General features: G+C 45.0%; 4 protein-coding genes across 9 annotated transcripts in view; 3 read left to right on the forward strand and 1 right to left on the reverse strand.

Moving 5' to 3' along the window:
* Positions 1-10,018: 10,018 nt before the first annotated feature.
* On the reverse strand, positions 10,019-18,846 carry preb (prolactin regulatory element binding). Its single transcript, XM_083761524.1, has 11 exons — positions 18,690-18,846; positions 17,271-17,458; positions 16,948-17,146; positions 16,314-16,561; positions 16,054-16,134; positions 15,838-15,965; positions 14,698-14,871; positions 12,793-12,865; positions 12,415-12,574; positions 10,909-12,282; positions 10,019-10,093 (listed from the first exon to the last, which is right to left on the reverse strand). The coding sequence occupies exons 2-10, from the start codon at positions 17,403-17,405 to the stop codon at positions 12,188-12,190; spliced, it is 1,293 nt and encodes a 430-aa protein (XP_083617650.1). The 5' UTR covers positions 17,406-17,458; positions 18,690-18,846; the 3' UTR covers positions 10,019-10,093; positions 10,909-12,187.
* A 5,752-nt stretch (positions 18,847-24,598) lies between these two features.
* Positions 24,599-60,990, forward strand: adcy3a (adenylate cyclase 3a). Its single transcript, XM_083761504.1, has 21 exons — positions 24,599-24,781; positions 25,527-26,798; positions 29,846-29,995; positions 33,151-33,281; positions 35,737-35,848; positions 36,811-36,938; positions 37,893-38,051; positions 39,162-39,327; positions 40,467-40,586; positions 44,302-44,444; positions 45,509-45,670; positions 47,628-47,715; positions 51,147-51,263; positions 51,775-52,061; positions 53,402-53,483; positions 53,594-53,752; positions 54,273-54,419; positions 54,761-54,874; positions 57,203-57,332; positions 58,208-58,332; positions 58,771-60,990. Exons 2-21 carry the CDS (start codon positions 26,124-26,126, stop codon positions 58,948-58,950), a joined length of 3,375 nt encoding a protein of 1,124 aa, XP_083617630.1. The 5' UTR covers positions 24,599-24,781; positions 25,527-26,123; the 3' UTR covers positions 58,951-60,990.
* A 253-nt stretch (positions 60,991-61,243) lies between these two features.
* LOC310856221 (NACHT, LRR and PYD domains-containing protein 3-like) lies at positions 61,244-71,494 on the forward strand. 6 transcript variants are annotated; one of them, XM_083761496.1, is made up of 15 exons: positions 61,244-61,315; positions 61,941-62,015; positions 62,522-62,617; positions 63,011-63,106; positions 64,050-64,136; positions 66,211-66,292; positions 66,431-66,641; positions 66,756-67,715; positions 67,752-68,772; positions 68,880-69,053; positions 69,154-69,327; positions 69,432-69,605; positions 69,764-69,810; positions 70,518-71,081; positions 71,311-71,494. In XM_083761496.1, the coding sequence occupies exons 2-14, from the start codon at positions 61,978-61,980 to the stop codon at positions 71,078-71,080; spliced, it is 3,723 nt and encodes a 1,240-aa protein (XP_083617622.1). In that variant the 5' UTR covers positions 61,244-61,315; positions 61,941-61,977; the 3' UTR covers position 71,081; positions 71,311-71,494. The 6 variants fall into 6 exon arrangements, with proteins under 6 accessions (XP_083617622.1, XP_083617623.1, XP_083617627.1 ...); XM_083761497.1 differs by lacking the exons at positions 61,244-61,315; positions 61,941-62,015; positions 62,522-62,617 and adding exons at positions 65,730-65,800; positions 66,009-66,036 and having other exon boundaries at positions 62,984-63,106; positions 70,518-71,494; XM_083761499.1 differs by lacking the exons at positions 61,244-61,315; positions 61,941-62,015; positions 62,522-62,617; positions 63,011-63,106; positions 64,050-64,136 and adding exons at positions 65,418-65,513; positions 65,727-65,800; positions 66,009-66,036 and having other exon boundaries at positions 70,518-71,494.
* Positions 71,495-132,556: 61,062 nt separating this feature from the next.
* wdr26a (WD repeat domain 26a) overlaps positions 132,557-133,616 on the forward strand; it is a gene marked incomplete at its 5' end in the record, with an annotated part of 16,175 nt that continues 15,115 nt past the window's right edge. The window contains one exon of the mRNA XM_083762012.1: positions 132,557-132,561. Within this exon, the coding sequence (XP_083618138.1) occupies positions 132,557-132,561 (5 nt within the window). The remainder of the gene's footprint in view (positions 132,562-133,616) is intronic.

Consider the following 133,616-nt stretch of genomic DNA (forward strand, 5'->3'; position numbering starts at 1 on the left):
AATATATGAAGCGGTTGAGCCGCAAATCAGCTTTTAACATTGGTCCGGTTGCTAGGCAACGCCTCCGCCACCCCCAGCACCAGGGTCTTTGCACACGGCCGCCGCCCCTTACCTCCAGTCGAAGTAGGATTTTCAAAGCCTCATAATTCTGAAAATACGAGCGCCGTCCTTGGTGATCGGCATCCATCCTAGGTTCGGATGTCATTTGTGATTTTGTACCGCATCGCTCCCGACATGTTAACGTTTCTGGCGAAAGGTAAAGAGCGTGAGCTAACGCTAATAACAGCCGATCGTTACAACGGTGACCAAAAAAATAGCGAAATCCCCCTGGCAGGGTTTACCCACGCTCTGCTGCCACCTAGCGTGGCACAGAAAGAACAGCGGACCACTTAAGTCTCACTCTCAGGGTACTGTATACTATACTGTATATATGCACCACATTTTGTCTTCAAAGTGGTTCCTCACTCTTTGTTGGTTCCTAATAATGGGTGAAAAAAGACATTAAAGAGTGGGTCATATATCACTGCTGTAAAAACTTTTATATCTAAGAAAGAAAATGTACTTTAACGAGGAGACCCTCCCCGGCTCCCCCTCAAAGCCCACAGAAGAACAGAACAGACAGGAGGTTTGAGTCAGAGGCAGCTGTATGGACTCTGTAACTCATAGTGTCATTATGGGTCCATTTGGTTACATTTCGTCTCTTGTCGGTTGGAAACCTCATATGTCCAAAACCCATTCGTTTCGAGCTTGTAGATCTGCCACTTTTGATGCTTTTGTGTGGAGCTGTAGTATGATCATGTTAGGCATTCATTTTACGAAAGAAAAACACACAAAAAGTTTGAATATGGAGATAAGAGGTTTCGGCCACGACAGCGATGATTTGTACACTTTCTGAGTTAAATGAACACTGAGGATTTTACTGTGCACAGAGTCGTTTGGCACAGTACCGTGTTAGGCTGTAGTAGTCATACGATACGCTGCTTTGAAATGCTGTGCGTTACATTTACCAGTGGTGGAAAAAGTTACAAAAGTACAAAAGTGTTGGTATCAAAATGCACTTAACCCATTCTGACCTGAGATCAGATTCTAAAAATGTCTTCTACATCCCGACAGTTTTCTGAAAAAGCTATGTTTCTGTCAGTCGTTCTTCGATTTTTCAAAAATAGCAGTCCTACAAGCTCGTAGCGCGCCACTCGGTGGCACGCTATGAGCTTGTAGATCTGCTATTTTTCAATAACTAAAGCATAACATAATGCACCCCGCCCAAAATGGGTTAAAGTACCAAAAGTAAAAGTGCTCATTATAAGATTTCAAATGTATACGAATCTTTTGAAAATAGCAGATCTACAAGCTCACAATGTGTCACGTCGCGACACAGATTGGCTATTTTCAAATACCCAAAGTTGAAATAGTGTAAATGTATGTTTTGTAATAATAATAATCCAAATCTACTAGTGACTACTTGTTACGTAACTACTTAATTTTGACTCTGAGATGTAGTGGAGTAAAAGTAAATGTATTTAAAAAAAAATGGAAATACTTCAGTAGCCTAAAGTAAAAGTACCACAACATTTTACTTAAGTAAAGTACTTGAGTACATGTACTTAGTTACTATCCATCAGTGGCATTCACGCGGCTGTGCGGTACACAGCAGTGACAAGTCACCAATGTGTTCTTCGTGTATAGGCGTGCTGATCTTGGCTCAGGTTCGCTTTCTTGACCATTGTGACATTTATATGGTTGCACGCAGGCCAGCTTTGTGAATACAGGTCCTGTTCTGAGAAAGAGAAGCCATGTCAAGGTGACTCATAAACAGACTTACAGTATGAACAATCATTTGATACACAAAGGTTACTTTGTTTCACTGTACGCAGCCCTTCAACAAGCTATTGTGATGAAGACATCACCGGTATACTGTATGTAACGTATATATAAGGGAGCTGATGGATATACTGTACGCTGTAAAATCTCTTTAATAATTTAACTGTGATGGTTTGTCATTTTGTACATTGTCATTATAAACTGATGGAATTCTATTGCTTATATAGGCCTAAGCGTCAGTAAGCCGGAAAATGTATTTACTAAATACAGTCCATGCAATTATATTCCCATAAACTATTCCCCCTCACCCAGAGAAGAGACAGCTTTACACGAATAATATACATTTAAATAATTACATTTTACTCCTGATAACATTCCACAGTCTTCTCTCTACCTGTGGCAAGCACTACCTTTTTAATCCTATATGTCTCACTTTTGATTGATTGAATACTTCATTAGTCAGAAATGTAAAACAGCACTTATTCAGAATTGCAGCCGTCCGTAAGTGCCCTTTGAGAGTGGTTTTGAAGGAGTCAAGGGATTCATATGTCTTAATGGCGTTCCACATTGTGGTGGCATAGGAGCGAAAATAATTTAGTCCCTTGTTTGTGCCGAATCTGGTTGCACATGATTTGTTGCACTACCTCTGGTGTTGTGGACTTCGTTAACATTAAGGAAGTATTTAGACAGGTACATGAGTATCTTAGTGGTGTATCGAATCTTGTGGACCAGACCCATTGCAAGATGCTGTACTCTGTCATCCACCCTAAGCCATTCCAGCCTGTCAAAGTGGGTAAGCGTGAGGTGGGTTCGGGGGGTGAGGCCAAGTAGGAGCCTGACCAGTTTGTTTTGGGAAGTCTGGTGCCTTGTTTTAAGGGCCTTTGAGGTGCTGTGGTACCAAGAGGTGCATGCATAGTCAAAGAAACCTTGTATGAGGGCTCCTGTTAGGGTCTTCAAGGTGTTTTTGTTGACCAGTGAGGAGATCCTGTAAAGGAATCTTGTTCTTTGGTTGACTTTTTTTATTACGTTGGTGGCCATTTTATCACTGGAAAGATTAGCCTCCAGGATGGAACCTAGGTAGGTAATCTCATCTTTTCTTGTGATAATATTGTCACCCACTCTAACCAAGAAGCCATCTGCCTTGCTGAGATTACTATTTGATCCAAATACGTGTGTGTGTGTGTGTGCGTACGTGCGTGCGTGCATGCGTGTGACCATGGTGCCCATTAGTCATTCCTTTTTAGTTCGTAGACCACTGGTTGCTTGTTTCTCTCACAAAATCTGGCAGCACTGATCCTGAGTGGGACGTGGGGTGGTGGGGTGGGGTGGGGTGGGACATTGTACTAGTAGTACTTCAGTTGTTTGCCTTACTGGAAGGGCATCGCCAGGTACTGTAACATTGCTGCGTCTGTTTCACATTACCCTCGGTGCTTGCTTAACTGAACTACATTTAATAGGCGTTTTATATGCTTTTGACCCCAGGAAACTTTTTTTCATCTGAGAAAATGTGTGGGTTTTTTTTGCGTTTTCTTTTTCACTGTCTAATTTGAAAAGCTTGATCTTTAGCACAAGGTGCAGAGGCAATGGGAGAAGCCTGCATTTATAGTGGAAACATACACGTTTTATCACACCTTTGAAAACCATTCAAAGGTTCTGCTAGCTGCTCTTGATACCATAACTATATCCAAATGGGCAGCTGCATTCTTCCTTGACCCCAGGTGGTGGGATATAGGGCGCGGAAGACAGATGGATCCTTTTAATTCAGAAAGACAGTCATTGGAGCCGTTGTTCCACTAGATAAGAGTCTGTGGAAGGCTAGCTTACACAGTTCTTGATACCACTGTGATATCTCTGTTTCGGGCAGAAAACATGAATCTCAAAATGTCAAATTGTTATGTTGTTGGTTTTTCTTTTTGTAAAAAAGTTGTAACTTCATCGCAAGGCAATGTGTGCCATTTTCACTATTTCAAAATATTTTTAAAATATTAATAAACTGAGTTTAGTTTACAGTTCTATCATGGTGCATACTACTACAGTATGTGTACAGTGTGGCACCTAAGGAATGTGTCTGTGTGCATGTGTGCGTACTGCGAGCGCACTGCATCCATACTGCATGTGTGCGTGCGTGCGTGCGTGCTTGTCTCTGACTGTCTGCGGATAATCTCGCAATCCAACCTGTGCCTGCTGCCAGTAGGCCACGGCATTAAACCCCTGAAAATTATTCAAGTTTTTACTTAAGTAATGCAGATGTTTAACGATAATTTAACTCTTGAGAGTGTAAAATGAAACCAAATGGTTTTTACACTCAGGAGTTAAAGATCTATAAGGGTCCATTTGGTTACCAACTCTCCATCATTTAGCTGAAGACCACTTGGAACCGCCTCAAGGACCAATGGTTGAAAACCACTGTTTTACATGTTCATCACTTCTTTTACACACCATACTTATTGGATAATAGCATATTCACGTTCGGGACGGACACCTTCTCTGTTATAAGGCCTCTTCTGCTTGCCATATCAGTTTGGATAATTCCAGGTCACTCACTATCGGTGTAGAACAGTGTTGATTTTGAGAGCAAATTTTGATTTATAGTTTTGGTCACAGTCTTTTGAATACATTTCCATTTAGTCATCTGAAATGTTTTAGTTTAAGTCTAGTTTTAGTCGACTAAATATCATGTTTATTTAATAGATCTAGATCTACAGTTGATTTTGTCAACAAAAATGTATTTTGGCGGGCCTTGAGGGCGTTGCAATGGAAGATTTTACACTTGGTTGCATGTGGAAATTATTTTCAAACATAAAATGACTTGTCTTTTACTTCTACTGCATAACCTTTGGACAGTGTTTCATCGCAACAGAAAAGCATCTGAAAAACGTTGTAAATCTGCAAAATGCCATGCAACCCTAGGCCAACTCACGTCACGAGTTCTACATGAACCCTAGCATCCCTATTCTGGGCATGTCATAATAGCGGAACATTCTGAGCAGAAGTTCACAACACGTTGCAACTTGCAACATGATGCGTTGTGAGCTTGCCGATCAGCTATATTATTTTGACAAAGGGATTTGGTGTATGGGGGATAAAGAAGGGAGGGGACCCTTGGGGACCCGGGTCAGCAAAGTATACAGTATATGGCTTTACGTACGTGGTCTCTATCTGTGCACCTGACTACCTGTCTCGCCTGATTATGCAAGGCCTATTGATTTTTAACTCGGGTATGTTCGTACAAATACATAGGAGTAGCAATAGACCATCTGTTGTCATGGAAAGATCAGATTGTGTAGCGTGTAAGAAAACAAAGCAAATAATTTATTTCCTTCGCCGTCTGTAAGATCCTTCGGTGCTAGTAGACGGATTCTTCTTTTGTTGTTCACTTCTGTTATTATGAGTGTTCTTCAGTACTGTAGTACCACCTGGTATGGATGTTTGTCTGCAGCCCTAAAGTCACAACTGCTGCAACAACTGAACATTTGTTCATAGATTGTTGGACAACCACTTCAGAGACTATACAGTACATCCACGTATGACAACAGCATCCTAGGGTTAGCAAGGAATATCACCTTAAACACTAGCCATGTGTTGTATGGTCGGAGAATATAGTTTGCTACCTTCAGGAAGGAGATATGGTGTCCCAGCATACAATAAGGTCAGACTAAAGAGGTCCTTTATCCACCAGTCAATTTTGAGGATGAATCAGGAGTTGTAGCCAGGGGTAATCTAAGCGGTGGACGTCTTCATGTCTTTTATATTGTTTTGTTCTTTGTACTGTCAAGTGTGTGTATGTGTTCTGCTGCCGGGTCCCAAAACAAATTTCAGTGTGAACTGACAATAAAGTAGGCTACTATATCATATCATTCCTTTGGCTGCACCATCACTTCCCATCGGCCACTACCACTGTCTTATACCCCCGAGCCCCTACACACATCTCTAGAACTGCTTTTAAACCCAAGAACTGGGACTTCAGGTTGCCTCGTGAAACAGGATTTCCACCCCACCACATCCAGAGGAAAAACGCAACCCAGCGTCCAATAAGACGCAGGGAGCTGCTCCTGTTTCCAGTATTACCACGGCACACACTAGAGGTACACTGAAAAACAGCTGTGATTGAGCAGATAACCATGTCGCTAAGATTAGTCACCACGCTGAAGAGGGACAGCTAGTTCTTCCCCTCCCTGTCTAGCCATGTTTTCGCCCCGTGCCACCAGTCTATTCCAGAGACAAATTGAAACCACTGGTCTGAGCCAGTGGGCCCTTGGGATATGTGCAATGTTAAGAGGAGAAAGAGCCGGTGTTTGTTCCTCTCTCGTGGAAGTCTGAGACACTGGCCTGTCTGGGGACTTCATTTCCTGCTGGGCTGCGATGTAGGTGAGAGGTGGGTGTTGGGTTTCCTGCCCTCTGCGCTGATGCACCGGGCAGGGTGGAGGCTGGTTGGGGCTGTGTTTGGAAAACGTCTGAATTCTGGTTTGCAATATGGTGAGAAGAATGACGTTTCAGAGGTGGGGGTGGGTCTGCGTAAACATGGCTGCTGACCTTCTTTACGTCATGTTGTCTCTGGGATGGCTCTCAGCATTTACAGCACGGTGACTGATCCCCCCCCTCTCTCTCTCACACTGGTTTGACCTGGCTGTCAGTGTTTCGAGGACTCAGCTGTGAAAGAGCCATTATGGTTTGGCACCGGACACTTGTACATCCATTGTTAGGACTTGCTGGGGGGATGCCTCTACTTTTGATATTCCCCTCTCTGGTAATTCATTTTTATGATCGGTGGGGATGTTTTATCCCTGCTTCTTGGTCAGACTGAACACATGCACTTCCTTTTGGGCAAAGCCGAATGTTTGATATATTATTTGATATTTATGTTTGATAGTATCATATGTTAGACACTGGCATCCCCATTTTGTATTCATAATAATGTCACGGTCAGTCCGTGCCCTATACACACACAATCAAGGACCTTGCACACACACCATCAGCTGAGTCATAATGTGTTGCAGCAGGTTTCATACAGTTGCAAAAACATTACTTACTAAGTAATTTAACAATGATGGAAACCGTTTTAAATGTTTATTGACACTGAATGTAAATTGTTTGGTGGTCACCTGTCTCTCCTCTTCCTGTTGATTGGAATGGGCCAAGCACTGTAGAGGATGGATGTTTGTTCATTATGGTATTATGTTATGTCTTATTTATATTATACTCTATAAATGAATTGGCGCCGGGAAGTTAGTTAAGTCCGTTATGATTAATAGTAAATGTGTAAAAATAACTATATAATAATAGTCCTTAGTTAGCCATGGGTTTGAGTTAATTGATTCCCACTTACTGATCATGTGATATGGTTTGTCCCACCTGTTTAAAGCCAGACATGCAGGTGAGGAGAGTTCAGTTGGTCAGGGAAGAGAATAAGAGATGACAGCTGGGTCCATGGATGGAAAGGGCTTGTGTTTCAGCTTCTTTAAGTTGTGGTTTGTTGAGTTTAGCCATCAAGTGTACATTTCGTTAACTATTTTTGGAATGTTTTTGGCCAATATTTATTTTTGTATTGTAGCCGGCTTGCACCTTTTGTTAATTGTTTGGAAGTAAATACCTTGCACCTTTTGTTAATTGTGTTTCAGCTTCTTTAAGTTGTGGTTTGTTGAGTTTAGCCATCAAGTGTACATTTCGTTAACTATTTTTGGAATGTTTTTGGCCAATATTTATTTTTGTATTGTAGCCGGCTTGCACCTTTTGTTAATTGTTTGGAAGTAAATAAAACTAATACTGAAAAATGTACTTGTGGACTGGTCTACTTTGTGGAGCCTTGATCGTGCTGTTTGCCAGCCTTTCCACAAATAATAAAAAAGAAATCTATAATAAAAAAAACTAGAAATGCTCTGTCGAGCTACCAACTTGCGCTTTGCACACAAGTAGGCCTACTTGTGCGCGAGCAGAGCGTGCAACTTATCTGACTCTTACACATACGCAGCAAGCTACAGTACTTGCACTCTGCTCGCACAAGTAATAAAGCTATACGCTTACAATGGGTCATGCACCTATTCGTTTTATTTTGTACAATTAGTCATGAAGAATGATATCATGTAAGTGTTAAGTAGTAGTGGTTAATGGAACCCTGCTTACGTCGTCCATAGGCCCCAGTTTCTGCAATGCATGCCCACATAACCCATCTGCAGAGGCATGGATGTGTGGGGAGATTGTTCTTCAACCCAACAGAATGTAGGTTAAACCAACAATATGGGGACTTCCACCACTGCAGTACTACTAGTCAGACATTTACCATACGTTTGGTGCCACCTGTTGGGAAAAGCAGCTTAAAGGGTTTCACTGCACGTGTGCGTGCTGTACATGCACTATCATAATACCTGTGGTTCTTATCACCAAGATAAAATGCTGAAGCTGCAGAGGGTAGCAGAAATGAATCAAGGGCACAAAGCTCACTTCTTGACTATAATCCAGCATAGATCAAAGGTTTTTCAAGGAAAGAATTATTGGCAAGCAGGCTGCAATCAAAAAAAGGCCTGCTATCCAATGTGTGCAGGGCCAAAGCACCATTCTAGGCCGTGCCTGAGCCAAAGTAATACATTGCGGCCAACATGCCTGCAATGGAGGCCACACAAAACAACTGGCAAGGACTCCTCTTGGATAAAAGCATCTCTAAAGTGGTGCAATCAACAATCCAGTTTGTAGCCTCTTCTAGTCGTCAATTCTCTGTCCCTCACACTAATCTTTAGTGTGCCATTTATGCCTCGAGCACTATTCGTTACTGGACACGGCGCTTGCGTATCCTGGCAACCTCACCAGCTCTGCAATAATGCCAGGCTCTGAGTGATGGAGCTGAGAGCAGTGGAGTCGAGTGGAGCTGGTACTTGGGTGCCCAGAGAGCCAGACGTCTGGACTGCTGACATTATTTGAAAGCGGGCATAAAAGGAACGTTAAGAAAGAGAAAGGGCCGCATTGCTCCTCAGTTAAAGACCCTTAAAGCTCAACAAAGGAGATTACAATAAAATGTTTAATTGGTTGAAACAAACCCAGATGAACTACTGTTTCTGATTAGTGGTTTTTCATTCATTCAGGCTTGGAAAAGCAGAAGATACAGTAGTGCTTAATCCATTAAGACCTGACAAGATTCCACAAATGTCTTCTAAATCATGACAGTTTGCTGAAAAACCTATTTCTATGTCAGTGGTTCTCAAACTATTTCATGACAAGGTTCCAAACAATTTTGTATTTAGCCGCCGACCCCCATCGGAAGATTTGTTGTTCCAGGGATCCCCACAGAAGCAAATTTTTGAGGTAAAAAAGTTTGATGTGAAAGAGTATCCAAAGTATCCAAGTGTCCAAAGATTTGCACCTTTTCACGATTTTTCAAAAATAGCACATCTACAAGCTCATAGCATGGCAGCTTGTAGATCCCTACCTTTTGTTTTATGTACTTATGATCATATTGTCTTGTTTGAGCTGAATTGTACAGCTTGTTTTATCTGCATTGTTTGCTTGTTTACTTTGTTCTGTATTTGTATTGTATGTAAAGCACTTTGTGATATAAATAAAATGTACTTACTTACTAGATCAGTTCAACAGCGAAAGTTTTAAATAATGGTTAAAAGCTAATGTGACACAGATGGTCTAAATGGGCTAATCAAATGCTACCTTTTCTCTATACACAGACCAAGATTGTTCATACAGTAGGTCTGCTTCCAAGCATCGAAACAAAACCTTAATGATTCTGTAAGTCTTTTAGATTCCAGTTTATCTTCTCCTATAATATTCAGCTATTAGTGTAGATTCTCGTCTTACACAAACATTAAATTCCCATTGACAATGTGTCACGTGTGTCTGAGCAAATGGACATGTTACATGATGTCATGTCCTGATGTACCATGATAAGAGCTCCCCTCACACGGGTGTGATTGTTTACTCTCCCTCTCTCAGGAAAACTAAAAGGTTGGCAAGGAGTAACCAATGCATTTCACTTTTAACCTATCCTGACCTGAGATCAGATTCATACGAGGTTTCCACTGGACACACACTGGTCTGATGAACCCATTCTGACCTGAGATCAGATTAAAAAAATGTCAGTCGTTTTCTTTAGATTTTTCAAAAATAGCAGACCTACAAGCTCGTATCGCGCCACTCGGTGTAGATCTGCTATTTTTAAATAGCTAAAGCATGACGTGATGCTGACACCAAAATGGGTGCCCGGTCAGAATGGGTTAAAGTCTACCAAGATAACCATAACAAAAGATAGCGAGCCAGTACCACCTCAATTAACCTTACAATTTACAATTTACAATTTAGGCATTTAGCAGACGCTCTTAATCCAGAGCGACTTACATTTAGGCAAGAACAAAAGCATGGGAATACATCACATAAAAGCATTTATCATGAAACATGCGTAAGATAAGAAGGTAACAGTGGAATATCTATATGATGAAACTATACATACACTATACATAATAAACTATACATATTCACTACTATGCTATACATATGTACTATGGCGTGCTATGACTATATACAATACAATTATAGTGCTGTCTACATAACATGCTATAAGTCTGTGTCAAATGCTATCTAAGCCAACAGAAATGCTATGTAAGGGGTTAGGGTAAGTGCTATGGGCCATGATGGAGTCTGAAAAGGTGGGTTTTCAGGCTACGGCGGAAGATTGGGAGTGATGCTGCAGTTCTGACTGCAATGGGAAGTGCATTCCACAGTTTTGGAGCCAGAAGGGAGAAGAGTTTGGGACGTGTGGAGCGTTGTCCCGGCGTTTTTAGTGAGGGTACTTCCAGTTTCCCTGCGTTGGCTGATCTGAGTGCGCGGGAGGGTTTGTAGGGTTCAATCATACTTGTAAGATATGGGGGAGCCATACCTTTGGTTGCTTTGAATGCCAGCATCAGAGTTTTGTATTCTGTGCGGGCAGCGACCGGGAGCCAGTGGAGGGAGCGGAGCAGGGGGGAGACATGTGAGAATTTTGGCTGGTTGAAGACCAAGCGAGCTGCTGCATTTTGGATCAGCTGGAGAGGCTTAAGTGCACATGCTGATAGGCCAGTAAGGAGGGAGTTACAATAGTCGAGTTTTGACAACCTTGGCATGGCTTTTTATTTCACCCCGGACAGATTTGCATTTGAACAGTTACAAAGAAGGGGCTGGTTTGATGCAGCACAAGTGACCTGCGTCACACTGTCGAATATTTCTATGGAATCTTACTTTTAAATCACTTTTAACTCATTTACATATCTGAATTTAATGTAGCTCTTGGTTGGTCACATAAAAATGGCCATCATTTAAAATGCTCTGTAAAAATGACACAACTGCATAGTAGCCATAATATTCATCAATGTTCAAATACAACTAAAAGTAAAATAAGCAGAAATTACTCTATAGTTTATATTAAAATGACTGCACTATCCACATAATTCAATTGACCTCTTTCCTGCGATCAGAGTACCCACAAATTGTATTCCCCAAAACTGTTAAACATGTTATAGAACATGTCACATGAATTATCAATCTTCAGCAGTAATAATTATCTTCTATGAAGACATTTAAATGAACATAACCCTGAATACTGGCGTGGTACATTCAAATAGGCAAAGTCATCGCAATTAACACATTGAATAGCTGTTTGTATGCAGAAATATGTGCCAATAATGGACTGATCTTTGCAATGATAGGCACATTAAACATTAGTATACATCTATAGCTTTGTAAATTATCTTCACAGGTAGTGTAAGCCCTCAGAGTACTACCAGAAGTATGGTCTATATTGCCCACTAGTGGACGAAATGAAAATTAACTGTTAAAATGTAAGGGATCACAAACACGTGTGTATGCATGGAAATAAATCTGACACATTGCATGCCAATCATTTTAAAGCATATTTATGTACTTACAATATTTCTTAAATATTTCAATAAAAGGTCCCACCCACCCTTTGTGAATTCGTTATCTGAACCTGAGCCCTTCAATACTCCAGTTACCCAAAAGGAGAAAAACAGTATAATAGACATTAAGACCGATTGAAGAACCCGTTTTGATATGATGAGAGCAAATAAAAACCACCGTCTCATGGTGTGTTTGGAGTCAATTTTAGATGAAAAGAGCAGTCCTGAGTACAAGCCAAGGGTGAACATGTTCAGGAGAGGAGGAATAAAAGTGAGTTAGCGTCAATGATGATGCTTGAGGAGGGGCTTCACATGGTTGCATCCGGAGCTGGGTGGGAGTTGGTCCCACAGTCAGTGGGCTGGGCCAGGCATTCAGGTAAATGGGGTTTGTGGCCCGGATTCTACTTTGCTGATGTCGGTTGTGGCAAAAGTTGTCTTGAGATCAATCCAGGCCATCTTATGACAATGTCTGAATGTTTTTAAATGAAACCTGGGAAAAGCTGTTGCAGGAGGAGAATTGCTCCCACCACCATAAGGCCACAGAAGATCAGCACCAGCCATATGGGGAAGGAACCTGCCCAGGTGGAGGAGGAGGCAACAGGAGATGAACAACAGAAATTTAGTTAGTGTTGTCATCTTAGAATAAGTACTGTGCAGATTTGTAACTTTTTTTTTGGGGGGGGGGGGGGATCTCGGCATCACTTACTTCTGTTGCGTACAGTATGCATCTGGCACCTGCTGTCCACCGCCACACTTAACATGGCTGCCTCGTTGTTCCCTTTTAAGCGTCTGCCATTCATAGTTTCAGGCAAAAAGGCCAGATCTGTCACGACGATGCCATGGGACTCCCGCACGTAGTACAACTTCTACAGTGACAAAAAGGACGCAGAGGTTCAGGGTTTGTTCACTTAACCCATTACCATTATATAATTTATAAAGAGCAAAGAATAGCAGATCAACGTGTGATGCATTGTGAGCTTGCAGATCTGCTATGGGTTAATGTGATTAACTCTCTGTGGCATTTGTCATTCGTTTGTTTTCCCAGATGTGGGTTTGCAGGGTGATGTGCATGCATGTTTCCTACCTGTAGCGAGAAAGCAATGTAGATAGCTACTGATCCTGTCACAGTTCCGAGACCAATGAACGTCCCCGAGTCACTATGGAAGAGGAGATTGACACATTTATGCATTGTCATCGTCTTATTTGTGAATGTACCATTCCACAATATTAACACAATAGGGGATAACAATACAACTCAGGATGCAGTACCTTTCAACGTCCTGTATTCAGTTTTTTCTAAAGATTTGTTTTTGGCTTTTCTGCCTTTATTGATAGTATCAAGTGAAGATAGAGAGGAAAGAGGGAGAGAATTAAGGGGAGAGACATGCAGCAAAGCTCGTCATGAACGGGACTCGAACACGCAATGCCAAATGTGGCATGTGCCTGGACCACTTGGCCCATTAAAAGTAACCAGGTAAGCATAATTTAGCTGATAAATATATTTACATATACAAAAAGATATATAAGCTTATAGCACGCCATGAAGATCTGCTATTTTTGAATAACTTTTAATCCTTTTTTAAAGTGAACATTTTTAATCTTTGCTTTTGGGGGTCCCTGGAACTAGAGCCCTGCGCGGGACTGTTTTCTTAATCCCATTCCCGCCCGTTGGATTTCTGACCGCTCCCGCGATGATTTCATTCTTTGACCGCCCGCAGTGACCGCCTGTCCGCCGCTCCCGCCCGCTACAAAAGATTAAGTCCCATTTAGTCCTGCACCATCCCGCAGTTGTATTGTTTAGTCCCGCTAAACCAGCAATATTTCCATTGAGATGGAAAACAACTTCGTATGGTAAAACGCACAGAATCACTTTGATTACTAATGATTGACAGGTGCGGCCGCGCTCGTGCCTGCGGGGTGTGCTCATGCACGCGATTTGGTTTGGGACCATGCCTGAAGATGTCTCTAGGGCTTTATTACAGAGAGTTAGATTCCACGGACTGTGCGTTGTCAGCAGTAAGGGAAATTACATTCTTCTCAGACATATTCATATCTTGCTAAAAATGTATGTAAGCTCTTTATCTGGTTAATTGCGGGATGATGCGGGCAATAATAACTTAATTTTGGGGTTCCTTGACATGCAACATAAATTGTTCAGAAAACCACTAGAATTGGCCACAGATCTTAATGGAATAAATGTCTTTTTTTTTACTGTGTTTCACTTCAATATCTCAGAATGCAAGCATGCCCAAAGTCCGTACAAAACCTTATCAGACGACATCACACTGATAAGCACCAGCATGCGCGCACAGGCCGGCACCACATGAACCCCCACCTCTCATAAGATTCAATGGAAGTTTTCTAACTGCACTCACGTGTAAAAAAAAATGCACCATCAACCTTTCAGATGCTGTTTTTCTCCCAGTGTGGAGGAAGAATGATTAGGATTTGTATTGTGATCTCTCACCCTTGAAATATAATCCTTGCTTTCTGTTGTGTGTAACAATAATAGCAATTCAAAGCAGTTGTCTTCAAAAGCAAACACGACTACAGTCGCCGTCATAAAAACGGGAGGAACGCTCATTATCATGGCAGCAGAGGCAGAGTCCGTTTGTGCACCCACAGCTGCAGCCCATCAAGTATAATTTATGCTCCGTCCCACGAAGGTGTCACGCACGCAGACCACGCTCGAGAACAGCAGACCTCTAAGCTCACAACAGTTGCATCCGCGACGTGATATGAGCTTGTACAGTATATCAGCTGTTCTCTGCGCCCAACTGTTGCCCAATGAAGTATAAATGTCTCCCTAGGGTACGCCTCACCAGCCAACACAAGAGGAGGTTGAATGAACTGAAACCTGTGTTCCCCAAAACTACAGGTTGGGAGATCTGTCGAGAATTGATTACATGAAACAGTCACCCGTGCGACCAGTTGTTTGTAAACAAATAATTGGTCTGTAGTGTAGGTTCAACATTTCAGCTCTTCTTACCCGACAGCTAGAGTGGAGATAACCTCACTGCCACACTGTGCCGTCAGCATGGGCAGAAAGCTCTTCCCGTCCCACTTGGAGATGTAGCAAGGAGGTGGTTTTCTCTCTCGTTTGTGGGGGATCTGGACGGTATAAAGCCTCAGGGCATCTTTTTGGTCTTCTACCTTACCGAACCTGAATCAAACATAAATTAAATGCATTACATACTTTTATAACAAGACAAAAAAAAACTATCCAAAAACTATGCCATATGCGTGTCTGACCAGATTCATAGCATTTAATCAATGAAGAGGTTTTTGTGTGGTCACAGTGAACTATTACACATTTTCCAAATACTAGACAAAAACAAACTATCCGCCAACCAGTTGCCATATGCATGTCTGACCAGATTCATAGCATATAATCAATGAAGAGGTTTTTGTGAGGTCACAGTGAACTATTACACATTTTCCAAATACTGTCTACAGTACAGTATATAGTCTGGAACTACACCTCCCAAAATCCAAGGCAGGACGCCTTTTTATTTCCATTTCTATTATGCTTCAATAATTTTGGCTTCACATCCGCTTTATCGCTTGTTCATTTAGCTTCCGTTCCTTCAAGTTCAGACTGTATGACGGATGCCTTTGAAAATGGTGGGAGGCAACAGTCTGAATCGCGATACTACAGTGACCTTAACCTTTGAGTCCAAGTGGATGTTTGTGCCAAATCTCATGAAATTCCCTCAAGGCGTTTCTGAGATATCACATTCATGAGGTGGGACATACATGAGGCCACAGTGTCCATGATCATCTACTGTATTTATAATAAATTAATCTTAACAGTCAACATGGACATTTGTACTAAACTATCACGTTCACAAGGTTCAAGGTTGGGACAGACGGACAACCTGAAAACCGGAGGAACCGGATCCAACATTGAGGAACCGTTACCGGAACCGGTTTCATCGGACTTGCTATGCAATTACAATACCAGTGGTTCTCAAACTTTTTACTCTCAATGCCCATCATAACACTGAGAGGGTGCACATTTGGAACCCCCAACTTAAAGGGAACTGTTAACGAATCCTTTAGACAAGAGAAGGAACCGGAATCATTCAATCCCAAAGGATCCCAACCGTAGGCATAATGACAACTTTACCTGCAAGCCATGTAGCGATAGGCCTTGTCAGCAATCTGGGGCATGTTCTCATGCCAACGAAGACTCATGGCCAGTTGGTCACCACTCCATGTACTGCAGCTAAAGTCCCGACCAACAGTCACAAGATGCTATGTAGGAGCAGAGCACAAATCATTCCCGTTCAGTAATGAGCCAATGAAGCAGTTAGAATAGAATATCTAAGACTAAGATGATCACCTGGTTCCCTGGACCGATATCCAAGTCCTCAACTTCCCCTTCATGAGCTTTGAAGTCAAACTTCTTCTTCAGAGATGGGAACTGGAGAAGTAAGGCCATAAAAATTAAGATCATCATGTAATAGCTGTGTCATAGCTGGTCTATTTCTTTAGTATTACAATTTAGCATTAGTATTTAGTATTTTTTTATATTTAACTAAACATAAAACATCATATAAAAACATAAAGGTGTATTCTTTTAAAGTTAGGTTAATAATTTACCTCCCAAACTCGGACGTGACCATCTGTGCCACCGGTCAGAAGAAGGCTCAAGTCAGCGCTGAACCGGACAACCTTCTGCAGTGGGTCCAGAGGATTGATGTCTGACGTCACTTCACCAAAGTCCTCCACAGAGATCTGGGCGGTGTCGTCCTTCATTTCGGACGGGTCGCCGGCGGCTCCGTCTTGTCCTCCCTTGCCCCCTTTCCCAGCTCGCCGCCTGGCATTACCTTGCTGCTCACTGTTACCAGCTGTGGGAACAACACAGGTAGTTATGACTTATGAGGGAGTTGTATAAGAGGGTTTTTTTGTCAGGTGAGACCTGACATACAACAGGCCCATTTTTATTAGCGACCTAGTCATGATTGGCTGCCTCCTAAGCCCTGCTCCGCACCGCGGAAGTCAATATTAGCGCACCACAGCCACTCGACCATGATGCACTCGACCTATGCTCTAAGACCGCAGCTTGAAGCGACAACAGAACGTCGGAAAACAAACGCAAACAACAGCTGTGAGGTTGTGACACAGAAACATACACTTACATAAATAATAATAATATGGGGGGGGCACAAACAATTTTTTTTAAGTAAGAACATTGCTGCAATGGTTTCAAGGCTCTTCCCTCCATAGTCCTTACCGTCTTTCGCGGCACCTTTGCGGCTCTGTTTTTGCTGACATTGCTTAAAGCGCATTAGGCTGCAGCTGCCGTCCTGCCCTGCGGCGATGACACCGTCGCCGATAGCCAAGTTCATAGTGGCGCGTGTCTGCGTGTCGTGAGCGTGGAGCAGGGTCGCACTGTACTGGTGCTCTGCAACCAACTGTAAACTTAAGAAGTGCTGGAACATACAGAAACATAGAGGAATTAAGACTGTGTGGAGCCCACCTTACAACCTTCTCCTGGTCAGATAGCAAAAAAACATTTAATCTAAATGTGTGAGTGTATTGGCGCTTAGTGCTTACCACCGCATTCTTAATGCCCGTTTTGGAAGCTCCGCCTCCTCCTGCCGTGATTACCATCCCCGTCTTAGGGTCCACCTTGATGGTATACAGGGGGAACGGGGCTCTGTAGAGATCTGGCACCTTCCGTCTCCCCATTGTTGTTTGGGTTGTTGTCACGCAGGCCTCTTCATAAAACGTCAATCCCACACCTGTGGAGAGCAGTGCATTTAGTTGGAACCAGCACAAAGTGTAAGGAGTTACACTGGGGGCTTAAGTTGCGACAGGACATTGAGGACAATAAGAGCAACTAGCCAGTAAGTAGCCTTGGGAACAAAGCGTTACTGAGGATATGGGTCAGGAATCAAGAGCCTAATCTCTCTTTTATGTAGCATGAGATGAGGCGGCTTGATATACCTGTACAAGTACATCCCCCAGCCATGATGTGATGTACTGTACATACAGTACAAGTAATACTGCTGGACATGGCGCTATAGTATGTCACAGAGACTTACCCTATCCATTCCTTGATGCTGAGTGCCAAGCAGGGAGGCATGGGGTCCCATGTTAGGACGTCCTAACCACAAGGCCACTGAGCCAGTAACCAGTGCCACTACACTTTTTATTATTTTCACATTTCATCATTATGTAGCTTAGATATTTTCAATGTTCACCCCCTCCCCCACTTCCTTTCCCCTACCCCCTACCCAAGCACAGCGACCGACCACACAAAATCACTATAGTATAATCAACATTATAGAAGAAGTCAAGAATACATGAAGGTCTTTAGTTGTATACACCTTAAACTGGGTCATTCCTAACGTTCTACTAACTAAATCATAACATAATCACTCCACAGCTTCCAAAGGATGGCAGTTTAAGGCAAGCAGGACAGTGAGTTCTTCCTTCTTCTAAAGGCAATTGACCCATGTCCCCCCCGGTGATGTGGTGGCCTTATGTCACTATGAAGCCAGCTGGCTTGTAGCTTGCAGCGATGACGACCCTACTAGTACTCTGACAGCCACAACCATGAACACAGTCACCAATTTCGTTCAGAAATGTTAACATATACTCGTGACATAAACATGACCAAAGGTGAACGTACATTAAAAAAACAAAAACAACAACATTAAACATAACTTAAGACAAGATAGCCTACAGTGAAGGCTTCAATCCTGGCTTAACTTGACACAGCAACATTAGCTAATATGCCTGGTGTATAGTATACTTAGCAGCGCGCCGGTGTCGCGCACTGAAAATAGCCCGATCTACAAGCTCACAAGGCGTCGCAGCGCGACGCCTTGTGAGCTTGTAGATCGGGTGCGCGACACCACCACGAAACCAAGTATAAATCCCCCTAGTCTACTTACTGTACAACCGGTTTAACTGTTGTCGGATGCATTATAAACTATAATAACGTCAGTGGAGTGGATGCCTCTATACCTGTGCACTGGTGCCGCCGGGGTTTCTCTTCAGATGGTATTTGATCAGCTGTGTAATAACGCAGATAGTCTCATTGTGAGCTGTCAACAGCAGGATTTGGGCGACAACAGGAACGGTGGAAGCTGCTAAAGAGCTAGCCTAGCACTGCAGCTGTGTTGCTAAAATCCCAAACTAAAGCCACTGCCCACTTCCCTAACCTAACTACACGTCAGCAGCGTGCTCTACGTAATGACGTCAGAAGGACCCCCCCCCCTCCCCCCGCATTGCGACGTGTTTCTGTTTAGTTTATAAAACCCACCGGATTAGATGATCTGATTATAAAAAGGACAATCAAAATCACGCCCAGAACTCATACTAATCAGATTAGATCTCAATCTCAAATAATTTCAATTCAAAGGAGCAAATCAAGGCTATAGTTTCAAAGCAAATTAATTTACCTTTACCTTTACCTTCACTTTTCTTCCCACTAGACATTAAAAACAAAGCTTCAGACCTCTCAAGACAAAATCATGTTTATGAACTTACCTAATTAAGTCCTACTCATGTGTGATAGCCAGCCACTCAGGGTAGGTAAAGGACAGAGCAGCCTACAGCCCTACACTACAGCAACTTAGAAAGACTACACAGAGACTGACTGAGACACGTAGCCTACCCATCAATCATGTACCTGTCAAACGTGTCAAACTACTTCAGTACATGACACACATGAGGCACAACAGGGATCAGAGCAGAGCAGAGCTCCACAGTGCTATGCTACCAACATGTCTGCAATCATGGTCCTAGAAAAGTCTTCTAAGCTAACATCAGCTATTAATTATTTTCGCTGAACGTTTTCTTATGAGACTGTAGGCCAGAATAGAAAGGCTGTGGTTCATGTGGTTAATAAAATAGACTGTACTTTGCTACTTTCGTTTAAATGTACCCATTCTACAAACTGTTAATACAATTTCCAATCAATCAATCAATCAATCAATGTTATATTTCAATGTCGTTTTTAATAGATGTAGGATGCTGGCTGGGACGTGAGGGGTGATGCCCTAGTAGTGCCCTCCATTGGCTATCTGGCCACTAATTGTGGAACAGCACTAGTCTACAGGTAAGGGAGTGGAATATGAAAATGCTGTACTGAACTGGTGCATTACTTTATCTGAGCTTAATCTATTAACCCTCTCCAACACGCATGCACACACACACACACACACATATACATACACATACACACACACACACACACTCTGTCACTCTTGCGCGCACGCATGCACGCATGCACGCACGCACGCACGCATCATCATCATCATATATTCATTGTTTGTTTATGGACTTATGTTTAACTGGATATATCCATCCATAGCCTACATTGAAAATTCAATAATTCAACACATGCAGGCATTTTTGGGGGTATTTTATAGATCAGGTTCGCCTGGCCATGTTTAGGGTTAACTAATTCCAATTCAATAGCATGTGTGAGGATTAATAATGATTCATTGTTTGATAAAACCAAGTGTCGTCACTCTTTGTGAAGGATGCCATAGCTTACAATATGTTCCTTTGTTTCTGTGTGTGTGTGTGTGTGTGTGTGTGTGTGTGTGTGTGTGTGTGTGTGTGTGTGTGTGTGTGTGTGTGTGCGTGTGCGTGTGCGTGTGCGTGTGCGTGTGTGCGTGTGCGTGTGTGTGTGTGTGTGTGCGTGTGTGTGTGTGTGTGGGCGTGTGTGTGTGTGGGCGTGTGTGTGTGCGTGTGCCCATGAATGGAGAGTGCATAGGAAAACAGATGTCAAACTTGGGAACAAAATAATATTTATCCCATATGTATGAATGATGGGCTGTGCGCCAGTGGCATCAATTCAGCAAAAGTGAAGGTGTGGCAAGGTCAACATAAATGCCCAGGAAACATTTACGACATACTGTAGGCTATTGATAGAAACTGCATCATCATTTAAACATCTTAGCTCTAACTCTCTAAGAGAGGATTACAAACGCTCAGTGGTGGCCCTCTTTTTAGGTACAAATAAAATATAAAAAATAACAATAACAACAAACAATGGCATTGCAGTTCTCGCCTGATGAAGACTGTAACCGGTCGAAACATGTTCCTCTCCACCACCTTTTTTTGAGCGCTCGGAACTGCACTGAAATTACTTACTTCAATATCTCAATTATATATTTGACTAATTTTAACTTAAAAAACACTATGGTTATGGCTTGAGATGACTCGGGTAAGCTTTCAAATGCAGTCTCATTAAGATAAGGTTTGCAGGTTCGTTCCACAATGTGTAAATCAATATTTGATATTCAGTCTGATATGCGCCATTCATCAGCGCTAGGGACAGCGTAAGGGTCAGAGAGCAGATCAGAGAGAGAGAAATTAAATATGGTTATTTTATTCACTGTGAGGATTTTAAAGCAATTGTTTTCCCCTTTTTAATCCATCATAGTGGTGAGGCCTGTTCCAGTTTTGATGCTTGTTTCAGTTGCAATGATTGGGAATATCCCACATGTGTAGTCGCACAGGGGAACGTATTAGGGCCTATAATCTTCCTAGCACTGATTAACAGCGCCCTCCAGGATGGAACTTAATTACTTACTTACTTACTTAGTCCTCTTTGTCCCCTAGGGCCTATGGGACATAAGGCTTCAATGAGCTCTCTCCATTTCATCCGATCCCTGGCAGCATGGCGCGCCTCTCCCCAGGACAGGTTCATCTGTACCAGCTCCTGCGTCACAGTTCTGCGACAGGTGGTTTTGGGCCACCCAGGTTTTCTCTTTCCTGGTGGTGTCCATCTTAAGGCCACCTTTGTGATGTGGGCCTGCGTCATTCTCAGCACATGTCCTAGCCATCTCAGGCGTCGTCGTGTAATCTCCTTGGTAATGCTCTGGGTCCCTGTTTGTTTATATACAGTTAATTATTAGAGATTTTATTTGGCCAAAAGATCTGGCATAATCGCCAGAGGCATCGGTTGTGGAACACTTCGGTTCCAGGATGGAACACACGACTGGAAATATGTGGATGATATGACTATAGCCCAGTCATGGAAGCCCACGGTACCCTGCACCCTCCAACAGATCCTGAATGGTCTGACATCTGGCACAAACAAGCACAAAATGAAACTAAATCCAAGAAAATGCAAAGTTGTCCAAACTGGCATGAGACAGAAACTGGCCCTGCCAATGCTTTCCATTGACCAAAACATACTAGAAGTGTGACACAGTAACGGTTCTGGGGGTCACCTTTCAAGCTGACTTGAAATGGGACAGCCAGGTGGATTATATGTTGACCTCAGCCAATAGAAAGCTATTTGTCCTATGTTGCCTGAAAGAAATTGGGGTCCAAGAATCTGAATATTGGTTTTGATCTAAACAGGCTATCTGCGCCCGGTGCTGGAATATGCAGCCCCAGTCTCATCAGTGAGACTAAAAGTCTGGAGAGAGTTCAGAAACGGGCTTGCAGAATCATACTTGGCCGGAGGTTCTCGGAATACACAGGGGCTCTCTGCACCCTCACATTGTGCACCAGAGAGGCACACTCAACTGTGCTTTACATGTTTACAGGTTGAGTAGGCCTACTGACATACAAAGGTTTAACAAAATACACCATGAAAGCCGGCAAGTCAAATGGTACCAGAGACCCATGATGTGGTCAGAGTGTTCCCTTATCACCATGGCAGTCAAACAGTGCAATAACTGAAATAACTAACAATGAATCACATTTTTACACATTTCAATCAAACACCACTTTTCCTCAAGTGAATGTTGACACGACCTTTCATACCACCATGAGTAGTAGTAGCATAGTAACCTGTTTGTTTACACCTGGCAGATGCACATGCTTTTCCTGGACTGGACATAATTTATTATGCAGGCAGGCAGGCAGGCAGGCAGGCAGGCAGGCAGGCAGGCAGGCAGGCAGGCAGGCAGGCAGGCAGGCAGGCAGGCAGGCAGGCAGGCAGGCAGGCAGGCAGGCAGGCAGGCAGGCAGGCAGGCAGGCAGGCAGGCAGGCAGGCAGGCAGGCAGGCAGGCAGGCAGGCAGGCAGGCAGGCAGGCAGGCAGGCAGGCAGGCAGGCAGGCAGGCAGGCAGGCAGGCAGGCAGGCAGGCAGGCAGGCAGGCAGGCAGGCAGGCAGGCAGGCAGGCAGGCAGGCAGGCAGGCAGGCAGGCAGGCAGGCAGGCAGGCAGGCAGGCAGGCAGGCAGGCAGGCAGGCAGGCAGGCAGGCAGGCAGGCAGGCAGGCAGGCAGGCAGGCAGGCAGGCAGGCAGGCAGGCAGGCAGGCAGGCAGGCAGGCAGGCAGGCAGGCAGGCAGGCAGGCAGGCAGGCAGGCAGGCAGGCAGGCAGGCAGGCAGGCAGGCAGGCAGGCAGGCAGGCAGGCAGGCAGGCAGGCAGGCAGGCAGGCAGGCAGGCAGGCAGGCAGGCAGGCAGGCAGACAGACAGACAGACAGACAGACAGACAGACAGACAGACAGACAGACAGACAGACAGGGCGAGATGAGAGAGGTTATGATTGTTTAATTAGAACAGTGGATCTGCAGGCAGATGTTGATGAATTGTTCCTGTTAAAAGGTCAGAGCGGTCTGTGTATTGATCAGAGGTTCAATGAAGGCTTCAGTGGAACAATCAATATAGAGGCCTGCTGGCAGTGTCATTGAAAGTATAGTTGGTCTCAGACAAAACTACCATGCTAACAACACTAAATGTGTAGATTATATTTAGATACAGCTCACCATTCCTTCATTGAAGGTTGGGTAAGTGATTTTTCTTTTGAAAAATAAGCGTTACATTGCTTTATATTCTGAGAGTATATTGGTATAGACTAGACTAAAGTGTGCAGGGCTCTCCCCATCCCTCCAGCTCTTGATTAAAAGGAAAATGCATTTTCAGGTCGGGAGACCAATTTTATCCAATCAGGAGACAGAACTCACACAGGATACAGATTAAACAAGTGGAATTGGAAGTGATTACGCAAAGAAATGAGAATACGAAATTGGAACTGGAACACTATCAAATTGAAGCTGATAAATGGGTAACTACTTCTTCTCCTGATTGGTTGAAGATTGGCCACCCAACTGAAAATGTATTTTCAGTTTATTAAAGATCTTAAAACTTCTTAAGATCTTAAGAACAGTACAAAAGTATTAGTATCAAACTGTACAAACTTCAAAGTAGCCTACCAACAGGAGAAAGTATGCCTACTCATTATACATTTGAGTATCCTATTTCACATATTTTCAAATATATTAAATGTATAAAAAAACTTTTGAAGAATCTACAAGCTCACAATGCGTTGTGAAGGATTGCGAGTGTGTAGATCTGCTATTTTCAAATGGCATACATGTAAGTGGTTAATATATGAGTGTAATACAAATCTACAAAGTAACTATAACTATAAGTTTGTTAAAAGTATAATATTTGTCTCTGGAGAAGAAGTACATTTTCTTTCAAATTTGTAAATACCGGTAAAGTAAAACATATCTCAATATTGTACTGTAATTGTAGAAGATTAAGTACAGTTCTTGAGTAAATGTACTTGGTTACTTTACAGTCACACCACTGGGTTAAAGTAGTTAATTAACAATTATTATTATTATTATTATTATTATTATTAACATGGACTCCAGTTAAACCGTTACACCGGTGGGAAAATGATGATAATTGTGACTCAGGATGATGATGATGATGATGATGATGAAGAAGAAGAAGAAGAACATGATTGATGATGCTTAAGGCTACTTTGTATTCAAAGGGGGGCGGGGTTATTGTATTGGGGGACAGGCAGAAAGCAAAGTGTTGATCGGGGAGGAGATGCAGCGGTAATGCCCATTTCCATTTCCCAGCAGCCGCGCTCTGTTCCTGGCTGGCTGTGTTCCTTCCCACCATGTCATTCACGGAAGAAATAGAGTCGTGTGGGCTTCGCGTCGGGACCATTTTATACGTGTACTTTTTCTTTTCGTTTTCTTTAAATACCATGTAAATGTTGAAGTAAAAAAAAAAGCTACCGCCGCGTTTAGTTTAGCAGCTAAACGGCACCCATGATCCATCCATGCATTTTCTTTACAAGGGGATTGCAGCTTAAAAAGGAGACCGAAAAGTGTCCAGATCACAGTCGGGTAAGCGATGCGACAATGCAGGTGATTTTGTACAACATCTGGATTGTATATACAGAATTTTATCTCTGTTTACAACACATCGCAAAACGAGGTGGTGTCAGATAGCATGTCTGTCTCAGCCAAAAAAGCATATCCATCTGCGTTGTGTCTGTCTGTGTGTGTGTGAGATGGAATAACGTTTTATGATAGGAAATGGAGCGATTCTGACTTTGTTAATGCTTGCAGATGTTAAACCCGACTCATTTTGTACATAGAATGTGTTTGATGAGCATTGCATGGCCTTTATTATATAGCTTAAACATCAGTTCTCTCAGTCTCAACTAAATTATGTTTCGTGTAGGAGAGACCGTACCGTGATGGATCTTGTGGTTGTTTCTATGAAAGGTGTTGTCTTATCTTGTCATCGTTGTAATTCTTGACGTTAGGTTAAAAAAAAACATGAATATGAACCTACATATGATGAAGAAGGCATGAAAGCGCAACATGTAGACAGACATGACACAGGCCTCTACGATTGTGAACCGAATAAATAAGGTCGCTGTTTCCTGGAAGGATACGGACGCATATGGAGGGATTCTATTACACAAATATTCTGCCTATTTAAGTTTGCTAGGAGGAACTGCATTTACCTGTTTCTCGTGTATGGTTGTTGAAGACAACACATTGTGTTTTATCTGTAGTCTGTACAGGCCCCACTGATTTTGTAATCTTTCCTCCTTATGTGTCCCTTTTCATGTTGTTATAGGCCATGTGAGGTGTGACTGACTATGGAAGCTGCAAATGAAGAGTGGTCTTGTCCATCCCAGAGGAATGAAGGAGAAGAGATGGAGGAACTTGCAGCAATATAAACAATCTATTTCTGTCCTTAGTGAATTATCCATTTGGCCTAACTGTGCCATGAGACACAAACATGGGGTCCGCTGTAGGAATAGAGCTGGAGAGGGATGTGTATTTATAAAGCACTTGGGGTAGGAAACGAACAAACGACACCCATTTGCCCAACTGTGCCATTGAAGAGTCTAGGCGCAAACTGTTCTTCTGCTGCTGAGTCAACTGACAGCCGTCAGCTGGGCAAGAAAGAACCCAAGTATGTGAGAAGTCGTCATTCCAGTGTGAAGGGCCTGACAATCAAGAGACAGTACTCGTGATTCACACTACATCTGTGCCATCTCAGGGTAAAAGAGAGTTTACAATCCTGAAGGGTGAAAAAAAGAAAACAAAGATCACACCACAGAACTGTAGTCACGCCTGTCACTCACCACAGCATCTTGAGCCCCCTGCAGAACCACAAATCGTTGTCTTTATTTATTTTGAGAAGGAAGAATCGAGGGAACGCCACACCATGCCTCGGAACCGGGCCATTTCAGAGCCCGAGTACTCGGCAGAGTATTCCGCGGACTGTTCTGTCACCCTCCCGTCTGACCCCGGCGCGGCGGTGGGACGCACCCACGAGGTGACCGTGCGGCGCTCGGGATGCTGCCTCTGCCTGCCGCGCTTCATGCGCCTCACCTTTGCCCCGGAGTCCCTGGAGAACCTCTACCAGACCTACTTCAGGCGGCAGAGACACGAGACCCTCCTGGTGCTGGTGGTGTTCGCCGCCCTGTTCGACTGCTACATCATCGTCATGTGCGCGGTGGTCTACACCAGCGACAAGCTGGCCTCCGTCACTGTGGCGTCCGTCGGGCTGGCCGCGGACATCCTCCTCTACCTGCTGTGCCGCTATGGCCTGCTGCCGGACCGCGTCACACGGCGCGTGGTGCCGTACGCCCTGTGGGTGCTCATAGCGGCCCAGATATTTTGCTACCTGGGCCTGAACTATGCCCGTTTCCATGAGGCCAGCGACACGGTGGGCTGGCAGGCCTTCTTCAGCTTCAGCTTTTTCCTGACTCTGCCCCTGAGGCTAACACCCATCGTGCTGATCACCAGCGTGTCCTGCAGCGTCCACACCCTGGTTCTGGGGGTCACCATCGCCCAGCAACAGCAGGAGGATATACAGGCATCAGCACTGGGCAGACAGGTGAGGGGTGGGGGGGTGTGTTTGGGGGGGGGGGGGGGGTGCGGATGGACACTGCGAATCACTGTTTGTCTATTTTTGGAATAGTACATTGAGCTAAATTTATGAGCAGACAGGTTGGTGCTAGGAGGAGGCTTGAGGGGGAAAAAAAATAAACCTGGCGGGCTGGAAGTAATTTTTTTCTCTCCTCCATTTATTTGAATATTATCTGACTAAGAAATAACAGCGGGAATAGGATAGTGAGCACACATACAGTAGGCCGGAACAATAAACCGAAGAGAATATTTATTAGGTGGACATTATTTATCAGGTAGATGGAGAAAAATGCAGGCTATTGCTCTGCCGAATGGATTGTGGCAGGAAAGAGTGAGAATTGTGTGAAGGTGGACCCAGCAAGCACGGTCAGGACCTCGACGAATTAGTGACGTCTTGATTGTGGCCAGATCAAGTGAAACCAAGACTGGTCAGATCTGGCCCAGAATATCACCTGATTTCAACCAACTTAAAATGTATCCACTAAGACCGACGTCCCTGGATCATAACTAGTCAGATCTGGCCCAAAATAAGCTATATTATTTAATCTGGTGAAGAGAAGACGTCCTGGAAATGACGTAAAGATCATCCCCATATGGGCTGTGATCTGGCCTAGTCCTGAACGTCACCGGAGTCACTGGAGGACGTCGTCATAACGTTATCATGACGTCATTTGGCTTGCTGGGGAATGTGGCGTGGTGTGTGTGTGTGGGGGGGGGGGGGGGGGGGGGAATTAAAATGTGACTGCTGTGACTTATTTTTTGGTGGCACCACAAGAAGGAAGAAGATAGCTTTAAATAGTTCCAAAAACATCCTGTGTTTAATATGACAGGAACTTTGAGGTGCCAGAAGGATGTTTTGAACAGTCTTTTGTTTGTTTCTGTCTTGAGAGTTGACGGATCGATGAATCAATTAATCCAAAAGTAGGGAGAAAAATGTAACTAATTTACATTAGATTAGTACATGGAAATACAAACCGCACAGAGTACCATGCATCTAATTAGCAAATAGATCACAAACAGACAATACAGTACATTCCTTGTTGCTGGCAGGGGGATTGGTTTGATACAACTTTTGCCAAGGAATCAAATGAAGTGTAATCTATCTCATAGGTCTATCTTCCCAAATAGGTCAGAGTTGGAAATCAGAATTGAAATATCTGTCCATGTGACAACATTGAGATTATATTCTTAAAACATTCTTACACCCTATAATATATACTTTGTTGATCGGGGCCCACCTGGCGCCTATACTTGGTTCACTCCTTTATCCCTCTACACCAGTGGTTTTCAACCGGTGGTCCGGGGACCACCAGTGGTCCTTGAGGGGGTTCCAGGTGGTCCCCAGCTAAATGATGGAGAGTTGGTGACCCTTATAGATCTTTAACTCTTGAGAGCGTAAAATGAAACCAAATGGACCCGTACGTGTCCATTTGGTTTCATTTTATGCTCTCAAGAGTTAAATTGTTTAAACATCCGCATTACTTCATTTACAAGAAGTCTACACAATTTAAGAACGTAGAAGAATTGTTATTTTGATCAACGTTTGCCAAAAGCATGGAATTGTAGACAAACTCTTATCCAATGACAACAAAATATTCTTTACTTTTGGGTCTGAGAGGCAAAATGTAATCAAATGGTGGTCCGTGGCTCAAATGGTGATTGAATAATGGACCTTGAGATAAAAAGGGTTGAAAACCACGCTCTACAGTCTACACCAAACCGCTTTGCCAAAATTAGCTGATGTATAGAAGTTCACAATTCTAGCCGTACAACAGTACAACAGTACTGGCTAGTATCTGCTATTTTCACCGAATGTTGTCCCGTTATTAGGAACACTAGGGTTCATTTGGTTCAAATTACAACGTCAACAAGTGTAAGAAATGAGAATAAGATTCATTCATTTTCATTACATAAATCCACAACAGTGGCTATAAATCCCCAACAGTGACCACAAATGTTAAGAATGTAATTTAGATGTTATTAAGGGCCGATTCATACTCTTATTTTACCGCTGTTTCGGCACTGTAGTGCCGAAATGATTTCGGATCGTCAGAAAATTTCAGTATCACCGAAGGGCCGACTTTAGGACGGTACCCGCCCCTCCCCGAACCTCAAATGACGTCACATTGTAGGCTCTGAAGAGCCGAACCGACTTTTATTCGTCTCTATCTATCTCTATCTATCAGCCCTTAGACAGATGCCATGGGTTCAGTGTTTACCTGGCTGGTATCCTATTGTTTAGTGGTGTAAAGAAATATCGATTCAGTAATGTATCGCGATTTGGCCATGCAGCAGTGCATATACAATTATAATACTAAATATAAATATGTTGTTCAGTATATCTGACTGCTTGTATTGACTGATTAAATAATTGCCATATTGTGCAGTAATGGAAAAGTGTGATGCATTAATTTGCAATGCATCGTAGAATAAAATCAAATCGTTACCTGGTGAATCGTAATCAAATTGAATTGTGAGGGCAGTGCCAATGCACACCAAGTTTTAATGTACAATTTACAATTACTACATAGTAATTCCAATTGTAATTGAAAATTAAGAAATGTTAGGAACTTCAAAAGATACATAGTTATGCTTAGCTCGGCTATTTTTGGTAATTAGTTATTGCGACCGTAATAACTAATAACGTGGTTTTAGGATTAAAGAGTATTTCTTCTATGTATGATCTGATCAAACTAGCAATAGCATCTTTCATCTTTCATCTTTTCTCGGAAATGTCATAAAAGCAAAGGTTAATGCCTCAAATCTGTGATTTCTTCAACTCGTTGGCTGTATGTGGAATAGCAGCAACATAGGTTTAGAATGATAAACATCACTAAACTTTCAGTCATGACATTTTATTTGCTTTATTTTAAATTTTGTATTAATCTTTTTTTGCTTTATTCCTTGCGTTGTCTTGTCACCTGCTGGTGATCGATTCGACGTGTGTGCCATCACTGCGTCATGTCCTACTCCACTACAAGGCTGACTGATGTTCTGTTGTCTTGTCTTGTCCAGCTGCTGGCCAACATGGTGATCTACGCGTGTGCCATCGCCGTGGGCGTCATGTCCTACTACATGGCTGACCGCAAGCACCGCAAGGCCTTCCTGGAGGCCAGGCAATCTCTGGAGGTCAAACTCAACCTGGAAGAGCAGAGCCAGCAACAGGTGCGATCCAAGATGAGAGTGGTGCATGTCTGTTCACCCATTTAAACCTGAGGCCGATTCTTCAAAATGTCTTCAGAATCCTAACCACCCCCCTCCCCCCCCCCCGGCCCCCAGAGAGGACGTACCCCTCCTCCCAGCCAACACTCCCCACTGACAGGTGGTTACCCCCCCCCCCCCCCCCCCCCCCAGAGAGGACGTATAGGGCCTTAGTCCTACTCCTCCTCCCAGCCAACACTCCCCACTGACAGGTGGTTACCCCCCCTTTTGTGAGCTCAAACACACAATTCAACATTTTGGTTCTAAGATGTTGATATTCATTTTGTATTCATCCTTAGGACCCAAAATCACACCTTAGAAAGCATGAGTGTCTATTTCAAACAAAGTGTTTTTTGACGGGGGGGGTCATATTTTGACAGCAGGATGATAATTTGATTATTAGGATGTATTAGGATGTTGATATTCATTCATCAGCCAACACTGCCCTCTGACAGGTAAGCCTGCTGCGTATAGCCAATCCGCTAGCTCGATGTTTTCCACAATGGAAACAGTGTGGTGCGTCCGCATGGGTGTGTGGAGCGTCAGCATGGGTGCTGAGCACCATCACACAAGGCTACAGACTACAGTTCGCTCGACAGCCTCCCACGTTGCAACAAGTGATTTTCACTCATGCAACAAACAGGGCAGGCAGCGGACATTCTGCGAGCAGAAATATTTTCCCTCATAGACAAGAGTGCTGTCAGAGAGGTTCTTTTGAAGTCGCAACGGTTTTTACAGCCAGTAAAAAGATATATACTTACGAGGCCTCAACAGATACCTCCGAACCTATCGCTTCAAAATGCTGACAGCACACTCTCTACTGCAATCTCTCCGCCGGGGTGACTGGTTTACCAGCATCGACCTAAAGACGCATACTTCCGCATGCCGATTTATCCGTCTCACAGGAAGTTCCTGAGATTCGGTTTCGAGGGAAAGGTTTACGAATACTTGGTCCTGCCTTTCGGGCTATCCCTGTCACGAGAGTATTCGTGAATTGCACAGAAGTTGCCATCAGATCACAAGGGGTCCACGTAGCCACGTTTTTGGACGACTGGCTTATATGTGCAGCGTCAGCGGAGCAAGCAGCGCTCCACACCACATGGGCGGTGGACCTCTTGTCCTCTCTAGGTTTCTCTCTGAACCTCAAAAAGATTATCCTGGCCTTGGCCCAGACGATAACCTATATAGGCATCGCTCTGAACTCCAGATCCTCATCAGCAAGGCTGAACAAGGACAGGATAGCCGCCTTCAGGCGGTGCATCTCCCTGTTCGGGGTGTGCCGCAGGATTCAGTTCAAAGTGTGCCAGCGCATGGCAGGTCTTATGGCCTCAGCCATTGCTTTAGCTCGCCTAGCCAGGCTCCACATGAGACCCTTCCAGGCATGTTGTTTCTGCATAACATCATGTATGCAGGTGTGTACATGTTCTTCTAGACACATTGGCATCATATGCAGGTGTAACATGGTCTAACATGCCACCATGAGGCTGAGGTAAAAATATTAAAAATAGAAGCTGCCTCTGGTCTCAGGAGAGGCAAAATAAATCTACATAAGGAAGTATGATGGTATAACATCCTTGTGAGAGAGAGCACACACACACACACACACACACACACAAATCTGTGTATGTGTGTGTGTTCGCGCGTGCTCTGTGATCTGTGTGCGTTTTGAATGTGTTGGTCTGTTTTAGTTGGCACTGTGTCAGCAGTCCGTTCCACTCCATTCTCCCGTCTCACAGATGTGGCCACTGGGCATCCTTGATTGCTACACTACTATTTATGGAACAGGCGATTACTGCCATAGAGGCGCGCGCGAAGAACAGGGGGTGATTATTATGAAGGGCGGACCAAAGGTGAACTCACGAGTGCTCAAAGAGGAGTGAGGAAGTGAGTAGGGCAACTTTGAATATTCGATTATTTTCTTAGCGATTTAGTCTATAGATGCACTTTTGATATTAATTGAAAAACTAGTGAAAATAGCCACTTTACAAGCTCACCACATGCTGCATCGTGGTGAGCTGGAAGATCTGTTATTTTCACAACTTTCAGCAAAACATTCCCCGTCATTTTTTCTTCCTTATTTTTTTATACAATGATTAGTTGTATTAAGTATCGCTGCCCTAGGAGCAGGCGACAAAGAGTGACACAGGGGCTGATAAGACCATGAGAGCAGCAGAACTCCCAGAATACTAATGGAGAAGCACAGGCTGCTGGGAGACGAGGGCCGTCAGCCAATCAAGGAGCATCCGGTCGCTGCAGGTTACCATGGCAACCAGCCTCCTGAGAAGATGTCAGCTGTAATCAGAGTGCTGACTCGCTCACCCATTTCTCTCTCTCTCTCTCTCTCTCTCTCTCTCTCTCTCGCTCTATAAGAACATTGAAACCTGACATGCTTTTCCCCTCCAAATTCAGGCTAAAATGTGTGTTTACTGCCCGGGTGTATGGTCAATTGTGCATGTATGTACAGAATTCACGAGAGTCACCTGTGTGTGTATAAGTGTGTGAGTGTTTACTTGTGGACACATTGGTGTTTTCTGATGAGTATGTCACTCCTTTCATCTTATGATTGAGTTTTAGGACATTCAGCTCTGACCTATGTAGATCATTTAATTTCCAGGCTCTAATTTGCATGCATTGCTTTTTTCCTTTCTTTGATGTTATCAAATTGATCTGCTTATTTAAATCTTTGGCCACTTTTATACAGTATGAAGTAATATCTCACACAGACACTGCTCACACAAAATTCTGTCACACAAGTATAAATGTGTGTGTGTGTGTGTTCTTTTTTTTTCCTTACTTGGGTCACACTTTCTGCCGATTTTAGACATGAAATCAATTGATTGGTGCCAGCATGTCAAATTAGGCATTAGATTCATGTACCCCGATTTACTGCCGTTTCATGAGGACAGGCATGCATTTGTTATGGTTTGTATTGCGTACTGTTATCCCTGGCAGGGTACACCCATTTTGCCCAAAGTCTTTGCCCAAAGACTTCCATTACAGATGGAATGTAATACGGTGTACGTACGTACATACGTACCTCCTGACCCCTGATAAAACGACAGCAGGTCACAGCTTATCACAAAATAATGTCATGCTTGCTCTTAACTTCTGTTCTGTAGGAACGTTTGCTGCTCTCCATCCTTCCGAAGCACATAGCAGACGAGATGCTGCAGGACATGAAGAAGGAGGCCAGTCAGAAGGAGATGCAGCAGTTCAACACCATGTACATGTACAGACATGAGAACGTCAGGTATTGTCTGCTTCCTCACTCCCTTTTACTCTGTCAGCGGTGGAAAAAATAACAAAAAAACTAGCAAAACCGATAAAGAAAAGAAGGTACTCACACACTGTGGGCTCCGATGCTCGTGAAGTAGGCCTACCTTTATTTGCACAAAAAATTGACTGTGACGTTTCGAGCGATATTTTGTGCATATATATAAAGGCACTTCACGAGCATCGGAGCCCACAGTGTGCGAGTACCTTCTTGTCTTTATCAGTGCATACTAATACTTACCACTCAGCACCTGCCCAAGTTGGGATTGAATGTGCATTGTCTTTGTACCTTTTTCAGAAGTAGCAAAACCACAATGTGGAAGTACTTGGTTACAAATAAAAGTCCTGCATTAAATGTTTGACTTGAGTAAGGTAAGTAAGTAGGTCAGAGAGGCGTATTGTTATTATCAGACGGAGCGTTCCACGGTGCACTAGACCAGTGGTTTTAAACCTTTGTCAAGGCCCATTACCCCGAGAGGCAAGAGGCACTTCACTGTTGGCCACAGAAACGGGGCGTGGTTATAAGCACAACCCCGCTAGGGTTTTCGAATGTCGCTTCCCGGATACCACCACTTGAGTAAAAGTACAAACGTTTTGGCACCAAAATGAAGTATAAAACCCCCCAAAATAATCAAGTAAAGTTAGTTTCCATGGTTACTTACTGTACTTTCCAGTACTGTTTAGTACTGTCCAGTTTCCTGTTGTCTGTGCCAGGCTTGATTTAGTTCAGCCATCTCATGCCTGCCCTATTTCACAGTCTGCATAATAAACAGATTCTGTCACCTGGTGTGTTCACAAGTAACATGACTTGTTCCCAATTTCTGTTTAACTCTAATGCCGAATTCAGGAGGATGTGCTATCATAGGGTTTTCACACTTACAGGGTACAGAAAGCTTAGGGCTAGCTAAACCTTATTTCACAGTCACGCTCATATTTATTATGCCTACTTGCCTAGCTTAATTGGGCTGTAAATGATGTTTCTTAGTTCAAATAAGTTTTGCTGTTGGACTTAGAGCTGGACTGCTGGAGAGACGTGGTGGTGACTCCTGTTACTGTTAACACTCAATAGCAATGATTACCGGATCGGAATATAGAGCTTTAGCTTTTTAACAATACAAATTGTATGATTATTGTTATATTAGTAAGGTCACGTTTGTGTGTCACAACCTCGCACTTCGCGGCCGTTTGCGTGCGCTGTCTCCGTTGTGTTGTCCAATCACGAGGTTGTTGCCAGCAGAGTAATATGGTTGCCAGTGTTGGCAACTGTCGTGACAGAAATAAGCTAACCAACCTCCTCAAGCTACTGTGGAAAAAAAACAATCCAAGTTTTGCTGGAAATAAGCGGACATGGAGTTACGCAAACTCCGTTCACTTCATGAGGCCAGTCCAATGGTGGCTCTTCTACATATACTTCTATTGAATGGGGACAACCGGAAGTTCTTTCCGGCCCCCTCAATATCGTAACTGTTCTATTAGAGTCGACTACGTGGAGAACATGTCGTCTACATTTTCAGGGTGACCAAAAAAGGCACATTACGATGCAACCCACTGTGTTTGCGCAACACAGTTATGTAACTAAGTGTGAAATATTGCTTAAGTATAGTTAATCGATTCATTGGCGTATATATCATTTTCAAGTATTAAAAAAAGCACATCTCGGTTAATCCGAAAAAAGTAATAATCGCTGAGAAAATAATTGATTGTTGCAGGCTTGCAGCCCTATCCAGCAGCACAGGCATCTTTCATTTGACAGCAAACTTACATTGCTGTTGTTCTGACCTCATTTCACACTTTATACCAGTGGTGTTTTTGAGGATAAGCCTCAAAGGTCTGGAGCGATGGTGATTTCCAGAAATGGTTGGGAAATGGGAACCACTGATGTGTAGAGGAAAACCTCCTTTCGGTGGTTGCCAACCATTTCTGGATCAGGGCCCACTTCAAAACCTCCAAAGTGGTTGCAGTCCTGACCACTTAACACATTTAAGACATGATGCCGATTCTACAAATGCCGTCTAAAATCAGTAGTTCTCAAACTACATTTAAAAAAATGTTGCAGATGTACAGTACAAGCTCGCAGCGTGGCACAAAGTGAAGTGCTGCAGCTTGTAGATATGCTATTTTTGAAAAACACTGTTCTCACTGTTGTTATGCGGCTCGTGTGGGACAACCAAGGCATGGATGTGTTTGTAATGACAACTAATCCCACATTATTGGGGGGAAAATGCACTTGAACGCAACAAATGGCGTAAAAAATGCTTATGGGCTCCGCTGGGGTCTGCTGGGGAAACTGGACGACAGGGGCAATCAAGTCATTTGGGATCAAAATAAGTAGGAAAATGAGCCTATAATTATGTTATTTAGTCTGGACAAATATAGTGCGTCATTAAGGGATGTGTACAATAATATGATGTGTTTATTTATTTCATTTACAGTATTGTGTTTGCGGACATTGTGGGCTTCACCCAGCTGTCTTCCTCATGCAGTGCTCAGGAGCTGGTCAAGCTGCTCAATGAGTTGTTTGCCCGTTTCGACAAACTGGCTGCAGTAAGTCTTATAATGTTATCTAATGAATGACTGTCTCAACAATATGCACATGTGTTTTTTTCCTTTAGCATGTACTATCTGCACATAATGATGTAACGTTGTATAACAATTCATACTCGATTGTCAATCATCCTTTTACATGTAATTTGGTATTTACATGAGCACTCACAAGATGGTGGACACTCGATTATAGGCACTTAGATCATCTCTTATCTCCTCTTTGTCATCAGTAACTAGCTGTAGAGATGGGAAGGCCCAAGCCTAGATTGACCATCAGAAGATTGGCAATTTCTAATGCCTCTAATGTTCCTGAGAGAACTGATTTGGCTGATTGAGAGATTGTGACTAATAGCAATTCAAGGAAATGATGGCAAGGCCACTCCAACTCATAGACTTTCTTCAATATGTACTTGGCAGTGGTCGTTTGTTTACACTACAGTGTATTCCAAGTAGGCCAGTGCCCAACGGGCACCGCCGTAGAGGTCCCACGGGCACATCTCTAGTTTTCAAAACTATGGCTTCTCATTACAGTCGTATAATCGAGCAGATCTACAAGCACGTAGACCTTTTGTGTGACACTGTCATATGCCACAGTATAAAATAGGACTTTAACCCATTTTGGGCGGGAACCCCTTTTTGTGTTTTAAACATTATCTTGTAATTTAGCTATTGAAAAATAGCAGATATACAAGCTCATAGCGCGCCACCGAGTGGCGCGCTACGAGCTTGTAGGTCTGCTATTTTTGAAAAATCGTTTAGAAAACGTTTTTTTTAAATTTCGACGTCAGGCCTAAATGGGTTAATCTATGAACAAACATGAAAAAGATGAAATGTGGAGTTACAAGGTTTGTGTGCCCGACCGTGACGACGACATTGGTGATTGCTCCGAGTCATTACATTACTAATAATAACTAATTAATTCCTGCCCACGTTTATGTGATTATACCATTTGGTCTTTGCAGAAATACCACCAGCTGAGAATCAAGATCCTGGGAGACTGTTACTACTGCATCTGTGGCCTGCCCGACTACAGGGAGGACCACGCCGCGTGTTCCATCAGGATGGGCCTGGCCATGGTGGAGGCCATCTCGTGAGTGTACTGGTCAATGGTGTAATTAAGTAACTAAATACATTTACTCAAGTATTATAAGTACAATTTGAGGTATTTTTTTTAGCTAGCCTCGCGTAGCCAGCCTTCATATCTGCCTTTGCAATGCATTATCTGGCCCCTCTCAATTGTGGGAGGACTTCACGGCTGAAATGGTGACGGGCTGACGGCCAACCAGATTCGTCTGGAACCAGGCTATAACCAACCAGGGCCCAGTATGCAAATATGGGGCGGGGCATTGTGAAAATAATCCTGAGAGGGACGAGACCAATATCCACGCTGTGATATTAGTATCGCTACACAAGGCTATTTTTGAACGGCGCTAGCTGCTCCAAGGAACAGCTTTGTGCGTAGGTCTGTCTGCCTGCCTGAGCATGGAATGTCTGTTTGTACCACGACCTATTGACCTCTGCGGCTGCTGCTGATTGACTGCTGATTGGGACACACACACACACACAACACAGAACACACAGCACCGCTCAGATTTTTACTTTACTGGAGTACTTCTTACTTCTACTCCACTACATCTTTATTATTTGAAAACTTTAGGTACTAGTTTTAGATTTAGATTATTATGACAAAACACTACCCACTTCAGCCCATACATTTCAACCATTTGAAAATAGCCGATCCCCGATCTACAAACTCACAATGTGTCGCATCGAGCTTGTAGATCTGCTATTTTCAAAAGATTTTTTAACATACATTTGAAAACTGGTGAAATGAGACCTTCTGCATAATGACACAAAATCAAATCCAAAAACAACAAAATATTCTACGTTTGTGGTCTGAGAGGCTAAATCTCATAAAATGGTGATCCGTGGCTCAAAATGCAGAATAAACAATGGACCTTGATATGAAAAATGTTGAAAACCACTGGTGTATATATACGGCAGTGGTTGCATTGCAGCCTCCTAACACACGTGCGACCCGCAGGTACGTCCGTGAAAAGACCAAGACGGATGTGGACATGCGCGTGGGGGTCCACAGCGGCACCGTCCTGGGAGGTGTGCTGGGCCAGAAGCGCTGGCAGTACGACGTCTGGTCTACTGACGTCACCGTGGCCAACAAGATGGAGGCCGGAGGAATACCTGGGTAATGATGACTTTTCATATTTATAATATATATATATATACTAGAAAACAGTGCCCGTTGGGGAGTGATCAGGTGTGATCAATTGGCTAATTGATCACACCTGATCACTCCCCAACGAGAGATGGCGTGTGACGTGAGATGGCGCGTGACCTCGGGCGATATTTCTTTTGTCAGCTGTGATCCGAGTGGTCCCTCGCTTATAGACCCTTGTACTGGAGAAGTATAGTACTTTCAGTTAGACATGCAGCAGCAGCCCCCCCTTCTCTCCATTCAATTGAGCGCCACAGCTGAGATCAATCAGACTAGTTAGAGAGGGGAGCTCAGAACAAGGATTGAGCATTTTGGTTAATATTTCTTATTAAAAAGATCACAAAAGGAATGTGCTAGAGACTTTTTGACAGACTCAGACATTTATGTTCTACAAGCCTGGGGCCGGCGGGCCGTATGTTTGACATCACTGTAATATGTGTATAAGCAGCTTATATACACATAACCACAGAAACTAATATTCTAAAGTGACTTCCTGGTACAGCACAGCCTTTGCTTCCCTAGAAATAGGAACATGAGGAAGGGCTGTGCATGTACTGGCTCCCAGGTGATGTGTGCGTTATTGTTCCAACATAATTAGGCACCATTAGTGCCGAGCTGAACCTCCCTGGATATCTCTATAAATTATAGATATAGATATCCAGGGAGGTTCAGCTCAGCACTAATATTCTACATTGTAGAATATTAGTTAAGTCTCTGTGGTTCTCCCAACATCTTCATGTAAATGGCCCCCACATTTATTTGGGGCCCATTTGAAAAGATTTTGTGCCAGGGACCCCTTTTGTATTTATGGTGTTAAGATGTTTTTAAGATTTTTCAAATCTGTAATAAAAAACAAGACCACCAACAACAGATCCACAAGCTCACAGTGAGTCTCATTGCAGCATTTTGTGAGCTTGTAGATCAGTTATTTTTCGAATTGCCAAACAATTAAATGGATGAAGAAGAAAAAACGTGAATTTAACAAGGATAGGAGAGTGTGGTTCCATAAAGTCCATGGAACATCCCCTCCTTTGTCTGCTCTTGGCTCAGCCGTTTCTTTCACCTCTTTGCACGCTGCAGGCGCGTTCATATCTCCCAGAGCACCATGGAGTGTCTTCATGGGGAGTTTGATGTGGAGCCCGGTAACGGAGGTGATCGCTGTGACTACCTGAAGGAGCGAGGCATTGAAACCTATCTGGTGGTCGTGCCAAAAGGGCCCCAGGGAAAGAACGGAATCAACGGGGTGGTGAGTGGTAGCAAAGATATTCAATTATTAAAGATAGACCATCCCAATTGGAGCCAGTAGAGGCAAAATGTTACGCAAATCGTACAAAATGTGTAGTATTGTGTGGCTTGTGAAGATCGGGTCCAATATTTAGTTCAGTGACCATGGCGCAAAATAATCGTTCAGAAGCGGTGTTCACACTCACTCTTTCATTGGAAATAATAGTCTCTAATCTGCTTACTGGGAACCCCGGCCCTTGGAACCCCCTCAAGGACCCCTGGGGGTCCCTGGAATGGACCCCACTTTGAGAACCAGTGCTCCACCCTGTCCAGCAATTATTTACTTGCCTCTGTGTACTGTATGTACTTTAATTTAATTGCAAACCTTTATTTGTTCAGGGAGTGCCTGTATAAGCAGCTTATACACATAACACAAACTTTTCAATTGACAGACAGGGCGAGACAAGACCTAAACTGAGTCAGTATCATACTAGATGATTTTCAATTGATCAATTGTTTTAGAGAGCACATGTCCAAGCTTCAGTGTTGACCCGGGATAGTGTATTTAGTACTGTGCCTCGTAGCGCGCCTATATTGGCTACCCTACTTCCTGATATAGAATATCTTTTTTGTTGACTAGGAGTGTTGACAATTACAGTACTTCTCCTAAGTTACTGTCATAATGTAGGCTACTGTATGTTTGCAGTCTAATACCACTTGCAACTTTCCCTGTGTTGTTTTTAGTTGTTCATTGTTCAACACACAATTGTGATCTTGCACTTTTGCAAGCTGCTTTGGCTAAAGAGCATCTGCTAAATCACTACATTGGAAATGTAGTGCTTTCTTCGACTTGATATGAATGAAAGATATATTAGATTCTGTGTTGCTCATACCACTGTATGTTAGAATCTGAAAGCTCATTTTCAGTTCAGAAAGATCCTTTCTATTCAACTACTGCATGCGTCACTTAGTGCAGTCACTGCACTAAGTGACGCATGCAGTAGTTGAATGCAATGAAAGCCAGTGTTCTTAGCGTCACACTGCACTGCAGTGTGACGCTAAGAACACTGGCTTTCATTGCACTTTGAATAACATTTTATTTGGCACATGCTCATAGTGATCACCAGTTTACGTCCCTTTTTGCTGGTTTCCCATGATTAGAAGCTGTCTGTGACCTCGTCCAATGGCAACTCTCCGCTGTTGATCAACACGACCGACTGCAACGGCAGTGTTCACACCGGCTGCACCACACCGGACGACCAGGAAGAACTGGATACACGGGTAATTTAAGCACAGACCACATGATCTCCATATCCCTGGTTCAGTTCCGGATGGAGACCTGTATGGCCTGTTGGGTGAGCAGCAGCGCTGGGCATTCAATACTGATGGATGCTTGGACTGGGCCTCAAAAGCAGTGGCATCAAACTATTCTTTCTTTAAAGGTGATATAGACAGGTTTTCAGCCAAAATCTAAAATATATATAAATGTATTTGTTTGGCCTTTTCCTATATTATGATGCTGAGGTGTTCTCCTGCAACAGCACACTCCCCCTTTGCCCCCCCTGTGGCTGAATGCGCTGTTTATATCCACTACAGTTTACTACTCGGGACGTCGGAGGGAATTTAAACTTTTAGCCAATTGCAGCGCGAGGCAGTGGCGGTGTTCAACCCAGTAGTATTATAATGAAAACGTGATGCGATTTCAATGTATAATATTATCCCCATATCTTAGTTTCACTAACATTGTTCATGTGAAATAGTATGTTTATGATTTAATATTTAAGCCTATTGAAATTATGAGAATCGCTATGTATAGTGCATGGTTGGGTGGTGTGAAACTGAACAACACCAGCAGCAAGCACCCCTCAGAACTCGGATGATCCTTAGTCACAGAACGATAAAATCTCCTGGTTAGGCCTACATCAATATCGTTCTCGTTCATGTGGAGTGGGTTGTATGTGCTTATTTGTTGAAATGGTGGAAGTAGTGGACTGTGGAAGTGAGTAATAGTATTTCACCAGCCACTACCGCGGCGACTGCCTGCCGGCCGGCTTGAAGCGTGCATTCAACCCGTGCTCGCCAACGGGGACAGGCTAGCCGTCGCGGATCATCATATCGATTTCTTTCATTGCAATGAATAACCATGGACAGAGTAGTTCACATGAACGATGCTGTAGTGGCTGGAGCATTTGAGGGGCAATATGTTTTATATGCACGATTACAAATAAAAGAGAATTAAATTGAGAGCCAGTGAGTCTCCTCTACTTCCTACTTCTTCATTTGCGGGACTCAGTGTGATATTGCGATTATGCTACAGTTACCCTTAAAAAATGTCAACTCAATGTCATTGTTGTAACTATGATATCGATAGAAATGTATAATCTTTTAATGTCATATTTAGCCATACGAGCGCAATATCCATAGCGTCCCTCCCAGCAGCAACAACAATCCCATAGCCTGAAGTGACCTGGCTCAGCCAATAGAATGAGGGGGGGAGGGGGGTGGAGCTAGATTTGCATTTGTTTGGAAACACTCACTCACTTCTGTGTACAAACACTGGAAACTTGTCTCTATCACCTTTAACCAACCAAGAGCCTCAATGTTCATGTTTCAGTGTGTGAGCCTTGTTGTTTATTATGGACTCTCATGCTGGCCTCTCACACCCGTCTTCCCTAGTAAGCCTTGAGCTTAGAAAACTCCCTACCTCTTTGACATTCGAAAAATCTCAGCATGAAGAGCATAATGGGCTCCTATTTCCCAGTATGCATCTATACAGTACATTGACATAAGTGCACTTTACACCCAGAACTCTTCATGTGACCTCAGGTAGTGAACCCATCATTCCCTTCATGTGACCTCAGGTAGTGAACCCATCATTCCCTTCATGTGACCTCAGGTAGTGAACCCATCATAACCTTCATGTGACCTCAGGTAGTGAACCCATCATAACCTTCATGTGACCTCAGGTAGTGAACCCATCATTCCCTTCATGTGACCTCAGGTAGTTAACCCATCATTCCCTTCATGTGACCTCAGGTAGTGAACCCATCATTCCCTTCATGTGACCTCAGGTAGTTAACCCATCATTCCCTTCATGTGACCTCAGGTAGTGAACCTATCATTCCCTTCATGTGACCTCAGGTAGTGAACCCATCATTCCCTTCATGTGACCTCAGGTAGTGAACCCATCATTCCCTTCATGTGACCTCAGGTAGTTAACCTATCATTCCCTTCATGTGACCTCAGGTAGTGAACCCATCATTCCCTTCATGTGACCTCAGGTAGTGAACCCATCATTCCCTTCATGTGACCTCAGGTAGTGAACCCATCATTCCCTTCATGTGACCTCAGGTAGTTAACCTATCATTCCCTTCATGTGACCTCAGGTAGTGAACCCATCATTCCCTTCATGTGACCTCAGGTAGTGAACCCATCATTCCCTTCATGTGACCTCAGGTAGTGAACCCATCATTCCCTTCATGTGACCTCAGGTAGTTAACCTATCATTCCCTTCATGTGACCTCAGGTAGTTAACCTATCATTCCCTTCATGTGACCTCAGGTAGTGAACCCATCGTTCCCTTCATGTGACCTCAGGTAGTGAACCCATCATTCCCTTCATGTGACCTCAGGTAGTTAACCCATCATTCCCTTCATGTGACCTCAGGTAGTGAACCCATCATTCCCTTCATGTGACCTCAGGTAGTTAACCCATCATTCCCTTCATGTGACCTCAGGTAGTGAACCCATCATTCCCTTCATGTGACCTCAGGTAGTGAACCCATCATTCCCTTCATGTGACCTCAGGTAGTGAACCCATCATTCCCTTCATGTGACCTCAGGTAGTTAACCTATCATTCCCTTCATGTGACCTCAGGTAGTGAACCCATCATTCCCTTCATGTGACCTCAGGTAGTGAACCCATCATTCCCTTCATGTGACCTCAGGTAGTGAACCCATCATTCCCTTCATGTGACCTCAGGTAGTTAACCTATCATTCCCTTCATGTGACCTCAGGTAGTGAACCCATCATTCCCTTCATGTGACCTCAGGTAGTGAACCCATCATTCCCTTCATGTGACCTCAGGTAGTGAACCCATCATTCCCTTCATGTGACCTCAGGTAGTTAACCTATCATTCCCTTCATGTGACCTCAGGTAGTTAACCTATCATTCCCTTCATGTGACCTCAGGTAGTGAACCCATCGTTCCCTTCATGTGACCTCAGGTAGTGAACCCATCATTCCCTTCATGTGACCTCAGGTAGTGAACCCATCATTCCCTTCATGTGACCTCAGGTAGTGAACCCATCATTCCCTTCATGTGACCTCAGGTAGTGAACCCATCATTCCCTTCATGTGACCTCAGGTAGTTAACCTATCATTCCCTTCATGTGACCTCAGGTAGTGAACCCATCATTCCCTTCATGTGACCTCAGGTAGTTAACCTATCATTCCCTTCATGTGACCTCAGGTAGTGAACCCATCATTCCCTTCATGTGACCTCAGGTAGTTAACCTATCATTCCCTTCATGTGACCTCAGGTAGTTAACCCATCATTCCCTTCATGTGACCTCAGGTAGTTAACCCATCATTCCCTTCATGTGACCTCAGGTAGTGAACCCATCATTCCCTTCATGTGACCTCAGGTAGTGAACCCATCATTCCCTTCATGTGACCTCAGGTAGTGAACCCATCATAACCTTCATGTGACCTCAGGTAGTTAACCTATCATTCCCTTCATGTGACCTCAGGTAGTTAACCTATCATTCCCTTCATGTGACCTCAGGTAGTGAACCCATCGTTCCCTTCATGTGACCTCAGGTAGTTAACCCATCATTCCCTTCATGTGACCTCAGGTAGTGAACCCATCGTTCCCTTCATGTGACCTCAGGTAGTGAACCCATCATTCCCTTCATGTGACCTCAGGTAGTGAACCTATCATTCCCTTCATGTGACCTCAGGTAGTTAACCTATCATTCCCTTCATGTGACCTCAGGTAGTTAACCCATCATTCCCAAACCCTCGACGGAGGCTGCGGCTGCGGGACCTGGCGGAGCGGGTGATCGACGCCCAGGAGAACGAGCAGGAGCTCAACAAACTCCTCAACGAGGCTCTCTTGGAGAGGGAGACCATACAGGCGTAAGTGAAGTAAAGCAACGTCATTACCAGCTATACTTTTCCATCTGAAAATAAATACAAACAAACATTTACATACGATTACAAGGGATGCACTGATATATCGGGTATCATCAGCTGTATTCACCATTTCCGTCTGCCTATCTGCAAATCAGATAACATTCACTGATGCTTTTCCGTCTGCCTATCTACAAATCAGATGACATTCACTGATGGCAGTGGCCAGGGTTTTATCTGCAAATCAGATGACATTCACTGATGGCAGTGGCCAGGGTCTTTAGGTAGTTGTATAGCAGCCACATGTATTTTTCACAAGAAGAATCTTTGTCGTGTGAAAGCTCATTTTAAACAAATTGGGATGATTTGAATTTGTGCTCTTTCAAAGATAGTATAGGTTTTACAGTTATTATTTCTATAATGAAGATTTCCTTAACAGTTTGAGGGCCGCTAATTGTTTAATCCAATCCGCTATACCCGACATTTGTTTAATGCGTTTAATTCGCCGTTTTAAAATAATTAAAAAGAAACAGCTGATTTTTCCGGGACCTGATGACGAGGCCGTCACGTTATGATGACGAAATGGGAAATCAAGTCATCATCTGGGCTGCTAGAGCTTCTGGGAAATTGAGCCCAATGCAAGTGAACGGGGTGTTTGTTTGGACTACAACTTGCTCTGCACTGTGCAACCACGGATTTCCGTGGTTGAAAGCTGCAAATACTTCAGCGTATGCTCCAAGGGTAATAAAACAATCTCGGCAGCGTAGAATATCTGATTAAAATGCGGGTAAAGTGTTGTATGGAGTCACAAAAGGGGGAATACATAACAAAACATGGTGCATCGCAATTGTAAATTGTGTTTCTGCTGTGACAATGAGAACAATTTCTACAGTTTATAACTCGCTCTACTCAACCGATTTCCAACCCCAGTCTGTAATGTCCCGTTGTGTGAAAGGAGAGTGTTATTATAATAAGATAATACTAAAAGCTGTGTGGGTGGGTGTGCTGGGGGCGCAGCTCTTTTCTCCTCAGCATCAGACATAATTGTGATGATGTGTACCTCTTGTCAGTTTGAAGGGGAAACGCACCTACCGCCTCACGCTGAGATTCGTGGACCCGGACCTGGAGACCCGCTACTCTGTGGAGAAGGAAAAGCAGAGTGGAGCCGCCTTCAGCTGCTCCTGTGTGGTCCTCCTGTTCACCAGCGTCATGGAGGCCCTCATCGACCCCCTGTGAGTAGGCCTGGCATGATCAGGACATTTTAGTTCACCATTAACCCATTTTGACCTGGGAACCATTCTGCAAATGTCTTCTAAATCCCGACTGTTTTCTTGAAAAAAAGCTATGTTTTTCTATGTCAGTCAAACACTTTCATGTCACTTTTCACGATTCTTAAAAAAATAGCAGACCTACAAGCTCTAACATAATGCTAACACCAAAAGGGATTCCCGCCCAAAATGGGTTAATATTGCGGTACAAATTATTGTGTTCTGGGCATTGACCTTTTGGAATGTAAACCAAAATTACATTTCTGTTTGCCTTTTAGGCTTTGTAAACCGAAATTGCAGGTATGACAAAAGAAATATACAAAAATAAAAAGAATACGTTGCCAGTAATCAAAATAAATAAAGTAGGATGGCCAAAACAGGCCATAATTGTAATACATTTTCAATTTTATTTATTTTCAAAAGTGCCATAGTGAGATAAGCTTGTAGATTGGCTATTTCAACAGATAATTTATACAGATGAGTGGAAACGATTCTTGGCAATTATGCAAAAATGATTGTGTAAACTTATTGGGATCAAGAGATTATGTAATGATTATGATGACAGGTCTGCCTTGTGATTCACCAGGAGGCCATGCTATCGGCACTCAGCTACTTGATAGCCAAATTCCAATATCCCAACTTCCACACTCGCACTCTCCACACTCACGTCCTCCACTTGTGCATCAGTCCCGCCACCGTGCCAGGAGGAGAGGATTATATGAGAGTCTGGAGGAATCAAGCCGGCTGGACTGATTCCAATTCCTCAGTTCTGCCTGCTCACTCACTTGCTATTCCCGCATTTCATGTTTCATAGATGCTGCTGCTATATTTCTCATATCTGAGGTGTTTGACATGCATTCTCACACAACAAACGGCATGATTCTATGAATAAAAATCAACCCGTTATTTAATTTGTTGCTTCAGAAATGAATGATCTATATAATGGCACTTCGGTATCTCTGCAGTGTAATCAAGTGGGACACTTTCGCCCTCAAACCGTTCAACACACACATGCAGGCACGTTTTGATTACATTTTAGGATATGATGAGCACGCAAGAGAGCTCACTCGCTCCTGTCGCGGCTTCTTCAAAAGCAAATTGCCATTCGGGACAATGTTATTTCCGTGTGGGAGGACTATTTATCCGAGCTGGATCACCAAGTGTGGAGTGAGCGGGTGAGCAGAGATTTGGGTATTGGAATTTGGCTATTGTCAGTCCCCCTTCTGTCACTCCTCGGGTCCATTTAGTAAGTTTGAGGTGCTGGTACGTGTTTGTGTGCCGTGTTAAAGGTTTTATGACATTCATTTTCATTTATTTTTCTTTTTCTTTTTTCTTTTAGGTTTTATGACCTCAATTACACCCAAAAAACCTGAACTTTGAACATTCAGTGGATTTTCTGTGGTCTGAAGGTTTCTTTGGGGTTTGGAAGCCTTTTGAGCTACAATGAAAACAGGCAATACAGTGAAAACAGTGACATCTGCTGGCAAATCCCATTGACTTATATGGGATTTGCAGGGTCTTACATCACTTACTGCCGGCAAATCAGAGCACCTGTTTGAGCCAGAAAACCGCAGATCACAGAAAATCTACTGAATGTTAAAAGTTCATGTTTTTTGGGTGCAATTGAGATTAGAAAACCTAAAAAAACAAGAACAGTTCCAAAACCTTTTTTTTAATGTCACAATCCCTTTAAGTAGTCTCCCCATACATTCTGTATTTGTGCCCCGCATCCAGTTATTACACTAGCCCGGGCGCAGTCCGGAGGACGAGAGAAGAAAGAGAAAAACATAGACTAGTTACTAGACTAGGACAACAAGAACTGTCAGTCTCAAAAGGAGGGACTCTTCTTCTGTATTGCTGTCTTCAATGAAGGTGCTGTCTTCGTGTGTGTGTGTGTGTGTGTGTGTATGTTTGTGTCTAGGTTGATAGTCAACTACATCACCCTGGCCGTGGGAGAGGTCTTGCTACTCATCCTCACAGTCTGCTCTCTGGCTGCCATCTTCCCCAGAGTGAGTAGTGACGCACGCATGCACACACACACACACACACACACACACACACACACACACACACACACACACACACACACACACACACACACACACACACACACACACACACACACACACACACACACACACACACACACACACACCCCTATCCACCCTCCTATGTCCAGCTATTAGTGTGTCCACAAACCTTGTCCTACACAAACTTCCCATTGACAATGAATTGATAGTTTTACGTCATAGTGTAAACGCAAACATTGCGTAACACAAACATTGATGACGAAGGTGAGGACTCAAGTTGTGATTGGCCGGAGTGAGATGATGTATGATGATGTAACGATGATAAGAGCGTCCCTCACTTCACACGGGTGTGATTTGTAATATAAGATATTGAATGTCATAGTTCAAGAAATGCGTTCTCTTGCTAGATCAAATAGGATGGCATTGGCTCAGGAGGTAGAGCGGAAGGTTCCCGGTTCGATCCCGCCTGCCCCCCCTGGGTTAGTGTCCAAGGGCATGAATGTGTGTGATGTAATGCACTTTGTAAAGCACTGTTTCACAACTAGTGGGCCGGTGCCCATTCGTGGGACACCGGACCAATTGTTATGGGTCACGACTTCTACACGACGATGTAGAAATTCCATAAATAAAAATGATGATAATTAAGAAATTGTGAAAATAACCAATCTACATTTGTTGATAGATCTGCTACTTTCACTAGTTTTGGGTTTCGACCGGAAAAGTTTGGGAACCACTGTTCATTTTTATTGGTGAAAAGACAAGGACAACAAAAAAAAGAAAAGGAAAAAAGGAAAACAAGGCTGCATTTTTCATATTACAGGATACATTCATTGAAATCCTCATACAACCAGGCAATTACCATTTTAAACAAGTGACTCATACAGCCTCACTTTGATAAGGTTAGGTAATATAATGGTTTACTACATAAAAGCCTGGACTATTAATAGAGGACTCCTCGCTTCAGCATCACCACAAGCACCGTGTTGTGATGGAACAATCTTTACCTACGACATAAACTGAGAATAATCAAACCCAATCTATTAAGTCAGACTCGGCATAGCCTACATACACTTTTGTAATGATTTAGTTTAAATTAAATTAAGTCATACAGGATGTGACGAGGCAGATTCTACCTTGAGAAACAAGACACGTCTGGCCTTGACTGACGTGACCTTGTCTGCCATCATTACCAAATGGATCTTCCATTTCAGCTTGAGCTACATTTAAATCAATTAAAATGATGATGTGTGATTCCCATCAGCAGTTCTACACAGTTGGGGATGTCTGTCTGCAGACTTGGAAGTGTACTGTCTGCAAACAGATGGCTCTGTGATTTTTGCAAGGCGAGTTGCTGTGCAAGTTTACAGGGACCCAGGGCCATGTGAGAACTCACAAAGTCAAAGCACATTATTACTTTGAAAGAAAAAAAAAGATTTTACCCTTAATTTTCACATGTTTGTTTGTGGTCAGGAGGTGCACACACACCCCAAGCTAATTCAACGGGTGCTCGAACAGAAAGAACAAACATTTCTTTATTCGTAGGTTTTGAATAACGTTGCTGTCCGGAGGAAACCTCATAACTAATTTTGTTGGATCCCACGTTGAAAACCACTTCTCTATAGCAAAATACACAAGTTAAATAAAAGTGCCGGAATTTGTGTTCTGGAGTGCACTTGGCCGTCTTCACACAGTGGTCATTTTGTAGTTACCTGAGACTGAGAGTATGACAAAGCGGCAACATGGCCACTGTGTGATAATGATAATGGGCTTTGTGTGTTCATGATCATCACAATCAATATTACAAGTGATTTCTTTTCTTGAAGTCAATATAGACACAAAAGCACCCTCCTTATGCAAGATATGGTTAACCCATTCAAATCAGGAAATCTGTGGCATTTTAGATTGCATTACTATATTTATATAGCAACGTATGTTTTTCAGTAAACTCTTGCAGCCAAATGTATATAAATGTGGGGGTCCTTGTCCTTGGCACACTACTGATTTAGAAGGCCTAAGTACCACTCGGGGAGCATGACGCTCACCAGCACTTTTGATCCAATGTAGCCGACCAGTATTGACATGTACTGTAGAGTAACATGGCAAGCTAGCAATATTGACTGGTCTTGTCGTCCTAACAGGAAACACTCTTCCCCCAGGCTTGTCAGGACCCAAGCCACTCATAGGTACACACACAGCGGGTCAATCAGATGTGCTGTGCAGCATCATTACAAATGATGCACCAGGAGTACATTCATTGGTTCCCATCAATATTAAATGTCATAATATCGTCACGCATCCACATTAAAGTGCCATCGTGGACACAACATAGTGGATTTGCACATTCAAGAGGGGACCCCCTTTTGGTGTTTTAAGCATTATGTTATATTTTAGCTACTGGAAAAATATATTTTTGAAAAATCTTGAAAATGTGGCGCAAATCTTTGAATATATATATTCTTTCAGAGTGAATGTTTTTAACTCAAATCTTTGCTTCTGGGGGGTCCCTGGAACAACATATTTTGAGATGGGGGTCCGCGGCCAAATACAGATAATTCTGGGGGTCCTTGAGATGAAAATGATTGAGCACCACTGATATAGAAACATAGGTTATTTTTTATTTTATTTTTTTTTTCATTTTCTGTTTTTTTTTTCCGTACGTTTGTGGTGTTATGTATTGTAAGTTCGTTTTTTCTGTCTTGTCTTAAAAACCAATACAAATTTAAGTTATAAAAAAAAAGAAACATAGGTTAGTCAGATTTAGAATCCTTTTATTTTATTTTATCGACCTCAGTCCTAAATGGGTTAACCACACAAATCTTGTTTTGTACTTCATCCTACGATGATGATCACGCAATACCACAATAGCAGATCTACAAGCTCACAACATGTCACTTTGTGATGTACTGTGAGCTTGTAGATCTGTTATTTCTTACTATTATTGGAAGCTTTTAATGGTAAGTATTTGTATTCATTTGCGCCTATATTCACATGCCCAAAATAGGGACGCTATGTTGAAAGTGGTTAAAAGACGTACATACATACTGTACTCACAGCTGAGCTGTATAGTATGTATACAATTGAACTTGGCAAGTCCACAAGGGTTTAACTTGAGATTAAGATATACAGCTAGCAAAAGGTCGGTGACACTTTGTATCCCCCAGAGCTGCCGGTGTGCACCGCAATAATGATTGTGCAACTGCAGGGCAGTGCTCTGGGCAAGAAGATCATTGTTTGTCCTATTGACACTGAGACCACAGGACCTAATGTTCACTTACAATTACAAACATAATTGTATAGTTCCTGTTTACCATAATGCAACTACAATGCAATGCGTTTCAAGATTAGGTCTCTGTGCATGGTGACCTTTTATTGGCAGCTGATGGTTGAAAATGGTGTGTTTTGTGTGTCAGGTTTTCCCTAAGAAACTGGTGTCTTTTTCCACTTGGATTGACCACACCCGCTGGGCGCGGAACACCTGGGCCATGGCGGCCATCTTTATCCTTACAATGGTGGACATTGTAGATATGGTGAGTCTTTTCTCATGTGGTTACACAACTTCCAGGGTGCTTTAATGTGGAGATCATGCCATGAACTGGCTATAATGCATGGGAGACCATTTTATAGACAGAAATGGAGCACCGAAGTCCAGACATTAAAGTATTTTCCCCATAAAAATTCCCCATTCTGACAGGTACATGACTCTGTGCCGTTTATGATATTGGGTTACATTTGATAACATCTGTGTTTAAAGAACTTTTATTTTCATTTTCTTACTCTTTGGATAAATTAGTAGGCTACGTTTTCACAGCCAGTTGATGCTTCATATCCATAATTATGAGTAAAATCACTGGGGTTTATTTTTGGAACACAGTTCTTATGACGTGATCTAAGATTTCTCACGCTGTACTGTCTTTCCCTCGTTCCCTTATTTTATCGCTTTTCATCACAATACCATTGCTTTGTCTCTCTCTCTCTATCCCCCTCTACCTCCTCCCTCCCCCCCCCCCCTCCTCTCTCTCTTTGCCTGTCTCTCTCCAGTTGAGTTGTCAGCCCCGAGACCCCATCACAGACAATTCCACTGTGGCTCCACCCTCCTCCTCCTCCTCCTCCACCTTGTCTGGCCCAGAGGGCTGTGTGGAGAACCCCAAGTATTACAGCTACGTGGCTGTGCTGGCACTCATGGCAACCACCATGCTGGTTCAGGTCAGTCACATGGTGAAGCTCACGCTCATGCTCCTCATCACCATCACCACGGGCATAGTCAACATCTACAGCTGGAGGGACATATTCGACCGCTACGACATGGCCCGCTTCCAGGACTACAGGTGAGAAGGAAACTGTGTGTGTGTGTGTGTGTGTGTGTGTGACTGTGTGTGTGTGTGTGTGTGTGTGTGTGTGTGTGTGTGTGTGTGTGTGTGTGTGTGCGCGCGCACGTGAAATGCGAAAGTAATGTACAATTGAACAAATAGCAATGTTATATTCTATGTTATTTGCATAGTAATTTCTGTCTGGGAGCTGATTTACCAGGATTTGGACCTAATCCTAGATCAGCTATCTTTCCTAATAGCCGGGGAGCCAGTCACCCAATATTGCGTAACGTGTAACGCTGGCTGCCTGTTGCTGCTGTTGTAACACTTCAATTTCCCCTCTGGGATTAATAAAGTATATATCTATCTATCTATCTATTATACAGGACCTGTGATGTCATGCCATACTTTTTATTTGTGTTTGTGTCTATTCATTTTATCAAGGTCCACAGAATGAGAGGCCTGCTCTGCCGGAAACACAGCGAAAAAAAGTTATGGCAATTTTTGTATACCACACTATAGACAACCTATAAAGGTAAAGATTTCCAACTACTAAAGCATGATGAAATTTGGAAAAGCTTGCCTTATATTGGTTGTCTATGGTGTGGTATACAAAAGTAATTTTGCGATGTTTCCATCAGAGCAGACCTCACATTCTGTGGACCTTAATGATCAAATTAATAGAAAAAACACAAATAAAAAGTACGGCATGAAATCACAGGTTATTCCTTGAGCTTTTGGTCCTTTGGCCCCCTGACTATAATTTATATTTAAAGTAATTAACTGATTAGTCAGTTAGGTAACGTTAGGTGATTGTGTCACATGATGAGCAGAATATAAGCCGAGGATTGTTTTGTTTGTGCAGTGATCAAATTACGGGTCCAAATCATCAGATTAGGCTAGCTGTAGTATAACCAACAAGACAAAGAACCACAACATGGATTAGAGAGCCATGCACTAGTATAGAGGCCGCCTGGCGGAAGGTTATGTCTCTGGGCCTAACAGTTCACCATCGTGTTCATTTATATAGTTGCTATCTTGTGTGTGTGTGTGTGTGTGTGTGTGTGTGTGTGTGTGTGTGTGTGTGTGTGTGTGTGTGTGTGTGTGTGTGTGTGTGTGTGTGTGTGTGTGTGTGTGTTTGCATTGGCAACAGAATGTGAACATTATGAAAGAAAGCTTATGTTTTGCATCAGTCGCAAAACTAAACCTAAGAACCTTAAATGTATCATTGAACTGACAAATTTAAGGTTTTTAGGTCTAGTTTGGAAATGTGTTTTGAATGGGAAACCTTTTGCCTACATCACTTGCAGTGAGCAAAATGGATATAGATCTGTCCCCCTCCCCCCCTTTGATTTCAGGTCATCCCTTGTTCCCTCTAAGTTCACTATGACTATCATGATTTTCATCACAATGGTCAGCTTCTATTACTTCTCTCGCCATGTAAGTACACAGTCTGCCACAGTTGGCCGTTCCTTCACAATCACATGGTCAATATTAGTAACATTGTCTGCAGTTGGCCTCTAATATCATCCTGGGATCTTTGGCTAAAGGTGGAGCAGCTTGCACGCACTCTGTTCCTGTGGAAAATCGAGGTCCACGAGCAGAAGGAGAAGGTGTACGAGATGAGGCGCTGGAATGAAGCCCTGGTGACCAACATGCTACCAGAACACGTGGCACGCCACTTCTTGGGTTCCAAGAAAAGGGATGAGGTAAAGACGAGCACATCCACCGATTGTTATTGCTGAAGACTCCTCAGCAAACACAACGTATGTTCTTCCCTGCCGATGACGCCTCATCACGCCTTTTTTAATATCAATTGATTGCGGTGATCAGCTGCGTCCAGTTTCCCCTCATAACACTCCCGTTTCCCGGTGGAGAAAATCTGCTGGCTTATGCTTTCTATGGGGACATAGCTTCTTAGAATGTAAATATCTCTGATTGTTCTTTTTTAGACCAAAAACAAGCTTGGTTTGCGGCTGATTTATCTAAAGATTGTATTTCGCTTACAAAAAGTATGTTTTGGGTGGATTAAATGACAATCGCGAGACATGTTACATAGCAGATTTTTACTTCCTGACTCAGCGGTGTCTCGCTCTGAAATAGTGTATGCCAGCCTGCACCACACTAAGCCACCACTAGATGGCGGTCAATGATACTTTTCAACCTATCAAACCCTAATATTTCCCCTTTTTAACCACTTCATTGTTGTTTTGTCTTGTCATCTTGTAGGAGTTGTACAGTCAGTCCTACGATGAGATCGGTGTGATGTTTGCCTCCATCCCCAACTTCTCTGACTTCTACACAGAGGAGAGCATCAACAATGGAGGAATTGAGTGCCTCAGGTTCCTAAATGAGATCATCTCAGATTTTGATAGTGTAAGTGTAGCCGAAGATTCATGATCCTGCCATTTCATTTGTGTATTCCATCCTGAAAATCTGCCTGATTTATTTGTTAACAGTAAAGCTCTTTAATGAGCAACACAGATATACTAGCTCAGCGATTCACAACCTGTGGGCTGGCGCTCACAGATGGGCTTTGAGGATATTGCAAGTGAGCCCCCGAATAATTGGCAAAAACACTTTCTTTGGATGATAACACTAATATTTAAAACGTTTCGCTTTAGAGAATTGTCCGTGGAAGTGGTCCCTGGTCCCGAAAAAGGTTCTGGTGTAGTTTCTATCGGTAGAAATAACTTTGGGTCTCCGTCTCTCGACAGCTGCTGGATGAGTCTCAGTTTCGCTGCATCACCAAGATCAAGACGATCGGCAGCACCTACATGGCTGCATCCGGGGTCACCCCTGACATCAGCAATGGCTACGCCTGCATCAAGGTTAGTGTATTCACAGCCCGAGTAGCGCAGGGAACGCTAAAATTACCCCATGTGTAGCCTGACCTAAGCAGAGACATTTCTGGTCTAGAGGGGCGGGTCGCGCCTCAGAAATGCGCGCACCCTGATTGGATCTCATCGATCTGTCCGTCACCCCCGGCCCCTCCTCTCCCCCCTAGTGCAGCGCTACGTCACATCATTTAGAGCGACGCCCACCCGGAAGGGTTGACTCCCACTTTTAGACTGGTTCAGCCCACGGCTTTTTCCAGGCTTTCATCTTTCGCGCAGACGAAATGAAAGCCTGGGTATCGAGGCTACCCCATGTGTAATAGACTGGAAGCTAACCAAACTACACCCCCTTGTATTGGGCAACTATGAAGATCGATAAGTCTTATAGAAGTCGATATAATACTTAATTACTTACAACTAGTCCTTACCCGTTCTGAATATATGAACAGCAAATTATGTTCAGTGTGGGGAATTGTTTACAGATGGTCTTGGGAAGTTGGGTTGGGCACAAAAGTGGATATGGATATCTTGCTGGGTGTCCAAGCGATAACGAAATTAGGTCACAATTCTGCTAAATTTGACGTAAATTAAATCATGATGTATGATGATAAGAGTGCCCCTCACTTCACACAGGTGTGATTTTTCTTTAATAAAGTGATATGAGGTAGGGGCAGGCAATATGACAAAATATTATATCACAATATCTTTTCAGAAATGATCACAATATTGATATTCATCTGGATATCATATTTTTTATATAATCTATATAATCAATTTGTTTTTATACTGATAGACTATTAGTTTGGTATGCAGATAGATAGATAGATAGTCAATTCATTTTATGAATGGATGGACAGACAGACAGACAGACAGACAGACTATCCGTTTTTATATTGCTGTTCTATCATGTGAGTGTGACATTTAGACAGTGCAGAGGCTACTCGATGGTGAATTAGTAATGTAACATTCTCCTTGGCTTTGACTGCTTCAGTTCAGAAGTGTTGCATTTAGAGTTATGGACCTGAGCTAGGCACTGACTAATATATCCTCCAGCCAGGTCAGTCATTCGTATTGCGCTGCGCACACGCTTTTAGCGAGGTGCTAAGCAAGGGTTGTTTTGGTATATCAATCAATCCGTCCACTCCATGTGCGTGCGCACGTGCACTCTTTACGTGCGCGGCTGCACGCTGTTTCACCCACGTTTGGTTAAAAGTTATATCAAGTGATGTTTTAACATTACAAACTTTCTAAATAACTTTAGTATTCAACGTGTCGGGGTCCTAGCAAGTCCTTCTGTCTTCTGTGCTACCCTGCTGCGTTCGCTCCGCTGCTGAGGGGGCGGTGGGAGCAAAGGGACAGATCTTCAAATGAACACCGCATTGAGCCTCGACACGTTGTTAGCTTGTAGCTCTGCTCTTTTTGGCGAACGACACCGCCGTTCAGAAATATAAATTTAGGTATAGCACCGCGACAATAGAATGTGCACTTGCTGTAGACAGAGACTTGTCTTTATCACGATTGAATGGTCAAATCCTGTAGTCGCACCTGTGCTACAAATCTAATTTTACAACTCGCACGGTGATATTTTTAGTCGCAAATGCGAGTACCTAGTCGCACTGTCGAGCCCTGGGAATAGCTGTAGTATGCGTCTGTCGTCTGAGTTGTTTTCCCCGTGTGGTCAGATGCTTGCCTGGGGTCGGTGTGAAAAAGGGTAGGTGCATTGAGGGGGTTGGAAATATCCCGGTCACTGTGAAGGCCGTAGTACTGTAAATATTACATGAATATGAATGCAAAGTAGTGGTTGATGTGTGGACAGGCTAGCTGTTGCTGCTGTGCATGGTGAGATGTGTGCAAACGGTGTGGATGGCTGGCCTCTGTGCTGGTGGAGAAGTGTGACGATTATGACGTCACAGCAACTTTGCCCGTGGGATCGTGTGGTGATGTAAAAACAATATTTGTACAGTAAATATGACAGTTGCGTCGGTAAAATGTAGCCTAGCCGGATTCTGGGAGCGTGCAGATTTTTTTTGGCATGGAGAGATGTGTGCTAATAGTGTGGCTCGGTCGGAGATAGACCACGGACAAATAAACGGGTTTTTATTCACTAATAAATTCATTATTTATCTTATTGAAAAAATGGCTTCGTTAAGATCTCCATATTATTATGGTCAATGCCTGTGTGAAAAGTGGGAGCGATTGGTGCAGGCAATGAGGAGATACGGTGGTGTTTCTGACATTCATTCATTCATTCAGACATTGACTGAATTATAGTATGATATCATTTGTTTTTTTAGTAATATCTTGATTGGTCTTTCTTTTCAGCGGAAGGAAGAACTGTCAGATCGAGAACGCTGGCAACATTTGGCGGATCTGGCAGACTTTGCTCTGGCCATGAAGGTCACGCTTATGAACATCAACTACCAGTCGTTCAACAACTTCATGCTGCGCATAGGTCAGTGATTATCTCACTGTGTGTGTGTGTGTGTGTGTGTGTGTGTGTGTGTGTGTGTGTGTGTGCGCGCGTGACTTTGTGTGTGCTTGGCTGCGCATGTACGTGTATGCATGTGTGGGCGCATGCGTGTATGTGTGAGAGAGAGAGCATGCACGTGTGTGCGTTCCTGCACTGCATACCCAGGCCAGTATAGGCTATCAAGGCTATGTCTGTGTGCTACACATTTTAAAGAGGGGCTAATTCAAGAACAGAAGGGCCCCAACAGTCTCATTGTGGGCATGACATCTATTTAGCCTTTTTCCTTGTCATTTTATTAGACCACTAATTAAATTGTGTAGGCTATAATTATGAAAAAAGTGTAATGCACATCGATAATAAAAACATTATTTATAATTAACATACTGATGATTGCACCTAACTCGATAAGGCAAAATGGTTGAAGTGTCAAATAACTTGTTTGTCCGCAAACGCCTTTCCAAGTTCTCTTTCTTCACCGTCACTGTTCAGTTCTTGCTGAATAATAACAATAGAATAATGATGAGAGAGCTCTATCCAGGTACACAAATACATATGGCTGAGATTTCAGTTCTCTGTCTGCTGAAAAGTGATAGTCACTACTCACTAGACAAATGATTTGTGGTTTGTCAGAAAGGGTCTTTCCAAGTTCCATTTATTCACTAAGCTACAACGGTGTTACTGTATGTGCCCAGCGGAATCGGTCATACCAGAACCAGTTTAGGCGGCATATTGAATGTTTAAAGAGCCCGTCTGGGAAGCTAGCCTAAGGTTCCAAGTGTCCCTGAGCAAGATACTAATCTTGATCTGCACTGTATGTAGTACAGTATGAAGATCACAATATGTATCCTTTTCTCCAGGTCTGAATAAAGGCGGAGTGTTGGCTGGAGTGATAGGTGCTCGTAAGCCGCACTACGACATCTGGGGGAACACTGTGAACGTGGCCAGTCGTATGGAGTCCACAGGGGTGATGGGGAACATCCAGGTAAAATCTGCTCCATTTTTAGATGTTTTTGGACACTTAAACGTGTACACCTTACCTTCTACAAATAGGCAGACTGTCTGAGTGAGGCAAATCCTGTAAAAGGCAGTAGATGTATTGTAGGTAGGTATTCGGCCGACGGCATTCATGACTGCCTGCCTTTTGTCTATATAGCATGTGCAAACTTTGTTGGTACTAAATGTGTGGTGGGGTTTAACTTGAATCCTGAACACCTGACAGAAGAATGAGTATTAGCTTCTAGGTGGCTAGATTAAACCTATAGGCAGTGTTTATATCAGGGGTTTAACATCAGGAGGTTAGCTGTTGCTCCTGTTCTTCGCAGGAATTGTGGCTCTGGACTGGCTCTGGCACAATAGAATGTTCACACACACACACACACACACACACACACACTACAATGTTGTTCTCTGTCGCCCCCAGGTGGTGGAGGACTGCTATAATATTCTGAAGGACTATGGCTTCCGTTTTGTACGGAGGGGTCCGATCTTTGTCAAGGGAAAAGGAGAGCTACTCACCTACTTCCTGAAGGGAAGAGACAAGCAGGGCTCCTTCATCAATGGCTCGTCTGGCACTCTGCCACATCAGGTGGTGGACAGCTAAGAACCTGACTACTTGGGCCTATGAAACACAAACATTATACAATAGGCCTACATGACACACACACACACTCCGCCAATCAAAAATATTATTTCTTGAATGCATAGATGGGCAGAGGAGATATTTTTTTGACAATGAAGATCTTTGCCTATATGGAAACATTTTTGATACATGCACTCATGTTGACAGAATGTTTACAAGTAATGAAAGCAATTTTGAATACTACTGAAATGCTCACTTGCAGACCTTGTCACTCTGCTGTACAGTTGGACATTTGTTCATTCTGCGAACTGACAGACACTGGCACTGCGTTTGCCTTGTAACGGGGAACGCTTTCCTGAAGTCCCAACAACGCCATCTACTCGGCACTCTAAAACCAAAATGGCTTTTGGGCTGAGGACCTAATTTTTATTCACCCTTTACCATTTTATGAAATACTTCCCTGATGTGGAAAGTAATGGACCGAATTACGTTGACATTTTCTTACTGTTACCGACGATGACAATTTATTTAGCGTTAGACAAAAATAGGCCAAAGTGTGAGATGATGCAGATTGAGTTGCCACCTGCTTCTGCCTGTGTGTATGTGTGTGAGTGCATGTGGGTGTGCGTGCGTGCATTATTCATATAGTATTTTCCCTCTTTATTCCAATCTGGATACCAGTAAAACAGTCGGCTCTGAATTGAGACGAAGAGATGCCACCGTCCTGCCCTCTTGGGTACTGTGCTTTTCTCGTGGCCTGTGGACTCCCTGCGTCACGTCACTGCTATGCCTGTGTCTCATCTGTCGACAACTGGGGGACCACCAAGCTGGTGTGGGACCCTCGAGAATGAAACTGGAGATATTGGTCACATGTTGTGATTGTTTCTGTGCCTCTCTGGAGCATTCATGAGCAGGGAAAAATTGCACATGATTGTATGCGTTTTTTGTGGCTGTACCGTTTGCATCTGCACATGTGCTAAGTTGGGACAAGCGGGAAGATGGCAATCAAGTCGGAGGTTAAAGGGATTTTTCACTTTCAAATAAAATGAACATATATGACACAGGGGTGAAAAATGGGTTACAAAATCGTGGGATAATTTTATTTTTATTTTTTTAAAGGACAATATTGGTCACTAGGATGTGTGTTTTCAATTAATCTATTGTGGTTTAAATGGAGTTTGAAGGTGAAATATCCCTTTTAGTGATGATTGCGGACGCCAAGTGTAATGAAGTGCAATTCAAGGTTGGAATGTATAAGGATGTTTGTTTGTTTTATGTGAATGTTGAGGTGGACAGTATTTCGGGAGAGTTTCTTTTTTGCCGATTGTAAATCCCACACGTGTTGAAGGTTGGATGAAAGTGCAATAGATTATTCTTATACAACCTTCATGTTGTCCTCCCTTAAGGTGAAGTAAACATTCCTTTAATTCATATTTTTATATTATACTGTTTAAGCTTCATTCTGTTTAAAAGAGGACAGAATTGTTCTTGTTGTGAATACGGTTTGGCCAATGTTTTATTGATCTGATTAATTTATTGCAGGGACCTTTTTTTTTTTTTTTTTTTCTGAAGCAGATAACATGTGCCAATGTTGAAGGAATGATTTTTACTTCTATAGAATCTCAGGATTGGGAACAAAATAGCACTTTTGAATGATCTGTATTCTGTAATCTATGTATTTGAGTCTTGGTTTTGGTAAGTCAGGCTTTTGTAAGTATAAATTAAATGCCATCCTCCGAGTCCTCATGTAAGACGAAACACACAACAGCCAAAATGCTGATCTTTTGGTGGCTATATGGCATCATAAGAATGCAGTTTAAATCCTAGGCTTCAATAATAACAATAATAATTAATGCATTATTAGAATTATTATCAAATTGAAAGTTTCGTTCCCTTTGGGCTTTCTGTCTATTTTGTTTGTGAAGTGCATCTACTTATTGGTTCTGAACTTCTGACTGAGCAGCAGACCAGCCCTGTTTTTTGTTTAGTTGTTTTACTTTGGCCTATTTATTGTGTACTCCCATTTGATTTTATTGTTTTTTGTCATGAAGTGAATTGATAAAAAAAAACTAAAAAAAAAACTTGAACCTAAACCTTGAATCTAATCTTGAATCTAAGTCCTCAAGTCTCATGACTCCTCGTACTTAACATGATGATGACATCAATATGATGACATGTATGTCACTGAAGGAGGTGTTTATCTGCAGCTCTGTATCCTGGTTGCAGTGCTCTTGCAGCAGCAGCAGCAGCAGGGGAATTCCGTAGGTTGTTTGTGGCGCACTTGATGAACACATATGCAGCAGCAGGACGATGGGCTTAATCTTATTATTGCGCCACCTGGTACAGTAATACAGCCGAAATGTATACAGACGATTGATTAATCAAGGTAAGCAATATCTCAGAATTTTCTTCTTTTTAGTAGTGGGCTTAACTTAAAGTGCAATTATTCTGACATTGTTGGGGGAAATGATGACACCCATGAGGGCCATGATCCATCTCTCCACGACTCCAGGCTGGAGATGGCTATAGCCTACGTCACACAACTTTAATGTGTTTAAACAAGTCGTCGAGTTATTGTTGAAACAACCAAAAATATAGTATACCCAATATAATATAATATAATAGATTTGTATTATTCTTACAAAACATTTTTAACCTCTTCAGCCCTATTTTGACTATTTGAAAATAGCCAATCTTCCAGCTCACAACTAGTTGTAAATGTGATCTGTTGTGAGCTTGTAGAGCTGCTATTTTCAAAAGATTTTAATACTTTTTATACATAATGTATGAGTGTTTACTTTTGGTACTTTAAGTATATTTTGATGTCGGTACTTTTGTACTTTTACTCGATTACATTTAGATTACTTGTAACGGAGGACTTCTAGATTGCAGTATTGCCTATTGAAATGTAAACATTTTTGAGTACTTTTCCCATGTTGCTAACAGAACTTCTATGTAGCCCAATAATACATCCACACACTAATAGTGTTATTCTTTAAATGTTTTTTTAGGTCTATACTGTAGGCCTAAAGCCCATTAAAGGTCAGGATGGATGGTCAGGTCGAAGATGAAGATGAATCAAATATGTAAGTAGCCACTGTGAATCTTGCAAGCTTAATTTGCTCATTAAAAAAGGCCAATTGTAGGCACCTCAGTGTGTGTGTGTGTGTGTGTGTGTGTGTGTGTGTGTGTGTGTGTGTGTGTGTGTGTGTGTGTGTGAGAGAGAGAGAGAGACGCACACTACATCCACTACCCTTATGGCTCATGTGATGTTTTGACTATCAACAAGCTCAGCCTTCTGACAGAGGCATGGGTCAAGTTGGTTCACACTGGGCAGTGTGAACAACTGAACACACCCTGAAACTATCTGAGAAATGTGTGCAACTTTTATTTAAATATCACAGTTTTACAGACCAGAACTCATAATGACAAGTTATCCTCTTGAGACATAGACCTCTTCCTGTTTTGTATGAACTTCCTTGTTTTATTTCTGCTTTTGTGAGAAGTGCTATATAAATAAAATGTACTTACTTACTCTCTACTGCTGAAGATAATGCCTTTATGTTCAGTAATACATTTATATCTTTGAAAGCATCCAACAGAAGAGAACAAAATCACCGTCATCCTGCTGTGGATCTGAAAAGAGTGACTCGTCCATTAATCATCCACCCATTTTTAATAAAGAAAGGTAACAACAAAAAAGTCATGACTGCAGAGAATTAGTTACACACACTGTGCTTTAAATAGGTTTTTGTTTTATTGCTTGAATTAAAAAAATCATACCAGTCTGAAGTGAGTTGTACTGTACTGTACTGTAATGTAATGTAATGTACAAGCCCTCCTCCCTGGCCTGTGTGTTAGGCTGTGCAACAGTGACACTTGGTGGTGAACAAACGCTATAATGCTATTTTCGTGCTTTGACAGACAGACCCAGGGACACACATAGCTCAGGAGTGGTTGCACCACTCAAAAAATTATATCAGTTCTCCTATTACCATTGTTTATAGTTTGACAGATTGCAAATGAGTAATTCAGTCGTTGTGTTCTTCTTAACCACGATTAACTTAATTATCATTCAAAGCATCCAGCAGGAGGCATCAAACTCTCCTCCATCCGTCAGTGGGCCTTCAACGAGTGACTCTTCCATATGTCATCCTCCTGATATGAGTAATGAAAGGTATAGGAACATAAGAATGTATGATCGAACAGAAACCTTTGTACAGTACAATATCGCTATGATGATTTATCGCCGCGTCGCTCCGCATGACAACATGTAGTCTAGCCCGTCTCAGATGCCCCTCTCACCGCCGGGGCACTGAGCCTCTTCTGGTCAGTGGTCATGCAGGCTGCACACGCGGGGGACGTAGGCCTATAGCCTCTCTGGTCCCCGCATTGAACTGGGCATGTGTGTACACACACACACACACACACACACACACAGAGAGAGACCAATCTGCAATCGCACTCTTGGCCAGCCCGTCCCTCAGCCCAGAGAATGCAGGAAATTCAAAATAAAATCTAAATGGATCCACGGGACGAAATCTTTTAGAGAGAGAGAGAGAGAGAGAGAGAGAGAGAGAGAGAGAGCGCACCCCACTCCCCCAGAGAGGCTCGGACAACCAGGCAGATAATTCATCATAGCGATATTGATTATTACAATGAAAACAAACACACTATAGTTCACTAGTACTTGAGAGGAGTAGTTTGACCAAAAATGACCAACAATTACACACCCCATGAAGCATGTTATTTTTGTTTTTTTATTTGATGACTGGGTGGCTTTTCATACTGGAGACTCCGCCTGTCATCAAATTATTGGATCATGAATGTGACAAAAACAAAAATCTCCATGAATTCAAGGCTTCATGGGGTGTGTAATTGATAGAAAATAAGTCATTTTTTTTTACTAAATTCAGGCCCGCTTGCATGCATGCAGCTACTGTAGCACTTAGTAGGATGAGCTGATGTGAGGTGGTTGTGGTTACATTTTGTAATTTTACATTTCACAAACTGAATTGATGCCATGCTTTGAGATTAAAAATGGTTTGTAATTGTTGCGATTAATACATAAATTAAAACTAATCTTAGCTCTCTTTATCTCTTTATCTCTGAAAAAATAGATCCAACTCACCTTCATCCTGCTGTGGCTCTGTAGGCCTACAGAGTGACTGGTCCATGGATCATCCCCTTCGATTTAAGACAGAAAGGTAAAACCAAACATATAAAAAATAAAAATGCACTTCTTGAAATCCTTTTCATTGTTCATCTTTGATAACTACAGTATTAGTAAAATGTATTTTGTTTCAAATCCCCATAAAAAAATATATATATATATATATTTGTATTTTGCTTTGTATTTTGAAATATTTTGTCTCTTTGTCTCACATCGACTCTCAGAGAACCACTGGAAATGTCTTGATTGTATAGACTTCCTGTTTTGTATGAAACTCTTCTCTGTGAGAAGTGCTATATAAATATAAATGTACTTACTTACTTACTTACTCTCTACTGCTGAAGATAATCCCTTTATGTTCAGTAATACATTTATATCTTTGAAAGCATCCAACTGGAGAGAACAAAATCACCGTCATCCTGCTGTGGATCTGAAAAGAGTGACTCGTCCATTAATCATCCACCCCTTTTTAAGAAAGAAAGGTAACACCTAAAAAGTCATGACTGCAGATAATTAGTTTACACACACTGTGCTTTAACTAGGTTTTTGTTTTATTGCATGAATTTAAAAAATCATACCCGTCTGAAGTGAGTGGTACTGTACTGTACTGTACTGTACTGCAAAATTGTTTGTAATTGTTGTGATCAATACATAAATTAAAACTAATCTTAGCTCTCTTTATCTCTGAAAGTAGCCAAAAAATTTATCCAACTCACCTTCATCCTGCTGTGGCTCTGTAGGCCTACAGAGTGACTGGTCCATGGATCATTAGATTAGATTAGATTAGATTAGATTCAATTTATTGTCACTGCACATAGTATACAAATACTTTGACAATGAAATGAATAGTGGCGTCCAACCAGAGTGCAATACAGTAATGCAATAATGGGAATAAATACACTTGTTGTTGAATGTACAGTATGTACAGTAATATATAATAAAGGAAATAAAAAATCATCCCCTTCGATTTAAGACAGAAAGGTAAAACTAAACATAAAAAAATTAATTCACTTCTTGAAATCCTTTTTATTGTTCATCTTTGATTACTACAGTGTTAGTAAAATGTATTTAGCAATGTTTCAAATCCCCATAAAAAAAATATTTTGCTTTGTATTTTTTAATATTTTGTCTCTTTGTCTCACATCGACTCTCAGAGAACCACTGGAAATGTCTTGATTGTATAGACTTCCTGTTTTGTATGAAACTCTTCTCTGTGAGAAGTGCTATATAAATAAAATGTACTTACTTACTTACTTACTCTCTACTGCTGAAGATAATCCCTTTATGTTCAGTAATACATTTATATCTTTGAAAGCATCCAACTGGAGAGAACAAAATCACCGTCATCCTGCTGTGGATCTGAAAAGAGTGACTCGTCCATTAATCATCCACCCCTTTTTAAGAAAGAAAGGTAACACCTAAAAAGTCATGACTGCAGAGAATTAGTTACACACACTTTGCTTTAACTAGGTTTTTGTTTTATTGCATGAATTTAAAAAATCATACCCGTCTGAAGTGAGTGGTACTGTACTGTACTGTACTGCAAAATTGTTTGTAATTGTTGTGATCAATACATTTTAATACATAAATTAAAACTAATCTTAGCTCTCTTTATCTCTGAAAGTAGCCAAAAGAATTGATCCAACTCACCTTCATCCTGCTGTGGCTCTGTAGGCCTACAGAGTGACTGGTCCATGGATCATTAGATTAGATTAGATTAGATTAGATTAGATTAGATTCAATTTATTGTCACTGCACATAGTATACAAATACTTTGACAATGAAATGAATAGTGGCGTCCAACCAGAGTGCAATACAGTAATGCAATAATGGGAATAAATACACTTGTTGTTGAATGTACAGAATGTACAGTATGTACAGTAATATATAATAAAGGAAATAGAAAATCATCCCCTTCGATTTAAGACAGAAAGGTAAAACTAAACATAAAACATTTAATTCACTTCTTGAAATCCTTTTTATTGTTCATCTTTGATAACTACAGTATTAGTAAAATGTATTTTGCAATGTTTCAAATCCCCATAAAAGAATATATTTTGCTTTGTATTTTTAAATATTTTGTCTCTTTGTCTCACATCGACTCTCAGAGAACCACTGGAAAGTGCAGAATCGGCCACTACAAATAATGCATCTCAGACTGAACAAACAGACCTTTCTCACATATTTAAGGTATATTGTTTGTGTTTTCTATTTATCTTCATTTAAACCTTTGTTGAATAGAATAAAAATGTGTTTGTTTATAATACTGTTGAACTCTTAACTTCAATAAGTAAATGCTTTGATTAATAGACTTTCTTACATTTTCAGTTGCTTGAGGATGAAGCTTTTGCTTTCATGAAGAAGGAAATCGAGACCTTCCAGAGGCTTATGAGTCCAGATTACCGAGAAGATCCAGTTGAACAGCAAACGAAGGACACTGACAGGAATGAAAAAGCTGCCAAAGACGGGGCACTAAAGATCACTTTGCACATCCTCAGGGCCATTAACAGAGAGGAGCTTGCCAACTTGCTGGAGAAACGTATGATATCTTTATGGCTCAGACTATAAAGGTCTTTACACACTGTGGGCATGCCATTCAAATTCACACAAAATATACATATTTTTAAACTGTTGTTTCTGTCATGAATTTTAGGTCTTTTTGGAGAACTCCCAGTCTGTCAAAGTAAACTAAAATCCAACTTAAAGAGGAGGAGCCAGAATCTTTTTGAAGGAATAGCCAATCATGGAAACCCAAATTCATTGAAAAAGATCTACACCGAACTCTACATCATTCTGAGTGGACGTGGAGAAGTCAACAACGAACATGAAGTTAGACAGATGGAGTCCGTTTCATGGAAGATACAAGAAGCTGTGATCAAAAGTAAGGACATCTTCAAGCCAGGACAAGACAAACGACTAATCCGAATTGTTCTGACAATTGGCATTGCCGGCATTGGGAAAACAGTCTGTTCCCAGAAGTATATCCTTGATTGGGCTGAAGGAATGGTAAATGTGACCATTGACCTCATACTTCCATTTCCTTTTCGTGAGCTGAATTTGATGAAAGACAAACTGTACAGTTTGTTAGAACTCATCCAGCACTTCTTTGTAGAGGTCAAAGAAGCGGGCATTGTAGACTTCAGCAAGTACAATGTTGTACTTGTCTTCGATGGTTTGGATGAAAGCAGGTTTTCCCTAGACTTCGCCAACAATGAGATCTGCCGTGACATCGCACAGACAACAACCTTGGATGCCCTGCTGACAAACCTTATTCAAGGTAACCTGCTGCCCTCTGCCCACATCTGGATAACATCTCGGCCCGCGGCAGCGAATCGGATCCCTCCTGAGTATGTCGACCGGGTGACCGAAGTCAGAGGTTTCAAAGACCCCCAGAAAGAGGAATTCTTCAGAAAAAGACTGGAAGATCAGACGGTGGCCAACCAAATTGTTGCACACATTAAGACAACTAGGAGCCTGCACATAATGTGCCACTTACCAGTGTTCTGTTGGATGTCTGCAACAGTCCTGGAGAACATTCTGACTGAAGCCAAGATGAGTGAAGAATCACAATGTGATGTGAAGAGATGGAGGACACTCAAGGAGGAGGGTGAAGGTGACATTCCCAAGACCATGGTTGACGTGAAGATAGGGAAGATGTCTAACACTTTGGCTGAAGAAAAAACTGGAGATGCATTAAAGAATGTGTTTGAAGTGAAAATAGGAGAGATGTCCGAGACCAAAGTGATCGAAGTGAAGAAGTGGGAGATGCCCAAGACACTGGTGCAAATGTACATTCACTTCTTGATACTCCAGATGAAACTGATGGATCAAAAGTACCCTCAGCAAGATAAGGATCAAGTCATTCTGTTACTGGCAAAACTGGCCTATCAACAACTGGAAACAGGCAAACTGCTGTTCTATGAGAGCGACCTGAAGGGCTGTGGCATTGATGTTAAAACTGCCTCTGTATATTCTGGCATGTGCACTCAGATCTTCCGGGAAGAGAAAGGCCTGTACCAGGAGAAAATGTATTGCTTTGTGCATCTGAGCGTTCAAGAGTTTCTGGCTGCTTTGTACGTCTTCCTCATGTTCGTCAAGGACCATGTTAATCTGATGGCAGGGGAGCGACATGGCTCAGTGGACGCACCAGGTGAGCATGCTTCAGCAGGGGAGCGACATGGCTCAGTGGACGCACTATGTGAGCATGCGTCAGCAAGTCTCCTGTACAAGAGTGCTGTGGACCAAGCATTAAGAAGTGACACGGGGCATCTAGACCTTTTCCTCCGTTTCCTCGTTGGTTTCTCCGTGGACACCACTCAAAATCTCCTCCAAGGCCTATTGAGACAGCACATTAGCAAGCTTGGGGTCAGTCAAGAGACAACTGAATACATTAAGGAGAAGATCAGGGAAACGCCTTCTGCAGAGAGATGCATCAACCTGTTTCACTGCCTTGGTGAACTTAATGACCATTCGCTAGTGGAGGAGATTCAAGCCTTCTTGAACTCTGGTCTCTCTGACAAAAACCTTTCATCTGCACAGTGGTCAGCACTAGTCTTTGTGCTGCTGGCCTCGGAAGTGGAGTTGAAGGTCTTTGATCTAAAGAAATACTCCAGGTCCGAGGCAGGCCTACAGAGACTGCTACCAGTAGTCAAAGCCTCAAACGCAGCTTTGTAAGTACAGTAACTTTACTTGAACATTTGCGTGCTTCATATCATTTTGTTTTATTAAACATCTTATACTTAATGCAAATATCATGTTGTCCCATCTGTTGATTTAGATTGGATGCCTGTAATCTCTCAGAAAGATGCTGTGAAATACTTTACCCGGCCCTCAGTTCAAATGCATCACAGTTAAAAGAGCTGGATTTGAGCGACAATGACCTCCAGGAGTCAGGAATCAAGAAACTCTGCATTGGACTTGAGAACCCACATTGTAAATTGGAGTCCCTAAGGTGACTTGAGTTTCCCTGGTATATCATGTTATGAGTATAACCTACCAGATATAAAGTATTCAAATCATAGTTAATGTATAATGTATGTTGTCTTTGCTAGGCTGAATCGTTGCAGCATCAGTGGAAAATGCTGTGATGCTCTGGTCCCAGTTCTCATTTTGAATTCCTCAAAATTGAGAGTCCTGGACTTGAGTGACAATGACCTGCTGGACTTTGGTGTCAAGGTGCTTTGTGGTGGACTGGCACAACCACAATGCACACTGGAGTGTCTAAGGTATTGTCTTTTCTGAATTCCTTTCACCATAATTTAACTTTACGATTTGTATAATTTCCAAACAAAGCCTACGTACTTGTTGAATGAAAGTGTTCTTTTTGTAGATTGCCATTCTGTGGCATCACAAGGGAAGGCTGCAAGGCTCTGGCGTCAGCCATAGAGTCAAACCCTTCATATTTGAAGGAACTTGATCTAAGTTATAACCACCCTGGACAGTCAGGCGTCGAGCTGCTATCCGAGCTGAAGGAAGACCCAATGAACAAACTTGAGAAACTCAGGTATAGGCATCATGATGTGTATGTCACACTTTGCGGTTTCCACATGCAAAGAATTGTGTCTGGAACCAGTTTATGTTGATTTCATTGTACAATCGTTTTCTGACTTCTCTATAATACACCTATTAACCTGTGTTATTTGATAAATGCCCTTTCTTTAGGGTTGACCACGATGCCGACTGCTGGCTAAAATCTGGTCTGAAAAATTGTAAGTAATTTTAGGACTTACATAAGTATAATAATTAATTGAGCATTTTAAATTTATTTTGAATGAGATCCATTAACAAAAACATTACCCAACTAACAGAATTAAACCTGTTTTGTGATATTTGTTGATGAAATTACACTTTTATGTTGAAATGGAGGTCATAATATCAATTTATCAAGTGGCACAATATAGCCTATTCTGCTCAGAAAGTGACAACCACATGGCTATAAAAATTCATAATTATCTGTAATGATCTCAATTGTCGTGCCACTGCATGTGACGGATGCGTAATGACACAAGTCTGTTTTTTGGTTGACCTTTTTAAATATGAATGAAATGAATTAGTGACTGATTTTGTTTCTCCAGAGAATTATTATTCACATCACTAAAGCGACATAAAAGACCACATTACTATTTAATAAAGGGTGTGTAATTTGTAAATTTATATTATGGAATACAGTACTAGTAATGCTTATTTATTAATATTGTCATAGGCGTATTTGTAGACTAATATCTAACGCAGTGATATTAGTCTGGCCATGCTACTGTAATCTAGCACCCAAAACTGCCACAATAAAGCTTTTGTAATAGGATTTTCAATAATGGTAAGCATACAGTAGAGTAGTTTATTTGTGATTATAGTTTTTGAACTAAAATCAACCATTATGTCAGCCTTCAGGTGGCTTTAACATCTTCTTCCTTCGCAGTTGCTTGTGACCTAACCTTGGATCCAAATTCCGTACACAAAGAGCTGACGCTGAGTGAAGACCTGAAAACAGTGATGAAAGGAGAGCTGCAAGACCACCCAGATCACCCTGAGAGATTTGAAAGCTGTGCGATGGTTCTGTGTAAAGAGGGCTTGAGTGGGCGTTACTACTGGGAGGTAGAGTGGAGCAGGCATTCCGGAGACTTGGCTGCCTATGTAGGGGTGGCATACAAAAGGATTCCCCGAAAAGGAGGGGAATTCCGTTCTCTCCTCGGACACAACGAGCATTCTTGGAGCATCCGCTGTGCCAATGACAACTACATGGCATGGCACAACAGGCAGAACACCATCATACCTGTCCCTGCTGTGTACTCCAATCGACTGGGATTGTATCTGGACTGGCCAGCAGGTATCCTGTCTTTCTACAGCGTCACTTCAAACACGCTGACCCATTTGCACACATTTCAAACAAAGTTTGAGGCGTCCGTATATGCCGCATTTAGGCTTTGGGCTGATGACTCCGCAGTATCCATTTGTCCAGTAGAAAAGCCATCCTCTCTTTAATGTCATTGTTTTGAAACAATCTGTAGGAGACGAATGACATTATCTGTAACATAACTGGCCATGAGATTATGGTTGCGTTCGGAAATGCGCAACGGAAATGTTCTGTTTTGGGGTGGTGACGTCATAGAGTGCACTTAGCGTGGCATATTTATGAACTTGAAAGGTAATTAATTCATAACATAAGCCTACCTGTTGTTGGTCTACACGTTGATGCATGTGTAATAATAAAGCTCAAAGGACCAATTTTGCCACAGGGGGCCCTCGAGACACCGCAGTGATGTACACACACTGGACAAAGTGGACATTGGACAACCACAACTTTTGAGTAGGGTCGGTCAGTGGGGTCGGGCACTCGGCATACCCGGGGCACAGTATGGCGCAGCACACTCGATTTTCGAACGACAGCGCACCTAGTGCACTGAATGACCCAGTGAATTTCTGAATGCACCCTAAAATAACTGCATTTTAAGCCCTCGCACTCTGACCCCTGGCACCTTCATGTGCATTCATGTTTTGTATAAACTCTGTATTGTTTTATATTTTATACCTACATGTGATACAAAGATGCGCTATAATGACAATAAAGAGAAACTTGACTACTGTACAGGACTACTGTACTAGATTGATTTTGGTTTCATTGTCTCCACCAGGCCGAAGGCATGTGGGGAGAGTATGTTTTGCACTCCGTCCGTCCGCGTGTCCGTCCGTGTGTCCGTGTGTCCGTGAACAGCTAATCTCGGCCACCGTTAACCTGGTCGATGCCATATTTTGCACACACACTCCCTGGATGCCAACCATGAACCTCTGCCCCAAACTTTCCAGAACGGCCTGTTATAGCGCCACCAGGAGGCCGCTTTGTGCAAAACAAGTTTTTCGATGCCATATTTTGCACACACACTCCCTGGATGCCAACCATGAACCTCTGCCCCAAACCTTCCAGAACGGCCTGTTATAGCGCCACCAGGAGGCCGCTTTGTGCAAAACAAGTTTTTGCACAGTACACCTACAGATTTTGTCCAAACATCACGCAAATTGGTACACAGTCTCTCTAGAGCCATTCAACGAAACGGGTCTTTCAGATTTATCAGACTCCATCCTGATTGGTTAAGATTGGCTTCCAAAGTTCACAGGAGTGCTCAGTTTCAAACAAAATGCTGCAAATCATGAACACATCGCGTGATTTCCGTGAAATTGTGCACCCACATTCCCACTAGGCCGAGGACGAAATGCCACATGAACAATTTCAACTCAGCCTCAAGGTGGCGCTATAACTGGCCGAAAAGTGTTTTTACCTCTAACTGCACGGATCTGTGGATAACCTGGTGGAGACCTGTGCCCGGAAGGGCACTTTTTCTAGTTGTATACTCTTTCTAGACTCAAATCCCAATGGTGTAAATGGCAATAGTTTCATCTGTGCAGCCGTTGTCTTCCCTTTTTTTTGTATAGACTACTATATTGTTTGTCATTTTGAATTGTGTAATGTGATGTTATTGATTTCGTTTTTTATAAAGCTCTTTATCACTGACGTTCTATCTGCTAGCCCATGGGCCTCAGGTAGACCTACTGAAATTAAACAACTGAACACTGTTAACAAAATATATACATATATATAACCCTACAGGCTACATTCAAAATAAAGAGCTGTGAATACCTGTCATTTTGTGTCATCCATTTATCATTTACACTTTACTTTACAGTATGTTCTGATATAACAGCATGACATCCCTAGTTATTTCTTCCTATTTGAGTTGTTTAGCTTGTGTGGGTGTATTGCTACAATAAATAGTGTTTCCTTATAATAGCTGTTATCATGGCTACTTTGATTGAGCAATCCTCTGGTCATTACAATATTAAGCAATTTCAAGATGTCTGTGATCATTAATACTTTATTTCCTTACAGACATTGTATGTTATAAATTATTAATCACACTGTTTAACCAAATCATCAAACAATAATTAACATATTAATAGATTATGAAATAATCTTTAGCCCTCCATGTGGCTGTTATCAGTGGCAGCAAGTAGATTGTAGGCTCTATATTCACACGGGCGGGGCTCTTTTGGCTATCTGGTGTTGTTCATTCCAAACATTTCATCCATTATCTTTCTTTCACTTTAAATACACTCCATCGGTTGTAACTGAAAGATGAGCTAAACAGCTGCTGTTTGCCTCAGACACAGCTAGGATGGAAAGACGATTGTTCCTCCTCTCCTGTCTCCTTAAATATGGAGTTATTGCACTCTCTGGTGAGTAACTGCTTGTACTGTACTGTACTGTACTGTACTGTACTGTACTGTACTGTACTGTACTGTACTGTACTGTACTGTACTGTTAATGATGAGCTAATGACGTTCTGCAACGTTAATTTATTATTTTCTACTTTGTTTTACCTGTTTACTGTTAGTGTGATTGTCATTGGTGATGGTATCAAGTTTCTTGTAAGTTGTAAGTGTTATGTGGTTATGTGTGGTTATGGGTGGGTGATATCACTGGGTGTGAGCCTGTGAGGTGAGGGGAATCTGGGTTTTGGTATGATGTCATGTGTTGTTGATGATTCATGCAGGACTATGTGGTTTGTGAGGTTTTGTGTGTAACCCAGGAAGAATAGTTGCTACCCTAGGGGGATCGTAAAAACATAACTGATTAGTGTGGTTGCCCGAATGGGCAACCAGACTCTTGTAACTGTGACACTTTATTATTGTGGGCTCGCCACAGCGAGCACACAATAGTTCTTGCCAGCCTATATTTGTGGGCTCGCCACAGCGAGCACACACTAGATATTGCCAGTTTATATTTATTCCGCTTCTTTATTCCGCCGTTTTTTTGGCACCTAACTACTTCCGCATACTTTATACTAGAAATTTAGTTCAAACTTCAAACTGTTCAGCTCTTTGCAGTTATTTATGCTCCAATTAGAATTTTTACAAAGTTTTATACTTTTTATACTTTTTAACTTTTTAACTTTTTTTTACATTCTTTATAGTGAGAGTCGATGGAAGAAAGGTCCCATTTTTCACAGTTAACTTTTTTGAGCTCTTATTACTCCGTCATACTTTCACTTTGAAACTTCATTCAAACTTTATAATGTTCATCTATCTTTGAACTTTCATTGGTGAAAAAGTTGTTTTGAAAAAGTTTATACTTTTTAAAATATTTAACTTTATTTATAGTTTTTTCCTCCCATTGACAATGTATGGGATTTATCTCTAAATCAACCTCACTTTTGCAGCCTCATTACTCTGGCATACTTTGTCGTAGAAACGTGATTTAAACTTTAGAAAGCTCACACGACTCTGGACTTTTTCGTGGTTCAAACCGTATTCGAATACGTTAAACGGTTTTTCCGAAATCGCAGTTCAATCGCAGGCCGTTTCGCCTAATTAGAAAAACACTTCTACAACTTCCACATACTTTATTCTGCTTAAACTATAGTTTTTACACATTTTCATACTTTTTTTAACTTTTACTTCAGCTTTAATGCATTTTCTACTTTTCTTTACAATATGCTACAGTCCCGAAATTTTGATTATAGATTTAGAACACCAATGGTAACACCATTACTCCGGTCCCCGAGTTTCAAACTTGACACGGCAATAACTTTATACAAAGCATTTTACGCGAGCCCACGCAGTTTCTACAGGAACTGCTTTCTAGTTAGTGTGGTTGCCCGAATGGGCAACCAGACTCTTGTAACTGTGACACTTTATTATTATTATTTTTTTTTTTTTTCCACTGGAGTAGTCTTTATTTTGACGCTTTATACCTCCCACACTGTACGCTGTACGCACTTGAGCCATATGTCAAATTGACCGGAAAAATCGGGAATCGTGTGCTTGTATTTTGTTAAGAGAAATGTTGTATAGTTTAATTGATATGAATTTATTAGTGAATTAAATGTCCCCATTGACATGAATGGGAAAAGGCAAAAATTCACATAAAAGTATTTGTTCGTCGGAGACTGTAATCACTATAGTTACAAAACTTTTAGGGATAATTCAACATTATCCCTAAAATTATTTAACCCTAAAATTTTATCGGTCGGCCTCATGGTGGCGCTATAACAGCCCACTTTACCTTTTGGCTTATAACTCTTGAACCGTAGGTCGTAAAATCAAAATTATTTTTTCCCTGGATTCCTTGGGTCATGACGCATCTCCCCATATAGGCCACGCCCATTTCCGCCATGATAGATTTTCCGCCATTTTGAATTTTGTCCAAAACACACTTTTTGCTTTTCCTCCTACAGATTTTGTCCAAATCTCACAGAAATCGGCACACGTGATCTCTGGACCCATCCAATTAAAACTGAGCCGCAGAATTTTGAAAGTGCGTATCGTTCGGCCGTAATCGTCTTCCGAAGTTAGTAGGAGGGGCCTATATCACAAAAAATGCCATAAATCACGAACGGAATGTCCAATCCATCCCACATTTCAATCACATGTCCGGGGTGGTTCAATCAACCAAGTTCTAAAAGCAATTCCATTTTCATCCATAGGGGGCGCCGCAAATGCGAGAAATGTAACCGTGTGTCGCAAAAACATGAATTTCGGGGGTTAAATCCCCTCCGAATTACTTACGCATGATCTAAGGCGTGACTTGAAATTGTAATTGGCTGGCAATACTAGTGGGAGGGGCATATGTAAGCCACTGCGGCAACCACACTCTGCAATTTTTTTAAATTGCGAATTTTCTAGTTATTAGTGTGGTTGCCCGAATGGGCAACCAGACTCTTGTAACTGTGACACTTTATTATTTCACTGGAGTAGTCTTTATTTTGACGCTTTATACCTCCCACACTGTACGCTGTACGCACTTGAGCCATATGTCAAATTGACCGGAAAAATCGGGAATCGTGTGCTTGTATTTTGTTAAGAGAAATGTTGTATAGTTTAATTGATATGAATTTATTAGTGAATTAAATTTCCCCATTGACATGAATGGGAAAAGGCAAAAATTCACATTCAAGTATTTGTTCCTCGGAGACTGTAATCACTATAGTTACAAAACTTTTAGGGATAATTCCACATTATCCCTAAAATTATTTAACCTTAAAATTTTATCGGTCGGCCTCATGGTGGCGCTATAACAGCCCACTTTACCTTTTGGCTTATAACTCTTGAACCATAGGTCGTAAAATAAAAAATATTTTTTCCCTGGATTCCTTGGGTCATGACGCATCTCCCCATATAGGCCACGCCCATTTCCGCCATGATAGATTTTCCGCCATTTTGAATTTTGTCCAAAACACACTTTTTGCTTTTCCTCCTACAGATTTTGTCCAAATCTCACAGAAATCGGCACACGTGATCTCTGGACCCATCCAATTAAAACTGAACTGCAGAATTTTGAAAGTGCGTATCGTTCGGCCGTAATCGTCTTCCGAAGTTAGTAGGAGGGGCCTATATCACAAAAAATGCCATAAATCACGAACGGAATGTCCAATCCATCCCACATTTCAATCACATGTCAAAGCAATTCCATTTTCATCCATAGGGGGCGCCGCAAATGCGAGAAATGTAACCGTTTGTCGCAAAAACATGAATTTCGGGGGTTAAATCCCCTCCGAATTACTTACGCATGATCTAAGGCGTGACTTGAAATTGTAATTGGCTGGCAATACTAGTGGGAGGGGCATATGTAAGCCACTGCGGCAACCACACTCTGCAATTTTTTTAAATTTGTGATGCCTTTGACAGATGTTTGTAGAAGTCGTTCAGTTATTGTTACATCATTTTGTAATTAACCTCTTAAGTCCTACATAATATATACACTTAGTCGCACAACAATGTTCAATTGTAAAAATGGCTGATCTACAAACTCACAACACAGCATTGTGAGGCTGTTTTTGAACATTTGTAAAGGATAATTTCACATGTTTCAAGTGATTAAAGGATGGATGGCTTTGCTGGCATTTAATGTGAATCACCACCAGCCCAGGTGAAATGTATGCATAGTTCTTGTGAGGCTGGAATCTATTTTACAGTATGGCTCTAGATGCGGAACATAGAAATGTTATGTCAGATTTTCACATTCAGAACCGTGTTAATCAGACCAGTGTGTGTCCATGTGGAAACCTCGTATGAATCTGATCTCAGGTCAGAATGGGTTAATCAGACCAGTGTGTGTCCATGTGGAAACCTCGTATGAATCTGATCTCAGGTCAGAATGGGTTAAATACTACTGAAGTTTCACTTGTAAGTTTGGGTAAGAAACTGTTTTTTTTTTTGCAGAGACTTTTTGTCTAATCACGTGGTCTGGTTCTTTATTTTCTTTACTTTATACGATAAAGCGTCCAGTACAGGAGTTATGTACAATTTGTCAATTTGCAGGTATTTAGAACAAAATTATAGACTCAAAATCTATGTGCTCCGTCTTCCAATAAATAAGGTTTATCAAGTAGAAATACATGTTTGGTTATGGTGACATACATTTTGTGCGTTGTACATTTACATGACATTGGCAGTTATAAATAAAATTGATATAAATTAACATGTTTTGAGTACTGAGTTATTTCACCGAGCTGGTCAGTTCAGGTGAAGAAGTTTAAATGGTTTAATGTTTGAAATTATGTTAATTAATTTATTATTAGCCAAATTTGTTTGATACATATCAAGTAGTGTCTAATGGGGGTCTAATGGGGGCTCAACAAATGTGGATTTGGGAACAACTGCAGACTGCAGTACAGTATTACGTTATTAACAGATCCCTGATTGATCTAAAACGAATCCACAAATCACCAACAACACAGCAATAAGGCATTAAAACGTTTCCTTTGGAAAGTCAGAAAGTGACGTGCAAAATAAAAAATAAAATCTGCCAATTTATACACACTATGTTACACGTATACCGACGGTAGGATACCGTGTCTTTTAGGGGCGTTTCTGTGGTCAAGATAGGGCTTTTTTTTGGTACTGTAGCCTACCTGTCAGTTCTGCTGCTGGAGTCGGGTCTTCATGTAGGCTATAGCCTATGTGGTCTTCAATGTATAGCCTATGTGGCGTGAACACTAAATCCAGGCTAAAATCGCGAGATAGTCAGCAAGTCATTAATTACAGAAGTATTTCACACACCTTTGATTCGCTGTAATAAAGGAACTAAAAGGTGATCATGAAGCAGAGGGAAACACAAAAGTCAGTTGGCAGCGCCACAGCCCAGCGACACCCACGTTGTGGCCAGAAATGTCACTCCGTTTGTAAGCTAAAGGATCCCACATAATGTAGGTTTGTAATAATGTTGTTTTTTGATGAATTGAACAATGTGGACTTTTGATGAATTGAACAATGTGGACCCTCTAAAACAAGTGTAATGCTTAATTGGGTCGTCCACTCACAGTTAACAGTCTTTGTATTGAGTTTGTGCTTGAAATGTACTGTAATTCTACAAACTATTAATAAAATATTTAAATCAATCAATCAAACCAGAGCTAGACTACACCATGATATATTATTAGGAGTACAATAACTTTGCATTGTGAATATTAAATGCAATATTAAATGCAAGTCCAAACTAGCCAAGTGCAAGCGCTTCGACAGTGATCTCCAAACCAAACTGTGCAACCTAAAAGCCCAGTGTAACAAGCTAAGAAACGGTGTAATTGCCATGACCAAATCAGCCAAATGTAACTTTATCAATGATAAAGCCGAGGAAATCAAAAACAATCCTCGGGAGCTATGGAAGTTACTAAACAACCAACTAGGCTGTGGTCGGAAACTAAAAACCAGGTTTACTAACATAAACATCAAATCGAATAACACCCTCATCACTGACAAACTCGATGTAGCCAACCACTTGAACATCTTCTTTACAAACATTGCAACAAAGCTGGTTAGCAAACTGCCCTCCCACTCTGGGCGTTTTGGTGTAGAGCACATCACAGCCTTCTACAAAAACCTTGGTGTTTGTAAAGATGATTTTAAAATGGCAATGGTAACAACCGAGGAGGTACTTAAAAAACTGAGTGCCCTCCAACCCCACAAGGCCACTGGCCATGACAATATTCCCTCCAAATTTCTCAGAGACTCAGCCTTTTCCATAGCTCCAGTCATCACCCATATAGTTAACCTCTCCATCAAACAGGGACAGGTCCCCCAAGATTTTAAACTGGCCAAAGTAACCCCCTTGTACAAAAAAGGGAGTAAATTAGAACCCGGCAACTACCGCCCTATTTCTATTCTAAGCTCCATCTCGAAAGTGATGGAAAAAATAGTCTATGAACAGGTTGAAAAGTATCTTGCCACTAATAAATTGCTGTACGAGTTCCAATCTGGTTTCAGAACATCCCACTCCACTGACACATGCCTCCTCTATTTGAGCGACCACATCAAACACGAGGTGGATGCTGGAAAATACTGCGGCATGGTCATGCTGGACCTCCAAAAGGCTTTTGACACCGTGAACCACTCCATACTGGTTAACAAGCTTAAAGCTATTGGTTTTGATAGCACATCAGTGAGCTGGATGCAATCCTACCTGGAGGGGAGAGAACAGATGGTGGAGGTGAACGGAACACTGTCCCCTCCCCTCCCAGTGAGCTGTGGCGTCCCACAAGGAAGCATACTAGGGCCTTTACTGTTCCTAATTTATGTTAACGACATGACTTCAGCTTGTGACTGCAACTTGTTCCTGTTCGCAGATGACTCAGCACTGCTGGTCTCGGACAGGAACAAACTGCAGGTTGAAAAGACCCTCAGCTCTGAACTCGGTAGAATCTGCACCTGGCTCGCTGATAACAAACTATCCTTACACCTGGGAAAAACTGAATCCATCCTCTTCGGATCAAATAGTAAACTCAGCAAGGCAGATGGCTTCTTGGTTAGAGTGGGTGACAATATTATCACACGAAAAGATGAAATTACCTACCTAGGTTCCATCCTGGAGGCCAATCTTTCCGGTGATAAAATGGCCACCAACGTAATCAAAAAAGTCAATCAAAGAACAAGATTCCTTTACAGGATCTCCTCACTGGTCAGCAAAAACACCTTGAAGACCTTAACAGGAGCCCTCGTACAAGGTTTCTTTGACTATGCATCCACCTCTTGGTACCACAGCACCTCAAAGGCCCTTAAAACAAGGCTCCAGACCTCTCAAAACAAACTGGTCAGGCTCCTACTTGGCCTCACCCCCCGAACCCACCTCACCCCTGCCCACTTTGACAGGCTGGGATGGCTTAGGGTCGACGACAGAGTACAGCATCTTGCAATGGGTCTGGTCCACAAGATTCGATACACCACCAAGATACCCATGTACCTGTCTAAATACTTCCTTAATGTAAACGAAGTCCACACCCACAACACCAGAGGGAGTGCAACAAACCATGTACAACCCAGATTCGGCACAAACAAGGGACTAAATTCTTTTCGCTCCTATGCCACCAAAATGTGGAACGCCCTACCAACAGTCATTAAGACATGTGAATCCCTTGACTCCTTCAAAACCGCTCTCAAAGGGCACCTACGGATGGCTGCAATTCGAAACTGGCCTCTGTAAAATCTGAATCCCCCCCACCCCCCCATCCCATTTTCCCTCACTGTATATAGTATCTTTTCCCTTTTTTGCTTCCCATATGATGAATTCCTGTTCTGTTCTTTACCTACAGAGAAATGTCTATTTGTATGTCTCTAAATGTTTGTATGTCTTTAAATGTTTTGATGAATTGAACAATGTGGACCCTGTTGTAAACAAGTGTAATGCTTAATTGGGTCGTCCACTCACAGTTGACAGTCTTTGTATTGAGTTTGTGCTTAAAATGTACTGTAAATTCTACAAACTGTTAATAAAGATTTCAATCAATCAATCAAAAAATAAAAAGGTATAGCCACAGTGGGGTTGCAGTGTAATGTAATGCTGAAGGTTTAATCACAGGGCTGTCTGCTTTATGTACTATGATTAAACGTGCATTCTGGTATTGTGAATCAATGATTGAGAAAAACATCAGAGGGGTTTGAACCCGTGAAGTTATATAAAGTTTAATTCAAAGTCGGGTGTCTAAACCGCTAGACCACTGAGGACGCTGCCAGGAAGGGGACTCATGTCTGTATTGACTATTTATAAGCCGTGACGTAACCCGCTTCCGGGTCTTACTCAAGAAAGCTCCACGTCCTCGCGGGCGTGGCCTCACGTCATACCCGGAAGGAAGTGCCGCCCCCCCTCAAATCAAGAAAGCTCCACGTCCTCGCGGGCGTGGCCTCACGTCATACCCGGAAGGAAGTGCCGCCCCCCCTCAAATCAAGAAAGCTCCACGTCCTCGCGGGCGTGGCCTCACGTCATACCCGGAAGGAAGTGCCGCCCCCCCTCAAATACGGAAGAGACGCGTGGAGGGGGTTTTGCTCAGTGTTGTTTTGCCACGTCACCATGTCGGTCGTCGTCGTGTCCGCAGCAAGCAGGTACGTTCAATGTTATTTAATACTTAACGTTGTTGTTGTTCAAACATCTGTGATCACTTTATATGTTAACTTGTTATGATGTTTATATATTATGTTCGTGCCACTCTGTAAAACCGTGTTCCAGTAGCCGAGTGGTTACTCTCGGCGCCTAGTAGACAACAGGGCCCGGGTTCGAGTCCCCATCGAGGACTGAGAGTTAGCTTCATTCTTACCAAACTAGCACAATTGTTTTAGCTTTTCTCGTCGAGGTCCATTATTCATTCAGTATTTGAGCCTAAAAATGGTGGTCCCGTGGCTCAGATACGGAATGAATAAAGGACCTCGACTTGATGCAAACAAACAGTGTTGTGTTTGTTAAGAAGAAAATAAACTCGGTCATCGACTGGGAAGTGAACCCGGGCCCGGATGTTCACATACCATCGGCTTAACCATTGGGCTACTGGATCATGGTTTTATAAAGTAGTAGTAGTAACATATATTAACACAACACAGTAGGAACAAAGCATTCTGGGATGCACGCTAGTTCGTTAGCTAGCTAGTGTGCTGCCGTCGTGAACGTGCACAATGATAGTCAACGGACCAGCGCGTTCATGTGTTTGGGGCCAGGCTGCAATACCTTCTTTCGGCCACTATGTCCATTTCGCCTCAGGGTTTCCTCTGGGTGCCTTCTCTATTCATAATATACTCTATGCTCACAATGGTGGTCCGTGGCTGAATAAATAATCGACTAGAGGTGAACAGAGTAGTGTTTAGATGGTTCTGTTATGACTGCATGCTGTAGTGTTTAGATGGTTCTGTTATGACTGAATGTTGTAGTATTTAGATGGTTCTGTTATGACTTCCCCTCTGCATGTTGTAGTGTTTAGATGGTTCTGTTATGACTTCTCCTCTGCATGCTGTAGTGTTTAGATGGTTCTGTTATGACTGCATGTCGTAGTATTACTATTTAGATGGTTCTGTTATGACTTCCCCTCTGCATGTTGTAGTATTTAGATGGTTCTGTTATGACTTCTCCTCTGCATGCTGTAGTATTTAGATGGTTCTGTTATGACTTCTCCTCTGCATGCTGTAGTATTTAGATGGTTCTGTTATGACTGCATGCTGTAGTGTTTAGATGGTTCTGTTATGACTGAATGTTGTAGTATTTAGATGGTTCTGTTATGACTTCCCCTCTGCATGTTGTAGTGTTTAGATGGTTCTGTTATGACTTCTCCTCTGCATGCTGTAGTGTTTAGATGGTTCTGTTATGACTGCATGTCGTAGTATTTAGATGGTTCTGTTATGACTTCCCCTCTGCATGTTGTAGTGTTTAGATGGTTCTGTTATGACTTCTCCTCTGCATGCTGTAGTATTTAGATGGTTCTGTTATGACTTCTCCTCTGCATGCTGTAGTATTTAGATGGTTCTGTTATGACTTCCCCTCTGCATGCTGTAGTGTTTAGATGGTTCTGTTATGACTTCTCCTCTGCATGCTGTAGTATTTAGATGGTTCTGTTATGACTTCTCTGCATGTTGTAGTATTTAGATGGTTCTGTTATGACTTCTCCTCTGCATGCTGTAGTGTTTAGATGGTTCTGTTATGACTTCTCCTCTGCATGCTGTAGTGTTTAGATGGTTCTGCTATGACTTCTCCTCTGCATGTTGTAGTGTTTAGATGGTTCTGTTATGACTTCTCCTCTGCATGCTGTAGTGTTTAGATGGTTCTGTTATGACTTCTCCTCTGCATGCTGTAGTGTTTAGATGGTTCTGTTATGACTTCTCCTCTGCATGTTGTAGTGTTTAGATGGTTCTGTTATGACTTCTCCTCTGCATGTTGTAGTGTTTAGATGGTTCTGTTATGACTTCTCCTCTGCATGCTGTAGTGTTTAGATGGTTCTGTTATGACTTCTCCTCTGCATGTTGTAGTGTTTAGAATGGGGGTGGGCAACTTTGACGATAGAGACTATATTTCCACAGTCCACTATATTTCCACTCTCACTCCAGAGGGCCACGTTGCATATTACTGTTGTAGCAAAAATAGCCGATGTACAAGCTCAAAACGCGTCGCAGTGCAACGCGTTTGGGGCTTATTGATCAGCTATTTTTTCCCCAAGACGGTGGATTGTGGCCCATGCCTTCCTGCTGTTATTTGTCATGTTGGTGTTCTCTATATCTTTTCGTCCTGGGCATGACGTTAAACTGTTCCGTTCGAGAGGACCGGCGACCCTCGAATGTAAACAGCCACGAAAGGAAACTATGTGTGTGTGAGGTGTTCTCTATCATTTAATTCCAGTACTACTACTTTGGGTAGTGGCTGGACGTTTGTGTAGATATTGAAAAGGAGGGGGCGAGCAGGCTACCTTGTGGTAGGCCGTTCTTTTGGGCTTTCCATTTACTCCTCTGGTCATTTAACTGGACATAGAAGCGCCTGTTGTTGAGGAGGCTTTTCCTGACCATTGTGCGGTGTTGGACAGTGTCGTAGGCAGCAGAGAGATCTCTGAATGCTGCTCCAGTTATTTGTTTTCCCTCAAACCCATCCTCAATGTGTTGGTTGAGGTTGAGCTCTGTCCAGCACAGGAGCGGCCAGGACGGAAACCACCTTGGTCTTTAGTCAGCTTGGTGTCTATGAGTGGCAAGAGGCGTTGGAGTAGCAGCCTCTCTTCTAGGTGATGCAGAGGAGGGAAATGGGTCGGTAGCTCTTTGTGGATAATGGGTCTTTGCCAGGTTTAAGGATTGCAACCACTTTGGCCTTTTCCCAGACAGAAGGGATGGTTTTCTGTGCTATGCATGTGTTCAGCATCCCCACAAGCCGGGTCTTTGCGTTGGGTCCCAGGTGCTGTAACATTTCTGCCAGTAGGTCATCAATCCCTGCTGCTTTTCCGGGTTTCAACTTTCCCATTGCAGTTTCAAGTTCTTCTAGGTCGAAGGGTTTGGTTTGAGGGCTGGCTGATTGTGCTTGGTCTGATACCACTGCGCAATGGTATTCTCCTGTGGGTCGGTGGCGGTCTTGGTCACAACTGGTGGCCAACAGTTGTAACCAACACCGCCACCGACTCACATAGAATACCATCGCACAGTGGTATCAGACCAACCACAATCAGCCAGCCCTCAAACCAAACCCTTCGACTTAGAAGAACGTGAAACTGCAATGGGAAAGTTGAAACCCGGAAAAGCAGCAGGGATTGATGGCATACTGGCAGAAATGATACAGCACCTGGGACCTAACGCAAGGACCTGGCTTGTGGGGATGCTGAACACATGCATAGCACAGAAAACCATCCCTTCTGTTTGGAAAAAGGCCGAAGTGGTTGCAATCCCTAAACCTGGCAAAGACCCATTATCCCCGAAGAGCTACCGACCCATTTCCCTCCTGCATCACCTACAAGCTCTATGAGAGGCACTAACATTTCTGAACAGACTATATTTACATCAATATGTCTGGGTCCCCACCTACTCACTCAGGGTTGACGTGTCACACCTGCAGTGATGGGAGGGGTACCAAAATGTGGTGTTTTGATTGGTTGATGGGGGCACTCCCTTAGTATAAAAGTGTATGTTTTGTGTACACATGACCTGATGAAGATCAAATAGATCGAAACGTTGTCAGTATTTCAATACAGAACGTTTTTTTATACCTGTGAAGTGCGGGCTCCATCCAATACCTACACCAGTTGTGATGCAACAGAGTTTGCTGTGACCGTTGTGAATTATGGGTGGTGTGGTTTTTGCCAAGACGGTGGATTGTGGCTCATGCCTTCCTGCTGTTATTTGTCATGTTGGTGTTCTCTATATCTTTTCGTCCTGGGCATGACGTTAAACTGTTCCGTTCGAGAGTACCAGCGACCCTCGAATGTAAACGGCCACGAAAGGAAATTATGTGTGTGTGAGGTGTTCTCTATGGGTTGGGTTTCAGGTGGTTGTATTGTAGTAGCTTGACATTTCTTGGAGGGCACTTTCAAGGACAGACTCAATCTTCTGGAAGTCTGCTTGTTGGGTCGTAATGCAGAGGTTGTCGGCGTAGATGAAATGCTGGCATTAGGCATTGGGTAGTGGCTGGTCGTTTGTGTAGATATTGAAAAGGAGGGGGGCGAGCACACTACCTTGTGGGAGGCCGTTCTTTTGGGCTTTCCATTTACTCCTCTGGTCATTTAACTGGACATAGAAGCGCCTGTTGTTGAGGAGGCTTTTCCTGACCATTGTGCGGTGTTGGACAGTGTCGTAGGCAGCAGAGAGATCTCTGAATGCTGCTCCAGTTATTTGTTTCCCCTCAAACCCATCCTCAATGTGTTGGGTGAGGTTGAGCTCTGTCCAGCACAGGAGCGGCTGGGACGGAAACCAGCTTGGTCTTTAGTCAGCTTGGTATCTATGAGTGGCAACGAGGCGTTGGAGTAGCAGCTTCTCATATAGCCTTGTAGGTGATGCAGAGGGAAATGGGTCGGTAGCTCTTTGTGGATAATGGGTCTTTGCCAGGTTTAAGGATTGCAACCACTTTGGCCTTTTCCCAGACAGAAGGGATGGTTTTCTGTGCTATGCATGTGTTCAGCATCCCCACAAGCCAGGTCTTTGTGTTGGGTCCCAGGTGCTGTAACATTTCTGCCAGTAGGTCATCAATCTCTGCTGCTTTTCCGGGTTTCAACTTTCCCATTGCAGTTTCAAGTTCTTCTAGGTCGAAGGGTTTGGTTTGAGGGCTGGCTGATTGTGCTTGGTCTGATACCACTGTGCAATGGTATTCTCCTGTGGGTCGGTGGCGGTCTTGGTCACAACTGGTGGCCAACAGTTGTAACCAACACCGCCACCGACTCACATAGAATACCATCGCACAGTGGTATCAGACCAACCACAATCAGCCAGCCCTCAAACCAAACCCTTCGACTTAGAAGAACGTGAAACTGCAATGGGAAAGTTGAAACCCGGAAAAGCAGCAGGGATTGATGGCATACTGGCAGAAATGATACAGCACCTGGGACCTAACGCAAGGACCTGGCTTGTGGGGATGCTGAACACATGCATAGCACAGAAAACCATCCCTTCTGTTTGGAAAAAGGCCGAAGTGGTTGCAATCCCTAAACCTGGCAAAGACCCATTATCCCCGAAGAGCTACCGACCCATTTCCCTCCTGCATCACCTACAAGCTCTATGAGAGGCACTAACATTTCTGAACAGACTATATTTACATCAATATGTCTGGGTCCCCACCTACTCACTCAGGGTTGACGTGTCACACCTGCAGTGATGGGAGGGGTACCAAAATGTGGTGTTTTGATTGGTTGATGGGGGCACTCCCTTAGTATAAAAGTGTATGTTTTGTGTACACATGACCTGATGAAGATCAAATAGATCGAAACGTTGTCAGTATTTCAATACAGAACGTTTTTTTATACCTGTGAAGTGCGGGCTCCATCCAATACCTACACCAGTTGTGATGCAACAGAGTTTGCTGTGACCGTTGTGAATTATGGGTGGTGTGGTTTTTGCCAAGACGGTGGATTGTGGCTCAGGCCTTCCTGCTGTTATTTGTCATGTTGGTGTTCTCTATATCTTTTCGTCCTGGGCATGACGTTAAACTGTTCCGTTCGAGAGTACCAGCGACCCTCGAATGTAAACGGCCACGAAAGGAAATTATGTGTGTGTGAGGTGTTCTCTATGGGTTGGGTTTCAGGTGGTTGTATTGTAGTAGCTTGACATTTCTTGGAGGGCACTTTCAAGGACAGACTCAATCTTCTGGAAGTCTGCTTGTTGGGTCGTAATGCAGAGGTTGTCGGCGTAGATGAAATGCTGGCATTAGGCATTGGGTAGTGGCTGGTCGTTTGTGTAGATATTGAAAAGGAGGGGGGCGAGCACACTACCTTGTGGGAGGCCGTTCTTTTGGGCTTTCCATTTACTCCTCTGGTCATTTAACTGGACATAGAAGCGCCTGTTGTTGAGGAGGCTTTTCCTGACCATTGTGCGGTGTTGGACAGTGTCGTAGGCAGCAGAGAGATCTCTGAATGCTGCTCCAGTTATTTGTTTCCCCTCAAACCCATCCTCAATGTGTTGGGTGAGGTTGAGCTCTGTCCAGCACAGGAGCGGCTGGGACGGAAACCAGCTTGGTCTTTAGTCAGCTTGGTATCTATGAGTGGCAACGAGGCGTTGGAGTAGCAGCTTCTCATATAGCCTTGTAGGTGATGCAGAGGGAAATGGGTCGGTAGCTCTTTGTGGATAATGGGTCTTTGCCAGGTTTAAGGATTGCAACCACTTTGGCCTTTTCCCAGACAGAAGGGATGGTTTTCTGTGCTATGCATGTGTTCAGCATCCCCACAAGCCAGGTCTTTGTGTTGGGTCCCAGGTGCTGTAACATTTCTGCCAGTAGGTCATCAATCTCTGCTGCTTTTCCGGGTTTCAACTTTCCCATTGCAGTTTCAAGTTCTTCTAGGTCGAAGGGTTTGGTTTGAGGGCTGGCTGATTGTGCTTGGTCTGATACCACTGTGCAATGGTATTCTCCTGTGGGTCGGTGGCGGTCTTGGTCACAACTGGTGGCCAACAGTTGTAACCAACACCGCCACCGACTCACATAGAATACCATCGCACAGTGGTATCAGACCAACCACAATCAGCCAGCCCTCAAACCAAACCCTTCGACTTAGAAGAACGTGAAACTGCAATGGGAAAGTTGAAACCCGGAAAAGCAGCAGGGATTGATGGCATACTGGCAGAAATGATACAGCACCTGGGACCTAACGCAAGGACCTGGCTTGTGGGGATGCTGAACACATGCATAGCACAGAAAACCATCCCTTCTGTTTGGAAAAAGGCAGAAGTGGTTGCAATCCCTAAACCTGGCAAAGACCCATTATCCCCGAAGAGCTACCGACCCATTTCCCTCCTGCATCACCTACAAGCTCTATGAGAGGCACTAACATTTCTGAACAGACTATATTTACATCAATATGTCTGGGTCCCCACCTACTCACTCAGGGTTGACGTGTCACACCTGCAGTGATGGGAGGGGCACCAAAATGTGGTGTTTTGATTGGTTGATGGGGGCACTCCCTTAGTATAAAAGTCTATGTTTTGTGTACACATGACCTGATGAAGATCAAATAGATCGAAACGTTGTCAGTATTTCAATACAGAACGTTTTTTTTATACCTGTGAAGTGCGGGCTCCATCCAATACCTACACCAGTTGTGATGCAACAGAGTTTGCTGTGACCGTTGTGAATTATGGGTGGTGTGGTTTTTGCCAAGACGGTGGATTGGGGCTCATGCCTTCCTGCTGTTATTTGTCATGTTGGTGTTCTCTATATCTTTTCGTCCTGGGCATGACGTTAAACTGTTCCGTTCGAGAGTACCAGCGACCCTCGAATGTAAACAGCCACGAAAGGAAATTATGTGTGTGTGAGGTGTTCTCTATGGGTTGGGTTTCAGGTGGTTGTATTGTAGTAGCTTGACATTTCTTGGAGGGCACTTTCAAGGACAGACTCAATCTTCTGGAAGTCTGCTTGTTGGGTCGTAATGCAGAGGTTGTCGGCGTAGATGAAATGCTGGCATTAGGCATTGGGTAGTGGCTGGTCGTTTGTGTAGATATTGAAAAGGAGGGGGGCGAGCACGCTACCTTGTGGGAGGCCGTTCTTTTGGGCTTTCCATTTACTCCTCTGGTCATTTAACTGGACATAGAAGCGCCTGTTGTTGAGGAGGCTTTTCCTGACCATTGTGCGGTGTTGGACAGTGTCGTAGGCAGCAGAGAGATCTCTGAATGCTGCTCCAGTTATTTGTTTCCCCTCAAACCCATCCTCAATGTGTTGGGTGAGGTTGAGCTCTGTCCAGCACAGGAGCGGCTGGGACGGAAACCAGCTTGGTCTTTAGTCAGCTTGGTATCTATGAGTGGCAACGAGGCGTTGGAGTAGCAGCTTCTCATATAGCCTTGTAGGTGATGCAGAGGGAAATGGGTCGGTAGCTCTTCGTGGATAATGGGTCTTTGCCAGGTTTAAGGATTGCAACCACTTTGGCCTTTTCCCAGACAGAAGGGATGGTTTTCTGTGCTATGCATGTGTTCAGCATCCCCACAAGCCAGGTCTTTGTGTTGGGTCCCAGGTGCTGTAACATTTCTGCCAGTAGGTCATCAATCTCTGCTGCTTTTCCGGGTTTCAACTTTCCCATTGCAGTTTCAAGTTCTTCTAGGTCGAAGGGTTTGGTTTGAGGGCTGGCTGATTGTGCTTGGTCTGATACCACTGTGCAATGGTATTCTCCTGTGGGTCGGTGGCGGTCTTGGTCACAACTGGTGGCCAACAGTTGTAACCAACACCGCCACCGACTCACATAGAATACCATCGCACAGTGGTATCAGACCAACCACAATCAGCCAGCCCTCAAACCAAACCCTTCGACTTAGAAGAACGTGAAACTGCAATGGGAAAGTTGAAACCCGGAAAAGCAGCAGGGATTGATGGCATACTGGCAGAAATGATACAGCACCTGGGACCTAACGCAAGGACCTGGCTTGTGGGGATGCTGAACACATGCATAGCACAGAAAACCATCCCTTCTGTTTGGAAAAAGGCCGAAGTGGTTGCAATCCCTAAACCTGGCAAAGACCCATTATCCCCGAAGAGCTACCGACCCATTTCCCTCCTGCATCACCTACAAGCTCTATGAGAGGCACTAACATTTCTGAACAGACTATATTTACATCAATATGTCTGGGTCCCCACCTACTCACTCAGGGTTGACGTGTCACACCTGCAGTGATGGGAGGGGCACCAAAATGTGGTGTTTTGATTGGTTGATGGGGGCACTCCCTTAGTATAAAAGTGTATGTTTTGTGTACACATGACCTGATGAAGATCAAATAGATCGAAACGTTGTCAGTATTTCAATACAGAACGTTTTTTTTATACCTGTGATGTGCGGGCTCCATCCAATACCTACACCAGTTGTGTTGCAACATAGTTTGCTGTGACTGTTGTGAATTATGGGTGGTGTGGTCTTTGCCAAGACGGTGGATTGTGGCTCATGCCTTCCTGCTGTTATTTGTCATGTTGGTGTTCTCTATATCTTTTCGTCCTGGGCATGACGTTAAACTGTTCCGTTCGAGAGGACCGGCGACCCTCAAATGTAAACAGGAGTAGCAGCCTCTCTTGTAGGTGATGCAGAGGAGGGAAATGGGTCGGTAGCTCTTTGGGGATGATGGGTCTTTGCCAGGTTTGGGGATTGCAACCACTTTGGCCTTTCTCCAGACAGAAGGGATGGTTTTCTGTGCCATGCATGTATTCAGCATCCCTACGAGCCAGGTGTTTGCGTTAGGTTCCAGGTGCTGTATAATTTCTGCCAGTATGTCATCAATCCCTGCTGCTTTTCCGGGTTTCAACTTTCCCATTGCGGTTTCGAGTTCTTCTAGGTCGAAGGGTTTGGTTTGAGGGCTGGCTGATTGTGGTTGGTCTGATGCCACTGTGCAATGGTAATCTCCTGTGTGTCGGCGGCGGTGTTGGTTACGACTGTTGGCCACCAGTTGTGATGCAACAGAGTTCGCTGTGACCGTTGTGAATTATGGGTGGCTCCCTGAGGTCCTTGATCCCCATGGGGTCCAACAGTGGCCATTGAAGCGTGCACACACACATGCACACATGGACCTTTAAATGAACAACAACACAAAAACTAAGGCGCTGGTGTCGGACTTCTGGTTTACCGGAACGGGGTTCAACTCCCTGCAGTGCCCTGCTCAATGTGTTGTATTTCATTCATTGGTCCATGGTCTCAGGTCATTGAGCGGCGCGCTATAGTGCGCGATTCTTCATCTCCATCCAATAACTACACCAGTTGTGACGCAATAGAGTTTGCTGTGACCGTTGTGAATTATGGGTGGTGTGGTCTTTGCCAAGACGGTGGATTGTGGCCCATGCCTTCCTGCTGTTATTTGTCATGTTGGTGTTCTCTATATCTTTTCGTCCTGGGCATGACGTTAAACTGTTCCGTTCGAGAGGACCGGCGACCCTCGAATGTAAACAGCCACGAAAGGAAACTATGTGTGTGTGAGGCAATAATAGACGATCTACAAGCTCAAAACGCGTCGCAGTGCAACGCATTTGGGGCTTATTAATCAGCTATTTTTGCTATATTTGAATTTCCTTCCTCTGCATCACCTATGAGAGGCACTAACATTTCTGAACAGACTATATTTACATCAATATGTCTGGGTCCCCACCTACTCACTCAGGGTTGACGTGTCACACCTGCAGTGATGGGAGGGGCACCAAAATGTGGTGTTTTGATTGGTTGATGGGGGCACTCCCTTAGTATAAAAGTGTATGTTTTGTGTACACATAACCTGATGAAGATCAAATAGATCGAAACGTTGTCAGTATTTCAATACACAACGTTTTTCTTATACCTGTGGTGTGCGGGCTCCATCCAATACCTACACCAGTTGTGATGCAACAGAGTTTGCTGTGACCGTTGTGAATTATGGGTGGTGTGGACTTTGCCAAGACGGTGGATTGTGGCTCATGCCTTCCTGCTGTTATTTGTCATGTTGGTGTTCTCTATATCTTTTCGTCCTGGGCATGACGTTAAACTGTTCCTTTTGAGACGACCGGCGTCCCTCAAATGTCTCCTGTGTTCTCCATTCATCTTGAGCGATACACAGTCGTCTGATGTGCGGGGGAGGTGCCGGCTAGCGCATAAAGGCACGGGACAGGTGTCGTCTTGACGCATCCCGTGATGATGCGACAGGTGTCATTTAGGGCTGTGTCGACCAATTTGGTGTGACGTGATCGGCTCCAGCTTGAGCAGGCATACTCTGCTGTAGAGAAAGACAGGGCCATGGCAGTTGCACGGATTGTTTGTGGGTCTGCGCCCCACTTGGAGTTCACTAGTTTTCACAGGATGTTATTGTGGGTGTCTCCAGGTGTTTTTTGAAGAAGAGTGTCCTGTCCAGTGTAACTCCAAGATACATGGGGTGGGTATGGTTGGAGAGTTTGTGACCATCCCAAGTGACGCTCAGTTATTTGTTCGCGTCTCGGTTCCTCAGGTGGAAGCTGCATAGTTGGGTTTGTGTGTCTTTCTTTTTCTGTCTTTCTTTCTTAGGACGGAGATCAAGGTAGACGCCGTTGGAAGGCTCAACACAAGCCGCTGCCCCTAGAGATCCATCCCAAAGCTTTCCTCAGGGAGCCCAGCAAGCCAGCTAGCCAGCAAGCCTTCCCAGTCAGCGAACGCAGCCAGTCAGCTCCGCCAGTCAGCCAGTGTAGAAAGTCAGGCTGCCAATTCAGAGCATATCAGCCCTTGCAGTCAGCCACTGCAGCCATACCAGCCTTGCTCAGTCAGCTCAGCCAGGCCTCTCTCGAGGCCTGGCTCTCTGTCTGCCTGGCCCGGTCTGCCCTGCCCTGCCTTGCAGCAACAGAACCAGCCTTTCTGGCAAGCCAGCCAGCTCAGAATGCGAGCTGAGCAAGCCAGTGCAGCAACAAGCCCAGACTAGGTTACTGCAGCCTTACTGTGCAGCCACAGCCACTCAGCGGAGATCAGCAGGAGCTGGCCAGGCTCCAACCCTTGCAGCGCAGCCTTAGGCCGGATAGTCCCCCTGCCTGCACTTTGTTGCCTTCCTGGCCTGTCTGCCTGCCTAGGCGCCTCGGTCTTCCTGTCTGTCTGCCTTGGCCTGCCGGTCTGAAACTGGTTAAGACTAACTGCGTGCTTGCCAGCTGTGCTGGCTTGCTGAGCTCGTATTCTGAGCTGGCTGGCTTGCTAGCAAGGCTGGTTCTGTTGCTGCAAGGCAGGGCAGGGCAGACCGGGCCAGGCAGACAGAGAGCCAGGCCTCGAGAGAGGCCTGTCTGAGCTGACTGAGCAAGGCTGGTATGGCTGCAATGCCCTGACTGCAAGGGCTGATATGCTCTGGCTTGTCAGCCTGACTTTCTACACTGGTTGACTGGCGGAGCTGGCTGGCTGCGTTGGCTGACTGGGCAGGCTTGCTGGCTAGCTGGCTTCCTGGGCTCCCTGAGGGAAGCTTTGGGATGGATCTCTAGGGGCATCGGCTTGTGTTGAGCCTTCCAACGGCGTCTACCTTGATCTTCGTCCTAAGAAAGAAAGACAGAAAAAGAAAGACACACACAAAGTCAACTATGCAGCTTCTACATGAGGAAGGCAGGCAGGAAGGCAGGCAGGCAGGCACGCAGGCAGGCACAAGCTGCCTGCGTGCTTGCTTCGCCCTCCAGTTGCTGCTCCAGTTATTTGTTTTTCCTCAAACCCATCCTCAATGTGTTGGGTGAGGTTGAGCTCTGTCCAGCACAGGAGCGGCCGGGACGGAAACCAGCTTGGTCTTTAGTCAGCTTGGTGTCTGAGTGGCATGAGGCGTTGGAGTAGCAGCCTCTCTTGTAGGTGATGCAGAGGAGGGAAATGGGTCGGTAGCTCTTTGGGGATGATGGGTCTTTGCCAGGTTTGGGGATTGCAACCACTTTGGCCTTTCTCCAGACAGAAGGGATGGTTTTCTGTGCCATGCATGTGTTCAGCATCCCCACGAGCCAGGTCTTTGCGTTAGGTCCCAGGTGCTGTATCATTTCTGCCAGTATGTCATCAATCCCTGCTGCTTTTTCCGGGTTTCAACTTTCCCATTGCAGTTTCGAGTTCTTCTAGGTCGAAGGGTTTGGTTTGAGGGCTGGCTGATTGTGGTTGGTCTGATACCACTGTGCGATGGTATTCTCCTGTGGGTCGGCGGCGGTGTTGGTTACGACTGTTGGCCACCAGTTGTGATGCAACAGAGTTCGCTGTGACCGTTGTGAATTATGGGTGGCTCCCAGAGGTCCTTGATCCCCATGGGGTCCAACAGTGGTCATTGAAGCGTGCACACACACATGCACACATGCACCTACACACGCACAGGCGCACATGTGTATGCACACCTGGACCTGTAAATGAACAACAACACAAAAACTAAGGCACTGGTGTCGGACTTCTGGTTTACCGGAACAGGGTTCAACTCCCTGCAGTGCCCTGCTCAATGTGTTGTATTTCATTCATTGGTCCATGGTCTCAGAGGTCATTGAGTGGCGCGCTATAGTGCGCGATTCTTCATCATTGTTGAGGATTTTAAAAAAGGTGAAAATCAAGGAAAAGCGAAAGGCTATAGTCCATGGTCACGGACCGCATACTGGTCACGGTCATTTATACTGGTAAAGATCATTTACTAGTCTTATAAAGGTCATTTATACTGGTAAAGATCATTTACTAGTCTTATGAAGGTCATTTATACTGGTCACAGTCATATACTGGTCACGGCCATTTATACTGGTGAAGGTAATTTATACTGGTCAAGGTCATTTACTAGTCTTATGAAGGTCATTTATACTGGTCAAGGTCATTTACTAGTCTCATGATGGTAATTTATACTGGTCACAGTCATATACTGGTCACGGCCATTTATACTGGTGAAGGTAATTTATACTGGTCAAGGTCATTTGTACTTGTCAAGGTCATTTATACTGGTCAAGGTCTTATGAAGGTCATTTATACTGCTCAAGGTCATTGATATTGGTCAAGGTCATTGAGCGGCGTGCTATAGTGCGCAATTCTTCATCATTGTTGAGGATTTGAAAAAAGGTTAAATCGCAGAAAAGCGAAAGGCTAAAGTCCATGGTCACGGAGGGAATGCTATAGTATGTTGTTTTTCACGATTTGGTGGTGTGCGGGCTCCATCCAATAACTACACCAGTTGTGATGCAACAGAGTTTGCTGTGACCGTTGTGAATTATGGGTGGTGTGGTCTTTGCCAAGACGGTGGATTGTGGCCCATGCCTTCCTGTTGTTATTTGTCATGTTGGTGTTCTCTATATCTTTTCGTCCTGGGCATGACGTTAAACTGTTCCGTTCGAGAGGACCGGCAACCCTCGAATGTAAACAGCCACGAAAGGAAACTATGTGTGTGTGAGGCAATAATAGACGATCTACAAGCTCAAAACGCGTCGCAGTGCAACGCATTTGGGGCTTATTAATCAGCTATTTTTGCTATATTTGAATTTCCTTCCTCTGCATCACCTATGAGAGGCACTAACATTTCTGAACAGACTATATTTACATCAATTTGTCTGGGTCCCCACCTACTCACTCAGGGTTGACGTGTCACACCTGCAGTGATGGGAGGGGCACCAAAATGTGGTGTTTTGATTGGTTGATGGGGGCACTCCCTTAGTATAAAAGTGTATGTTTTGTGTACACATGACCTGATGAAGATCAAATAGATCGAAACGTTGTCAGTATTTCAATACACAACGTTTTTCTTATACCTGTGGTGTGCGGGCTCCATCCAATACCTACACCAGTTGTGATGCAACAGAGTTTGCTGTGACCGTTGTGAATTATGGGTGGTGTGGACTTTGCCAAGACGGTGGATTGTGGCTCATGCCTTCCTGCTGTTATTTGTCATGTTGGTGTTCTCTATATCTTTTCGTCCTGGGCATGACGTTAAACTGTTCCTTTTGAGAGGACCGGCGTCCCTCAAATGTCTCCTGTGTTCTCCATTCATCTTGAGCGATACACAGTCGTCTGATGTGCGGGGGAGGTGCCGGCTAGCGCATAAAGGCACGGGACAGGTGTCGTCTTGACGCATCCCGTGATGATGCGACAGGTGTCATTTAGGGCTGTGTCGACCAATTTGGTGTGACGTGATCGGCTCCAGCTTGAGCAGGCATACTCTGCTGTAGAGAAAGACAGGGCCATGGCAGTTGCACGGATTGTTTGTGGGTCTGCGCCCCACTTGGAGTTCACTAGTTTTCACAGGATGTTATTGTGGGTGTCTCCAGGTGTTTTTTGAAGAAGAGTGTCCTGTCCAGTGTAACTCCAAGATACATGGGGTGGGTATGGTTGGAGAGTTTGTGACCATCCCAAGTGACGCTCAGTTATTTGTTCGCGTCTCGGTTCCTCAGGTGGAAGCTGCATAGTTGGGTTTGTGTGTCTTTCTTTTTCTGTCTTTCTTTCTTAGGACGGAGATCAAGGTAGACGCCGTTGGAAGGCTCAACACAAGCCGCTGCCCCTAGAGATCCATCCCAAAGCTTTCCTCAGGGAGCCCAGCAAGCCAGCTAGCCAGCAAGCCTTCCCAGTCAGCGAACGCAACCAGTCAGCTCCGCCAGTCAGCCAGTGTAGAAAGTCAGGCTGCCAATTCAGAGCATATCAGCCCTTGCAGTCAGCCACTGCAGCCATACCAGCCTTGCTCAGTCAGCTCAGCCAGGCCTCTCTCGAGGCCTGGCTCTCTGTCTGCCTGGCCCGGTCTGCCCTGCCCTGCCTTGCAGCAACAGAACCAGCCTTTCTGGCAAGCCAGCCAGCTCAGAATGCGAGCTGAGCAAGCCAGTGCAGCAACAAGCCCAGACTAGGTTACTGCAGCCTTACTGTGCAGCCACAGCCACTCAGCGGAGATCAGCAGGAGCTGGCCAGGCTCCAACCCTTGCAGCGCAGCCTTAGGCCGGATAGTCCCCCTGCCTGCACTTTGTTGCCTTCCTGGCCTGTCTGCCTGCCTAGGCGCCTCGGTCTTCCTGTCTGTCTGCCTTGGCCTGCCGGTCTGAAACTGGTTAAGACTAACTGCGTGCTTGCCAGCTGTGCTGGCTTGCTGAGCTCGTATTCTGAGCTGGCTGGCTTGCTAGCAAGGCTGGTTCTGTTGCTGCAAGGCAGGGCAGGGCAGACCGGGCCAGGCAGACAGAGAGCCAGGCCTCGAGAGAGGCCTGTCTGAGCTGACTGAGCAAGGCTGGTATGGCTGCAATGCCCTGACTGCAAGGGCTGATATGCTCTGGCTTGTCAGCCTGACTTTCTACACTGGTTGACTGGCGGAGCTGGCTGGCTGCGTTGGCTGACTGGGCAGGCTTGCTGGCTAGCTGGCTTCCTGGGCTCCCTGAGGGAAGCTTTGGGATGGATCTCTAGGGGCATCGGCTTGTGTTGAGCCTTCCAACGGCGTCTACCTTGATCTTCGTCCTAAGAAAGAAAGACAGAAAAAGAAAGACACACACAAAGTCAACTATGCAGCTTCTACATGAGGAAGGCAGGCAGGAAGGCAGGCAGGCAGGCAGGCACGCAGGCAGGCACAAGCTGCCTGCGTGCTTGCTTCGCCCTCCAGTTGCTGCTCCAGTTATTTGTTTTTCCTCAAACCCATCCTCAATGTGTTGGGTGAGGTTGAGCTCTGTCCAGCACAGGAGCGGCCGGGACGGAAACCAGCTTGGTCTTTAGTCAGCTTGGTGTCTGAGTGGCATGAGGCGTTGGAGTAGCAGCCTCTCTTGTAGGTGATGCAGAGGAGGGAAATGGGTCGGTAGCTCTTTGGGGATGATGGGTCTTTGCCAGGTTTGGGGATTGCAACCACTTTGGCCTTTCTCCAGACAGAAGGGATGGTTTTCTGTGCCATGCATGTGTTCAGCATCCCCACGAGCCAGGTCTTTGCGTTAGGTCCCAGGTGCTGTATCATTTCTGCCAGTATGTCATCAATCCCTGCTGCTTTTTCCGGGTTTCAACTTTCCCATTGCAGTTTCGAGTTCTTCTAGGTCGAAGGGTTTGGTTTGAGGGCTGGCTGATTGTGGTTGGTCTGATACCACTGTGCGATGGTATTCTCCTGTGGGTCGGCGGCGGTGTTGGTTACGACTGTTGGCCACCAGTTGTGATGCAACAGAGTTCGCTGTGACCGTTGTGAATTATGGGTGGCTCCCAGAGGTCCTTGATCCCCATGGGGTCCAACAGTGGTCATTGAAGCGTGCACACACACATGCACACATGCACCTACACACGCACAGGCGCACATGTGTATGCACACCTGGACCTGTAAATGAACAACAACACAAAAACTAAGGCACTGGTGTCGGACTTCTGGTTTACCGGAACAGGGTTCAACTCCCTGCAGTGCCCTGCTCAATGTGTTGTATTTCATTCATTGGTCCATGGTCTCAGAGGTCATTGAGTGGCGCGCTATAGTGCGCGATTCTTCATCATTGTTGAGGATTTTAAAAAAGGTGAAAATCAAGGAAAAGCGAAAGGCTATAGTCCATGGTCACGGACCGCATACTGGTCACGGTCATTTATACTGGTAAAGATCATTTACTAGTCTTATAAAGGTCATTTATACTGGTAAAGATCATTTACTAGTCTTATGAAGGTCATTTATACTGGTCACAGTCATATACTGGTCACGGCCATTTATACTGGTGAAGGTAATTTATACTGGTCAAGGTCATTTACTAGTCTTATGAAGGTCATTTATACAGGTCAAGGTCATTTACTAGTCTCATGATGGTAATTTATACTGGTCACAGTCATATACTGGTCACGGCCATTTATACTGGTGAAGGTAATTTATACTGGTCAAGGTCATTTGTACTTGTCAAGGTCATTTATACTGGTCAAGGTCTTATGAAGGTCATTTATACTGCTCAAGGTCATTGATATTGGTCAAGGTCATTGAGCGGCGTGCTATAGTGCGCAATTCTTCATCATTGTTGAGGATTTGAAAAAAGGTTAAATCGCAGAAAAGCGAAAGGCTAAAGTCCATGGTCACGGAGGGAATGCTATAGTATGTTGTTTTTCACGATTTGGTGGTGTGCGGGCTCCATCCAATAACTACACCAGTTGTGATGCAACAGAGTTTGCTGTGACCGTTGTGAATTATGGGTGGTGTGGTCTTTGCCAAGACGGTGGATTGTGGCCCATGCCTTCCTGTTGTTATTTGTCATGTTGGTGTTCTCTATATCTTTTCGTCCTGGGCATGACGTTAAACTGTTCCGTTCGAGAGGACCGGCAACCCTCGAATGTAAACAGCCACGAAAGGAAACTATGTGTGTGTGAGGCAATAATAGACGATCTACAAGCTCAAAACGCGTCGCAGTGCAACGCATTTGGGGCTTATTAATCAGCTATTTTAGCTATATTTGAATTTCCTTCCTCTGCATCACCTATGAGAGGCACTAACATTTCTGAACAGACTATATTTACATCAATATGTCTGGGTCCCCACCTACTCACTCAGGGTTGACGTGTCACACCTGCAGTGATGGGAGGGGCACCAAAATGTGGTGTTTTGATTGGTTGATGGGGGCACTCCCTTAGTATAAAAGTGTATGTTTTGTGTACACATGACCTGATGAAGATCAAATAGATCGAAACGTTGTCAGTATTTCAATACACAACGTTTTTCTTATACCTGTGGTGTGCGGGCTCCATCCAATACCTACACCAGTTGTGATGCAACAGAGTTTGCTGTGACCGTTGTGAATTATGGGTGGTGTGGACTTTGCCAAGACGGTGGATTGTGGCTCATGCCTTCCTGCTGTTATTTGTCATGTTGGTGTTCTCTATATCTTTTCGTCCTGGGCATGACGTTAAACTGTTCCTTTTGAGAGGACCGGCGTCCCTCAAATGTCTCCTGTGTTCTCCATTCATCTTGAGCGATACACAGTCGTCTGATGTGCGGGGGAGGTGCCGGCTAGCGCATAAAGGCACGGGACAGGTGTCGTCTTGACGCATCCCGTGATGATGCGACAGGTGTCATTTAGGGCTGTGTCGACCAATTTGGTGTGACGTGATCGGCTCCAGCTTGAGCAGGCATACTCTGCTGTAGAGAAAGACAGGGCCATGGCAGTTGCACGGATTGTTTGTGGGTCTGCGCCCCACTTGGAGTTCACTAGTTTTCACAGGATGTTATTGTGGGTGTCTCCAGGTGTTTTTTGAAGAAGAGTGTCCTGTCCAGTGTAACTCCAAGATACATGGGGTGGGTATGGTTGGAGAGTTTGTGACCATCCCAAGTGACGCTCAGTTATTTGTTCGCGTCTCGGTTCCTCAGGTGGAAGCTGCATAGTTGGGTTTGTGTGTCTTTCTTTTTCTGTCTTTCTTTCTTAGGACGGAGATCAAGGTAGACGCCGTTGGAAGGCTCAACACAAGCCGCTGCCCCTAGAGATCCATCCCAAAGCTTTCCTCAGGGAGCCCAGCAAGCCAGCTAGCCAGCAAGCCTTCCCAGTCAGCGAACGCAGCCAGTCAGCTCCGCCAGTCAGCCAGTGTAGAAAGTCAGGCTGCCAATTCAGAGCATATCAGCCCTTGCAGTCAGCCACTGCAGCCATACCAGCCTTGCTCAGTCAGCTCAGCCAGGCCTCTCTCGAGGCCTGGCTCTCTGTCTGCCTGGCCCGGTCTGCCCTGCCCTGCCTTGCAGCAACAGAACCAGCCTTTCTGGCAAGCCAGCCAGCTCAGAATGCGAGCTGAGCAAGCCAGTGCAGCAACAAGCCCAGACTAGGTTACTGCAGCCTTACTGTGCAGCCACAGCCACTCAGCGGAGATCAGCAGGAGCTGGCCAGGCTCCAACCCTTGCAGCGCAGCCTTAGGCCGGATAGTCCCCCTGCCTGCACTTTGTTGCCTTCCTGGCCTGTCTGCCTGCCTAGGCGCCTCGGTCTTCCTGTCTGTCTGCCTTGGCCTGCCGGTCTGAAACTGGTTAAGACTAACTGCGTGCTTGCCAGCTGTGCTGGCTTGCTGAGCTCGTATTCTGAGCTGGCTGGCTTGCTAGCAAGGCTGGTTCTGTTGCTGCAAGGCAGGGCAGGGCAGACCGGGCCAGGCAGACAGAGAGCCAGGCCTCGAGAGAGGCCTGTCTGAGCTGACTGAGCAAGGCTGGTATGGCTGCAATGCCCTGACTGCAAGGGCTGATATGCTCTGGCTTGTCAGCCTGACTTTCTACACTGGTTGACTGGCGGAGCTGGCTGGCTGCGTTGGCTGACTGGGCAGGCTTGCTGGCTAGCTGGCTTCCTGGGCTCCCTGAGGGAAGCTTTGGGATGGATCTCTAGGGGCATCGGCTTGTGTTGAGCCTTCCAACGGCGTCTACCTTGATCTTCGTCCTAAGAAAGAAAGACAGAAAAAGAAAGACACACACAAAGTCAACTATGCAGCTTCTACATGAGGAAGGCAGGCAGGAAGGCAGGCAGGCAGGCACGCAGGCAGGCACAAGCTGCCTGCGTGCTTGCTTCGCCCTCCAGTTGCTGCTCCAGTTATTTGTTTTTCCTCAAACCCATCCTCAATGTGTTGGGTGAGGTTGAGCTCTGTCCAGCACAGGAGCGGCCGGGACGGAAACCAGCTTGGTCTTTAGTCAGCTTGGTGTCTGAGTGGCATGAGGCGTTGGAGTAGCAGCCTCTCTTGTAGGTGATGCAGAGGAGGGAAATGGGTCGGTAGCTCTTTGGGGATGATGGGTCTTTGCCAGGTTTGGGGATTGCAACCACTTTGGCCTTTCTCCAGACAGAAGGGATGGTTTTCTGTGCCATGCATGTGTTCAGCATCCCCACGAGCCAGGTCTTTGCGTTAGGTCCCAGGTGCTGTATCATTTCTGCCAGTATGTCATCAATCCCTGCTGCTTTTTCCGGGTTTCAACTTTCCCATTGCAGTTTCGAGTTCTTCTAGGTCGAAGGGTTTGGTTTGAGGGCTGGCTGATTGTGGTTGGTCTGATACCACTGTGCGATGGTATTCTCCTGTGGGTCGGCGGCGGTGTTGGTTACGACTGTTGGCCACCAGTTGTGATGCAACAGAGTTCGCTGTGACCGTTGTGAATTATGGGTGGCTCCCAGAGGTCCTTGATCCCCATGGGGTCCAACAGTGGTCATTGAAGCGTGCACACACACATGCACACATGCACCTACACACGCACAGGCGCACATGTGTATGCACACCTGGACCTGTAAATGAACAACAACACAAAAACTAAGGCACTGGTGTCGGACTTCTGGTTTACCGGAACAGGGTTCAACTCCCTGCAGTGCCCTGCTCAATGTGTTGTATTTCATTCATTGGTCCATGGTCTCAGAGGTCATTGAGTGGCGCGCTATAGTGCGCGATTCTTCATCATTGTTGAGGATTTTAAAAAAGGTGAAAATCAAGGAAAAGCGAAAGGCTATAGTCCATGGTCACGGACCGCATACTGGTCACGGTCATTTATACTGGTAAAGATCATTTACTAGTCTTATAAAGGTCATTTATACTGGTAAAGATCATTTACTAGTCTTATGAAGGTCATTTATACTGGTCACAGTCATATACTGGTCACGGCCATTTATACTGGTGAAGGTAATTTATACTGGTCAAGGTCATTTACTAGTCTTATGAAGGTCATTTATACTGGTCAAGGTCATTTACTAGTCTCATGATGGTAATTTATACTGGTCACAGTCATATACTGGTCACGGCCATTTATACTGGTGAAGGTAATTTATACTGGTCAAGGTCATTTGTACTTGTCAAGGTCATTTATACTGGTCAAGGTCTTATGAAGGTCATTTATACTGCTCAAGGTCATTGATATTGGTCAAGGTCATTGAGCGGCGTGCTATAGTGCGCAATTCTTCATCATTGTTGAGGATTTGAAAAAAGGTTAAATCGCAGAAAAGCGAAAGGCTAAAGTCCATGGTCACGGAGGGAATGCTATAAGTATGTTGTTTTTCACGATTTGGTGGTGTGCGGGCTCCATCCAATAACTACACCAGTTGTGATGCAACAGAGTTTGCTGTGACCGTTGTGAATTATGGGTGGTGTGGTCTTTGCCAAGACGGTGGATTGTGGCCCATGCCTTCCTGTTGTTATTTGTCATGTTGGTGTTCTCTATATCTTTTCGTCCTGGGCATGACGTTAAACTGTTCCGTTCGAGAGGACCGGCAACCCTCGAATGTAAACAGCCACGAAAGGAAACTATGTGTGTGTGAGGCAATAATAGACGATCTACAAGCTCAAAACGCGTCGCAGTGCAACGCATTTGGGGCTTATTAATCAGCTATTTTTGCTATATTTGAATTTCCTTCCTCTGCATCACCTATGAGAGGCACTAACATTTCTGAACAGACTATATTTACATCAATTTGTCTGGGTCCCCACCTACTCACTCAGGGTTGACGTGTCACACCTGCAGTGATGGGAGGGGCACCAAAATGTGGTGTTTTGATTGGTTGATGGGGGCACTCCCTTAGTATAAAAGTGTATGTTTTGTGTACACATGACCTGATGAAGATCAAATAGATCGAAACGTTGTCAGTATTTCAATACACAACGTTTTTCTTATACCTGTGGTGTGCGGGCTCCATCCAATACCTACACCAGTTGTGATGCAACAGAGTTTGCTGTGACCGTTGTGAATTATGGGTGGTGTGGACTTTGCCAAGACGGTGGATTGTGGCTCATGCCTTCCTGCTGTTATTTGTCATGTTGGTGTTCTCTATATCTTTTCGTCCTGGGCATGACGTTAAACTGTTCCTTTTGAGAGGACCGGCGTCCCTCAAATGTCTCCTGTGTTCTCCATTCATCTTGAGCGATACACAGTCGTCTGATGTGCGGGGGAGGTGCCGGCTAGCGCATAAAGGCACGGGACAGGTGTCGTCTTGACGCATCCCGTGATGATGCGACAGGTGTCATTTAGGGCTGTGTCGACCAATTTGGTGTGACGTGATCGGCTCCAGCTTGAGCAGGCATACTCTGCTGTAGAGAAAGACAGGGCCATGGCAGTTGCACGGATTGTTTGTGGGTCTGCGCCCCACTTGGAGTTCACTAGTTTTCACAGGATGTTATTGTGGGTGTCTCCAGGTGTTTTTTGAAGAAGAGTGTCCTGTCCAGTGTAACTCCAAGATACATGGGGTGGGTATGGTTGGAGAGTTTGTGACCATCCCAAGTGACGCTCAGTTATTTGTTCGCGTCTCGGTTCCTCAGGTGGAAGCTGCATAGTTGGGTTTGTGTGTCTTTCTTTTTCTGTCTTTCTTTCTTAGGACGGAGATCAAGGTAGACGCCGTTGGAAGGCTCAACACAAGCCGCTGCCCCTAGAGATCCATCCCAAAGCTTTCCTCAGGGAGCCCAGCAAGCCAGCTAGCCAGCAAGCCTTCCCAGTCAGCGAACGCAACCAGTCAGCTCCGCCAGTCAGCCAGTGTAGAAAGTCAGGCTGCCAATTCAGAGCATATCAGCCCTTGCAGTCAGCCACTGCAGCCATACCAGCCTTGCTCAGTCAGCTCAGCCAGGCCTCTCTCGAGGCCTGGCTCTCTGTCTGCCTGGCCCGGTCTGCCCTGCCCTGCCTTGCAGCAACAGAACCAGCCTTTCTGGCAAGCCAGCCAGCTCAGAATGCGAGCTGAGCAAGCCAGTGCAGCAACAAGCCCAGACTAGGTTACTGCAGCCTTACTGTGCAGCCACAGCCACTCAGCGGAGATCAGCAGGAGCTGGCCAGGCTCCAACCCTTGCAGCGCAGCCTTAGGCCGGATAGTCCCCCTGCCTGCACTTTGTTGCCTTCCTGGCCTGTCTGCCTGCCTAGGCGCCTCGGTCTTCCTGTCTGTCTGCCTTGGCCTGCCGGTCTGAAACTGGTTAAGACTAACTGCGTGCTTGCCAGCTGTGCTGGCTTGCTGAGCTCGTATTCTGAGCTGGCTGGCTTGCTAGCAAGGCTGGTTCTGTTGCTGCAAGGCAGGGCAGGGCAGACCGGGCCAGGCAGACAGAGAGCCAGGCCTCGAGAGAGGCCTGTCTGAGCTGACTGAGCAAGGCTGGTATGGCTGCAATGCCCTGACTGCAAGGGCTGATATGCTCTGGCTTGTCAGCCTGACTTTCTACACTGGTTGACTGGCGGAGCTGGCTGGCTGCGTTGGCTGACTGGGCAGGCTTGCTGGCTAGCTGGCTTCCTGGGCTCCCTGAGGGAAGCTTTGGGATGGATCTCTAGGGGCATCGGCTTGTGTTGAGCCTTCCAACGGCGTCTACCTTGATCTTCGTCCTAAGAAAGAAAGACAGAAAAAGAAAGACACACACAAAGTCAACTATGCAGCTTCTACATGAGGAAGGCAGGCAGGAAGGCAGGCAGGCAGGCAGGCACGCAGGCAGGCACAAGCTGCCTGCGTGCTTGCTTCGCCCTCCAGTTGCTGCTCCAGTTATTTGTTTTTCCTCAAACCCATCCTCAATGTGTTGGGTGAGGTTGAGCTCTGTCCAGCACAGGAGCGGCCGGGACGGAAACCAGCTTGGTCTTTAGTCAGCTTGGTGTCTGAGTGGCATGAGGCGTTGGAGTAGCAGCCTCTCTTGTAGGTGATGCAGAGGAGGGAAATGGGTCGGTAGCTCTTTGGGGATGATGGGTCTTTGCCAGGTTTGGGGATTGCAACCACTTTGGCCTTTCTCCAGACAGAAGGGATGGTTTTCTGTGCCATGCATGTGTTCAGCATCCCCACGAGCCAGGTCTTTGCGTTAGGTCCCAGGTGCTGTATCATTTCTGCCAGTATGTCATCAATCCCTGCTGCTTTTTCCGGGTTTCAACTTTCCCATTGCAGTTTCGAGTTCTTCTAGGTCGAAGGGTTTGGTTTGAGGGCTGGCTGATTGTGGTTGGTCTGATACCACTGTGCGATGGTATTCTCCTGTGGGTCGGCGGCGGTGTTGGTTACGACTGTTGGCCACCAGTTGTGATGCAACAGAGTTCGCTGTGACCGTTGTGAATTATGGGTGGCTCCCAGAGGTCCTTGATCCCCATGGGGTCCAACAGTGGTCATTGAAGCGTGCACACACACATGCACACATGCACCTACACACGCACAGGCGCACATGTGTATGCACACCTGGACCTGTAAATGAACAACAACACAAAAACTAAGGCACTGGTGTCGGACTTCTGGTTTACCGGAACAGGGTTCAACTCCCTGCAGTGCCCTGCTCAATGTGTTGTATTTCATTCATTGGTCCATGGTCTCAGAGGTCATTGAGTGGCGCGCTATAGTGCGCGATTCTTCATCATTGTTGAGGATTTTAAAAAAGGTGAAAATCAAGGAAAAGCGAAAGGCTATAGTCCATGGTCACGGACCGCATACTGGTCACGGTCATTTATACTGGTAAAGATCATTTACTAGTCTTATAAAGGTCATTTATACTGGTAAAGATCATTTACTAGTCTTATGAAGGTCATTTATACTGGTCACAGTCATATACTGGTCACGGCCATTTATACTGGTGAAGGTAATTTATACTGGTCAAGGTCATTTACTAGTCTTATGAAGGTCATTTATACAGGTCAAGGTCATTTACTAGTCTCATGATGGTAATTTATACTGGTCACAGTCATATACTGGTCACGGCCATTTATACTGGTGAAGGTAATTTATACTGGTCAAGGTCATTTGTACTTGTCAAGGTCATTTATACTGGTCAAGGTCTTATGAAGGTCATTTATACTGCTCAAGGTCATTGATATTGGTCAAGGTCATTGAGCGGCGTGCTATAGTGCGCAATTCTTCATCATTGTTGAGGATTTGAAAAAAGGTTAAATCGCAGAAAAGCGAAAGGCTAAAGTCCATGGTCACGGAGGGAATGCTATAGTATGTTGTTTTTCACGATTTGGTGGTGTGCGGGCTCCATCCAATAACTACACCAGTTGTGATGCAACAGAGTTTGCTGTGACCGTTGTGAATTATGGGTGGTGTGGTCTTTGCCAAGACGGTGGATTGTGGCCCATGCCTTCCTGTTGTTATTTGTCATGTTGGTGTTCTCTATATCTTTTCGTCCTGGGCATGACGTTAAACTGTTCCGTTCGAGAGGACCGGCAACCCTCGAATGTAAACAGCCACGAAAGGAAACTATGTGTGTGTGAGGCAATAATAGACGATCTACAAGCTCAAAACGCGTCGCAGTGCAACGCATTTGGGGCTTATTAATCAGCTATTTTAGCTATATTTGAATTTCCTTCCTCTGCATCACCTATGAGAGGCACTAACATTTCTGAACAGACTATATTTACATCAATATGTCTGGGTCCCCACCTACTCACTCAGGGTTGACGTGTCACACCTGCAGTGATGGGAGGGGCACCAAAATGTGGTGTTTTGATTGGTTGATGGGGGCACTCCCTTAGTATAAAAGTGTATGTTTTGTGTACACATGACCTGATGAAGATCAAATAGATCGAAACGTTGTCAGTATTTCAATACACAACGTTTTTCTTATACCTGTGGTGTGCGGGCTCCATCCAATACCTACACCAGTTGTGATGCAACAGAGTTTGCTGTGACCGTTGTGAATTATGGGTGGTGTGGACTTTGCCAAGACGGTGGATTGTGGCTCATGCCTTCCTGCTGTTATTTGTCATGTTGGTGTTCTCTATATCTTTTCGTCCTGGGCATGACGTTAAACTGTTCCTTTTGAGAGGACCGGCGTCCCTCAAATGTCTCCTGTGTTCTCCATTCATCTTGAGCGATACACAGTCGTCTGATGTGCGGGGGAGGTGCCGGCTAGCGCATAAAGGCACGGGACAGGTGTCGTCTTGACGCATCCCGTGATGATGCGACAGGTGTCATTTAGGGCTGTGTCGACCAATTTGGTGTGACGTGATCGGCTCCAGCTTGAGCAGGCATACTCTGCTGTAGAGAAAGACAGGGCCATGGCAGTTGCACGGATTGTTTGTGGGTCTGCGCCCCACTTGGAGTTCACTAGTTTTCACAGGATGTTATTGTGGGTGTCTCCAGGTGTTTTTTGAAGAAGAGTGTCCTGTCCAGTGTAACTCCAAGATACATGGGGTGGGTATGGTTGGAGAGTTTGTGACCATCCCAAGTGACGCTCAGTTATTTGTTCGCGTCTCGGTTCCTCAGGTGGAAGCTGCATAGTTGGGTTTGTGTGTCTTTCTTTTTCTGTCTTTCTTTCTTAGGACGGAGATCAAGGTAGACGCCGTTGGAAGGCTCAACACAAGCCGCTGCCCCTAGAGATCCATCCCAAAGCTTTCCTCAGGGAGCCCAGCAAGCCAGCTAGCCAGCAAGCCTTCCCAGTCAGCGAACGCAGCCAGTCAGCTCCGCCAGTCAGCCAGTGTAGAAAGTCAGGCTGCCAATTCAGAGCATATCAGCCCTTGCAGTCAGCCACTGCAGCCATACCAGCCTTGCTCAGTCAGCTCAGCCAGGCCTCTCTCGAGGCCTGGCTCTCTGTCTGCCTGGCCCGGTCTGCCCTGCCCTGCCTTGCAGCAACAGAACCAGCCTTTCTGGCAAGCCAGCCAGCTCAGAATGCGAGCTGAGCAAGCCAGTGCAGCAACAAGCCCAGACTAGGTTACTGCAGCCTTACTGTGCAGCCACAGCCACTCAGCGGAGATCAGCAGGAGCTGGCCAGGCTCCAACCCTTGCAGCGCAGCCTTAGGCCGGATAGTCCCCCTGCCTGCACTTTGTTGCCTTCCTGGCCTGTCTGCCTGCCTAGGCGCCTCGGTCTTCCTGTCTGTCTGCCTTGGCCTGCCGGTCTGAAACTGGTTAAGACTAACTGCGTGCTTGCCAGCTGTGCTGGCTTGCTGAGCTCGTATTCTGAGCTGGCTGGCTTGCTAGCAAGGCTGGTTCTGTTGCTGCAAGGCAGGGCAGGGCAGACCGGGCCAGGCAGACAGAGAGCCAGGCCTCGAGAGAGGCCTGTCTGAGCTGACTGAGCAAGGCTGGTATGGCTGCAATGCCCTGACTGCAAGGGCTGATATGCTCTGGCTTGTCAGCCTGACTTTCTACACTGGTTGACTGGCGGAGCTGGCTGGCTGCGTTGGCTGACTGGGCAGGCTTGCTGGCTAGCTGGCTTCCTGGGCTCCCTGAGGGAAGCTTTGGGATGGATCTCTAGGGGCATCGGCTTGTGTTGAGCCTTCCAACGGCGTCTACCTTGATCTTCGTCCTAAGAAAGAAAGACAGAAAAAGAAAGACACACACAAAGTCAACTATGCAGCTTCTACATGAGGAAGGCAGGCAGGAAGGCAGGCAGGCAGGCACGCAGGCAGGCACAAGCTGCCTGCGTGCTTGCTTCGCCCTCCAGTTGCTGCTCCAGTTATTTGTTTTTCCTCAAACCCATCCTCAATGTGTTGGGTGAGGTTGAGCTCTGTCCAGCACAGGAGCGGCCGGGACGGAAACCAGCTTGGTCTTTAGTCAGCTTGGTGTCTGAGTGGCATGAGGCGTTGGAGTAGCAGCCTCTCTTGTAGGTGATGCAGAGGAGGGAAATGGGTCGGTAGCTCTTTGGGGATGATGGGTCTTTGCCAGGTTTGGGGATTGCAACCACTTTGGCCTTTCTCCAGACAGAAGGGATGGTTTTCTGTGCCATGCATGTGTTCAGCATCCCCACGAGCCAGGTCTTTGCGTTAGGTCCCAGGTGCTGTATCATTTCTGCCAGTATGTCATCAATCCCTGCTGCTTTTTCCGGGTTTCAACTTTCCCATTGCAGTTTCGAGTTCTTCTAGGTCGAAGGGTTTGGTTTGAGGGCTGGCTGATTGTGGTTGGTCTGATACCACTGTGCGATGGTATTCTCCTGTGGGTCGGCGGCGGTGTTGGTTACGACTGTTGGCCACCAGTTGTGATGCAACAGAGTTCGCTGTGACCGTTGTGAATTATGGGTGGCTCCCAGAGGTCCTTGATCCCCATGGGGTCCAACAGTGGTCATTGAAGCGTGCACACACACATGCACACATGCACCTACACACGCACAGGCGCACATGTGTATGCACACCTGGACCTGTAAATGAACAACAACACAAAAACTAAGGCACTGGTGTCGGACTTCTGGTTTACCGGAACAGGGTTCAACTCCCTGCAGTGCCCTGCTCAATGTGTTGTATTTCATTCATTGGTCCATGGTCTCAGAGGTCATTGAGTGGCGCGCTATAGTGCGCGATTCTTCATCATTGTTGAGGATTTTAAAAAAGGTGAAAATCAAGGAAAAGCGAAAGGCTATAGTCCATGGTCACGGACCGCATACTGGTCACGGTCATTTATACTGGTAAAGATCATTTACTAGTCTTATAAAGGTCATTTATACTGGTAAAGATCATTTACTAGTCTTATGAAGGTCATTTATACTGGTCACAGTCATATACTGGTCACGGCCATTTATACTGGTGAAGGTAATTTATACTGGTCAAGGTCATTTACTAGTCTTATGAAGGTCATTTATACTGGTCAAGGTCATTTACTAGTCTCATGATGGTAATTTATACTGGTCACAGTCATATACTGGTCACGGCCATTTATACTGGTGAAGGTAATTTATACTGGTCAAGGTCATTTGTACTTGTCAAGGTCATTTATACTGGTCAAGGTCTTATGAAGGTCATTTATACTGCTCAAGGTCATTGATATTGGTCAAGGTCATTGAGCGGCGTGCTATAGTGCGCAATTCTTCATCATTGTTGAGGATTTGAAAAAAGGTTAAATCGCAGAAAAGCGAAAGGCTAAAGTCCATGGTCACGGAGGGAATGCTATAGTATGTTGTTTTTCACGATTTGGTGGTGTGCGGGCTCCATCCAATAACTACACCAGTTGTGATGCAACAGAGTTTGCTGTGACCGTTGTGAATTATGGGTGGTGTGGTCTTTGCCAAGACGGTGGATTGTGGCCCATGCCTTCCTGTTGTTATTTGTCATGTTGGTGTTCTCTATATCTTTTCGTCCTGGGCATGACGTTAAACTGTTCCGTTCGAGAGGACCGGCAACCCTCGAATGTAAACAGCCACGAAAGGAAACTATGTGTGTGTGAGGCAATAATAGACGATCTACAAGCTCAAAACGCGTCGCAGTGCAACGCATTTGGGGCTTATTAATCAGCTATTTTTGCTATATTTGAATTTCCTTCCTCTGCATCACCTATGAGAGGCACTAACATTTCTGAACAGACTATATTTACATCAATATGTCTGGGTCCCCTATACTCACTCAGGGTTGACGTGTCACACCTGCAGTGATGGGAGGGGCACCAAAATGTGGTGTTTTGATTGGTTGATGGGGGCACTCCCTTAGTATAAAAGTGTATGTTTTGTGTACACATGACCTGATGAAGATCAAATAGATCGAAACGTTGTCAGTATTTCAATACACAACGTTTTTCTTATACCTGTGGTGTGCGGGCTCCATCCAATACCTACACCAGTTGTGATGCAACAGAGTTTGCTGTGACCGTTGTGAATTATGGGTGGTGTGGACTTTGCCAAGACGGTGGATTGTGGCTCATGCCTTCCTGCTGTTATTTGTCATGTTGGTGTTCTCTATATCTTTTCGTCCTGGGCATGACGTTAAACTGTTCCTTTTGAGAGGACCGGCGTCCCTCAAATGTCTCCTGTGTTCTCCATTCATCTTGAGCGATACACAGTCGTCTGATGTGCGGGGGAGGTGCCGGCTAGCGCATAAAGGCACGGGACAGGTGTCGTCTTGACGCATCCCGTGATGATGCGACAGGTGTCATTTAGGGCTGTGTCGACCAATTTGGTGTGACGTGATCGGCTCCAGCTTGAGCAGGCATACTCTGCTGTAGAGAAAGACAGGGCCATGGCAGTTGCACGGATTGTTTGTGGGTCTGCGCCCCACTTGGAGTTCACTAGTTTTCACAGGATGTTATTGTGGGTGTCTCCAGGTGTTTTTTGAAGAAGAGTGTCCTGTCCAGTGTAACTCCAAGATACATGGGGTGGGTATGGTTGGAGAGTTTGTGACCATCCCAAGTGACGCTCAGTTATTTGTTCGCGTCTCGGTTCCTCAGGTGGAAGCTGCATAGTTGGGTTTGTGTGTCTTTCTTTTTCTGTCTTTCTTTCTTAGGACGGAGATCAAGGTAGACGCCGTTGGAAGGCTCAACACAAGCCGCTGCCCCTAGAGATCCATCCCAAAGCTTTCCTCAGGGAGCCCAGCAAGCCAGCTAGCCAGCAAGCCTTCCCAGTCAGCGAACGCAGCCAGTCAGCTCCGCCAGTCAGCCAGTGTAGAAAGTCAGGCTGCCAATTCAGAGCATATCAGCCCTTGCAGTCAGCCACTGCAGCCATACCAGCCTTGCTCAGTCAGCTCAGCCAGGCCTCTCTCGAGGCCTGGCTCTCTGTCTGCCTGGCCCGGTCTGCCCTGCCCTGCCTTGCAGCAACAGAACCAGCCTTTCTGGCAAGCCAGCCAGCTCAGAATGCGAGCTGAGCAAGCCAGTGCAGCAACAAGCCCAGACTAGGTTACTGCAGCCTTACTGTGCAGCCACAGCCACTCAGCGGAGATCAGCAGGAGCTGGCCAGGCTCCAACCCTTGCAGCGCAGCCTTAGGCCGGATAGTCCCCCTGCCTGCACTTTGTTGCCTTCCTGGCCTGTCTGCCTGCCTAGGCGCCTCGGTCTTCCTGTCTGTCTGCCTTGGCCTGCCGGTCTGAAACTGGTTAAGACTAACTGCGTGCTTGCCAGCTGTGCTGGCTTGCTGAGCTCGTATTCTGAGCTGGCTGGCTTGCTAGCAAGGCTGGTTCTGTTGCTGCAAGGCAGGGCAGGGCAGACCGGGCCAGGCAGACAGAGAGCCAGGCCTCGAGAGAGGCCTGTCTGAGCTGACTGAGCAAGGCTGGTATGGCTGCAATGCCCTGACTGCAAGGGCTGATATGCTCTGGCTTGTCAGCCTGACTTTCTACACTGGTTGACTGGCGGAGCTGGCTGGCTGCGTTGGCTGACTGGGCAGGCTTGCTGGCTAGCTGGCTTCCTGGGCTCCCTGAGGGAAGCTTTGGGATGGATCTCTAGGGGCATCGGCTTGTGTTGAGCCTTCCAACGGCGTCTACCTTGATCTTCGTCCTAAGAAAGAAAGACAGAAAAAGAAAGACACACACAAAGTCAACTATGCAGCTTCTACATGAGGAAGGCAGGCAGGAAGGCAGGCAGGCAGGCACGCAGGCAGGCACAAGCTGCCTGCGTGCTTGCTTCGCCCTCCAGTTGCTGCTCCAGTTATTTGTTTTTCCTCAAACCCATCCTCAATGTGTTGGGTGAGGTTGAGCTCTGTCCAGCACAGGAGCGGCCGGGACGGAAACCAGCTTGGTCTTTAGTCAGCTTGGTGTCTGAGTGGCATGAGGCGTTGGAGTAGCAGCCTCTCTTGTAGGTGATGCAGAGGAGGGAAATGGGTCGGTAGCTCTTTGGGGATGATGGGTCTTTGCCAGGTTTGGGGATTGCAACCACTTTGGCCTTTCTCCAGACAGAAGGGATGGTTTTCTGTGCCATGCATGTGTTCAGCATCCCCACGAGCCAGGTCTTTGCGTTAGGTCCCAGGTGCTGTATCATTTCTGCCAGTATGTCATCAATCCCTGCTGCTTTTTCCGGGTTTCAACTTTCCCATTGCAGTTTCGAGTTCTTTTAGGTCGAAGGGTTTGGTTTGAGGGCTGGCTGATTGTGGTTGGTCTGATACCACTGTGCGATGGTATTCTCCTGTGGGTCGGCGGCGGTGTTGGTTACGACTGTTGGCCACCAGTTGTGATGCAACAGAGTTCGCTGTGACCGTTGTGAATTATGGGTGGCTCCCAGAGGTCCTTGATCCCCATGGGGTCCAACAGTGGTCATTGAAGCGTGCACACACACATGCACACATGCACCTACACACGCACAGGCGCACATGTGTATGCACACCTGGACCTGTAAATGAACAACAACACAAAAACTAAGGCACTGGTGTCGGACTTCTGGTTTACCGGAACAGGGTTCAACTCCCTGCAGTGCCCTGCTCAATGTGTTGTATTTCATTCATTGGTCCATGGTCTCAGAGGTCATTGAGTGGCGCGCTATAGTGCGCGATTCTTCATCATTGTTGAGGATTTTAAAAAAGGTGAAAATCAAGGAAAAGCGAAAGGCTATAGTCCATGGTCACGGACCGCATACTGGTCACGGTCATTTATACTGGTAAAGATCATTTACTAGTCTTATAAAGGTCATTTATACTGGTAAAGATCATTTACTAGTCTTATGAAGGTCATTTATACTGGTCACAGTCATATACTGGTCACGGCCATTTATACTGGTGAAGGTAATTTATACTGGTCAAGGTCATTTACTAGTCTTATGAAGGTCATTTATACAGGTCAAGGTCATTTACTAGTCTCATGATGGTAATTTATACTGGTCACAGTCATATACTGGTCACGGCCATTTATACTGGTGAAGGTAATTTATACTGGTCAAGGTCATTTGTACTTGTCAAGGTCATTTATACTGGTCAAGGTCTTATGAAGGTCATTTATACTGCTCAAGGTCATTGATATTGGTCAAGGTCATTGAGCGGCGTGCTATAGTGCGCAATTCTTCATCATTGTTGAGGATTTGAAAAAAGGTTAAATCGCAGAAAAGCGAAAGGCTAAAGTCCATGGTCACGGAGGGAATGCTATAGTATGTTGTTTTTCACGATTTGGTGGTGTGCGGGCTCCATCCAATAACTACACCAGTTGTGATGCAACAGAGTTTGCTGTGACCGTTGTGAATTACGGGTGGTGTGGTCTTTGCCAAGACGGTGGATTGTGGCCCATGCCTTCCTGTTGTTATTTGTCATGTTGGTGTTCTCTATATCTTTTCGTCCTGGGCATGACGTTAAACTGTTCCGTTCGAGAGGACCGGCAACCCTCGAATGTAAACAGCCACGAAAGGAAACTATGTGTGTGTGAGGCAATAATAGACGATCTACAAGCTCAAAACGCGTCGCAGTGCAACGCATTTGGGGCTTATTAATCAGCTATTTTTGCTATATTTGAATTTCCTTCCTCTGCATCACCTATGAGAGGCACTAACATTTCTGAACAGACTATATTTACATCAATATGTCTGGGTCCCCACCTACTCACTCAGGGTTGACGTGTCACACCTGCAGTGATGGGAGGGGCACCAAAATGTGGTGTTTTGATTGGTTGATGGGGGCACTCCCTTAGTATAAAAGTGTATGTTTTGTGTACACATGACCTGATGAAGATCAAATAGATCGAAACGTTGTCAGTATTTCAATACACAACGTTTTTCTTATACCTGTGGTGTGCGGGCTCCATCCAATACCTACACCAGTTGTGATGCAACAGAGTTTGCTGTGACCGTTGTGAATTATGGGTGGTGTGGACTTTGCCAAGACGGTGGATTGTGGCTCATGCCTTCCTGCTGTTATTTGTCATGTTGGTGTTCTCTATATCTTTTCGTCCTGGGCATGACGTTAAACTGTTCCTTTTGAGAGGACCGGCGTCCCTCAAATGTCTCCTGTGTTCTCCATTCATCTTGAGCGATACACAGTCGTCTGATGTGCGGGGGAGGTGCCGGCTAGCGCATAAAGGCACGGGACAGGTGTCGTCTTGACGCATCCCGTGATGATGCGACAGGTGTCATTTAGGGCTGTGTCGACCAATTTGGTGTGACGTGATCGGCTCCAGCTTGAGCAGGCATACTCTGCTGTAGAGAAAGACAGGGCCATGGCAGTTGCACGGATTGTTTGTGGGTCTGCGCCCCACTTGGAGTTCACTAGTTTTCACAGGATGTTATTGTGGGTGTCTCCAGGTGTTTTTTGAAGAAGAGTGTCCTGTCCAGTGTAACTCCAAGATACATGGGGTGGGTATGGTTGGAGAGTTTGTGACCATCCCAAGTGACGCTCAGTTATTTGTTCGCGTCTCGGTTCCTCAGGTGGAAGCTGCATAGTTGGGTTTGTGTGTCTTTCTTTTTCTGTCTTTCTTTCTTAGGACGGAGATCAAGGTAGACGCCGTTGGAAGGCTCAACACAAGCCGCTGCCCCTAGAGATCCATCCCAAAGCTTTCCTCAGGGAGCCCAGCAAGCCAGCTAGCCAGCAAGCCTTCCCAGTCAGCGAACGCAGCCAGTCAGCTCCGCCAGTCAGCCAGTGTAGAAAGTCAGGCTGCCAATTCAGAGCATATCAGCCCTTGCAGTCAGCCACTGCAGCCATACCAGCCTTGCTCAGTCAGCTCAGCCAGGCCTCTCTCGAGGCCTGGCTCTCTGTCTGCCTGGCCCGGTCTGCCCTGCCCTGCCTTGCAGCAACAGAACCAGCCTTTCTGGCAAGCCAGCCAGCTCAGAATGCGAGCTGAGCAAGCCAGTGCAGCAACAAGCCCAGACTAGGTTACTGCAGCCTTACTGTGCAGCCACAGCCACTCAGCGGAGATCAGCAGGAGCTGGCCAGGCTCCAACCCTTGCAGCGCAGCCTTAGGCCGGATAGTCCCCCTGCCTGCACTTTGTTGCCTTCCTGGCCTGTCTGCCTGCCTAGGCGCCTCGGTCTTCCTGTCTGTCTGCCTTGGCCTGCCGGTCTGAAACTGGTTAAGACTAACTGCGTGCTTGCCAGCTGTGCTGGCTTGCTGAGCTCGTATTCTGAGCTGGCTGGCTTGCTAGCAAGGCTGGTTCTGTTGCTGCAAGGCAGGGCAGGGCAGACCGGGCCAGGCAGACAGAGAGCCAGGCCTCGAGAGAGGCCTGTCTGAGCTGACTGAGCAAGGCTGGTATGGCTGCAATGCCCTGACTGCAAGGGCTGATATGCTCTGGCTTGTCAGCCTGACTTTCTACACTGGTTGACTGGCGGAGCTGGCTGGCTGCGTTGGCTGACTGGGCAGGCTTGCTGGCTAGCTGGCTTCCTGGGCTCCCTGAGGGAAGCTTTGGGATGGATCTCTAGGGGCATCGGCTTGTGTTGAGCCTTCCAACGGCGTCTACCTTGATCTTCGTCCTAAGAAAGAAAGACAGAAAAAGAAAGACACACACAAAGTCAACTATGCAGCTTCTACATGAGGAAGGCAGGCAGGAAGGCAGGCAGGCAGGCACGCAGGCAGGCACAAGCTGCCTGCGTGCTTGCTTCGCCCTCCAGTTGCTGCTCCAGTTATTTGTTTTTCCTCAAACCCATCCTCAATGTGTTGGGTGAGGTTGAGCTCTGTCCAGCACAGGAGCGGCCGGGACGGAAACCAGCTTGGTCTTTAGTCAGCTTGGTGTCTGAGTGGCATGAGGCGTTGGAGTAGCAGCCTCTCTTGTAGGTGATGCAGAGGAGGGAAATGGGTCGGTAGCTCTTTGGGGATGATGGGTCTTTGCCAGGTTTGGGGATTGCAACCACTTTGGCCTTTCTCCAGACAGAAGGGATGGTTTTCTGTGCCATGCATGTGTTCAGCATCCCCACGAGCCAGGTCTTTGCGTTAGGTCCCAGGTGCTGTATCATTTCTGCCAGTATGTCATCAATCCCTGCTGCTTTTTCCGGGTTTCAACTTTCCCATTGCAGTTTCGAGTTCTTCTAGGTCGAAGGGTTTGGTTTGAGGGCTGGCTGATTGTGGTTGGTCTGATACCACTGTGCGATGGTATTCTCCTGTGGGTCGGCGGCGGTGTTGGTTACGACTGTTGGCCACCAGTTGTGATGCAACAGAGTTCGCTGTGACCGTTGTGAATTATGGGTGGCTCCCAGAGGTCCTTGATCCCCATGGGGTCCAACAGTGGTCATTGAAGCGTGCACACACACATGCACACATGCACCTACACACGCACAGGCGCACATGTGTATGCACACCTGGACCTGTAAATGAACAACAACACAAAAACTAAGGCACTGGTGTCGGACTTCTGGTTTACCGGAACAGGGTTCAACTCCCTGCAGTGCCCTGCTCAATGTGTTGTATTTCATTCATTGGTCCATGGTCTCAGAGGTCATTGAGTGGTGCGCTATAGTGCGCGATTCTTCATCATTGTTGAGGATTTTAAAAAAGGTGAAAATCAAGGAAAAGCGAAAGGCTATAGTCCATGGTCACGGACCGCATACTGGTCACGGTCATTTATACTGGTAAAGATCATTTACTAGTCTTATAAAGGTCATTTATACTGGTAAAGATCATTTACTAGTCTTATGAAGGTCATTTATACTGGTCACAGTCATATACTGGTCACGGCCATTTATACTGGTGAAGGTAATTTATACTGGTCAAGGTCATTTACTAGTCTTATGAAGGTCATTTATACTGGTCAAGGTCATTTACTAGTCTCATGATGGTAATTTATACTGGTCACAGTCATATACTGGTCACGGCCATTTATACTGGTGAAGGTAATTTATACTGGTCAAGGTCATTTGTACTTGTCAAGGTCATTTATACTGGTCAAGGTCTTATGAAGGTCATTTATACTGCTCAAGGTCATTGATATTGGTCAAGGTCATTGAGCGGCGTGCTATAGTGTGCAATTCTTCATCATTGTTGAGGATTTGAAAAAAGGTTAAATCGCAGAAAAGCGAAAGGCTAAAGTCCATGGTCACGGAGGGAATGCTATAGTATGTTGTTTTTCACGATTTGGTGGTGTGCGGGCTCCATCCAATAACTACACCAGTTGTGATGCAACAGAGTTTGCTGTGACCGTTGTGAATTATGGGTGGTGTGGTCTTTGCCAAGACGGTGGATTGTGGCCCATGCCTTCCTGTTGTTATTTGTCATGTTGGTGTTCTCTATATCTTTTCGTCCTGGGCATGACGTTAAACTGTTCCGTTCGAGAGGACCGGCAACCCTCGAATGTAAACAGCCACGAAAGGAAACTATGTGTGTGTGAGGCAATAATAGACGATCTACAAGCTCAAAACGCGTCGCAGTGCAACGCATTTGGGGCTTATTAATCAGCTATTTTTGCTATATTTGAATTTCCTTCCTCTGCATCACCTATGAGAGGCACTAACATTTCTGAACAGACTATATTTACATCAATATGTCTGGGTCCCCTATACTCACTCAGGGTTGACGTGTCACACCTGCAGTGATGGGAGGGGCACCAAAATGTGGTGTTTTGATTGGTTGATGGGGGCACTCCCTTAGTATAAAAGTGTATGTTTTGTGTACACATGACCTGATGAAGATCAAATAGATCGAAACGTTGTCAGTATTTCAATACACAACGTTTTTCTTATACCTGTGGTGTGCGGGCTCCATCCAATACCTACACCAGTTGTGATGCAACAGAGTTTGCTGTGACCGTTGTGAATTATGGGTGGTGTGGACTTTGCCAAGACGGTGGATTGTGGCTCATGCCTTCCTGCTGTTATTTGTCATGTTGGTGTTCTCTATATCTTTTCGTCCTGGGCATGACGTTAAACTGTTCCTTTTGAGAGGACCGGCGTCCCTCAAATGTCTCCTGTGTTCTCCATTCATCTTGAGCGATACACAGTCGTCTGATGTGCGGGGGAGGTGCCGGCTAGCGCATAAAGGCACGGGACAGGTGTCGTCTTGACGCATCCCGTGATGATGCGACAGGTGTCATTTAGGGCTGTGTCGACCAATTTGGTGTGACGTGATCGGCTCCAGCTTGAGCAGGCATACTCTGCTGTAGAGAAAGACAGGGCCATGGCAGTTGCACGGATTGTTTGTGGGTCTGCGCCCCACTTGGAGTTCACTAGTTTTCACAGGATGTTATTGTGGGTGTCTCCAGGTGTTTTTTGAAGAAGAGTGTCCTGTCCAGTGTAACTCCAAGATACATGGGGTGGGTATGGTTGGAGAGTTTGTGACCATCCCAAGTGACGCTCAGTTATTTGTTCGCGTCTCGGTTCCTCAGGTGGAAGCTGCATAGTTGGGTTTGTGTGTCTTTCTTTTTCTGTCTTTCTTTCTTAGGACGGAGATCAAGGTAGACGCCGTTGGAAGGCTCAACACAAGCCGCTGCCCCTAGAGATCCATCCCAAAGCTTTCCTCAGGGAGCCCAGCAAGCCAGCTAGCCAGCAAGCCTTCCCAGTCAGCGAACGCAGCCAGTCAGCTCCGCCAGTCAGCCAGTGTAGAAAGTCAGGCTGCCAATTCAGAGCATATCAGCCCTTGCAGTCAGCCACTGCAGCCATACCAGCCTTGCTCAGTCAGCTCAGCCAGGCCTCTCTCGAGGCCTGGCTCTCTGTCTGCCTGGCCCGGTCTGCCCTGCCCTGCCTTGCAGCAACAGAACCAGCCTTTCTGGCAAGCCAGCCAGCTCAGAATGCGAGCTGAGCAAGCCAGTGCAGCAACAAGCCCAGACTAGGTTACTGCAGCCTTACTGTGCAGCCACAGCCACTCAGCGGAGATCAGCAGGAGCTGGCCAGGCTCCAACCCTTGCAGCGCAGCCTTAGGCCGGATAGTCCCCCTGCCTGCACTTTGTTGCCTTCCTGGCCTGTCTGCCTGCCTAGGCGCCTCGGTCTTCCTGTCTGTCTGCCTTGGCCTGCCGGTCTGAAACTGGTTAAGACTAACTGCGTGCTTGCCAGCTGTGCTGGCTTGCTGAGCTCGTATTCTGAGCTGGCTGGCTTGCTAGCAAGGCTGGTTCTGTTGCTGCAAGGCAGGGCAGGGCAGACCGGGCCAGGCAGACAGAGAGCCAGGCCTCGAGAGAGGCCTGTCTGAGCTGACTGAGCAAGGCTGGTATGGCTGCAATGCCCTGACTGCAAGGGCTGATATGCTCTGGCTTGTCAGCCTGACTTTCTACACTGGTTGACTGGCGGAGCTGGCTGGCTGCGTTGGCTGACTGGGCAGGCTTGCTGGCTAGCTGGCTTCCTGGGCTCCCTGAGGGAAGCTTTGGGATGGATCTCTAGGGGCATCGGCTTGTGTTGAGCCTTCCAACGGCGTCTACCTTGATCTTCGTCCTAAGAAAGAAAGACAGAAAAAGAAAGACACACACAAAGTCAACTATGCAGCTTCTACATGAGGAAGGCAGGCAGGAAGGCAGGCAGGCAGGCACGCAGGCAGGCACAAGCTGCCTGCGTGCTTGCTTCGCCCTCCAGTTGCTGCTCCAGTTATTTGTTTTTCCTCAAACCCATCCTCAATGTGTTGGGTGAGGTTGAGCTCTGTCCAGCACAGGAGCGGCCGGGACGGAAACCAGCTTGGTCTTTAGTCAGCTTGGTGTCTGAGTGGCATGAGGCGTTGGAGTAGCAGCCTCTCTTGTAGGTGATGCAGAGGAGGGAAATGGGTCGGTAGCTCTTTGGGGATGATGGGTCTTTGCCAGGTTTGGGGATTGCAACCACTTTGGCCTTTCTCCAGACAGAAGGGATGGTTTTCTGTGCCATGCATGTGTTCAGCATCCCCACGAGCCAGGTCTTTGCGTTAGGTCCCAGGTGCTGTATCATTTCTGCCAGTATGTCATCAATCCCTGCTGCTTTTTCCGGGTTTCAACTTTCCCATTGCAGTTTCGAGTTCTTCTAGGTCGAAGGGTTTGGTTTGAGGGCTGGCTGATTGTGGTTGGTCTGATACCACTGTGCGATGGTATTCTCCTGTGGGTCGGCGGCGGTGTTGGTTACGACTGTTGGCCACCAGTTGTGATGCAACAGAGTTCGCTGTGACCGTTGTGAATTATGGGTGGCTCCCAGAGGTCCTTGATCCCCATGGGGTCCAACAGTGGTCATTGAAGCGTGCACACACACATGCACACATGCACCTACACACGCACAGGCGCACATGTGTATGCACACCTGGACCTGTAAATGAACAACAACACAAAAACTAAGGCACTGGTGTCGGACTTCTGGTTTACCGGAACAGGGTTCAACTCCCTGCAGTGCCCTGCTCAATGTGTTGTATTTCATTCATTGGTCCATGGTCTCAGAGGTCATTGAGTGGCGCGCTATAGTGCGCGATTCTTCATCATTGTTGAGGATTTTAAAAAAGGTGAAAATCAAGGAAAAGCGAAAGGCTATAGTCCATGGTCACGGACCGCATACTGGTCACGGTCATTTATACTGGTAAAGATCATTTACTAGTCTTATAAAGGTCATTTATACTGGTAAAGATCATTTACTAGTCTTATGAAGGTCATTTATACTGGTCACAGTCATATACTGGTCACGGCCATTTATACTGGTGAAGGTAATTTATACTGGTCAAGGTCATTTACTAGTCTTATGAAGGTCATTTATACTGGTCAAGGTCATTTACTAGTCTCATGATGGTAATTTATACTGGTCACAGTCATATACTGGTCACGGCCATTTATACTGGTGAAGGTAATTTATACTGGTCAAGGTCATTTGTACTTGTCAAGGTCATTTATACTGGTCAAGGTCTTATGAAGGTCATTTATACTGCTCAAGGTCATTGATATTGGTCAAGGTCATTGAGCGGCGTGCTATAGTGCGCAATTCTTCATCATTGTTGAGGATTTGAAAAAAGGTTAAATCGCAGAAAAGCGAAAGGCTAAAGTCCATGGTCACGGAGGGAATGCTATAGTATGTTGTTTTTCACGATTTGGTGGTGTGCGGGCTCCATCCAATAACTACACCAGTTGTGATGCAACAGAGTTTGCTGTGACCGTTGTGAATTATGGGTGGTGTGGTCTTTGCCAAGACGGTGGATTGTGGCCCATGCCTTCCTGTTGTTATTTGTCATGTTGGTGTTCTCTATATCTTTTCGTCCTGGGCATGACGTTAAACTGTTCCGTTCGAGAGGACCGGCAACCCTCGAATGTAAACAGCCACGAAAGGAAACTATGTGTGTGTGAGGCAATAATAGACGATCTACAAGCTCAAAACGCGTCGCAGTGCAACGCATTTGGGGCTTATTAATCAGCTATTTTTGCTATATTTGAATTTCCTTCCTCTGCATCACCTATGAGAGGCACTAACATTTCTGAACAGACTATATTTACATCAATATGTCTGGGTCCCCTATACTCACTCAGGGTTGACGTGTCACACCTGCAGTGATGGGAGGGGCACCAAAATGTGGTGTTTTGATTGGTTGATGGGGGCACTCCCTTAGTATAAAAGTGTATGTTTTGTGTACACATGACCTGATGAAGATCAAATAGATCGAAACGTTGTCAGTATTTCAATACACAACGTTTTTCTTATACCTGTGGTGTGCGGGCTCCATCCAATACCTACACCAGTTGTGATGCAACAGAGTTTGCTGTGACCGTTGTGAATTATGGGTGGTGTGGACTTTGCCAAGACGGTGGATTGTGGCTCATGCCTTCCTGCTGTTATTTGTCATGTTGGTGTTCTCTATATCTTTTCGTCCTGGGCATGACGTTAAACTGTTCCTTTTGAGAGGACCGGCGTCCCTCAAATGTCTCCTGTGTTCTCCATTCATCTTGAGCGATACACAGTCGTCTGATGTGCGGGGGAGGTGCCGGCTAGCGCATAAAGGCACGGGACAGGTGTCGTCTTGACGCATCCCGTGATGATGCGACAGGTGTCATTTAGGGCTGTGTCGACCAATTTGGTGTGACGTGATCGGCTCCAGCTTGAGCAGGCATACTCTGCTGTAGAGAAAGACAGGGCCATGGCAGTTGCACGGATTGTTTGTGGGTCTGCGCCCCACTTGGAGTTCACTAGTTTTCACAGGATGTTATTGTGGGTGTCTCCAGGTGTTTTTTGAAGAAGAGTGTCCTGTCCAGTGTAACTCCAAGATACATGGGGTGGGTATGGTTGGAGAGTTTGTGACCATCCCAAGTGACGCTCAGTTATTTGTTCGCGTCTCGGTTCCTCAGGTGGAAGCTGCATAGTTGGGTTTGTGTGTCTTTCTTTTTCTGTCTTTCTTTCTTAGGACGGAGATCAAGGTAGACGCCGTTGGAAGGCTCAACACAAGCCGCTGCCCCTAGAGATCCATCCCAAAGCTTTCCTCAGGGAGCCCAGCAAGCCAGCTAGCCAGCAAGCCTTCCCAGTCAGCGAACGCAGCCAGTCAGCTCCGCCAGTCAGCCAGTGTAGAAAGTCAGGCTGCCAATTCAGAGCATATCAGCCCTTGCAGTCAGCCACTGCAGCCATACCAGCCTTGCTCAGTCAGCTCAGCCAGGCCTCTCTCGAGGCCTGGCTCTCTGTCTGCCTGGCCCGGTCTGCCCTGCCCTGCCTTGCAGCAACAGAACCAGCCTTTCTGGCAAGCCAGCCAGCTCAGAATGCGAGCTGAGCAAGCCAGTGCAGCAACAAGCCCAGACTAGGTTACTGCAGCCTTACTGTGCAGCCACAGCCACTCAGCGGAGATCAGCAGGAGCTGGCCAGGCTCCAACCCTTGCAGCGCAGCCTTAGGCCGGATAGTCCCCCTGCCTGCACTTTGTTGCCTTCCTGGCCTGTCTGCCTGCCTAGGCGCCTCGGTCTTCCTGTCTGTCTGCCTTGGCCTGCCGGTCTGAAACTGGTTAAGACTAACTGCGTGCTTGCCAGCTGTGCTGGCTTGCTGAGCTCGTATTCTGAGCTGGCTGGCTTGCTAGCAAGGCTGGTTCTGTTGCTGCAAGGCAGGGCAGGGCAGACCGGGCCAGGCAGACAGAGAGCCAGGCCTCGAGAGAGGCCTGTCTGAGCTGACTGAGCAAGGCTGGTATGGCTGCAATGCCCTGACTGCAAGGGCTGATATGCTCTGGCTTGTCAGCCTGACTTTCTACACTGGTTGACTGGCGGAGCTGGCTGGCTGCGTTGGCTGACTGGGCAGGCTTGCTGGCTAGCTGGCTTCCTGGGCTCCCTGAGGGAAGCTTTGGGATGGATCTCTAGGGGCATCGGCTTGTGTTGAGCCTTCCAACGGCGTCTACCTTGATCTTCGTCCTAAGAAAGAAAGACAGAAAAAGAAAGACACACACAAAGTCAACTATGCAGCTTCTACATGAGGAAGGCAGGCAGGAAGGCAGGCAGGCAGGCACGCAGGCAGGCACAAGCTGCCTGCGTGCTTGCTTCGCCCTCCAGTTGCTGCTCCAGTTATTTGTTTTTCCTCAAACCCATCCTCAATGTGTTGGGTGAGGTTGAGCTCTGTCCAGCACAGGAGCGGCCGGGACGGAAACCAGCTTGGTCTTTAGTCAGCTTGGTGTCTGAGTGGCATGAGGCGTTGGAGTAGCAGCCTCTCTTGTAGGTGATGCAGAGGAGGGAAATGGGTCGGTAGCTCTTTGGGGATGATGGGTCTTTGCCAGGTTTGGGGATTGCAACCACTTTGGCCTTTCTCCAGACAGAAGGGATGGTTTTCTGTGCCATGCATGTGTTCAGCATCCCCACGAGCCAGGTCTTTGCGTTAGGTCCCAGGTGCTGTATCATTTCTGCCAGTATGTCATCAATCCCTGCTGCTTTTTCCGGGTTTCAACTTTCCCATTGCAGTTTCGAGTTCTTCTAGGTCGAAGGGTTTGGTTTGAGGGCTGGCTGATTGTGGTTGGTCTGATACCACTGTGCGATGGTATTCTCCTGTGGGTCGGCGGCGGTGTTGGTTACGACTGTTGGCCACCAGTTGTGATGCAACAGAGTTCGCTGTGACCGTTGTGAATTATGGGTGGCTCCCAGAGGTCCTTGATCCCCATGGGGTCCAACAGTGGTCATTGAAGCGTGCACACACACATGCACACATGCACCTACACACGCACAGGCGCACATGTGTATGCACACCTGGACCTGTAAATGAACAACAACACAAAAACTAAGGCACTGGTGTCGGACTTCTGGTTTACCGGAACAGGGTTCAACTCCCTGCAGTGCCCTGCTCAATGTGTTGTATTTCATTCATTGGTCCATGGTCTCAGAGGTCATTGAGTGGCGCGCTATAGTGCGCGATTCTTCATCATTGTTGAGGATTTTAAAAAAGGTGAAAATCAAGGAAAAGCGAAAGGCTATAGTCCATGGTCACGGACCGCATACTGGTCACGGTCATTTATACTGGTAAAGATCATTTACTAGTCTTATAAAGGTCATTTATACTGGTAAAGATCATTTACTAGTCTTATGAAGGTCATTTATACTGGTCACAGTCATATACTGGTCACGGCCATTTATACTGGTGAAGGTAATTTATACTGGTCAAGGTCATTTACTAGTCTTATGAAGGTCATTTATACTGGTCAAGGTCATTTACTAGTCTCATGATGGTAATTTATACTGGTCACAGTCATATACTGGTCACGGCCATTTATACTGGTGAAGGTAATTTATACTGGTCAAGGTCATTTGTACTTGTCAAGGTCATTTATACTGGTCAAGGTCTTATGAAGGTCATTTATACTGCTCAAGGTCATTGATATTGGTCAAGGTCATTGAGCGGCGTGCTATAGTGCGCAATTCTTCATCATTGTTGAGGATTTGAAAAAAGGTTAAATCGCAGAAAAGCGAAAGGCTAAAGTCCATGGTCACGGAGGGAATGCTATAGTATGTTGTTTTTCACGATTTGGTGGTGTGCGGGCTCCATCCAATAACTACACCAGTTGTGATGCAACAGAGTTTGCTGTGACCGTTGTGAATTATGGGTGGTGTGGTCTTTGCCAAGACGGTGGATTGTGGCCCATGCCTTCCTGTTGTTATTTGTCATGTTGGTGTTCTCTATATCTTTTCGTCCTGGGCATGACGTTAAACTGTTCCGTTCGAGAGGACCGGCAACCCTCGAATGTAAACAGCCACGAAAGGAAACTATGTGTGTGTGAGGCAATAATAGACGATCTACAAGCTCAAAACGCGTCGCAGTGCAACGCATTTGGGGCTTATTAATCAGCTATTTTTGCTATATTTGAATTTCCTTCCTCTGCATCACCTATGAGAGGCACTAACATTTCTGAACAGACTATATTTACATCAATATGTCTGGGTCCCCACCTACTCATTCAGGGTTGACGTGTCACACCTGCAGTGATGGGAGGGGCACCAAAATGTGGTGTTTTGATTGGTTGATGGGGGCACTCCCTTAGTATAAAAGTGTATGTTTTGTGTACACATGACCTGATGAAGATCAAATAGATCGAAACGTTGTCAGTATTTCAATACACAACGTTTTTCTTATACCTGTGGTGTGCGGGCTCCATCCAATACCTACACCAGTTGTGATGCAACAGAGTTTGCTGTGACCGTTGTGAATTATGGGTGGTGTGGACTTTGCCAAGACGGTGGATTGTGGCTCATGCCTTCCTGCTGTTATTTGTCATGTTGGTGTTCTCTATATCTTTTCGTCCTGGGCATGACGTTAAACTGTTCCTTTTGAGAGGACCGGCGTCCCTCAAATGTCTCCTGTGTTCTCCATTCATCTTGAGCGATACACAGTCGTCTGATGTGCGGGGGGAGGTGCCGGCTAGCGCATAAAGGCACGGGACAGGTGTCGTCTTGACGCATCCCGTGATGATGCGACAGGTGTCATTTAGGGCTGTGTCGACCAATTTGGTGTGACGTGATCGGCTCCAGCTTGAGCAGGCATACTCTGCTGTAGAGAAAGACAGGGCCATGGCAGTTGCACGGATTGTTTGTGGGTCTGCGCCCCACTTGGAGTTCACTAGTTTTCACAGGATGTTATTGTGGGTGTCTCCAGGTGTTTTTTGAAGAAGAGTGTCCTGTCCAGTGTAACTCCAAGATACATGGGGTGGGTATGGTTGGAGAGTTTGTGACCATCCCAAGTGACGCTCAGTTATTTGTTCGCGTCTCGGTTCCTAAGGTGGAAGCTGCATAGTTGGGTTTGTGTGTCTTTCTTTTTCTGTCTTTCTTTCTTAGGACGGAGATCAAGGTAGACGCCGTTGGAAGGCTCAACACAAGCCGCTGCCCCTAGAGATCCATCCCAAAGCTTTCCTCAGGGAGCCCAGCAAGCCAGCTAGCCAGCAAGCCTTCCCAGTCAGCGAACGCAGCCAGTCAGCTCCGCCAGTCAGCCAGTGTAGAAAGTCAGGCTGCCAATTCAGAGCATATCAGCCCTTGCAGTCAGCCACTGCAGCCATACCAGCCTTGCTCAGTCAGCTCAGCCAGGCCTCTCTCGAGGCCTGGCTCTCTGTCTGCCTGGCCCTGTCTGCCCTGCCCTGCCTTGCAGCAACAGAACCAGCCTTTCTGGCAAGCCAGCCAGCTCAGAATGCGAGCTGAGCAAGCCAGTGCAGCAACAAGCCCAGACTAGGTTACTGCAGCCTTACTGTGCAGCCACAGCCACTCAGCGGAGATCAGCAGGAGCTGGCCAGGCTCCAACCCTTGCAGCGCAGCCTTAGGCCGGATAGTCCCCCTGCCTGCACTTTGTTGCCTTCCTGGCCTGTCTGCCTGCCTAGGCGCCTCGGTCTTCCTGTCTGTCTGCCTTGGCCTGCCGGTCTGAAACTGGTTAAGACTAACTGCGTGCTTGCCAGCTGTGCTGGCTTGCTGAGCTCGTATTCTGAGCTGGCTGGCTTGCTAGCAAGGCTGGTTCTGTTGCTGCAAGGCAGGGCAGGGCAGACCGGGCCAGGCAGACAGAGAGCCAGGCCTCGAGAGAGGCCTGTCTGAGCTGACTGAGCAAGGCTGGTATGGCTGCAATGCCCTGACTGCAAGGGCTGATATGCTCTGGCTTGTCAGCCTGACTTTCTACACTGGTTGACTGGCGGAGCTGGCTGGCTGCGTTGGCTGACTGGGCAGGCTTGCTGGCTAGCTGGCTTCCTGGGCTCCCTGAGGGAAGCTTTGGGATGGATCTCTAGGGGCATCGGCTTGTGTTGAGCCTTCCAACGGCGTCTACCTTGATCTTCGTCCTAAGAAAGAAAGACAGAAAAAGAAAGACACACACAAACTCAACTACGCAGCTTCCACATGAGGAAGGCAGGCAGGCAGGCACGCAGGCAGGCACAAGCTGCCTGCGTGCTTGCTTCGTCCTCCAGTTGCTGCTCCAGTTATGTTTTCCCTCAAACCCATCCTCAATGTGTTGGGTGAGGTTGAGCTCTGTCAGGCACAGGAGTGGCCAGGACGGAAACCAGCTTGGTCTTTAGTCAGCTTGGTGTCTATGAGTGGCATGAGGCGTTGGAGTAGCAGCCTCTCTTGTAGGTGATGCAGAGGAGGGAAATGGGTCGGTAGCTCTTTGGGGATGATGGGTCTTTGCCAGGTTTGGGGATTGCAACCACTTTGGCCTTTCTCCAGACAGAAGGGATGGTTTTCTGTGCCATGCATGTGTTCAGCATCCCCACGAGCCAGGTCTTTGCGTTAGGTTCCAGGTGCTGTATAATTTCTGCCAGTATGTCATCAATCCCTGCTGCTTTTTCCGGGTTTCAACTTTCCCATTGCAGTTTCGAGTTCTTCTAGGTCGAAGGGTTTGGTTTGAGGGCTGGCTGATTGTGGTTGGTCTGATACCACTGTGCGATGGTATTCTCCTGTGGGTCGGCGGCGGTGTTGGTTACGACTGTTGGCCACCAGTTGTGATGCAACAGAGTTCGCTGTGACCGTTGTGAATTATGGGTGGCTCCCAGAGGTCCTTGATCCCCATGGGGTCCAACAGTGGTCATTGAAGCGTGCACACACACATGCACACATGCACCTACACACGCACAGGCGCACATGTGTATGCACAACTGGACCTGTAAATGAACAACAACACAAAAACTAAGGCACTGGTGTCGGACTTCTGGTTTACCGGAACGGGGTTCAACTCCCTGCAGTGCCCTGCTCAATGTGTTGTATTTCATTCATTGGTCCATGGTCTCAGGTCATTGAGCGGCGCGCTATAGTGCGCGATTCTTCATCATTGTTGAGGATTTAAAAAAAAGGTGAAAATCAAGGAAAAGCGAAAGGCTATAGTCCATGGTCACGGACCGCATACTGGTCACGGTCCTTTATACTGGTAAAGATCATTTACTAGTCTTATAAAGGTCATTTATACTGGTCAAGTTCATTTACTAGTCTTATAAAGGTCATTTATACTGGTCACGGTCATTTACTAGTCTTATAAAGGTCATTTATACTGGTAAAGATCATTTACTAGTCTTATAAAGGTCATTTATACTGGTAAAGATCATTTACTAGTCTTATAAAGGTCATTTATACTGGTCAAGGTCATTTACTAGTCTTATAAAGGTCATTTATACTGGTAAAGATCATTTACTAGTCTTATGAAGGTCATTTATACTGGTCAAGGTCATTTACTAGTCTCATGAAGGTAATTTATACTGGTCACAGTCATATACTGGTCACGGCCATTTATACTGGTGAAGGTCATTTATACTGGTCAAGGTCATTTGTACTTGTCAAGGTCATTTATACTGGTCAAGGTAATTTACTAGTCTTATTGAAGGTCATTTATACTGCTCAAGGTCATTGATATTGGTCAAGGTCATTAAGTGGCATGCTATAGTGCGCGATTCCTCATCATTGTTTAGGATTTGAATAAAGGTGAAATCGCGGAAAAGCATAAGGCTATAATCCATAGTCACAGAGAGCTTACAAAAATGTGTGGTGCTATACAGGCCGTCCTGGAACATTTGGGGCAGAGGTTCATCGTTGGCATCCAGAGAGTGTGTGTGCAAAATTTTGCATCGACCGGGTTAATGGTGCCGGAGACTAGCTGTTAACAAACTGACGGACACACACACACACACACACACACACACACACACACACACACACACACACACACACACACACACACACACACTCAGAGTGCAAAACATACTCTCTCCCCATGGCTTTGGCCTGGTGCCATACCGTTATTAATTATTGCCTACAATGTAAATTGTGAAATTACTTTACCGTTGAAATGCAAAATTTACATTTCAACGAATGGACCTCGTAAAAAAAAAAAATCCAAGGCACTGGTTGTGGTACTTCTGGTTTACCGGAACGGGGTTCAACTCCCTGCAGTGCTCTGCTCAATGTGTTGTATTTACATGGTTCATTTTTTTATTTTCTGCTCATTGTGTTGCCTTTTCATAGATGATAACCCCCAGGTTCTTTACTGTGTTTGTACTCCCTACAGTTAGGTTATACCAAGTCTATTTATTTATTATTTCTGTTCACTAGAACTAGAACCAATTGATGAGATGCACACGGCTGCCGTCTTGCCAGCAAGGTGCTACCTAGTCAACGAGCACTTCCGAACTCCAACACTTAGGAAAAAAATCATCTGCAAGGAGTTTCTTGTCAAAGAGTAGCTCATAACATGTCTATACAGTGGATTTCTATTAAACAAATACATTGTAGATATAGAGGATAATTCAAGCTTTCTGTACAGCGGCAATGTTGTTGAGTTTGACGTTATTTAATACAATTGGATGGGACTGTTCTGTTTGGATGAATAGGCTGTCCACGGTACGTTGCACCATTTTCTCCTGATTTCGGAGGATTCGAAAAGCGAAAAGCGAAAGTCCATGACCTTTGGCCTGGTGGAGACAATAATTAAAAAATGTTAGTTTTGTGCTTCTGTGTTTTTCTTCTTTATATACCGTTATACATTTTTGAGTAGGCCTACAATGTAAATTGTGAAATTACTTTACCGTTGAAATGCAAAATTTACATTTCCATGAATGGACCTGTACAACAAAACGAAAACCAAAGATAAAGTGCCAATCGGCACAGGTCTCCACCAGGATTCTTCCTCAGCCTAGTGGGAATATGCGTGCACAGTTTCATCGCAATCGGACGCTGCGTTGAGGAGTTGTGGCGATTTGTAAAAAGCGGGGTACTCCTGAAAACTGTAGGAGGCAATCGTGGCCAATCAGGATGGAATATGAGAAATCAAACAAACCTGTCTTGATCACATGACTATGGAGATCATGTGTACCGATTTGCGTGAAATTTGGATAAAATGTGAAGGAGTAATAATAGAAAATGTGTTTTACATATGTCGGCCTCCTGGTGGCGCTATAAAGAGCAGATGTGAAAAATTCCAGGCAAAGGTTTTTCCTTTGCCTCTAGGGAGTTGGCATACAAAGTTATCCACAGATCCGTGCAGTTAGAGGTAAAAACACTTTTCGGCCAGTTATAGCGCCACCTTGAGGCTGAGTTGAAATTGTTCATGTGGCATTTCGTCCTCGGCCTAGTGGGAATGTGGGTGCACAATTTCACGGAAATCACGCGATGTGTTCATGATGAGGTGTACTGTGCAAAAACTTGTTTTGCACAAAGCGGCCTCCTGGTGGCGCTATAACAGGCCGTTCTGGAAAGTTTGGGGCAGAGGTTCATGGTTGGCATCCAGGGAGTGTGTGTGCAAAATTTGGCATCGACCGGGTTAACGGTGGCCGAGATTAGCTGCTCACGGACGGACACACGGACACACGGACGGACGGACACGCGGACGGAGTGCAAAACATACTCTCCCCCATGCCTTCGGCTGGTGGAGACAATAATAAAACTATATAATCCACAAGCTGAGGATGCGCACAAACATGGCGTGTTGTCTTGATGCCATAATGTAATCCATCTGAAGAAAGCGAGGACTATACAGAGACTTTGGAGATGGAGTCACTTGGAGGGGGGATGACATGGGACCGGGGGACGAGGGAAGGAAAGGGGGGGGAGGGAAACAAAACCTGGGAAAAGCACTTACCGGTAGCCTATGTCCTTGTCTACGTCTGAGAGAAATGCTTTCTATACTGCACTGCTTTTTCCAAATAAAATAAACATAAAAAAAAAAGAAATAGGCTCATTTATCTCTGCCTGTCTGTCTGTCTGTCTGTCTGTCTGTCTCTCCCTCTCGCACTGATATCACATATCACACATGTCAAATCAAATGTCCATATTTGGGCACTATGATCTATCGGCCCACCCAGCACAGCACATTTATAATCATATATGCACCATTTGATATGAAAAACTGTTTTTTAGGTCATAAAACTAAGTTATGCGTCATTAAATAGATTAATATACTGTCAACCAGCACACCTCTGTTGAAGGGTAGCCTAATAAAAAAGGAAGAGATACTGCATCATTAAAATGTCTGAAATGCAGTGAGACACATGACAGGGTGCAAAGCCAATTTTCATACAGACAATAAAGTAGTTGATTGATTATTTATTTATTATTATATATGAATGAATGAAGCTGCAAGCCTAGGAGACAACTAGCCTATGCGACAACTGTTCCTGTCTGGCTGTTGGACTGTTTCTCAACTGGTGGGCCGGGGATCATACAACGGATACTGCAAGTGGGCCCCCAAATAATTGAAAAAAAAAAAAGAAACACTAAGATTTTAATGAATAATATAACATTGACAGACAGACAGATTGTGTGTGTGTGTGTGTGTGTGTGTGTGTGTGTGTGTGTGTGTGTGTGTGTGTGTGTGTGTGTGTGTGTGTGTGTGTGTGTGTGTGTGTTGTGTAACATCCAGCCAGGGGGTCCCACCCAGAAAACATGAGTTACCATAGCTACTTAAGAAAAGCAGATACAAGCTTAATAATATAACATTGACAGACAGACAGATTGTGTGTGTGTGTGTGTGTGTGTGTGTGTGTGTGTGTGTGTGTGTGTGTGTGTGTGTGTGTGTGTGTGTGTGTGTGTGTGTGTGTGTGTGTGTGTGTGTGTGTGTGTGTGTGTGTGTGTGTGTGTGTGTGTGTGTGTGTGTGTGTGTGTGTGTGTGTGTGTTGTGTAACATCCAGCCAGGGGGTCCGGGTCCCGGTCACCCAGAAAACATAAATTACCATATAATAGCTACTTAAGAAAAGCAGATCGCTTACAGCCTGTCTCTTTGTGCTGTGCTACGAGCTTGTACATCTGACATTTTAACTGGGCTGAGACTGGGCTACTATTCCCATAGTCTCTCGAGTCAGACAATTCAAGGAAAAGAGGGCACTGGTTTTCCTTTATATTTTGACGATGGGTTCTCAGATTGCTATTCTATTCACTTATTTGACCTCACATAAGAGCGAACAAACAGCGCCACCTAGCGCTTTACGTAGCTAGCTACCCGGACGAGAAGTCGTGTCGGAATTTCCGGTGACATCAGTGCGTATCAGTCCATAATGGGTTTGCAGCTGTCTGAAGAGCAACAATAACAAGAGAGAGG

This window comes from Protomyctophum parallelum, assembly GCF_964188405.1.
Source record: "Protomyctophum parallelum genome assembly, chromosome: 3".
NCBI lineage: Eukaryota > Metazoa > Chordata > Actinopteri > Myctophiformes > Myctophidae > Protomyctophum > Protomyctophum parallelum.

Coding starts and splice junctions, on each gene's coding strand:
- adcy3a (XM_083761504.1), top strand. CDS start 26,124: ATGCCTCGGAACCGGGCCATTTCAGAGCCCGAGTACTCGGCAGAGTAT. Junction 33,282..35,736: donor TACAGACATGAGAACGTCAG/GTATTGTCTGCT, acceptor TTTCATTTACAG/TATTGTGTTTGCGGACATTG. Junction 51,264..51,774: donor TGGTGGACATTGTAGATATG/GTGAGTCTTTTC, acceptor GTCTCTCTCCAG/TTGAGTTGTCAGCCCCGAGA.
- LOC310856221 (XM_083761496.1), top strand. CDS start 61,978: ATGGATGGTCAGGTCGAAGATGAAGATGAATCAAATAT. Junction 62,618..63,010: donor CCCATTTTTAATAAAGAAAG/GTAACAACAAAA, acceptor TATCATTCAAAG/CATCCAGCAGGAGGCATCAA. Junction 69,606..69,763: donor AACAAACTTGAGAAACTCAG/GTATAGGCATCA, acceptor CCCTTTCTTTAG/GGTTGACCACGATGCCGACT.
- preb (XM_083761524.1), bottom strand. CDS start 17,405: ATGGGGAGACGGAAGGTGCCAGATCTCTACAGAGCCCCGTTCCCCCTG. Junction 16,135..16,313: donor GTCACGTCCGAGTTTGGGAG/GTAAATTATTAA, acceptor TTACTTCTCCAG/TTCCCATCTCTGAAGAAGAA. Junction 12,283..12,414: donor GCATACTGTACGCAACAGAA/GTAAGTGATGCC, acceptor CCACCTGGGCAG/GTTCCTTCCCCATATGGCTG.